General features: G+C 42.1%; 2 protein-coding genes across 3 annotated transcripts; one reads left to right on the forward strand and one right to left on the reverse strand.

Annotated features, from left to right (window-relative positions):
* Positions 1-3,414: 3,414 nt before the first annotated feature.
* Positions 3,415-85,272, forward strand: STAB2 (stabilin 2). The gene is made up of 67 exons (XM_059473091.1): positions 3,415-3,531; positions 5,682-5,815; positions 6,903-7,018; positions 11,565-11,650; positions 12,479-12,548; positions 14,303-14,398; positions 15,351-15,476; positions 16,929-17,125; positions 17,870-18,003; positions 22,549-22,682; positions 24,210-24,292; positions 24,941-25,090; positions 25,992-26,135; positions 26,933-26,995; positions 27,113-27,232; positions 27,843-27,896; positions 29,910-29,990; positions 30,875-31,024; positions 35,662-35,748; positions 36,233-36,344; positions 37,574-37,754; positions 38,701-38,794; positions 38,967-39,125; positions 39,499-39,594; positions 40,092-40,187; positions 41,165-41,212; positions 43,415-43,551; positions 43,917-44,031; positions 44,752-44,829; positions 44,967-45,059; positions 45,177-45,284; positions 48,165-48,296; positions 49,334-49,459; positions 50,056-50,112; positions 50,909-51,004; positions 52,095-52,290; positions 53,103-53,198; positions 54,548-54,593; positions 55,695-55,771; positions 57,795-57,920; positions 59,227-59,300; positions 60,618-60,689; positions 62,563-62,682; positions 63,096-63,143; positions 64,843-64,926; positions 65,013-65,159; positions 65,952-66,077; positions 66,387-66,446; positions 66,855-67,031; positions 67,113-67,202; positions 68,381-68,527; positions 69,626-69,682; positions 70,647-70,770; positions 71,735-71,884; positions 73,631-73,735; positions 74,073-74,180; positions 75,126-75,319; positions 77,003-77,144; positions 78,323-78,456; positions 79,133-79,298; positions 79,530-79,636; positions 80,601-80,720; positions 81,481-81,639; positions 82,459-82,566; positions 83,236-83,364; positions 84,402-84,521; positions 85,115-85,272. The coding sequence occupies exons 1-67, from the start codon at positions 3,448-3,450 to the stop codon at positions 85,163-85,165; spliced, it is 7,497 nt and encodes a 2,498-aa protein (XP_059329074.1). The 5' UTR covers positions 3,415-3,447; the 3' UTR covers positions 85,166-85,272.
* Positions 85,273-86,655: 1,383 nt separating this feature from the next.
* On the reverse strand, positions 86,656-114,471 carry NT5DC3 (5'-nucleotidase domain containing 3). 2 transcript variants are annotated; one of them, XM_059471900.1, is made up of 14 exons: positions 114,452-114,471; positions 102,671-102,855; positions 99,838-99,912; positions 99,318-99,373; positions 97,048-97,138; positions 95,842-95,979; positions 94,484-94,544; positions 94,147-94,249; positions 93,905-94,006; positions 92,848-92,929; positions 92,424-92,510; positions 91,126-91,266; positions 90,698-90,762; positions 86,656-89,608 (listed from the first exon to the last, which is right to left on the reverse strand). In XM_059471900.1, exons 2-14 carry the CDS (start codon positions 102,836-102,838, stop codon positions 89,347-89,349), a joined length of 1,431 nt encoding a protein of 476 aa, XP_059327883.1. In that variant the 5' UTR covers positions 102,839-102,855; positions 114,452-114,471; the 3' UTR covers positions 86,656-89,346. The 2 variants fall into 2 exon arrangements, with proteins under 2 accessions (XP_059327883.1, XP_059327882.1); XM_059471899.1 differs by lacking the exon at positions 114,452-114,471 and adding an exon at positions 105,668-105,860.
* Positions 114,472-144,179: the final 29,708 nt, after the last annotated feature.

Genomic DNA, 144,179 nt, shown 5'->3' on the forward strand with positions numbered 1-144,179 from the left:
AAAGTAGTCTTGTCTCTTTCTTATGTCTTCCTCTGAAATGGTGCTTTGACAATATGATTGTGAAATGGCTGAGCTTTGTATGAGTCCCTGAGACCTCATCATGAGAAGCTCAGTCACCTCTGGTTGAGTGAGCTTTAACATTCTGAAAGTTAAGGAGAACAAAATACAATGCAAGCTATGTGGTCAATATTCAATTAAAATTTTTTTAAAATGCAGGAAGTGGAGTAGCCATTAAAACTGTGTAGAACAAAGCAAGCACTGCAACCATCATGTCTGTATCTCTGCTGATTTTGATTTACTTTTGAACTGACCTCACAAACCTAGTTCTGAGAAAGAGCAACTACCTCATGGTGATGCTGAAATAAGCACAAACATTATTTTCAAAAACATCTACATAAATGAGCCATCACATTTTCTCTGCTTGGTTGATATTTACAGCACAGAAATAGAAGCAGTAACTTGGGAAGAGGCAGTAGGTGGATGAAGAAAGTAAAAGGACAACTAGTTCATAATTATCCAAAGTAGGAGCATCCAGTCCATGAATGCAATAGCAAAACAGAACAAAACTGTGACACACAAAAGGGAATGCCCTAGCACATGGTATTTGCAGTATTAAAGTATACACAGCAACTCTTAATAATCTTTTCCACCAGACTGCTTGAAACCTGAAAGTTTCCAGAGGTACAAGGGTGACTAGAAACTGAGACATAGGGCAATCTGAGGAGGAAGGCTTGACTGGTTCTCCATGCCAAACTGATCCTGGATTTCAGGAAGGCACTCCCTGGCAGGCTGGCAGAACCCCTGCCACCCTGCACAGGCTGCTGCAAGCACTGAGGTGACACGTTCCTGCTGGGGAAGGTGAAACAGGAAAGCCTTATAAATATGATTGCCTGGCAAAAGACTTTGAGAATATAGAAATTCTAAGCGAGATTGAAATGAAAACAAGCTTTGAGATACCTTAGTTACTGAACAACTGGAAAACAATGGTGTGGCTGGACTGAAGGGAATCCCCTTTTGATGAAACAATTGAAAACCTCTGCTTGCAAACAGGTCAGAGCAGACCCTACTAGCTTGGCAGAAGGGGTCCAAAGAGGAGTTTTTAGGGTTTAAAATGTGACACAGTATGGTAATGTAGTGATTCTTATAGGCTGTATGTAAATGCTATAGGATTTGTATCTTGTATTCAATTGGTTAGTGAGAGTTAGAATATTCAACATAGAAGAAGATTTATTATATTGTAACAGGAACCTCGCTCTCTGATCCTCTTTTACTCTTTACCTCTTTTACTCTCTCATCCTCTTTACCACGCTCTTTCCTTCTCTTGGGCCTGCTCTGAGCTGAAGCTGGCAGCTCCCAGCAGGGCCCTGCCCCCAGGCCCTTTGCAATAAACGCCAAATTCCATGACCAGACTCCAGAGATCTCTCGTCTCCATCCATCCCAACCATCCTACCCCAACACTGCTACACCTTCCCACCCCCAGGGCCCCACCCTGTGTGCCAGGTGGCCATTTAGTCTGAATTTCTGCCCAAAATGGGGCAGGAGCCAGCCAGGCAGGGTTGTAGAGTTGTTCAGAGCCTGGCAGAATCTCCATGAAGGAGAAAAATGCCCAAATGCCCATCAGCAACAGGAGGAAAGGGTGGCCAGTCCCTCTGGAACCAGGAAAGCCACCACCATAGCAGTTAGTGAGGAGGCCATGGCCTGATGAGAGGGGAGAGGAAGGAAAGGGAAAAAGAATTTACTTCACACAAATGCCTATACAAGAGGCAAGAGCAGATAACAAGAGAGCTGATGCTGTTAGTTTTTATCTCAGCCTACAGGGCAGGAAAGGGACATGCTTGATTTACAGCTCCTTTCACCACTGCGGCAACAGGCGAGAGACCCAGCCGACCCCAGGCTGCTGAAGGAGCTGTCAGCTCCTGCCATTACCCACACAGGGACACAAAAACCAGGCTGAGTGCTTTGCCCAGGTGGCACTGACCCTGCCCAGACAGCCACTCTGCACAAGTGGGAGGGTGAATTGCACTCCCAAACTCCCCACAAAGAATGGAACCTGGCCATGGCCTACCACCACCGCCCTGAAGAGGAAATCCTCCAGGATTCTGCTTTTGGAGTAAAACCTGAGCCATCCCTTCCACCAGGGGAGGGACCTGAAAGATTTAACTTGCCAAACCTTTTTTTTGGTTATATCTCTAGATTGTACATCGTGTGCAAAGCCAAAGTAAGGTGAAACCTTGACCTCAGAAAGAAGAAACAGCCCTTCTAAGGAACCTGCCTACTCTCAGCATGTCCATCACAACCTGGCTGCTATCATGGCTGCATAAACAAGGAATAATTTACTTTCCTCATACAGAGAAAGGAACAGGATTTGATGAGTGTACAGGAAACACCTTGCCCTGCCATCCCAGCAATTTTGCAGAGTTCTTTTAGAGCATGTAATAAAAGTAGATGGGTTTGTACATTATGTTGTATGTTTATCACCACTCAGTTCTTCAGGAAAACCACAGATTTAAAGATAGGGTGTTACACAGCTTTGTATTAAGGCACCTTCTAATGACAAAAAAATTCTAAGGTTGGGGGACCAGGCAAAGCTGACAAACTGGAGGGAGCCACATTATTGGGTATTTGAGGCATGAGAGAACCTGCACAAGGCTGACCAGAGCAGTGGCAAAGAGCAGCACTGGAAATGAGCTGAAAATCTCTGAGAAGAAAGAATAAGTCTTGCTTTTGGCAAATCAAAATACTCAAAACGTCTGAATATTCATCTCTCCCAGCTATACTCAAGTAATACAGCTGAATCAATTTTCTTCTGCTTAGCTCCAGAAAATCAGTCAAAATGATTTAACAAAAATACCAAAAAGGGAGAAGAATATGCCCCTTTTTATGTAGCTAACCAAATCTGGAAGAGGTTCTTTTGGCCTCCTGAGATAAAATCTGTAGTACTTCTCCCAGAACCACATTGGGGTGATCTATCCTTATGTTATTAGGGCTGATAAGCCAACTTCCAGAGATCCTTTGCTCTCCCTTAGATCAGTTAAATAACTGTAATAATGAAAAGCTCAGTAGCTTTTATCCTGCCCCTTATCCTTGCTCACCTAAAATCATCCTCTGTCATAACAGTTCAGTGTCCTTGGGTTTGTACTGTCAGCAGCTCCAGAGAGAGGAATAAATGATGGGAGCCCTGTCAGGATATCCTGTCATTCAGTGAGGGAGGCTTTATTCAGCTTTCCAGTGAAAGCTTTCAGCAAATTCCCTGTATTTTGGAATCTCTCCTGCCTAGCCAAGCTCTGCATGCCTTATCCTTCACTCATTTACCTTGGGGAAGACAGGAGCCCTGCTAAAAGTATTTGCCTGAGAATGCAGTAAAAACAGCACCTCTAACAATAATTTCATGTCAAAATTTGAATTTTCATCCTTGGACGGCTCTGAAAGAAAAAAGTCCAGTTCACAATGGAAAAAAGTCCAGGGTTTTTACTCTTTTTTGCTTTTTTGGTTGCATTGAAACTCTGTTTGACATCACAAGTCCAAGATGAGGTAAGAAGCAGCTTTTTACATATTGGATAATTATTTGTCTGTATTACTCTGTGTTATAGAGAGAATGGTTATCAGATACTGTATCTTATGGCAGAAAAACCCACTTTAACAGTCATTGGTGGATATGACAATGAATTAAAACCTGAGAGATCCGTAATTCAGTAATTCCTCTGAAATAACAGAAATGTATCTGTTTTTTCTGTATGAGAATTTGGCTAAAATGATATAGCATGAGTGCACTGAAAAAGTCTCTAAAATTGGCATATGTGGTAAAAGACTGTAAATGATGCATTGATCAAAAGAAATTGATTGGGATTTCTGGTAAGTCAAAAGATGAAAGCAGAAATTTTTCTATAGCAAAAATTATAAATTTTTATAATTCTAGCTAAAAGGAGGAAAAAGCTATTTTAGACAGGTAAGGGATAAAAATCAAATTAATTGAGCTATGTAAAGTAAAACCACAAAGTTTAAACATAATTAAAGGGTTTGTAGACGTTTGGGAAAGTGGTGCATTTGTCATGTACAAATACTGTGAATCTGTGGAATTTCACAACATCTGTTTTCTTCACCCTTGAAGAGAGGCAGAACAGATTTAGAAAAGGAAATAAAAAGATAGAGAGGAATTGGAAGGGAGAAGACACTCAGGTGTTTTGCTATTGTTGTTGCTTGGTTGCAGTTTTTAAATGGAAACATACTGAAATGTACAAAAAAGTACTGGGAAATTTGTTTTTCTTAAAAAAAAAGAAAACTAAAAGAAGAGTCACTAAAAAGTCAACTTTCTTCCATTTTCTCTAAAAACAAAAATGGAAAATGAGGAATTGGGAGAAAGTAGAAATAATGTTCCCATTCCAAAACAAATAGTGTTTTACGGCTGGTGGTAGAGAAAGGGCATAAGTTATTTTTATTTAAATTTTTCCTTTTCAAAACACCCAATTAATTTTATTGTTCCAAAAATGAAAAATTGGTGGAGTGCCTTTTGGATGACAACCAAATTTCTTTTCAAGCTGTATTCACTTTATACCCCCATCTGGGAAAAGGTCACATGTTTACTTCAAAGACACCTGAAAAGCATCTACACAACAAAAAGATTTCCAATATTTCATTGTTACCCAGGTCAGGTTTCAACAGTGCACTTCTGAAAACTAAAATTTGACAACTAAATAGATGGTGAAATGTGGTTTTATGTGGGTGGTGGCAATCACATATAGTGGCTCTGAGGTTATGGAGTTAAATCTCCTTATCAGTGTCTGTGATACATCCTCACACACTTTGCTGCTGAAGTGCCCAGCTGTAAAACTGAGTGAGGGCTTCATCCAGAACCACCATGGGACTTGTGGAATTCCTGCCCAAGATGCCTGGGTACCTCCCAGAGCTGCTGTGAGGTTCTGCAGAGGCTGCAGCATCCCATGAGTGCCCAGAAGGTCTGGGCTGCACAGGGTTATGCTGTTGGTTTTTAAAAATCATACTCTGAATTAGGTAATTTTTCACCATTTGTGAATGGGGAACTTACTTCTACAAATACCAACAAGAAGAAGATGAAGGCAATATTAGATGCAGTTCAGCAAAGACTTACTGCTTTAAAATAGACACATAAAAACAGGTTAAAACAAAACAAAACAAAATATGGGGCTGCTCTTCTCTGAGTGCTGTAGTGGGGTCAGGCCCAAAATCTCCACCAGATCGGAATGCAAAGCAAGATGCCATTCTTTGACACCAATCTGAAAATACCAGCCATAGCCCTTTAGATCAGTATGGTGGTGCTGATTTAATTTTGCCTCCTCCACACCTTGTTTAATTTTGCCTTAGTAGGGCAAGGCACTTGTCAGCAGCTTTGGAACTAACACTCCCTAGGCTGATGCTGTCTCTGTAATTTGTCTTTTAAGTCTGACAAACTTAGCATTTGTTGATAAAGCATTGTTAGGAAAAATATTACACTTAGAAGGGTTTATCCTGCAGTGGTTGGACATATTTTGTGCAGGAAAAGCTCTAATATGTGGTCTATTTCCTAGTTTAGCTCCAAAACAAGGAGCTCCTGCTGAACAGAAAAGATCTGTGAGTGAGCACAAAGCTGAGTTAAACTTGTCATTTTTCAGCAATGTCACTTGGGGTAGTGTTTTTCCTTCTTGTAAATTATTCTGCTCCTATTGCAGGTGAAGAAGCAATGTGACCAAAAGCTGCTCATTAGAATGAAAACCAAATGTGTGCCTTGCTCTTTAAACCTTGACACCCAGTGCCCTGCTGGTTACACCAAAATTACCAATGGGACTGGGACACCAGACTGCAGGTATCTCCTCTGCCAGAGCTTTTCTCATTAATTCTGTTTTTAATATTAATTAATATTAATTAATATTATTATGTCCAATATTGTATTTGTTTATATTGATATTTTAATTTGTTTTTATTTACTTATATTGATACTTTAATTCTTCTAATATTGTATTTATTTTATTGATATTACTATTCACCAATATTAATATTCAATAATAGTAATATTAATTAATATTAATTTTTCTAATAGTGTATTTATATTATTATAAATATTAATATTATATTTATTATTAGTTTTCTGATATGAATTAATATTAATATTGTTTCTAATATTATAAAATATTAATACACAAAAAATTCTCTAGTCTGTGCAATTTTCTTATGGAACATTTACCATTGGCTTCACCAACTCCAGAACTCAAGGTGCATTCAGGGTGTTTGATGCTTGAAGTTAAACAGCAAGTGATAGAAGAGGAAAATAAACATTGCTATTGATGGTCTAACAGATTTTCTCTTGAATAGAATCATAGTCTCTGCTATATTTATTCTGCATACTTGATATGAATGATACAAAAATATAAATTTACATACTATATTTAGGTGTTAATATTCTATATCATATAAATAAAGTATTTTTCACACTTCTAGATCAGGGAGTTGTGGGGATGAAGGGCAAGAAGAGATATCTCAATACCAATGTGACATCTTGCCATTCCAATTGGGGAAAAGAAGCAGTATTTCATAGAAAATACAACTATTTTAGAGAAAAATTATTTTCAGCTTACTTAGAATTTAAAGAAACTTGATATTAAACAAGTTTTAAAATACTGTTTCAAATCAAAAATTAGAGAAATGGACTCTATTTAGGCTGGGGGTGGGAAGATAAATACATTGTTCAAAAGAAACAGCTCCAAGGATCTTTTTAGACCTTGACATCCACTGCATGTTTTAATGAAGAAGAAAAAAGGTAGATCAATGCAACCAAGCTTAAAGTTCTCTTGTCTGCCACTGAAAGGAGAAGAACTTAAAAATTTCATTTCCCCCTCCATAGGAGGTTTTTAAGTATTTTAAAACAACTCTACATTTTTCTTTTTTCCCCACAGGTATTACCTGGAAACTAAAACACACACACTTTCTTTTTCGGGCTGTCGGCACCGTTGTGTGAAGGAATTTGAGCAACCTGAGTGCTGCCAGGGACACTGGGGCCCAGACTGCATGGGTGAGTTGTTTTGGGCTTTGGGGTTTTATTTTCATACAGAATTTAAACAGAAATAAAGCAGCAACTTTTCTTCTTTTCACAAAATATTGCTGTGAGAAGTTTGTTCCTCCAAGCTTGCTATGAAAGTAGAAATAAATAGCAGTTTTCAGCTAAAATGCAGCTAAAATTTCAGCTAAAATTCAGCTTTTTATTTACAATGAAAAATTCATAGAAAAGTGAAAAAGAGACTCAGAAAAAAGAGCCTGGAAAAGAGACCCTCAGAAAACCTCCTAGATTTTGAGATTTTCAAAACAAATCATTGCAGTCAATGCCTGCAAAATTATTTCACACAGGAGGGCCACCAAAATGGATTTTAAAACTTAAGATTTTACAACCACAAATTAAATGTTTAATTTTAGGTCAAAACCATCTTCATCTGCACCTGAAATATTTCCAAATCCCTTTAATTCTTGATTTTGTGATGCAGGGAGGATCTTTTGTTTTAGCTCAACTTGAAACTATTCCTTTAACTGCCTGTGAATGCTGAAGCAAGGGAATGAGGAGTGCCTCCCCTACTGCTGCTCCTTTTCTCAGGAAAAGCTTTTCAGCATCTCCACAGATGCATCAAATCTCAGGCTACCAAGATGGGCATCCAGACCCACAGGGGAAGTTTCCCTACCCAGCCAGAGTGTTTCCTCCTTTAGTTAATGGCCTCAAGGTCTGTTTCCATGTCTGTCCACAAAACAGATTTTTAAAAAAAAAATTATAATTTCAGCCCAAGCTGTTATTTAAACACAAGAGATTTATCTACTAAAGGCAAATAGCAGATAAATGGATAAGTCACAACATTGATTTATCTACTAGAGGAAAGCAGCTTCAAGGGAAAAGCCAGGCAAAGAGCTGAGCGCACAGTTTGTGGTTATGTCTCCTGAAGAGAGTCACTTTGGGGTGGTTTAACCTCCCCACCTCCAAATGCAGCCCAGGAGCTCATCCTGCCGTGATCAGGGTGCTCTGGGCAGCCACACAGTATTTCTGGAGGGACATCAGTAATTCTGGAGGGACATCAGAGCCCCTGCCCCAGAGTCAGAGCCCTGCCTGCCCCACTGTGTGGAGGAGGCTGCCAAGGCAAGGAAGCCCTCTCTTCCTTTGGACAAACTTCCTGACCCCAAAAAGCAAAGAATCAAGGTCTCAGCATTGTTTCTGCCTTCATTTGGAGGGAAAAATATAGTTATCTCCACGTTATCACAACCTCTGTAATAGAATATGGCACAAGTTGAAATATTTGGAGGAAAGACAGTCCTTCCTGAGGCTGGGCAAAAATCCCTGACTAGGGGCTTGCTTTACATTTATCATTTGATAGCAAGGACAAAATTAGGTCTTAGACAGCACTCTGACTTCCTTAAATGATAGCAGATGCTGAAACACACAGTGTGAATGAAAGATCTTTTGTCCCCTTCCCTCCCCACGAAGCACACCAAGCTACCCAGCTGCACTCCAATCCTTCTGCAAAAGGCCATAAAGTCAAAAAGAGAAAAGCAGAGGATCTGAAAAGATCCAGGGGGAAAGAGCACAGCCTTTCAATACTATCATCCAGCCACAGGTATTACAGCTGGAGGAGCTCAGGTGCAGCAGGAGCTGCTTCCTACCCCTGCAGAGATTCCCATTCTGGGCAAATATTTCCATGACTCCTAAAAAAAGCCTGAAAGGTGTATGGCATGACCAACTGAGCAGAAAGGACTGTGAGAATAAAGGGGGGGGGGGGGGGGGGGGGTATTCAAAGAAAAATAAAGGCAAAGAGGAAAGATAATAAATGTAATACTATCAAATTATATGGTTCAAAATACTTCAAGTACTACTCACTGCTTCAGCCTCACAGGGAGTCAGGTGAAGGGAAGTATTTTAAGAGGCTCTATTCGATAACACTTGGAAAGTGCTGAATTAAACTCCATGAAGGGGAAAAATGCTGATAGATTTAGGTTCTTTTGGCCTAGATTCAAAGATTTGTCCTCTGCACTGTTAAGAGATAAGCCAGAGCATCTCTTTCTTACTGCTTTTCAAGAAACATTCTCAATAAAAGCAAAGGTCTGGCCTCTCCCCAGGGTGGCAGCAGGGGACTGTGCTAGCCCTGCTCTAGTGTCCCAGCCTCCTGTGGCCCTGCTGCTTGCATTAAACTCTTTATCTGCCTGGCCAAACTTGTTCAACAATCTGTAATTTACCCCACTGCTGATAAAGCTGTCCCTTGGTGCTGCTATCAAAGCAAGAGACAAGATGCAGTGAAGACAAGGAGTGAATGAATGCCAAGGGTAAAACTAAAACCTGCTTTGCTAACAATTTTAAAGTAACTTTTCATAGCAATTATACCTTGAACTCTGAGTTTTCTCTATCCTTGCACATTCAATAAAGACATCAATGCAAGTATATTTTTTTTATATTCTGTGCAACTATTAAACAGCTGCCATGAATCTTTAAGATTTAGCTGTCATATGGCAGCCAGAAAACAACATTCACTAAAAGCCACTTTAAAGATTAAAGTATATGTATTTATTACTTTCCTTCATTTGTAATTATTTAACCTAAATTCTTAAAACATCTTATTTTTTCAGCGCGTATGAGATAAACAGCACTTTAATTTTCATCTTTAAATTTACTGTTTTTTGAAAAGAAGCTTAGGCAGATGCAGTAGACCTCAGACTACGTTAAGGAATAAATTAAGGAATATTAACAAGTGGTAGAAAGCCAAAGCTTTCAGTGGAATTAAGTGTACACATATGCACATCCACTTATTTGCTCATCACCCTGTCCAAATCAAATTCATTCTTACTAAAACTTCCACATTACCTAAATACTCTAAATCAGGATTAACTTAGGCAGGGGGAGCATAAATGCAGTGTTGTCCATCCCCACCCACACAGAACAAACTCTGAGACTCTTTATAAGTAATAAATCCACTAGTGAGGGTCAACAGAGTACCTGTGATGCCAGTAGGAGTTTGATATATTTAGATGCCACCTGCAACAAAATTATGGTACTTAATGGGAATTCTAAATACAGGAAGGAAAGGCTTATGGAAGAGAGTTAATACATCATTTCCAAGGAGGGGCAGGAAAACTATGAAAAATAAGAGTATCCATATAGGAGAGAAAACCTGACAGAATGATCTGACTAAAAACCACTGTAATATACATTTCCTGTAGGAAATCTTTCAGTAAATATTTGAATCTTGAAACATTTTAGACAAAACAATTAGACTATTTTTATTATAAATATGGTTATTTTTTTTCTTATCTCGTCCTGCTGTCTGGGGTTTTTGTTCAGACTGTCTCACCTTCTGTACTGCTGCCTGTAACCATGGTTTTAGGACCAGAGGTACTGAAGAGCATAACACACCTTTGGCACACAAGTTTGATTACTGACCACAGCCCCTTGGACAGGATTTGGTTGTGAGATATCTAGAGATTTCAATTTCCAATATTATTTGAATCAATTATCACAGTCTTATGAAGGTAGCAGGGAAAAGGGAAATTTCCCATGTAAAGAAAATGCAATTTTTGGTGGGAGGGAAACAAGGCTTATTATACCCTAACTTAGGGTATAATATAAAATAAAATCCTGAGAGGAAACTATTAATCCATCAGAGTTACATCAACACACAGGAGTGTTCAGGCAAGCTCCACTTGTGCCAGAAAAGTCAACAGCTTAGGGTGGTGCAGACAGAGGGGGATCAGCAGGAGCAAAACCATGTGGTACTTTAGAATAAGAGAATTATTTTTTGTTCAATCCTTTGACCACAGTTGTGGGGGTACCAGTTGTCGGTTTCTCTGGACTGAAGGCACTTGAGATGGTAGTTCATGTTCAGATTCAAGTGCTAATTATTTCTTATCAGTAAAGCAGTCAGACTACTGTGGCATTGGCAGCAAGGAACCAAATGGCCAACAATCCCTTGGTGCAAGGTCTTTTAATCCAATTAAGAGCTGACACCAAGATTATTTCCCATTTTATAACCCAATATCAGTTATAAACCAATAACTGATCCCACAGAGCTGCAATGCAGACTTTTCTGCCCAATTACAAAATGCCACCCAAACCCATGAAGAAGGAAGAATAAGCATGAAGAAGAAACCCAGGATGACACCCTGTGCCTTCCATCTTGCTCCCATCCACAATATACTAAAAATCCCAATACCTAAATTTCTCACCAAGTGATGCACCTACACTGCTCTCTATAACCTATTTCACACTTTTGTGGGTTCCAGTCTATCTTGAAGTGTAGGAAACGTTCTCCATGAACGAGGGTCAAAGTCAGTGCTCCCTTGGGAGTCAGGGCACCCCAGAGCAGACAGAGAAATATTTCCTGTGGGTTTCCACACAGAGCCTTAGTTCCCAGACAAGAGAGGGTGGTGGTCTCTGCTGATGCTAAGATTCCAGCGAGGAGATTCAGGCAGCTGCAAAACAGAGTCCTTGTTTAGCCCAAAACCCTGCAGCTGCCAAGGTGGTCAGTCACCTGTGTGCAAGGGGAGCACAAGGGTCACAGCAGGGTGGCTGATGGCTCAAACATTGTCATTTCCAGCATGTCCAGGGGGAGCTGCATCACCCTGCAATGGGAGAGGACGCTGCTCGCAGGGCATGGCTGGGAATGGAACATGCACTTGTCAGGTGAGTTCTCTCTTTTGAATGAAAACCAAATCAACAATAGCATGTAAGCTGTCCTAAGGAGTAATGTATGCTCTACTCTATACACACATTAAAGGGAATGTTCCAGAAACAGCAGTGATTATCACCTTGGAGTTCATTTTTTGCTTGGATTGCATTAATTTTCACATTATTACTTCTCCAGACTTAAGCATGTTCGGGTGAAATTATTAAGAAATTCTTCTACCTTGCCTTGCTGAGACAGGTGTTCTGAGTTCCTCTGTTTTTTAAATTGTGCTCTGTTCCTGTTTTTTAGATTTTAAACTTGTGACTTTTGCCCTAAATAGAAAGAACTTATACATGGGGCAATACTCTCCATACACTGTTCCTTTGCTGAGAGTGCAAAGTGTAGTGCTTAACCTCAGGCAAACAGATTTTTAGTTTAAAAAAATTAATCTTTTTTACTTCCCCCTCTACTGGTTCATCCTTACTTTACATCAAAAATACTCTTCTGGGTACATACGAAAAAGAGACACAGATAGAAGCAGCCAGAAAATACAACCCAACAATTGTAAGCCTGATTTGTATGCTAGGCTTGATTATTGTATTTTATTGTTACCTTGATATTTAGAACACCTGATTTGAAGATCTACAAAGTATTTTTTTAAAAGATGTGGGGGCAAGATTGTTCAAAAGACAATGTTTTCTAGATTGTGGTAGCTATTGATTGAAACTGTCGTGGGGGTTTCTTTTGGCAGCAAAAGATGCTGTTTTCAACCTGCTAAGCATATATCTGTCTGTATAAAGATAGATGAGAAACTTAAGTTTCGATTTCCATTGTGTGATTCACAGAAAGGATTTGGTGGGACAGCCTGTGAAAAATGTGCTGAAGACAATTTATTTGGTCCTGACTGCACATCAGGTAAATTTGAACTCGCTTTATTTGATTAGGGAAAAGAAGGGAGTGAAAGCTGTATTCAGACTATAAGAAATCACAGTGAAATGGGTGGAGGGCCCAAAGAGTTCCCAGTAAGAGCTGCTGTCTGCCTCAGAGAACAAAATGGGGAAAGGAAAGAGAGCTCTTGGCTCTATGTTGTGCCAGGGAGATCCACAGTTCTGTCAAAAGTGTGATAAAGGATGTGTTTATTTTAGTTTTGGGGTTTGGGTGGTTGATGAATTCGCTGATTAGCCACATATCTATCAGAAATGGAAGTCTGAAGGAGCAATTGAAGCCAGGTACACTTTCTAAAATGTTTATGTATCACAAGTGTATATATGCACATAACATCTTCCACTTTTGCTCGCTTCTTAATGGTCTCTGCTATTTTACCTTCCTGACCCTTGCTGAAAATCATGCTGAAAAACCACAAAACTGCCTGAAAAAAATTTAAATAGTCTTATTCTTAAGTTGTAATAGTTGCTTATCTCAAAGTAAAAACTCCTTTTCTTCCCTCAAGATCTACATAATGTTATTTTTGAGGAGTCTCAAAGGGTCTGAATTTAAATAATCTGTGTCAGCCTTTCTCCACTAATCCTACACCACTGCTGGCTCAAAGACCCTTTTTCTATCAGATGTCCACTGGATGCCAGTGTTGATACACAGAAATGTAACTGAGCCAGCATTTTCATGAAAATAAGGTACTTGAATGCATTTAATATCATAAATGTAATTATTTTTCAAGTTGTTACTGGAGGATTCAATTGCATATTAATTTAAGCAATATATTATACTTCAGCTGTCAGATATTTGAGCTCCTCCAAGTGTTCTAAAATTAATAAAATATAAACAGTGCTCATTTGTGGCTGCTTTTCAGTAATACCTTAGACATTCCTGGTTTTCATGTCTATTTTATTATGTCTATTAAGATAGGTAGAAGGTTGTTAATTAGTGCAGGTAATTTGCATGAACACAAGCTATGTTTTTAAGGGGAAGAGGATATGCTACATCACTGCAGCTTAAACATGAAGTTGGCAATACAATTCTTCACCTCTTTTGGACTTTTCCAAGTGTAACTCTGAATGATCTTTTTAAAAAGCATCATTACCATAATTCAAGCAGTTATAAAGCTTTTTCAGAATACTTAAGGCTTCAAAAAGGGTCTCGTAGTTGCCTGGACTGTGAATGCATCACCTTGTGTGCATACTGTCACGGGGTTTATAACCAGAATATAACCAGAAATGAGATACTACAGGAAGAGAGAAGTCTGAGACTTCTACAGTGATAAATTATGCTTTTAACTAAATAAATTCTGTTTAGGGAGGAGAAAACAAAGGTCTTAAATCTCATCTCTTCTTAGGGTTCATGAGAGATACAGAGTTGAAGCAAATCAAACAACAGGTTAACTGATAATAAAGAGGTCTATGTTACACATTATATCCCATTTTGAATTCAGATTGTTTCTCAAACTTCGCAAGTTTTATGACATTAGCAACGAGTGTTGTTTACAGTGTGTGTTCTGCAGATTTTCAGACTTGGGGCTGTTAACAGCCTTCAAAAATTCATGTTATTTACTGATATATGTAACTGCGAGTACTGATCACCTCACCCTAAATTCAGGCCTCAGGTCATAGCTTGGTTTGGCCAAAGCTGCTAGCCAGGACACACCTTGCTATGAGCAATGATGGCTTTCCAAGCACCATCCTTGCTCAGCAAAGCAATTCCATTTCTCCCTGCAGTTTGTGGCTGCGTTCACGGAGTGTGCAACAGTGGGATTGCAGGGGATGGGAGCTGCACTTGCTTGTCTGGATACAAAGGGCTCCTCTGTGACCAGCGTAAGTAGCATTTTCTACAGATGTCTTCAACAGCTGGGATACACGTGGGACTGGTGAGGATGAATTGGTCTCAGGTTAGTCATGCAAGAGCAACCAAACACAGGCTGAACCTTATTGGTTTCTGTGGGTCTGGATTGAAGGCACTTGACACAGTAGTTCAGGCTTGGACTCAGGTGTTGATTATTTCTTATCAGTAAAAAAGTCTCACAACCATGAGTTCGGCAGCAAGGCACAAAATGGCCAACAATCTCTTGTTGCAAGGTCTTTTAAGAATAACTATCCAACTAAGAACTGGCACCTAGATTATTTTCCCTTCTAACCCAATAACTGATCCCAAAGAGCCCCGATGCAGACTTTGCTGCAATGCAGACTTTTCCGCCCAATTACAAAATGCCACCCAAACCCAGGAAGAAGAAAGAAGCATGGAAAAAGAAACCCAGGTTCTTGTTCTAGGTGGTTTTGGCTTGCCATGATCATGAGGGGCAGGAGTCAGCATGAGAGGACTAGCAGAGGAGAGGAGATTGGTCAGTGGATGCTCAAGGGGTTAAGCCTTTGTTTGGGTAGTATGTCAGCCTAAGTCATTGGAGGCTGATGGTGGTGATTAACAGGCTGTATAATGTAATGTTAGTTCATAGGTGCTTGTGTGAGGAGAGGAGCCCTGTGCCCTCCTTCTTGCTTCCATCCACAACATACTAAAAATCCCAAAACCTAAATTTCTCACCAGCTGATACAGCTACACTACTCTCTATAATCTATTTCACACTTTTGTGGATTCTGGTCTATCTTGAAGTCTAGGGAACTTCCTCCATGAATGAGGGTCAAAGTCAGTGCTCCCCTGGGGGTCAGGGCACCCCAGAGCAGAGAAATATTCCCAGTGCCCTGGGTTTGCACACACAGAGCTCAAAGACTGAGAGCATGCAGGCACAGCTTAACCTGTCCCCCTGTCCCTCAGCCATAGCAGAGTGTGAGGCACTGAGGTGCCCTGCCCACTCCAGGTGTGCTGCCTCAGGGGAGGATGGAAAACAGCTGGAATGCACCTGCCTGCCCGGCTTCCACGGGGACAGTACCCGATGTGAACGTGAGTAATTCCCATGTCTGCCCCGGTTCTTTAAATACGCCACCATTAGTGTTATAGCTCAGATATGGAATGTGGTTTTGAGCCACATCTCACCATCTAATTTTTGTTTTGGGTTGGTATTGCAAAGGACAACCTACATTCCTTCAGGAAGAAACAAAATCCTAAAATGTACTTCAGAAGCCCATCCATCCAATTGCCAACTAGTTACAGTCCATGCAGACTAAATGCAATCAGACTAAAGCTAGACTAAAACTCTCTTGAAACACATTAGGTGGGTACTGGGTCATCAGTGCTTACAAATCCACTGCTCTCACATCCCTTTGCTTGGTACAGCTCAGCCTCAGAGCTTGCTTCCCTAACAACAGCAACCAAGGGCTTGTATTTATTCAGCATCCATCCTGTGACAGCTCAGCTCCATCAGCAAGCACAAGCTCTACAGACAAGTAAAGTTCATTTTGGCCCTCCTGTTTTTCATGAAACAAAGCTGATAGCATCCCAGCTACAGGTAAAATCTACCTTAGAGGTGTCTTTATAGACTCAACTTGTCATTCAATGCCCAAATTAACTGTTTAAGAGTCAGATTTTTTTTCCCTACTCACTTTATGTCTTATGGTACCAGTCCTTCTTTCTAGACTAATTGCAACAAAGAATATTGTTTAATCTAATGCTGGAAGCACAATTTAGAAGAGGTTGGCTCAGATCAGTCTCAGCTGAGGGGAAATCAAGGGAGAAAAGAGGGGAAAACAGTGAGAAGCATCACTTTTTAGGTGTCTCCAAGGCATGCCACCTTCTAGATACAATATTTGCTTAACTGTAACCTAACATGGACACAGAGGTGTGAGAAGATGCTCTCTAAGCACTGCTTGATCTTAAAAAGAACAAGCAATGCTATTGCCTCAAAAAAAATTGGTTCATGAAAATAACTAGTGAGCTTCTAGTGCCATCCTGAAAGCAGAAGAGTGTGGAGGACTAAAGTGCCTGCTGGACAGCTTTCCACAGAGCTGAACTGATGACATTATGTTGTTAAACTACCGGAAAGAAAGCAGTGAAGGCCTATTGTATTGAGAAATATTTTCCAACTGATCTAACATGTGCTTGAAGCTTGCACAGACCTCGTACCTCCCACCTGACCTTCTCTAGTTAAAACCCACCAGAGAACAAGGAAATAGTTGTGATATTTTAATGAGCACGTTACATGCTTTAATCTGTTTATAGCTCGATCTGCCAGGTTAAGAGATCATTTCTGCTCAAAAGCAAACAGTTGGTTGCTATGTTAGCATAAACACATTCCTCCCTCCCATCTCCACGCGGCCACAACATTTCAGACTTGGCTGTTGTGAAAAGTTTAGTCTGCCCAGGCTTTGTTTGGCATGGAGGTGCTCTGGTGAACCCTTGTCTTCACTTTTAGAACAGTGGGCAATGATTCATTTACTTTTCTCCTTTCTTCACAAGCTATCAACCCGTGCTCCAGCAAGGTCTGTGATCCTAACGCCGACTGCGTTTACCTGGGGCCAAACCAGCACAAGTGCACCTGTGGAAAAGGTTACACAGGGGATGGTGAAATCTGCCTGCCCATAGACCCCTGCCAGGCAGCACACGGGGGCTGCCCTGCACAGTCCAGCACCTGCATCTACGATGGGCCAGGAAAGGTCAGTGTGACTGCCCAAAAAGAAACAATGCTTCCTCTCCAAAAAGAAGCCATGGGGGTATGGAAACAGCTCCCAAGGAATTCAAATGCTGCTCTTGACTTTACCCTAAACCCTGCTGTTGACCAGGAGGGAGTCCTTTTAGCTCCTCTCTGAAAATAGAGAAGGCAATAGTGTTGTTTTTTCTGTGACTATTTTCACTCTGATTTGCCCTCCCAAAATGGAGGCAACAGAAATAAATCTTCTCCCTGTTAAATTCTGTCTCTCTGACACAGGGGACTTGTAGAACCAGCAGGGTCCTTATACTGGTAATACATAAACATGTCTAAATTTGGGCTGTTTAGGAAAGAAGCAATCTGAGTCTTTGAAAACAATCAATGAACAGAGCACTTTACAAAGACTACTTATTATTCATGGTGTTGGGAACTGGCTCCAATTTTTGTGTGTAAAACTTGCACCATCAAAAAAGCAAGGCTTCAAAAGGCCGGGTTTGCTTGGACACCCTGAAGAGCCAAAAAGGGACTTAATCATTCAGGGCTCTTTTGCAGTTCATGGTCATGTCTCAGTGAAGTGCACATGGCTGAAACACAGGCTGGTGTGTACAAATATAAGCTTTATATTTGTGTCAGAACTCACCAGGTAATTAGCTAAGACACTGTGTTCAAGCTCTAGTTTCAGAAATTATGCTGAAATCCACAATTTCTGCACTGCTAATTTTCTCTCCCCTCTCTCATCCTTCTGATTCAGTCCCACTGTGAATGCAAGGAGCATTATACCAACTTTGTACCTGGGAAAGGCTGCAGCATGATGGACAGCTGTGAAACAAACAACACCTGCCACAAAAAAGCCAAATGCTCAACAGTTGCACCAGGACAGATTACGTGAGTCTTTTTGCTTTTGAAATTTTCCCATAGTTTCTCCCTCCTTCCCCAGTAAATAGGCTGCTAAAACAAATCCTGTAGCTGGACACCTCCTGAAGTTATCTTTAATGGCTTCTTTATCAAGGACAAATTACAAGATTTAATGGGGTTAGGGCCATTAACACAGTGATAGATTTCAGCAGGCCATTTGCTAATACCAATTAAGTTTTATTTTTAAAGCACTCAGAGGTCATTTCTACACTAGTAAATAAAAGGGGCCAAAACCTCTTTTCTCCTCCTCGGGGCAAGCAGCATTGTCTGTCTCACAGCTAAAGTCTCTTCCAAAACAGAGTAACTTTCTCTTGGCAGCAGTCCCTGGCACATGCTTTCCCTGGGCACTGCCAGGGAAAATGCTCCTTGGTGCGGGCCAGAAACACACCAGGCAGCATGCTGAAAATTAATCAGCATTAATTATGGGCTAGCACTGGAGCCCTGCCCCTTCTGAGTGCACTAATTCAGACAAAGCCAGGGAATCTGCCCCCCAGGCTGTGAAAGCAACACCAACCCCAGCAGATTGCTAAAAACCTCGAGTCAAGCAAGGGGGAAACTGCAAAACCTCTGGCAGACTTGCATTTTGCTGTGCATGGATGTTAGGAAAAAGGCACAGGTGGCACTAAACTCTACAAAGCTCTCTTAAAACACAGAATTTGGTTTATATGTTTCTATAGCCCAGTGATGGCAGGTACTGGGTTAAAGTGCCTGAAACAACAGTTTTTGGGAGCTGAGAGCTTGAACATGAAGGACAACACAGGCCATTTATTGTAAGTTAGGAACAAATTATCACCTAGATCCATGGACAGAAAGCATTCTCTCAGGAGAATATTCTCATTGCCAGCCCTTGTGTCACCATGCAGCTTTCCTGGCTGGGTAATACCAGCATCACTTCTGCATCAGATATTGTGCATTTCAAAGAAATTTATCTAGAATGTCCCCTCTCTCTCTTCTACAGCAAAACATGCTACTCAAACTGCTCACTACAGACTCACACAACACTTAGTATAGAGTACTGCCATATTGCACAACAGCAGCTGAAATTTTGAAATAAAATTCAAAATCAGGAGGTTTTTTTTCCCCTAATTAGTCACTGTTTCACCATTGTAAAACAATTTTTGAAAGCTGAGAAAGTTTTGAGAATCTTAGAATAAGAAAATTAAAAATTTATTACTGGGGATGGAATAGAACAATAAAAATTCTCTGCACATCATCTATTTAAAGATATTTAATGGCAAAAAAAGTACAGAAGAATAGAGTGGGATTGAAATAAAACTTGAGCTAAGGAAAATGCTTTTATGAAAGAGGAACTTTAAAAAGAAAAACATTAATTTGTAACTGTGGGCACAAAAAAATATGATCTGATAAGTGACAGACTGCATTTTGGCTGCATCAGATTTTAAGTGTGTTTTGGGAGGGCTTTTTTGGTTGTTTTTGTTTGTTTGTTTTCTAAAACACAGAGCTATAACAGAGGCCACAAAACTGCATTGTTTCCTTTCCATTTCTGTTTTGGTTTGCTCTGTTGAAGGATACAGTTGTGCTATTATTATTCCTCACACAGACAGTTCTACTTTCTCCAGAACTAAATTATTTGTACAGGAATAAATCTCTCATACAGGCAAAGATTTAAAAACCCCAAACATTTGATTTGTGACTATAACACAGCAAACTCCTCAAAAATCACAATTGCCTTTGTCTTATGTTCCCGTGCAGATTTTTCCTGAATGAGTGCTGACCCTTTCTCTATTGTAGCTTCAGCACAGTGATCAGCCTTGCCCAGGACCTATGTAGCCCCAGCCAATGCAGAAATACACTGCATATTAGATCATAACCTCTCTGGTTTCCAAGGAGCGCTGCCCTACTGCCAGTTAAACTCTATTATTTTCTCTTAATGCCACTCTTATTTTTCCTCTAGGTCTTCAATGTGGAAATTAGTAGCTTCATAAACCAAAACTCTATCATATTATAGAGGGTTTTGGTAAAATGGAGACAGAAAGCTGAGCTTTCCTCTTCCAGAGAAATAGAGTTTTTTCTTCCCTGAATAAGCTGAAGTGGTGAGAGTTCCCATCTTTTCCAGTCCTGCTGGTTTTCCCCATGCCCAGCCACAGAAAATCAATTTCTCCATCAAAAGGAGTGAGGAAGCACACAGGTTGAAGAGCTCAATCCCATGCAATAGGTGCTAATCTGTAACTGCTCAATGCTTTCCTTTGGCACACAAATCCAAGCTATGTCACTTGGATGCTTGCACAGTTATGAGCAGTATTGTCCTCAGAAGAGAAGTTTCAAACCATGCAGGCATTTCTGCAGTTCACTGTGCCCCCAGAAATGATAGCCAAAAAGTCATTATGTTTAAACACCTGCTTCTTTATGAACATTGGATGAAAAAGAGAAGAGAGCTTTATTTTGAAACCTGGATCTGATTTGTGCCATATTTCAAGGGTAGTTCCTTTTTTCTACTTTGCTATTTCTCAGCTCCTTTGAAGCCTCAGTTGTTTTCCTCTCTGTTCAGAAGGGGAAGGGAGCTACCTACAGCAATTCAGCAATATTTGCCCCACCAGAAAAAATGGATCAGCTCCCAAGGAGCAGCTGCTCCTCTCTCCCAGCTGTAAACCCTTCATCCAGGCTCCACAGTCATGCTCTCTCTGCTCAAGAGATCCCCTTACAAAGAAGTGGATTCACCCTCAGAATAGCATCCTAAAAATTTAGGTTGCTTTCAGATTGCCATTTTTACCCAGGAACAAAGTCAAAGCTTGACACTCTTGGCCAAAATCTCAATGCTCCTCTGAGCCTGTATGCAGCTCCCCAGATTGCAGGGACTTGGGACTTTCCAATAACATGGCTCTCACTGCAGCAGAGACCATAGATGGGAAAAAGGAGAGGGTCTGGCATCTGGCTGGTGCTGCTGTGGGGTGTGAGGGGCAGGGGTGGGGTTTTAACAACCAGCACATGCAAATGAGCAATTATAGAAAGGGCATCTCAGTAATGTTCCTTCTCCAGTGATGCCATTAGGAAACAAATATCCAGAGAGATGAACCATTGTGGTTAGAGCTTATATGAATATTGAACATGCTGCAGACTTAATTGGGAAGGGCACTGTTAATCCAGTGTCTGTCTGTCCATTTCATGGGCACTGTGACCTGGGTCTGCTTTAGGCACCCAGAGTACTGGGCCAGGCACAGCCCACTGGTACCCCCACAGGCTGGAGTCCCCAGAAAACAGACAGGGTGTTACATATCAGATGCTATTTACAGAATAATTCCATTTTCAGAAGAGACACAGCAGCAGCAACACCTACATCTAAAAAATCACAAGATTTTGTGCTACAGCAGAAAAAAATATAATGTTAAAAATAAAAGTATTAATGCCCAAAATGGTGGCATTACTTAAAGGGCAGGGTAACAAACCACCACTTTTTTGTGTTGAAAGGAAAAAAAACTTTTTCTACAAAACCAATGCAGCTATTGCAGGGATTGATGAGCTGCTATCTTACAGAAGATATTTTTGCCCCCAGCGAGGAGGAGAGAATGATGCATCTGACTCCATCTCATCAGAAGGCTAATTAATTTATTATACTATATTATATTACATCTAAACAGAATCTGCCAGGCACTCAACTCTGCACACAACTGCACAAAATCTTGTGACTGTCAGCCCACAGTCCCTACACATACACACATTTGGCCCTAATAGGCCAAGGAAACAAAACACCATCACTTTGGGTAAACAATCTCCATATTGCATTCTACTTTTGCACAAACACGGGCACAGCAAATGAGATAAGAATTGTTTTTCCTTTCTCTGAGGCTCAGAGAATGTGAATCTCAGAAATATTCTTGGGAAGAGTTGCACCTTGCTTTTCTCTGTGAAGAGCAATGTGGCTACACTATCACTACCCTTAACTACCATTAATCCTGCCAAATCCCATGAGTGAGCTCTTCACAAAACAGACTCCCTGCTGCAAGAGCCACACCTGACACATTTATTCTCTGCTCTCTCACCCACAAACAGAACAGGTCTTCTTATCTTATTTGCAAAAATTCCATACCTTCTTGGTGATTTCTCATGGGCAGTTCCTCACAACACAGCCAACAAACTCCACCTCTCCTCACCCAGCTAACCCACTCTTTTATAGCACTCATCCTCACTGGACACACCTGTGGCCCATTAAGGGCAGGTGTTCCTAATCTTTGGTGATTAGCACAGCTGCAACTCCTCAGGGGTGAGATTGCCTTCTGCACTATCTCTATTCTCTTACATTCTATCTAAATTCAGTAGATTTCTGGGCTCCAGCAGCCACAACACTTTTGGAAACAGAGGCTGCATATTGCCTCTATTCAAAGGTCCTGCAAGCCAGACACTGCTGTCTCCTGCCCACTAACACACTTCACAGCTTGCAAAAGCAGAGAATTAACCCCAGTGCACCAGTGTTTCCTGGAACCGCCTTCAGAGGAGGAGCAGGTGACACCTGGTGCCAGTTTATTGAGAGGCACAACTGAAATGCCAATCCCTCCCCAGGTGCACGTGCCAGGAGGGCTCCGTGGGGAATGGATTCGTGTGCCATGGGAACATCGTGGAGCGCCTCCAGGAGCTGAATGCACAAGTGGGAGGACAGTGGCAGGGCAAGCTGACATCCAGCCTCCTGCTCATGGGTGAGTGCCCTGGTTTGGTAAAGAAGTGAGTTTTTTGGGAGGCTGTGGAGGTTCAGTGAGTAAATGAACAAAAGCAGAGCCCAGGGGGCTGATCCTCCTGTCTGCCCCCCAGCATGACAGCACACGTGCTGCCCACTGCAAAGCCCCTCAGACCACCTGAAGCTGCTCTGCTCCTCACACCATGAATGCAGAGTGCAAGAATATTGTAGAAGTGCTAAACATGTTCCACAACCACTCACACATCATTTAACATCACCGGTGGATTTCGCCCCACAGTGTGACAAGCGGGGTTACCCCACTTCTTCTCCCTGACGCCAGTGTTTTGGAGAAAGATTTTGCCTAGAATGGCACACATAAGTCCACCAAAAACACTGGCATTCCCAGTTACCTGGTGGACTGAACAACCTAACAGCCTTCATCATCTTCTCTATGGCCAAAAATTTGAGGTTTGAACAAACACTGCTGAAATTGAGCTGGATCTTGGACTTTAACTTGTAAATGTAAGGGGGGGGAAATCCTTCTCTTTAATATAATTTGCTCATTCCCACAGAGCCCAGCAATTAAAATAAAGACCCTGAATTCCTGAACAGAAGGAATAAGAATCCCCCATAGCTGGCCAAGGTCAAAACCTGGTAGAGCTTTTCATGCTCAGTGCTGAGGATCAATATGCATTGGCTCAGCAGTGAGAGTTCAGGTGCAGTTTCTCTGTGCATTTCTCCTCACATGTCTGAAAAGTGCCCAGCCTGCTGAGCTAACAACAACCCAGATTTCATGTGCTTTGGTTAAGTTTTGGACATAAATGTGCCATATGATCAACTTGCCAGAAGCTACAAAGACACATTGACCACTATAACCAGCTTAACTTAAAATATGTTCACTCCACACAGATGTATTCCAAAAGCTAAGAATTTATAGATTTTTTTAGGACAGCATATTAATTTTGAGATACATTCGCTGTACAATACACCTGTAACAACTGTAGAGATTTTTTCAGTTCTGATTTTATACCTCTAGAAAAAGAGCTGAATATCAGAAATATTCAATGCCCTCAGCTGAAGAACCAGTGGTCTCTCTTGCTGCTGCCCTGGATACAGAAATAGCTTCTGAGAAGTAAATGAATCCTAATTAACTTTCAGTGCATCTAGTTCTGGTTACCTGATATTTGCAGTACCAGCAGGTTATCAGCTGCATATTTCTTACCCCATAGAGACTGAATTGATTTAAATGTTCCCCAAAGAAGCTGCTGGTTCTGTGTCCTTGCTCTGGCCTGCATGCCACAGAATCCAGGCTGCCAGAAGCATCCTGAATGTTTTGCCTCATTTTGTGTCAAATGTGCAGCAGCGCCTTTATTTCACATCCCCATCTGTTTTCTCATCTTTTAATGGCTTACACTTTAGAACCTTAAATTAATATTTAATAATCAGATACTATTATTGCTTATTCTCCCTTCACAGCTTTGCACAGTCCCTTTGGCAAATGAGGTTTTCAATAGGCATTTAAACTTTTTTTATTCCTTCTTCTCATAAGAAAATACCTATGAATGGCAGCTGAGCACTCTGAGACCATTTACTGTGCTTGTACCAACAAACAAGGGACTCAAAGGCACAAATGTAAGTAAACAAGAGGAAAGGTTTCACATTTGGGGGATTTGGTTTCTGCAGAAATCTCATCTGTGTTGTGTTTTGATTCAGCAGATATAAACAATTTGCTCTAGTACACTTCCAGTCACATTTAAATCTGGGGCCACAGGCCACATTTTTCCCACTTTAAAGAAAAACAAAATAATTTGGTGAGTTAGGGTGGAACACTATCATACCCCAAGCTAAGTTTTGGATTGTTTAACATGACCATGCTCAAAGTCTTCTCACTCAGCTGAACCAGGGCTTGGACTAAGATCTGAATTGTCAGCAGCAAGGCCTGCAGGCCACCTTTGTCATAAGGGGAATAAAAAAAATAATGGCTTTAGTGAAAAAACAAAAAAGAGACTGACATTTAAGTAGCTCTTTCCACTGACATCAGGACAGTTCTGGAGGCACCTGCTGCTCATGAAGCACATTTTACATAAGGGTAAAATGTGAGCTGAACCAAAACCAAGAGAGTCTCCACTTTTTTCAGACCTCATCACCTCACTTTATGATAAAATATGTAATTTCAGAATGTAACAACTGAAGAGAGCAAAAAAGCATTCACCGTGATTTTTTTTTTTTTTTTAGATAAAGCCTGCATTGAAATAAATTTCTGTTCCTCTGCTTTTCTAGGTAAAGGAACTTCTGAAAAATAAACAGAAAGCCCAGTACTTCCTTAAACTCCATATTATTGCAGGTCAACTGAACACCACTAGCTTGACTAATGCTAATATAATATATACTTTGACTGGCAAGTCAGGAGAGATATCAAAGGGAGAAAAGGTAAGTGGCTTTTCAGCCTCCCACAGCAGGGATAGTGCTCTCTGTTCCCTTCACAAGGAGCAGGAAAGGTCTTTCTGCAGGGAGACATCAGGGTGAAGATAAATGGAATTAGGAAAAACCACAGCCATGGCCACAAGGAGCTCAAATCAAACTTGAAACCTCCCTGGCATCAAAGCTCCCACTAAAACCAGCAAAAAAAACAGTTACCTTTAGTCATGCATCAGTGCTGAGTGACTTGGCACTACTTCTTATCAATCTTATCAATTCTTATCAACAAATTCTCATATTAATAAATAAGTACTTAATTACTTACTCAATAAATAGGGAATTCTTATCAATCAAGTACTTCTCATGTTTTGCAGTAGATCAGTGGCATCTGAGCAGAAATATCTATTTTGTATGTTCAATGAGTACACTCTATTTATAACAGGAAAATATCCTTGCTGTCTGAGCCCTGTTTGTTTCCTGAAGGCTTCAGTACACTGCAGAATCAGCAACATTTTGTTGTTTTAAATATACATTGAACATAAGGAAATGGGTTAGAGCCCCACAAGATAATAGGAGCAGACCTTTCCAGCGCAACAATATTTTAAATCATTTCCTGACAGATTTTTATTACAAGCAGTCACCACAACACTTTCAGGTACACTGAATTCCCCTCAGGGCCCGCCTTTGTTTCCGTTCTGAATTTTGCTGTCCTGAAGCAAAAGAATGTGATCCTCATCCAAAGGATTTTTTCCCATTTCCTCGATAAGCATTGGAAGAAATCTTAACCTCACCAGATTTAAATTTTTTAGGTGTTGGCAACAAGAAGGTGTCTTAGAGTACATTCAACCTGTGTACACACTCTGCTGTCATTTCCTAATAAAGAATTCATTATCCATTGCCTGGTTTCTTTCAGGATAAACAATTAAGGATTAGAATCCAAGGAGGAAGGGGGAAAGGAAAAATTTTGCAGGGAGATATTATTGCTTACAATGGAATTTTGCACATTATTGACAAAGCCATGGACAACGTGGAGCCAACATTTGAGAGCAGCAAAGAGGTGAGCCATAAGTTACAGACATGCAATGTCAAAATTTCTCTTAAAATAGTTTCACGAGGTGTGGAGATGAAGGAGGGTGACTGACAAATATTAAAAAAACTCTACTGAGCCATTGCACATCAGCCACAGAAGCAATATTCAAAGTGAAAGGTAAGGACACCATTTCCACAGAAAACAGACCAAATTCCCCCTTCTGCCAAGCTGGACCATGGAGGGTTTGGATGTTCTCACTGCATCTGGTTGGTTCTCTGGAAAATTGGCAGTCATGATCAGTGAATTTCACTGAATGCCAGAATCACACACACTAAAAGGAGGAACATCTGTACAGATAACAGATTTCTCCCCCAAAAGGCTAATATAAAAAAAAAAAAAAGGTGATTTTAAATGCTTTGGGGTTTTGGTGCCCAGCTTATCATGCTTCCTTAAAAGTTCCCTTCCTTATGTTGTATTTTTCAAATATTTTACTCCTCTATTATTTTTGTGCTGAGGATGAAGAGATAAAAACTCCCCATACACATAGAGCTGTGTTTCCTGTGACCACCCAGTATTTCAGGAAAATGACAAAATCTAACTATAAAATGACAAAAAATGACAAAATCTAACTATATGCTACAGCATAGAACCAGGAAAAAAGTGCTTCCATCTCAATCATTTCCAAGCACTACCAGGCCCCCAAATGAGATGTATTCAACCTGTAACAACTGAGATTCACACAGTAATTCAAAAAATGTCTCATAAGAGCTGGCTCTTATTTCATATTCCCAACTAAAACAAATCTTACTTTTATCCTACTTCAGAAAACTATTATGTCATTACTTCAGGCTAATGGAAGATGCAGCCAATTTACATCTTTGATAGAGGTAAGAATCCATTAAAGCAATTACATAAGGCTACTTTCAGATGTTCTTGATATGTAATTTCCCTTTTATTTTTAAATATTGATATTTAATTTCCCTTTTATTTTTAAACCAAAACAGAAAACTGGCCTAGGAATGGATTTAGAGCAGGACAACCAGGCTTACACAGTCTTTGTTCCAAGCAACAAGGCTCTGAGTAACATGAAAGCTGAGGTTCTGGATTACCTGCTTTCTGCAGAGGTACAGTCTTTCCATAAGGAAAATCTTTCTCAGACAGGAAATTCATACATACATTGTCCAGCATTCAGCTAAATTAGCTCCTATGATCAAGGCTGAAAGCCATCTTTATCAATTAAAGATCAAAACACCTAGAGAGGAAGAGGATCTGGAGTCTCCCATCCCATACAGGGATGATGTTCCTCTACACCAGGCTCCTGCTTTTGCCCAGACATCACAGCCTGGACAGACCCTTGGCACACCCCCAAAACCTCCCTTAAAATGCATCACCCTTGGTGGGAATAGACAATGGAAGCAGCTGCCACAAGGGTCCCACAGGATGGGAGTCACTGCTGGTGGGGTCCCAGGAGGTGGATATTTGTATGCTATCCCATGGACACCTCCTGCCTGTGCCAAAACAGATCCATGCCATGGAATGCCCATGGCAAAATAAAATGTGGTGTAGGGCTGAGGGTGTGAAAGGCCAGGGTGCCTGCCACAAGCTGAACACTGACCCAGAGGTTTCTGGTGCACCAGCCAGTGGTGCTGTTCTGACCCCCATGTCCACTCCACAAGACAGACTGGGTTTCTGAGGCTCATTTTGGGTTAAACAGTCTCTTTTGTGCCCTGGCAGGGTTCCTGGAAGCTGCTGGAGCTGGTCAGATATCACATTGTCTCCAACACTGAGGTGAGCACAGCTGCTCTGCCAGCCCAGGGTGCAGGGACAGGAGCCACTGGCAGGGCCATTGTCAGGGCTGCAGGCATGGGTAGCAGGGAAAAGACTTTCTGCCATTAAAATCGAGCTACCTCTGAGCCTATTCTGCTAAAATCAGTCTTCTGTTTTTCACAAAGAGCTGGTTTTTGCATCCTCTAAGCAAGCTCCCTGTTTTTCCTGGGGGGGGGGGGGAAGTTCATTCCCACCCCAATCTCTGTTGGGAGGAGGGAAAGGAAGAAGAGGGAAAGGAAGAAAGAAGAGGGAAAGGAAGAAAGAAGAGGGAAAGGAAGGAAGAAGAGGGAAAGGAAGGAAGAAGAGGGAAAGGAAGGAAGAAGAGGGAAAGGAAGGAAGAAGAGGGAAAGGAAGGAAGAAGAGGGAAAGGAAGGAAGAAGAGGGAAAGGAAGGAAGAAGAGGGAAAGGAAGGAAGAAGAGGGAAAGGAAGGAAGAAGAGGGAAAGGAAGGAAGAAGAGGGAAAGGAAGGAAGAAGAGGGAAAGGAAGGAAGAAGAGGGAAAGGAAGAAAGAAGAGGGAAAGGAAGAAAGAAGAGGGAAAGGAAGAAAGAAGAGGGAAAGGAAGAAAGAAGAGGGAAAGGAAGAAAGAAGAGGGAAAGGAAGAAAGAAGAGGGAAAGGAAGAAAGAAGAGGGAAAGGAAGAAAGAAGAGGGAAAGGAAGAAAGAAGAGGGAAAGGAAGAAAGAAGAGGGAAAGGAAGAAAGAAGAGGGAAAGGAAGAAAGAAGAGGGAAAGGAAGAAAGAAGAGGGAAAGGAAGAAAGAAGAGGGAAAGGAAGAAAGAAGAGGGAAAGGAAGAAAGAAGAGGGAAAGGAAGAAAGAAGAGGGAAAGGAAGAAAGAAGAGGGAAAGGAAGAAGAGGGAAAGGAAGAAGAGGGAAAGGAAGAAGAGGGAAAGGAAGAAGAGGGAAAGGAAGAAGAGGGAAAGGAAGAAGAGGGAAAGGAAGAAGAGGGAAAGGAAGAAGAGGGAAAGGAAGAAGAGGGAAAGGAAGAAGAGGGAAAGGAAGAAGAGGGAAAGGAAGAAGAGGGAAAGGAAGAAGAGGGAAAGGAAGAAGAGGGAAAGGAAGAAGAGGGAAAGGAAGAAGAGGGAAAGGAAGAAGAGGGAAAGGAAGAAGAGGGAAAGGAAGAAGAGGGAAAGGAAGAAGAGGGAAAGGAAGAAGAGGGAAAGGAAGAAGAGGGAAAGGAAGAAGAGGGAAAGGAAGAAGAGGGAAAGGAAGAAGAGGGAAAGGAAGAAGAGGGAAAGGAAGAAGGGGGAAAGGAAGAAGGAGGAAAGGAAGAAGGAGGAAAGGAAGAAGGAGGAAAGGAAGAAGGAGGAAAGGAAGAAGGAGGAAAGGAAGAAGGAGGAAAGGAAGAAGGAGGAAAGGAAGAAGGAGGAAAGGAAGAAGGAAAGGAAGAAGGAAAGGAAAGGGCTGTGTCCTTAATGGAAGGCTCAGTTTGTATAATCTGATGTGGTCACTCCCAGCACAGAGAGTGGGAACATAAGAACCACATGTACCTCCATGGTACCAGCACCACCACAATGGTCTGTGGATGCAAACAGCCCTCTATACAAAAATAGCCCTCTATTTTTAGAGAAAAGTATAAAATTTGATTAGACTGATTGTTATAATTGGAAGGAAAAGAAATATTCTTTTAAGCAATAAAATTAATATTCTTTTGTGGTGGTACCAGTACCACCACAATGGTCTATGCAAACAGGGCTGATTTAGAGAAAAATATTAACTTTAATTAGACTGGTTGTTATAATTGGAAGGAAAATTAATATTCTTTTGAGCAATAAGGTTCTCACCTGCAGGAACCAGCAAGCTCAGCTATGATTTAATGGCACTCACTTTGTTACACAAGCTGGTTAGTCAATTGATAATAATTGTCACATTGATAATAATTTCCTCTTCCCAAAGAAAGTCTTTCTTGTGAAATCTGTCTGGATTTAAAAAGAGTAATGATATTACACTTGTCTCAACCAATTTATATTTATTTCAGCTAGAGGTTGCCAGCCTTGTCTCCATAGAGCACATCAGGACCACGGCAGAGCAGCTCATCCACTTTAACAGAACCAGCACTGTAAGTCACAGCCTTGCCCTGGGAGCAGCTCACTCTGATTGAGGCAACTTTGCATGCAGGGACAATAAAAAGGGATAGGGGAGGCATTAGCAGAGGAATTTTCAACTTCTCACCCCCACCTACTGTTAACATTAATTGATATACAAGAACAGCCTACAAGGTTTTCCACAGTCCAGGAATGATTCATGATTCTCATTCATGCTCTGCCTTATTAAAAAAAAAAATCTATTTAAAATCATTCTGTTACATATTTTAGTAATTTTAAACACTTATCAGTGTGCACAAAAATATTCTTTTTCTCTCTGTAATATTATAGTCTCTGATCCTGATGTAGCTAGTGAACACATTTTTAATGGTGTTAATTCATCAGTACTTGTGCAAAACCAAGCTGATCTGTTAGGTTAGCTCCCTCCTCTTCTGGAGTAGAGATGCACCTATAAAAATTCTTGTAAGGGCAGAGCAGCTGCAGGAGTAAATGCAGAAAAAAATATTTTTTATACTCTCCTGTGAATTTGGATAGACCCCAGACTGTCTCTCACTTTCCCCCTCCTCTGTCAGAGAGAACACCAAGGCATGCTTAAACCCACTGAAATCAGTGCCTGAAGTCATCAGCAGTTTTCCCATTTTGGCAGTCTCTTATTGCCCAGTTACACAGGCTGACAGGGCAGATTGATAGAAAAACTTTAGATACCTCTGTTGAAAACCAGTATTCAAGAAAACACACAATATATGTGAACTTCTTGCATAAACAAGCATAATAAAAATTAGATCGCTAATTCAAAAGAAGCATGACTAGAAAGTAATTTTAAACACTTAAAATTAAATCATCAGAAACTGAGGAGCTAAAAACACTTCATCATTAATAATAATTTATTGTTCCATAGGGACAAATCTTGGTGAGTGGAGAAAAAGTGGAAGAAACAGATATTGTTGCAAAAAATGGTCGCATTTATATCCTTGAGGGAGTTCTCATCCCACCCACAATTGTTCCAATCCTACCACACTGGTGTGAGGAGACAAGTCAGCTCACAAAGGTAAGAGATATCACAATAAACCTGTGTCTACAACTCCTCCAAAGAAGGAATTGCAGCTTCCTCTTCATTTTACTAACTTTTTCTGATATCATCCATTTGAAAGAGATATTTTTGGAAATAAATAAATCAGTGGCCACCAGCCTAGCAGTACTGAAAACAGGGAGCTCATATGAACACATCCTATACCAGATTTAAAAAATCTAGTGGTTCCATTAACCCTTTGAAATACCCTTTGTCTCTTTCCTCCAGTTCCTGAATCCAATCTATGCATACAAGAACATGGGAATTTAGAAAAGCCATGTTCTCAGGGAAAACTACTCCCTGTTTCTCAGGGAAACTACTCCAGACCAATATTTTAATTTATAATAAATATGCAAGGAAAGGAAACAGCAAGTTAAAATATTAACATAATAATTTTATATTTATATATTAGAAACATGTCATTTTCAGCAGCCACAATTTCCCCTAGCCCTGCTTTCCTCCAGAAACAAAACTTCTCCCATTTAAAAGGGTGGATTCTGACAAACCTTGCTCTCTTGGGTAACACAGTGCAGGCCTTTACTTGGTAACACTGAGATGCTATTTCTGGTAAGAGGGCTGAATGTCAGACCAAACTTTGCCTTGGAGTAAGCACAGCCCCTGAAGCTGCCCCTGGACCATGTTCAAGCCCACATCTGGGCCAGTGACAAAAGGAAAACATTTAATGTCCTAAGCTTGCAACAGTCCAGAACCACAGCCTGCAAAGAGGTTCCCAGCAGAGCTGGACAGCATCAAAATGTAATGGAGAAAACACTGGCAGTAAAATCTGTTACCTCTGGCAGTAACTACAAAGTGCTGTATGTGCAATATAATCATAAGCCAGACAGGGCTCCAAGCAGCAATCTCTGATGCAAAAAGCAATCCACACCCAGAACACTCCAGTAATCTGAATTCCTTACCAAAAACCTACCTAAAATTTATGTCCAACCTCAATCTATCCTAAAGTAATCAACAAAAATTTATTTAAAGACAAAACCAATGCTGTCGGTCACAAAAATTATTTCCCAAACATTATATATTATATATTCCCAAAAATTATATATTAAATAATATATAATTATTTAATAATTATATATTATTAAATTTAGGTTAGGAACTTTAGTCAGCCTTGAAAGCTTCCTGCATAGTTTAAAATATAGTTATAAATTCCAAGATTTAAGCAGAGCACTGCTAGCCAGGAAAACACAAAGGAGCAATGGCTTTTGCAATTTTCACTCTGACCAAGCATTCCCATCACTCTCAAAACAGGAGTAACAGCACCTAATAAACACTGATTGTCTTTAAAGAGTTAAAAGACACAAACCCTGTAGGAACTGGTAGATCTACACACTTACAAGAGCTTTGCATCCCTAAAAATGAAACCTTTGGGCTAATGCATACTTATCCATGTAACCATTCCAGGGGGAGGAAGGGACTGAGTAGGTGACACCAAGTGGCACTGAGCATCAAAGAGAGCAACATCAACAGAGGGAAACATTGCCCACAACAATCAGCCTGATTTTTAGGTTCTAGAGGGGTAAAGGCTCACTTACAGGAATTTTCAGAAGCACAAAGGCCAGACACTATGCCAGCTTCAGACATGACCATGCAGCTCTTATAAAAGAGCTTTTATAATACCTTGAAAGCATAGTAGTGGTATTGGTACCTCAGCTAATTCCTGCACAAATGCTTTTGTAATTCTGATCCTTTATTCCTTTAAGTCCTGTACAACATAAGGGACTACTAAATCCAAACCTGATTCTTTCCCCACAGCCCCAGTGATAAATCTGTGGGAAAAGTGCCATAATTCAGGTTTATGGTCTCCTGTTCAATGGCTACAAAACAGTCATGTAACACAATGGATGCTGCTCTAGGATTTATGCTAACTTGATTGAAGATCAAGACATTGACAGTCACAAGGACAACAGCTTTGATGAAGTCCATATCCACAATCTGAAAAGTTCAGCCTCTCTGAGGTTATTGCATGTAGAGAATTCACATTTAAAGCAGCCATTGGAGTTTATATCTCCTCAGTAATGCAATTGCCAGACTCTGTCACCACCACATGGTGATAAATTAGTTAGTCAGGAAAAGCAACCAAAGGGTGAAGACAAAAAATATCTATGTACCACTGGATCTACCACGTAGAACCAAAGAATATTTTTCTCTTTGCCACCTATACACAAGACAAATTTCTGTTCACAGTGCCTGCATTCTAGACTCGATAATCTGTGTTTTTCCAGGAAAAATAATATATTTTCATAGAACTTTAATGTGTAGACTTCACTAGACTCTCACATTATATTAGTTAACTGATTATACTGAGTCTAGGACACCAGTGCATTCATGTCCTTGTTTTCTTCTGTTGAGGAAGCTTCATGTTCATTAAAAGAAAGGAGTGTGAGAAGGAAAAGTGGGGAAAGGAAGGAGAAGGTGGAAATGAACAACAATTCTTCAAAAATCAGAGCCAGCAGATACAGCCAGGCTGCTCTGCCTTGGTTCCAGATTCATGCTGGAACACTTAGAAGCATAAAACCTCATAAAACAGAGGTACTTAAAGTTTACAGGGCATGCCATCCATAAGGATGCATCTCAGCAGTTGGTATAGCACCTTTTCATCCCAAGAGCATCCTGAGACATTTCCCCAGCAGACTCACCAGCTGTACAAAAGGCACAGGGGGAAGGCATGCCCATATTTTGGTTATTGCTCTGCCAATATAGAGAGCAAAAAAAAACCACATATGAAAACAGGAGACTGCATAAAAAATACAAATATAGATGGTACTTTCATCTCTTTTTGGTAATGACTGAATCATCTGACAATTCCAGCATTATTTTGTTTGCTGTTGTAAAATTCCCTGTATCCTTCATAGAAGCTCTTGTTTCTCAGATGAAGCAAGTCCCACTTCAGCAGAAGGGGATGTGAGGAATGAGAATCACTATGAAAATGCTTTGGGAGTTAATAAACTGGATATGTTTAAAATAGACCTCACATCTGTTAAAAGTTTCCTTTTGATTAAGCATCCTCCCTGAAGTAACAGTCTGCAGACACAGGTTCAGGAAGGAGTGAAGATCTCCCATCTGCTTTCTATTTAAGAGATGAAAATTTAGCTGCATATTTCTCCACAAAAAATATTTCGCTACAAAATTCAAGTCTGTCTTGCACAGGAATGTTATTCCCCATTTTATAAAAATCCATTGATAGTAGTCCTATAAATCAGTAGTCAGAAACAATGAAAAGAAAGTTCATACAGTGAAAAATACATAACTTAAGAAAGTTTTTAAATGCAATACCAGCAAGGTGCTTTTTGTTCTCCAGGTAAATTATGCTGTGATATTAAAACTGTTTCACAGAACTCTACATAGCTGAGAAATACTAATGTTTCCCTTTTGCACATCTTTCTCAAAACAGAGGTACATTATTGAATGCCCAACCTTTCAAAGAATGGACTGTGCTAGAGCCTGCAATATTACAGCAAAGAATTATAGAATTACAGTTCCTTAAGGTGAAATGCATGTAAAAGTTTTCCAAAGTATTCTCTTATACATGGAGAACTTTCCTTTTGGAGTTGAGAGGTGTTTGGACATGTCCATGTAGTTTCCATGCACTTCAACACCAGGCTGAGAGGAGCTGGTGTACATCTCAGAGGTAAACAGCAGGGAAAATCCAGAATAGCTGTCAGATGTTATTGACAACAGCTCACTCATACTTTGCCATGCAGGAGTTTTCAAATAAAGCTCCAAGCCCAGGTGTATTAATTTTCCCATGCAGCTTTACCCATGAAGAACAGGACAACTCATCCCCTCCTGCTCCCAGGATTTCCCATGATATTGGATAACAATGAGTGGGGAGCAGAAAGGAGAATCACACCCCAACTACTGCTTGGGAAGCCCAGTTCTGGAGAAGTCATCAGTCCTAAGAGATCCTCACACCCTTCTGGGGCTCCTCAATAGGCTTCTGCACTTCATGAGCACCACTTAGTGACAGGCAGAGGGGTCCAAAAGCTGTAAGCTTTGTAAGCCTTTTGCTGATTCCTAGTTGTCTTGAACCCCACAGGCAAATCAGTCCTTTAAAATACACTTTATAAATAAACAGATAAAGAAGACACTGCACAAATAAATAACAACATACAACTGAAAAGGCCATTCAGAGCTGCATGGTGGCTAAATCCCACCCTGGTACAGAGGGGAGGGAGGAAGATCAAGGCAGCATTTCTGGCTGTCACAGCACCTCCCTGGGGTGAAACATCCTGAGGTTCCTGATCCCAGATTCCAAAGAAACTGCCTGCAGCCTAATTCCACTGCACTCCCACTGGCAAATATGAGACTGCACACAATATGGGCAGATACCCACTGGCATGTTCATAAGTGGGGACAGGATGGGGATTGCTAACACTGAGTCTGAGAAGAACAAGAGCATCCCCTTAGAGAACTGTCAACACCCCTCCTCATTTTAAATAAGCCATTGTAGAGCTGGTTCTGGTTCAACACAAGGCTCTTCAGAGACTGTTGTCCATGCAGGCATTTCTCAGAGGGCTGAAACACAGCAAAGATTTGGTCTTTGTGCACTGCCTCTGCCCTAAAGCACTAAAAACAAGGCTATTTTCTTTGTTTTGCAGGAACCAAAGTGTTGCAAAGGCTTCTTTGGCCCTAGCTGCAGACCATGCCCAGGAGGCTTCTCCAAGCCCTGCTCAGGGAATGGGCAGGTAAGCAGAGCATCCAGCAGCACCCTGCACTCCAGGGTGGGGGAAGGATGAGCTGTGTCCCAAAAGCCCCTGGAGCATTTCTGCCCAACAGGAATGCTGGGCTCCACAAGGGCTGCCCCCTTCCTCTGTGTCCAGTGATGGAAAGGGGATCTGTCACTTCTCAGATGCCCAAATTGCAGATTTCTGGGGTTCCAACACACAGGCAAGGCTGAGTGGCTCATTCTCATAATTTTAATTTGCACAGCACAGTGTAATGACCCCTCCCCCAGCTCACTATTCTCACATAAAAACTGCAAAGAAAGGTAGAATATATAGCAACAAAGAAAAAGCACAAAGTTTTTCTTTGAAACACCTGTCTCAGCAAAGCTGGAGTTCTTCCTGAGAGTCTATCAGTCACAAAATATGGACAGGCATATAGTCTCCTTTCTAGGGTAAAGACTTGTTTGAATTCATACATAACCACCACCTCCCTTCCACGTCACAGTGCATGGATGGACTGGATGGAAATGGCACTTGTGTTTGCTCTGAGGCATTTCAAGGCTTGAGCTGCCAGTTCTGCTCACACCCTGGCAAATTTGGACCTCAGTGTGACAAAGGTAAGTGCAGCTCCACAGCCTCAGCACAGGAGTGTGAGCAGGAGCCCCAATAGGGACTTTTAGACCCTCCTGGTGTTCAGACAGGAGTTACCTGGCTGCTAAACAGTCCCTGTGGAAAACAAGCAAGATGTTCCTGGGGTATTTTCATTTCTATTTCAAAGGGATGAATTGTAAGGCCTGTGTAGATACTCTAAATTTTTTAGATATTCTTATTTTTTAATACTCTAAATTTTTTTTGCAGGGGGTATAGCTTGTTTTATACTAATTAATTGTTCTTTTGATTTCTGTCTCCCTCACGCAAGTAATTAAAAAGAAAATTTTTGCTATTTGTTCCCATCTGCTATTGCCCACAACAGAACAGATTCTGCCTGCAATGCCAAACATATGTAATCTAAGAACAACTAGATCTATAAACAGGTTGTGTTCAGGCCACTTAACTACCCTTACTGAATAATTTCTGCTTGATTTTATAGCTCACAGTTCTGCACTGACAGAGTTAATCCTACTGAGCTAAACCATAATACATTTGAGAGTCTATAGTATATACAACATCAAACATACATACATTCCTCATCTACAAAACTATTTTTAGTATTTTTTGTTATGTAACAGCCTGCCATTCATGAAACAAAGCTCCCTTGAAGGTTCAAAGGTACATGAGCAAAAGCTGAGACACAAATTCCATAAGGAATTGTGGTAGTGCCTCAACTCCAGTCCCACCAAAGTAACAAGTGTTTGCTTGACTAGTGACTGACATTCTTTGGAATGCACAAAGCTTTCCTGCTGTGTCCCTTGGGCACATTGCTGTGCCTCCAGCAGCACTAATCCACTCAGTCCTAGCAATATGCTGGGGAGGGTCTTGGAGCATCTGTGGGCTCAATGTTTAAAGGCTTACCCTGTCACTGAAAGCACAGCAAAAGCCATGCAATGAGTAACTTTAATAGTCTGGGACATGGCATTTTGCTCCTACTTCTCTGAAGCACTCTGAAGTTCATTGATAAGAGCAGTGTAAAGATACAACAGGTTTTAAAACATAAAACACACCTGAAAAGATGTGGCTATTATTAACAAAATAATTGTTAACAAAAGTCCTCCATCAGAATGAGATAAAAAAATGCAAAAGTTGAGAGTCTTGAAAAAAAAAATAGGAAGAGCTGAATCATAATAAGTGGGAGTACAAAATGCCTTTTTCCACTGTGGAATTGCACACTGTGGTTTATCACTGGCAGAGTGCCCCTGCATCAATGGGAAGTGTGATAACCGAGCAGACAGCGACGGGAGCTGCCTGCCTGGATCCTGCAGAGCTGGATACACAGGGAAACTCTGTGAGCAGCAGATTGTTCCCTGTGAGCCCTCCCTGCAGCTCTGCCATGCACATGCAGAGTGCCAGCTCAGTGATGGCACAGTGAGGTAAGTCAGCAGCCTGCATCCATTAATATTCACTGCGCTGCAGCTCTTTCCTGTTTGCCTGAGCAAAACAGTCCCTGGCAGCAGTGCACACACAGCAGCCACTGCAACAGCAAACAAGCAAAACCATGCACTACATCAGCCTTGAATTGCAGGATAATAATTACAAGTTCTTAATACCCTGTACCTTGTATATTTAACACTGAGAGTTGCATACAGATCTGATCCTTGATTAAAAGCCTCCCTTCCTACTAACATCTACAGAGATTTTCGGAAGCTGTTATTTCTAACCATCCCTTAGTGATTTAGGTGTTTAAGCCTTGAAATTCCCAGCAGTTTGAGGATGGATATCTCGCTCTGGTCAGGCCAGGTAAGTTTTGCACACCACAGCACCACAGACTTCAGCACAGGTTCCCCAGTCCTGCCCATAAAATGGTTACTGCTTCAGCTGCCCTGCACTTCCTCAAGCTCACCCTCACATGCAGCAGGTTTGCCTCTTGCTGCAGTGTATCCATAATGAGTACAACAAGCATAATGGGGGATGCTGCAGAACTTTAGTGCTTAAACAATCCCCTCCAATTTAGGTTAATCCTGGGGAGGGACCCAGGGAAACAGGAGGGCTCATTGTCTCACACACAGCCATCTTCTGTGTAACTGAGAGAGTAAAAGCAAAGCCAGCCCAACTTTGCAATGATAACATCAGCTCAGAATTAATCCCACTCCCTGTCTCACACGCAGAGAATGGATCCCTGATTTGACTCAATTAACCCAATCAATATTTTGGAAAAAAAACCCCAGATAATGTACATACTTGAGCTACTTGCATCACGAATCCAAGGTTACCAATTTTAAGCTGCCTATAAATAGCACGTTGCAGTGGAAAACAATCACTTTATTTTAGAGCTGTCCTGTCACGTGTAACGCCTCCTTCCTCCTCTTGTCTCTGTAGCTGTGTTTGCAAACCTGGCTACAAGGGAGATGGCTTCAGCTGCACCAAAGCTGACCCCTGTGCTGTTTTAAACCCTGGTGGCTGCAATGTCAATGTAAGTACATGATTTTCCCACAGAAAGGCAAGCAAAGAGAAAGGCTTGGCCAGAAACTTCTACATGAGAGTCACGGTTTTCATTGGAGCTCCAGGCTCTTTCTCCAGAGCTCGGACAAGCCTGATGCCTACAGGCAGCTGTCCTGAACGGCTGCCTCTGCATCTCCCCCTAGGCTGAGTGTGTTCAGACAGGCCCAGAGGAGCATAGGTGTGTTTGCCAGGCAGGATGGACAGGAGATGGGAGGGACTGCTCAGCCATCAACCCCTGCCTACTGCCCAGCACGGCACAGTGCCACCAGAATGCCACCTGCATCTACATCGGGCCAGGGCAGGTAGGTGCTCACAGTCAATGCCACCTGCATTGCATGTCCTCGACCATGGGCTTCCTACCCTGCTTTCTTCCCCAAATCCTGCTCTCCCTCACAGCCTTGAGGTTATTTCCACATGGTGCTCTCTATCCAAAACAGTCTCCCTAAATTCCAGTCCCGGTGTTCCCTCCTTTCCCTTGCTCTTTCAGCAAACACATTTTTAGAAAGTGCATTAGTGGATGTCAGGTATGAAGGTCTCCTGCAGATATTAGTCGGTGTCATTCCACTGGAGTCAACGCCAAGCTATGGAAAGACAGAGAAACTAATTCACCATGTCTAGAATATGAACACTATTTTAATCATTTTAATGAATTGCTGTGTTTTATTGAAATGACAGAATGACTGCAAGTGTAAGGATGGATTTCAGGGGAATGGAATTGAATGCACACCCATAAACCCGTGCCTGGAACAAAATGGAAAATGCCATCATCTGGTGAGTAATTAATCATTCCCTGAACAAAGTGTTCAGATTCATATCACACCTCGCCTCCTGCGCACACCATAGAATTTATTTGCCATTTCAAGCCTGCAATTCCCTTTGGAGAAAGCACTTGCCAGGCAGTTCTACAAGCACCAAAAACACTGTACCACATCAGTATGGTACATGAGCTGAGGATAGACTGCAAGGGCTGCTCCCAAATCCAAATCCAAAGCCAGTACAGAAGGATTATCTCGAGCCTGGAATAAATGCTGGTTTTCTACCAGCAATTACGACTTGGATCCACTATCCTGTTGGGATATTTACTCAGGCATCTATCAGCTTTATTAGTAGCTGCATGTGCTCGGCTGTGTCCTGTAGTTCCATCCTCAGAGCTAAAGTGAGGAGCTCTGGGGAGCAGAAGATGGATCTACCATAGTCAGGTGAAAGAACAGGGCTTCAAACATGTAGGGAGTGATTTTTGACAAATTCTCTCTCTTTCTGGTTCAAAGGCAACCTGTCAGTTTGAGTCCTCCCGTGGCTGGCAGTGTGTGTGCCCAAAGGGCTACGAGGGGGACGGCAGGAGCTGCTATGGAAACGCTGCAGATGTAAGTGCTGGGGTCACCTCCTCTGGGCACAGCACCTGCTGCACAGGGCCCACCCTGAATCTTAACCGGGGAGAACAGCAAAACCTTTACAAACAGTCAGAAAAATGTGATGCTCACCAGCAATCTCTGCAAACGATGGTCCAGCGGGAACACTCGCCTGATTCATAAATTGTGTTTAAAATTGTGGCTTGGGAAGGGGCCTAAGGGAGCAGAGCCTATTTCTGTCTTCAAACAAATTGAAAATTTGAAATTGAAAACAAATTAGACAACGCCAATCCCAGAGTCCAGAGCTAAGCACTCACCTCCCAGCTGGGAGCACCAAGCAAGTCAACTCTCCCAAAGTTTTGCCCTGCAGCCTGTCTCAGTGGAAATGATCAGTTTATCATGTTGAAACAAACTGTGCTGACCCACAGGCAGATAAAACCAAAGTAAGTCAATTGGTGAGATAAATATGCATTTAACAGCACAGGAAAAATGAAAGTGTCCTCAGTCTCAGCCCCTGGCAATAATCTCACATGGCTCTCAGCACTACCTGCCACCCCTGCTTATACTATTATCTATCTTTGTTCTAAGTACTCTGGCAGAATAAGGGCTGGGTGATGTGCAAGATGCTGTGCAAATATCAGCTAAAACAACATAAATTTCAATCAATTTTGCATGGAGTTAAGGGAAGAATTAAGTTTAAAGTTACAGGAAATTAATGCTTAGCCAGGGGTCAGTACACAATACCTACCAAGGTCAGGTACACACCTAAGCAACCCATGGCCTGATTTTCAAGAATTGATAATTCACCTTTTGCATTACCAGAAAGTATTAAAAAAACCCCAAAAAACATTAATTCCATCCCTTTTCACACATCCTCCTCCTCCATGTCACATCAGCCAGGCCAGACATGGTGGGTTGCCCCACAGTCAAGAGCACTTTAGTACAGCTAATTATAACTTACAAACTCATTGATCTCTCTTCTCTCTCATCAGGAGCTATCCACTCTGTCAGAAGCAGCTGCTTTTAACCAGTGGGTTAATGTAAGTACACTTGGCGGTTCACTTCTATAGTATGTTCAAGTTTGCAGAAATGCATAAGCCTTGTAGACTTTAGAAAGGGGAGCCTCAGAGCAATATTTCCATCACAGAGAGAAAGCTGAAAATCTGCAGAGACATCAGGGTGCCTTTCCCTGAATGTCTCCAGGGATGGGTCATCCACCATACTCCTAAGCAACCTCTTCAGTGCTTCATCAGTTTCATTGTTAAAAAAAAAAAAAAAAAATCTTGTTTATATTAAACCTAAATCCACCGTTTTTCAATTTAGAACCATTGTCCCTTATACTTTTGCAAAAAAGTCCTGCTAAGAAGTCTGCCCCACCTTTCTTACAACTCCCTGTAAGTGCTGAAAGGCCACAAAATGTCTCCCTGGAATCTTCTTTTCTCCAGGCTCAGTGGGGAAAGATTAACTTCTTTGGCTCCAGATTATGGAGGAAGCACCAAAGTGGGTTTCAAAACCCAAAGTTCTGGACATACTAAAAATCTACTTTTTGTTTTCACATGCCATCATTTATTACTGGAGCAGCAGTAACATTAAGGTCCTACCCCACTGAGATTGGAAGCGTATGAATAAAGATCAAAACTGGCTGCTCCCACAAGAACTGAAACCCTAAATGTAAGGAGTGTTCAGCAAATACCTGGTGAACAAGAAAAGACAGTGATGTTTTAATGAATATCATCAGAAGTCACAGCACATCAGCTGCTTTAAGGCTTTTCAAAGGTAGATGGCTTGGGGATCATTAAAGTACATAATTGCAAGGAACACCTCAGGGAGCTTCTGAAGAGAGCTCCATGTGGCTGATTCAGTGCAGGTGTCTGCCTGGCCCTGAGCTCAGATTGTGGCACCAGGCACTGAAGAGAGAAACTAAGGAATTTAAAAAATGGGCACAATAAGAAATGCTATTCTCCTGCTAATATGCCCTTTAGATAATGGGGGAACAAAACAGAGGGAAGATTCTGTATAATCTATTGAAACAGATGTGGAAATTTCTGCTACACTTCAGAGAAATGCTATCACTTCAAATAAACACTGGTAACTACAAACATAAGCAAAACAGGCAAGCATATCCATTTGGGGGTTTTTAACTTTGTACTTGAGCAGGAATGTGATGTTTACCACTTTTCCTAACCAAATTCTTTTCTTGCTGCTCAGGAAGGATGAGAAGGGGAGGTTTGTTACTCTTTCTATATTTAAATATTTTGAAAGTGATAGGATGATGGCTAGGAAGAAAGATGATCTTAACAGGGACAAAATTCCCAGCTATTTAAGGGAGCTGATTTCCCTTGATTCAAAACACAATATGGGTAATGAAGGACTATCCAAAACAGCTTCCATACCAGCTGCAAAAAGGTAGACCCCAAGCTCATATTGCTCCCTCAAGTTTTGCAGTATCAAAAATGGCAAGCTGTGGAGCCTGTGAAAAGCTTGGAGAACTCCATCTTCAGCAAGATCACATGTAAATATTTAGCTTTCCATATTTCACTACAAAAAAAATTCCACACAACTGGAAAAATCCTCTCCAGTGGAAACGCTTTCCATCTTTAAGGCAGATAAAAACATGGAAGATTAATTAATTCATGCATGCTACAGATCTGACAATCCCTATCTAAAATTAGAGCTGTCAGCAGCAAGCTCCACTGCAGTGCTAGTGGACACAGATAACTCTTGGATATCTGGGAAAAAATCCCAGCCATGTGAAATAGTCTTATTCTAAAAGGGAATACACTGTGTCATGGGAGTTTCTTATATCATGGTTCATAGTCCTTCCATCAATTGAACAGCATGGAGTGCTCTGGAAGAGCAAATTACTTGAATTTATCAGTAACCACTAGTATATCACCACTAATTTTTTTAATACATTCAAGTGCATAATTCAAAGCCTATGAGACAGGCTAACTTTTGTGGGGGTCAAGTTATGCCTGTGATCATAAAAACCAATTCTGACCTGGACATTATTTCTGCCCTTTCAATGCTAGCAATCTATTCTGCAAGAAGTAGACACTCGTTTTCCATTTTTGTGCAGCTGCAAGCGCTATTGTTCAAGTCATTGCTCAGTATAATGGTTTTTCCCTTTCCAGGCTGGTCACAAAGCACGTCACATACTCCACCTTGCTTAAAATGTCACTAGCTACTATTTATAGCCCATCCTTGGAATGAATTATTTTACCCTCTTTACTTCCATGCAGGAGGCCAAGATAAACTCGGTGTTGTCCACCAGCTCAAACCTGACTGTCCTCGTGCCTTCTCTGCAAGCCATTGAGAACATGGATGAGGATGAGAAAGCCTTCTGGATGTCAAAAAATAACATTCCAACTCTCCTTAAGTACGTTCATGGTTTGGGGGTTTGGCTTTTTAAATTAACTGGTTTTTATGCTAAACAAGCCTTTGGTTTGAAGGCACTAGAGCAAGACAGGCATTTTGATTTTAAAGGGCGGGCATAGGATTCTTCTAGTTCCAGTGGCATATAAATCTCTGTAGCAAGGCCACTGGAAAAAAAAAGGCATTATTTATATTATGTCAGAAATGTTTAAAGGTTGAACTCAGATAAAAACATGGCTGAACAAGGTGTTGTAGAAGCCATTCCTGCTTAAAACTACCATTTGAGACACACTAAGCATGTTTATCTGAAATAAGACAAAGAAAAAAAGAGAAAATACAAAACCTTCAAATCTAGTTAATTTCCTTTAGGTCTCATGTACTGACAGGAGCTTACAGCTTTGCTGATTTCCAGAATTTATCGTCCTCTGACATGCTGCCAACATCGCTGCAGAGCAAATTCCTACACTTGTCTAAAGAAAATGGGGTGAGATGACCTGCAAACCACTGTGGTATCATACACCAAACCCTGGCCATCACTGCCACTGACTTTCTTGTACTACAAAATCCACACATTATGTATTTTTTAATATACATGTCAAAACATTAAAGGCATAGTTCTATTATATGGGGCCCTCTGGGAGAAACATTACCTTGTTTTTCTCCACCACTTTACATCACTGAAATTTGTCCACAATATCAATTATTTCTAATGCTGCTGCAAACACTGGACAGCTGTAACCAAGCAGAATGGCAGTCCTTGCCTGGAGCAGCCTGTGTGAGCCAAATTATCACAAAGAGCATCAAGGAAACGAAATAACTTAATTTAGGGAACAGGGGAGGTAGGAGGAAGCAGTGATAACACACATCACCACATATGCAACTTGATAGTCCTAAACCACCTGAGGGTATTTTTAATGAGGGTATTTAAATAAGTTACAGCCCTTCTCCCTTAGCCTGTTATCAGGTAAATTCCATGTTCTGGGGAGGATTTCCTGGAAATACACAAGTCACACTAAAGCACTTCCAAGTCCCCTCCCCTGTGCGCGGTTCCCCAAGGGTCACCCAGCCTCTGGTGTAAGTTATTGGTGCCATGGCACTGCCCTAGGCAAGCATTTGGGGAGGTGTGGAAATGCACAGGATGATCTGCTGGGAAGCACCACCCCAGCAAGGCCAAGGCAAAGCCTCTCTCCTGTCCCTTGTGCAGAACCTGACCCTCGAGGGCGCTCACTTTGTGGCCAGCGACATCGCATCCACCAACGGCGTCATTCACGTCATCGATAAGGTATCCAATATATTGATCAGGGTTTGCTTTTCTGCACCACAAAACTGTTAACCCCTGTGGAGAGCACTGTGCACAGAGCAGCATTGTGCCCTGCATGTGATGCTTGCAGGTGATGTGGGGTGTGTACTCCCCTGCAGGTGCTGACCCCGCTGCGCAGCGCCGTCCTGCCGAGGCTGCTGGCCCGCCTGGAGCAAATGCCCGACTACTCCCTCTTCAGGGGCTACATTATTGTAAGCTTTCACATGTTCACAGTGTTTCAGAGCAGAGGAAGCTCTCTGCTTGGTTTGCATTTCAGACTACCAGTGGTCATTCTGATTTATTTATTTTTTTGATGTGTTTCACAACAGCAATACAACCTGGCTAATGAAATAGAAGCAGCAAACGCATACACAATCTTTGCCCCAAGTAATGATGCCATAGAAAATTACCTAAAGGATAAGAAATCTGCTTCTCTGGTATGTATAACTCATAAGGCTTGTCCTAACAGCTCAGTATTTCATCTTTGTTTCAAGTGGATGGGTTTTGAGGACACAGATATAGGGACATTTGTTTCCCAGGAATCCAGCAAGTTAGGCTTTGTCTGTAACACCAAAGAAGTTGAAATAGGACGGATTTACCTATATTTTCCTGAGTTGCTGGAAGAGCCTAGCTATTTGTTCTGTGTTTTGGCCTTATCTAGATTAAAAACATGGTGACAATTTCCAAGACTCCCCAAACACCCCAGCTTCTCTCACATTGGTCAATCTCTCACCAACACATCCTGCTTCTGCTTCCCCCTTCTAGTCAGGGAGAGCTCTGGGAGTCTCCTGCTTCAAAACAAGATGCAGAAGCCTTGGGAAACCCACACAAAATTTTGATGTATAGAGAGTAACTTCTTCATTTTACAGTGAAATATGAATCTACTCTACCAACCAGACATAGAAAACCTTTCAATTAAAGACAATTTAAAGTAGTCTTTATTGACTGAGGATGCCCTTAAAGATTATAGATATAGATATATAGAAATACAGATAGATAGAAAGAAACAAACAAAAATTACTCTAAACACTCACCGCAGTTTATTCCTCTATAGGTTATTCAGGGATTCCCAAAGGAATAGGTATGGAAAGACCATAAAACACTCATGAATATGCAACACTTCATGTCCAATGAACCCATGAAGTTCAGAGTCCTAAAAATCATCTGACTTTTCCCTGAAAAAAGTCTTGTCAGTAGACTTTTTTGGGTTTTTTTGGGATTTTGAGAGAGGTTTTTATTTCATGTAAAGAAAGTCAGTACAGGAGTGACCAGGAAAAACAATGAAATGAGTTTTTAGGTGAACAAACTCCAGTCCCCTGACACCACTAATACCCATTAATAATGCCATGAAATACTGCGAGTCTTTCTTAGAACTATCCAGATGCTGGCCTCGTCACTCCTGCAGGAATGCTGCAGCAACACTCTCTGTACAAATATGTACCCTGACATATTTACAAGTTCAAACCTCCTTCTCAGCCTTTTTGGTTTCCTCCCAATATAAGCTATCCTTTTTCTGCCTTATCCCAGCAGCTTTCTTCATATTGTCTCCAATTTGCAACAGCTTTATAGACTGCACATATCAAGAGCCACACACCTTGCACAGGAAGCATTCCCCATAATTTTCCCAGTGGCTTTAATTCTTCCCTATCTCTTCCAAAAACATTTATCCACACTCTATCCCTACTTGCATGGTCTCCATTTACAGTCAGGAAGCTGAGGAGCACAGGGCTCAAATGACTCATCCCAAACCATTTACCAACAACAGCAGAGCCATGGCAAATGTCCCACATTCACAAGTGATCAAGCTCCATCTGCTCAAATGGCTTTTGAACACTCTTTTAGTTGTTTCTTGTCACATCATCATCTCCACATCACTACAAGAAGAATTTCTAATAAGCTTTGAGAGACACATTCCTATGAGACATCAAACCCAGTAAATATGGATTATACACACACGCAGAAAAATAATTTTCATTTCCACTACTCACCAATGTTTCTTCAGTCTTTCTTCCATCCTCCCAACCTTGCCTAATGTGGCAATCTTAGAAAAGAAAAAAAATCAAAAAACAGCCATAAGGTTAAGTCTGCCTGAGGCTTAACCTCTTTGTGAAACACTTGGGAGAACTGTGCTGCAGAGTGAAGAGTTTGGCACAGGGAGAAGATCCCATTATTTTTTGGCCCTGATGGGCCAGGATGTCCTAACTCTGCTGGTGATTAAAGACAGAAATCAAGATGGATCAGTGTTAGCTTTTCCTCCTATTCATCAAAGTCAGGAGTTTAAATAGGGCTGGACACTGATGGAGATTAGCTCCATCTTAATTCCCACTTTCTCATCTGCAAGTATTTTTTGACAAATATGTGGAACAAGGCCAGTCCTAAGAGATGGCAAGGCCGCTCTTACTCTGTGGGCACAGCCAGGGACCATCACAAATCTCACATCCTGAAGATGCTCCATGCTTTCACACACTTTTGAAGGAGCAGGAGCAGCATGGACATTCAGAATAAGGGAACAGTGAGCAGCAGGATTTCCCAAAAGGACATTTTTATTGCAAAGACAAAGTTGCAGCAGCACTGTCTGTTGGCTAGGCAGCTCCTAAACTCCCCAAACACCCCGGCTTCTCTCACATTGGTCAGTCTCTCACCAACACATCCTGCTTCTGATTCCCCCTCCCAGTCAGGGAGAGCTCTGGGAGTCTCCTGCTTCAGAACAAGATGTAGAACCATTGGAAACCCACACTACATTTTGATGTATAGAGAGTAACTTCATCACTTTATAGTGCAATATGAATGTACTCTACCAACCAGGCTTAGAAAAATTTTCAATTAATGACAATTAAAAGCAATCTTTATTGACTGAAGATGCCAGGGGAAGGAAGGGAAGGAAAAGATTACTTTAAACATTCACCACACTTTATTCCCCTATAGGTTATTCTGGGATACTCAAAGGAATAGGTATGGAAAGGCCATAAAACCACTCATGAATATGCAACCCTTCATGTCAAATGAACCCATGAAGTTCAGAGTCCTAAAAATCATCTGACTTTTCCCTGAATTCAGCAGCCAGCCCTATGCACAGAAACACACTACAGGCTCAAGCACACCTTGCTCCTCCCAGTTCAGTAGCCTTTCATCTTCCATGGCCAATAACATTTTCATTGTGGCAAGAATGCAGGCTGACCACAGGAGGAAATATGAAATAACCTACCCACTGGAGAAGCTTCTCTTTGAATTCAGGCATTAAACTCTTTGGAAAATGCTATCCCTAGGAGGTTTTCCATCTTTATTAGCTAACACTGAATGCAATTGTGTGTTGGCAGGATGAAGGCCAAATCCGCTACCACGTTGTGCTGGATGAGAAGCTCCTGAAGAACAACCTGCACAATGGCATGCACAGGGAGACCATGCTGGGCTTCTCCTACCAGGTTGGATTCTTCCTCCACAACAGCCAGGTACTGCTGTCTGCACTTGCTGGGAGAAACAGGTTTCCTGCTTTTTTACAAATCCATCTTCAGCTTTAAACTGACATGGAGTCAAAAGGAGCTGTGCATCCCTCATTAACTTCTGTGTCTCAGCAGCACAGAATCTGTCACTCAAATGCAAGGCCTGTCCCAGACCTGCTTGATTCAAAGTCACCCTTGAAGGTATCTTTGATTGAATTTGATTTCACTTGTGCTGTTCACATTTAAAATTGAATTTTAGGTATCAGTCTCTAGCAAATTCAAGCCTGAATTCCAGAGCAATCATTAATCTGACTTCAAAGGGCTGCCCTCAATTATAATAACTTCATATAAAACTTTTTATAAAATTAGTTTTATTATTTCTATTTTCTGTGGATTCACTCCACTTTCAATCCTAACTACTCAAAGCACTGTGCAACAAATATGAATTGCCTTTCAATACCACTTATGGAAAAATCAGGCACAGCAAGATTAAGAGACAGGGTCAGGAAAGGAGCTTGGTCCTTCTTCTCAGGTCCCAGAAGTTCCTGTGGGCATAGACAAAGGAAGACAAAGCTTCCACAGATATTTCAGCCCTGCTCTTTGCTCTGCCCACAGCTGAGCCTTGAAAAAGCATCTACAGTGGGATTTGCTGGTGAGGGCACAATGGGAGTGTGGGGTAGCACTGAGATGATGGAAGCCCTCCTTGAAAGAGCAGCATCTGGCAGGGTTTCCTTGAAGCCCCACATGCCCCAGAAACGGCAAACCCATCTTTTGGCACACCTTAGGCTCCTTCTCCATAGCCTTTACTCCCCTTGGGAAAAGCTGCTCTGCCAAATCCCATTGCTCAGAAGTTTCAACAGGCTGCAAGTCATCCCTTGCCCTCCAGCTGGAATATTGAGTGAGTGCCTGAGGCTAACTCCCTTTGTTGGTTTTCCTTAGGTGACCCCTGTGCATTTCTCTCTTTCTTCCATCTCCTAAATGCTCAGGTTGCCACAGAGCCATGGGACACATCTGCTGCTCTCTAACTGGTTGCATGTCTCTTGCAGCTGTACATAAATGATGCTCCTATAAGCTATGCAAATGTTGCCACAGACAGAGGAATTATTCATGGACTGGGAAAGGTGCTGGAAATCCAGAAGAACAGATGTGATATCAATAATACTGTGATCATTGTAAGTGATAGAAGTTCATAGAGAACCTTAAATTCCTCAGGGAGACCTACAGCCAAACAAAGCTCAAAAGTATAGGATATGTGATACTACTTCTCAGCAAGGAAGTAGTATCACATTTTCCACACACATTTTCCACAAAGGATATTCCTACCAGAGTTCTTAGCATCTCTTAAGACAACTTTGGTCCTGAAATCAGTGTTCAGACAGTCTGGATAAATGTAGTCAGAGTAGCTCAATAATAAGAAATTCCTGAGCTCTAATATTCAGATAATATTAGTAATTCTAATACATCTTCATAGCCAGACCACTTATTTATAAAGTGGGAAGCCTCACTTTAGAAGAGCAAATAAAAAATAGCCAAATGTTCTTTCCTTCTTCCCCCTTGGGGGTGGGTGTCCCCACAGAGCCCTCACAGGGATATTCCTCCTAGCTGAGGAGAACAGCTTCCCTCACCCTCTTTACCAAAGGGGTTACCCTGATAAGGTACCTCAAGCATTAGATTTAGAAATGTGGCTAGAAATCATTATTTTTCTATGAAACAACCTGGCTGCAGCTCTGCACAGTCTGTTAACCACCTCTCATTTGTGTTCCATAAGGAGAAGTGCAGAATTTGTACACACCCATCAAGCTGTCCCCCAGGAACAAAAGAAATTGTAAGTATTTTTTCATTAATGCTAGGGTCATATCAAAACTGACTATATATCCATTCAATCCTATTTTTAATATAATTGTCTCAGTTTCACCAAAATACATAGTAGTTATCTCAGCCTGCTACATACATTGCTTATAGTCAAGACACTCAATACACCCTGACCTCAGGTATTCTCCATTGGGATTACATGAGTACATTTTCCTTTATTATTTATTTTTTAAAATTAATTATGCCAGTAATGATATTCCAAAGCAGCTTTAGTCCCATCCACCTCAAAGTACTTGACTGGCAAAACCAAATTTAACTCCTCATGGGTAAAAAATATAATCCAACTCATAAACATTTCCTTTACAATGAACAGCTGGATGGACTCTTGTCTCAATCTCCTCACAAGTGTATATTGAGATCAAAGTCTTCCTTCAGCAAACAATCTTTCCCCAATTGTGTTCAGACCTAGAAGATAATTTTACAACAGCTGTTTTTTAACAACTTCATAACTTGGTTTTCTAAGAAGAATCACATCAGAAAATGTAAAAAATGAAAAAAAAACTATAAAACTTTTGAATAGAATCTGTTCAGTTCTGAGCAATTTTAGCAGTCTTTAAAACTCCACAGGACACTGAGTTAAACTGACCATATGTTCATTTCTATTTCTAAAAGCATTTCCTTCATTTTAGTTGTGAATGTGTGCGTCAGTGCACAACATGCATAAAGTTAATGTCCCATTGATTAACACATTTGAAAGTAGCTGATCAATATTACTCAGAAGTGCATCTGTTTCTCCAATCTTTGCTCAGGCAGGGGTAAAGAAGTACTGCATCCTCACAGAAAACCACATGAGACAGTACACCATCCAGATTGGCTGCAAGCCCAAGTGTGCCAAAACCATCATTGTGAGTTCACCGCTTTTGTCGTGGTAAAAACCAGGAACCCCCTTCCCCGACCTTCATCCTCCTCATCATCCCCACTGAGCACACACAGCATGCCAAGGCAGCTCCTGACTGGATATTTTTTGACCCTTATTCTGGGCACAGCAGAGATTGGAAGGTTAAAGACTGATGAGAGCTGCAGCACACAAATTTCTGCACGTCCACTGGTGCAGAAGGAGCACAGGATGGGAAGGGTGAACCTCTGCTTGTCACTAGCAATTCTCCACCTCTCCCTGAAATGGTGAAGGGCACCTGGGTCCCACCAAGGACTGGCAGTGTCAGTCTATGTCCTGGCACATTGAGGGATGTGGTCACAGACCAGCAGAGCGGACGTGCAGCTAAAAATCACAGAACCAAACACTAGTTTGGGTTGGAAGGGACCTTAAAGTCCATCTAATCCTAACATCCTCTCCTCGACCAGGTTTTTCACAGCCCCCCACAAACTTGCCTTGAGCTTCCAGGCATGGGATCACCCATAACTTCTCTTGGAAACCTGTTCCAGTGCCTCACCACAGTAAATAACGTCTTCCTAATACCCAATATAAACCCACCCTTGTTGTAGTGTACTGAATAGTTTAGTTATTTGCACTGGGTGTTTGGTAATTTTCACTGTCCACATGATTTGTATCCTACCACCGCACAGTCTTCCCCTTTTTCTCCCCCTAAATGTCAGTGTTGGGGTTCTCTCCCTGGGTTACCCCTCCTCACTTGTATCCCCTTGGCTGTGTCCTCTTCCTCCGCTCCTCATTCCCCTGGGTTTAAAAGTCCCCCATGAGAAGGGGATGGCCTCTATTCCACCTGGGCCCCTTTTCCATCTGGTGGGTCTCCTGGAAATAAGTTAGGACTTTTATCCCCACGTGAAGAAGAGCGCTTCTCACCTTTTATCCATGTAAAAATGTGTGGGCTGTGGCGCACAGCCGGCCAGATTGGACCCGAACAGCCCATCCAGGCACGGCATCTTACACACCCGCCCTCTTTCCCTATCCCTAAAAGCCCCTGTGAGAATCCAGCTCTCCCTGCTTGCCCCCTCAGCGCAGCGTTTGTGCCTTTGCAGAGCAGGGAGTGCTGCGCGGGTTTCTTCGGCGCGCAGTGCCAGCCGTGCCCGGGGAAAGCCGGGAGCGCCTGCTTTGGGAACGGCGTGTGCCTGGATGGCATCAACGGCACGGGCACCTGCCAGTGCCAGGAGGGCTTCGAGGGCACGGCCTGCGAGAGCTGCAGCCAGGGCAGATACGGCCGGGGCTGTGACCAAGGTACCCAGCAGCCCCAAACACACCCCAAACCTTCCCCTTCTGTCCTCTAACCACGTTTGGTCCAGGTTCCAGGAATGAACAGCGCTTCCCAATAGTCCAGTCTTAAAAACATCTTTTCTTTCCCCATTATGGGGTTTTCTTTCTAATCTCTAGGCTGGAGACAGGGCTTTCTACTCTGTCACACCACAGACTTAGAAAAGATTCCAGCAAGAGCCATCTAGGGGTCCAAACCTTCCCCTTTTATCTTCTAAACATGTTCAGGCCAGGTTCTAGGACGGTACAGCACTTCCTAATAGGCCAGGCTTAATAACATCATTAAGCCCTTTTCCAGGGACAGTTGCTTCCCCTTTTATCTTCTAACCACGTTCAGTCCAAGTTCCAGAAAGGTACAGCACTTCCTAATAGCACAGTCTTAAAAACATCATCAACCCCTTTTCCTTCCCCATTATGATGTTTTCTTTCTAGTCTCAAGGTTGGAGACAGGGCTCTCTACTCTGTCACACCACAGAAAAGAATCCAGTAAGAACCATTCTCTGTAGCACTGCTATTTTTCACCAATTCTTTCCCATTAAAATACAGTTTCAGACCCTCTATTTGGGAATAGAGGCAACCTAAGCATAGATTGAGTTTAGAGTTATTGCTAAATAATTAGAAACCAAAGGGCACAAGACAGTGCCTTTCTCCAAAGAGCCTGGAGCAGAGGGTGCCACCAGCAGGTGATGTCTGGGCCACCCCTGCTGTTCTTCCTGCCCCTTGTTGCCCACATTGCCACACTTTCAGGGACAGTGGGTTTGTCCCCATGTCTCCCACAGCGTGCACTTGTGTCCATGGGAAATGCAGCAGCGGGATCGACGGGGATGGCTCCTGTGAATGTGACGTTGGCTGGAGAGGAGTGACCTGTGACACTGGTGAGTGCCCTGCCTCTTTTCCTCTGAGCCAAAAGGGGAGCATTTCAGAAAATGACAGAGCTACAGCCACAATGAGATCCCAGGGCACCTTCCCACATGTGGGTCATATTCCCGTGCTATGGCAATTAATTACTGCATTACTAGAGAGCTGGTTGAGACACCACTCGTGACACTGAAACGCTTACTTAGCTAATTCTCTACCTGTGTCACCCTCTATCTGCCCCCCAAAAATATCCCATTTATTAAAGCTATATGTTTTCCAGAGCAGGTCACCCAGGACATTTTGACCCTCAGATCAAAAACCTCTTAAGTGCTTCTGAAAGTTGATTTAGCTACACAACACCAGATATTAAATTATGTTATTGTTAATGCAATAAAAATAATTAGCAAATAAATCATTTTGTGCTGGCTTAGTACATATATCCAATCATATCCAATAAAATTATATTCTATTTATACATAATTAAAATTCACTCTGTATCAAAAATTCTAGCTATAATAGTATGAAATTTAAAAATGTTGCAAGCACATTTATAATAGCATTCAAGATCAGTTTTAAATTTTCCCAGGGAAAAAATTATTAATAATTACAGTTTTGTAAGAGGGTTGCTATATATGCTCCGAGAAAACCTTCAGCTCCTTTAGAAAACCTACCTTTATATAATTCTAGTATTATACAAGACTCACCAGACTAAACACAGATAAATCACAACAGGTGAAATGCTTTCCTGACAATATGACACAACTCTTCCTTGTAAATTAATTTAAGTGGTATCCACTGATCTATACAGATTCTACAGGTGGAGTCTTACTGTGTTTGTTGGCAGGAATGATGAATCTGACCATGTTTTCAGAAAGCGAATTTATATACTTTATGATATTACAGTATATTAAAAATACTATACTATGCTAAAGAATAGAGAAAGAATACTTACTAAATCCTAAAAAGATAATAATAAAAACTCGTGACTCTTTCCAGAGTCTTGACACAGCTCAGCCCTGATTGGCCAAAGAGTTAAAACAATTCACACCAAAATATAATAAAACAATTACTTGTAAGTAAACAATATTTAAACACATCCTAAAAAAGCAAAACACAAGAAAAACAAGTGAAATAAAAATTGTTTTCTTTTTCTCTGGAGATTCTCAGCTTCCCAAAAGGAAAATCCTAAGCAAAAGAATTTTTTCAAAAAATGTGAATACCACAGAATCTCTATTGAGACTGGGAGCACAGTTGCCTGTCACAAAGTCAGCCTCCAGCTCCACATGGTGGGAACAAAAGACTCTGAATCCAGAAGGATGTTGACCCAAAAGGTTCTGATCCCTACTTCTTTTTTTTCCACTTGCAGAAATCAAAGATGACGCATGTAATGCCTCGTGCCACACCAGTGCTAAGTACGTATGAAATGTACTCATTTAGGGGAGAAGGGAGAGAAAAGACACCTCTTGCAAGGCAAAAATCAAGTCCACCTTCCTCATGACTTCTCATCTCTGAGATATGCTGCTGAGGAGCAATGTAAATCTAATGTATGTGGTGATGAAGCCAGACAGTTCAAACATATTCTCTTCATATCCAAACATACAAATAACACAAAAATGCTCTTACCAGTCCAACACCAATATTGGGACACCAACTAGTTTTCAGAGGAGCAAGTGAGCCCCACTGAGCCATTTACTGAAGTGCATCTGTCCCCTCACCACTGACCAGGCAGCAGGATTTACACTAGTCAAGACATCTCAAAAAATCCCCAAGGAAAACTGGCTGGAAAGACTCCTCATTTTCAGCCACAGCTCTTCTGTAGGAGCTGAGAAACAAGAGGGCAAACCCCCTTTTTTCCCAGATGTGGGTCATTCTCTCCCCTGTTTGTGACCTTCAGTTCAGAGCAGCAATATCATTCTCTCCCCTGTTTGTGACCTTCAGTTCACAGCAGCAATATTTTACTAGGAATTTTTGGCAAAACTTCACTCTCAGATTGGCTCATGGGGACCCCACACATTCTGGAATCAAGACTGTGTTTCTGACAGAAGCAGATTGTTCCTCTCCTGTGTATTTCTTACCCACTGACATACGCCTGTAGGTCTGAGGAGATGTGCAGGCATGGCAGGAGTAGGGGGCAATGATGAATTGTGCTGGCTGTTTCCCCCCATAAATTGGGTGCACACAGAGAAAAATTGTGCACAGATTTTTGTACAAATACAAATTCTCTAGTTCTGCACAAAAAAAAATATAGGATATTCAGACACCAAAGCATGGAATTCTAATACCTAAAATAATACATCCAAAACAGATTTGAAAACTTGGTGCAGCTAGTCCAGCTGCAGCTAGGTCCATATTTATGGTTTTTAGCTACCTCTGACTGTATGGGTAAATGCCTTGTTATTTCTATGCAACATTACCTTTAGAAGCACCCACAAAAACAAGGGCTGTACAAAAGACCTGCCCAATTTTTTTTTTCTTCTCTGTTAAATGATGCCTCTCTCCTTTTATTTCTTTAGCTGCCTCCTCCTATCAAATGGCACTGCCTATTGCAAGTGTGCAGCTGGCTTTGAGGGGAACGGGACATTCTGCACAGGCAAGTGAACTTTGTTTCTTCCCTTTGAAAAATTAAAAAAAAAAATTAGAAAAAGAAACCAAAGAATGCTTGAAGCACTCTCTGGTCACAGTAGAGCTGGTGAGAGATGAGCAGTTCCCTATGCACCAGTTAAAAAACAGGAATTGTTGCCAGCTCCCTCCAAACAAACAGCAGCCCAACAGGTGCAGATTCACAGCAAACAAAGGGCTCCAAACCTCCAAGTTGTGAGGCATTGTGCTCAGGGAGAGCAGAGAAAAGGGAACATGCTGTGCACAGCCCCAGCCCCATTGTTTGCAGAGTAATGAAACCTGGTTTGTGACTTTTACTCCCTTTCCCAACAAAGCCCAGCAAAGAGAGGCCAATTCAGGGCACAATAACACTTCCAGCTATTGGAAGCTGTGTAGCTCAACCATTTCCTCAGCTTTCTGAACTTGCTCAGATTTCTGGTGTAGCAAAATCCCTTTCTTTAGACTAGAGAGATTTAAGAGACCCTCAGAAAGGGATAATAACACTTTATGCTAGATGTTCCTTCAAAAATCTGGGTTATCCAAAACAGACTGCTCCCAGCTACAATAATCATAATTAATTATATTTTTTCTTAATTCTTAACTGATTAAAGTACTAACGTTTTTCAGACAGAAGCCTATTTTTCTACTTATTCACAATGGCAGGCAGTGTCCTAATCCCAGATTTTGCCACTCTTACTCTGCCTGCTTTAATTTTCTCTTCTGGCACAAAACAGACAAATCCATTTTAATCTGCTGGGGGGGCAATTCCCCACGTGCAGGAAGAACTGGGTGACACAGGTCACCCATAGTGACTTTAGTAGCAGAAAAACATCAACTCCCTGGCCTGAAATTGATGGAAGAGCCATTTAGGGTCATTTGAAGCAAAACTTAAGGCAATTTTCAGGCTGATTTGAGTCACACTGAGGATCAGACAAGGCTCCCTTCTTGCTCTCAAGTTGTGAGCATCCAGCTCATCCAGAGCTGGAGGAACAGTATGAGAATCCATCTGAATAAGAACCCACACTTGCTGTCACAGCAGGGCTAGGTGGCATTTTACTCTAGGCCTCCCGCAAGAGAAGTTATGTGATCTGTGTGCAGAAAATTTCAAGCTCAGGGAACACTTAAATGGCTATTTAAACTAGAGAAATGGCTATTTAAACTAGAGATGAACATGGACTTGGTGTTTTGTTGAAAATGGGCAGAATTGGAAGATGGAAAGTTATTGAAAGTCAGTCCTGGATGAATCCTAAGATCCCAAACCATTTCAGCTTTCCCTTTGGAAATGATAATAGGCATTAAATAACTGGCACTAATGAAATCTGTGGCCTCCTAATTCAGAAAGACTCATTCAAAAAAATGTTAGTAAATCTGTGGGGGTGCCAGTCATCAGTTTTTCTCGATCTGGATTGAAGGCACTTGAGACAGTAATTTGTGTTTGGACTCAAGTGTTTATTATTTCTTATCAGTAAAACAGTCTCTCTACTGTGAGTTCTGCAGCTTTTCATTAGAAGGCACAAAATGGCCAACAATCTCTTGTTGCAAGGTCTTTTAAGACTAAACTATCCAATTCAGAACTGACACCTAGATTATTTTCCTTTTTAACCCAATAACTGATCCCACAGAGCTGCAATGCAGACTTTTCTGCCCAGTTACAAAATGCCACCCAAACACATGGAGAAGGAAGAAGAAGCATGAAGAAGAATCCCTGTGCCCTCCATCTTGCTTCCATCCACAAGATACTGAAAACCCCAAAACCTAAATTTCTCACCAAGTGATGCACCTACACTGCTCTCTATGATCTATTTCACAGTTTTGTGGATTCCAGTCTACCTTGAAGCCTAGGAAACTTTCTCCATGAATGAGGGTCAAAGTCAGGGCACCCCAGAGCAGACAGAGAAATATTCCCTGTGCCCTGGTTTCCACATAAATCCCTTTAAAAATGAAGACAGATAATCAAGAGAAGCAACAAGCCATTCCAGCACATTGGCCTAATCTCTGCTGTTGTCCCTGTTCAGCTATTGATGCTTGTGGGAGCAACAACGGGGGCTGCTCCTCCAAGGCAGAGTGCAGGAGAACAACCCCGGGGAGCAGAGCCTGTGTCTGCAGCGCCGGCCACACCGGGGATGGCATTGTCTGCCTCGGTAAGCACAGCCCTGCCCTGCCTCTGCATCTCACTGCAAAGTCACAGTGTTATGAATGAGAACCTCGACTAGGCCAATATTCAAGCAGCAACCAATTTTATTCATTAATATGGTAAAGTATGAGCAATACAGCGCTGGGTACAGTGGGGGAAGTTTTCTCTCCAACTGCACACCGATAGTTGAGGCTTACAGGTATTTATAGGGGTACTCATCAGCTTTCTCAGCAGTTTCTAGTCCCAATTTTTATGTTACAATTCTATACACTATTGTGATTTAGTTTTTCTCAGGATGTATCACAGAAAGGAGTATCCCAGGTGGTGGTGGTCCAAAAAAGAAAGATGAATCCCATCTGGTGAAGTCCAGCTCTCCAGATGTGGGTCCACCTTTTAATTACAAGGACTATAAATCTCATAACAGTGATGTTCAGCTTCCCCTGGTCCAACTATAAATCCTTGATTTGATGTTCATCTTCCTTTCTCAAGCTGCTTTTCTCTGTTTTATTAAGGCATGAGATAAGCATGTTTCCTTTATATATATTCCAAAGCTATAGTTTCAAGGACACAAGCAATATTCTAAAATTATACAAAAGGTTATTATTGCAGAACTCTTTAAGGCTTAACTACAAGCAAAGAGCAACAGCCTTAAAGCTTTAATTCCAACACTCCTAAATCAACTAAGGTTAATTGCAAACAACAGATAGGTTCAAAGGCCTTCTTCCATGCTTTACTCTCCTCAGTTATTATTAGCATTTGCAACTGTCCCATGGTCGGTTTCCACACATATCACAATCACAAATACACACATTGCACCTGTATGTACCTGACACGAAACACAGCTTTGTATTTCACAACAGGAGAGAGGTTTCCTCTAGGGGGGATGTTCCTCCTCCCACTCTGACCCACAAGTGCAGCTTGCTGACACTACATCCCCTTTTCCTGCCACAGGGCTCATACTACTTGGCACACCACGCACCTGCAGCAGTGCACTGAGGCACAAAAAATTATCAAACAACATCTGTCTCTAGCAAGATAACCCCATCTCCAGCAGCTTGATACACACACACTCCTCTGACCATCACAAAGAGACTTTTAGATATCTCACCTCCCCAGGTCTGGCTTCAGAAATGCTGCTGGCAGAGCTTTAGCCTCCACCAAGACAACTGAAGAACTAGACCAAGACTTAGACTAAGTAACTGAAGGAATGAATTTTGTCATAAATCTGCATTCCTAGTATGCTTTTCTTTAAATTTACTCTCCTTGGGTTTTCAGAATTACTCTCTTTATTACACTGTTTCTGTTTCATAAAGAAATCAACCCTTGCCTGGTGAACAATGGTGGATGTGATAGAAATGCAGAATGCACCCAGACTGGACCCAATCAAGTGAGTACTTTATTAGTGAAGAAAAATAGGCCTAGTCAAGTGTTTATTGTTGGGCAAAGAAAGATTTCCCCGTGTCAACTTTGTTTTTAAGTAGAAAACTGAATTTCATAACAATTGTGAAAAGTCTATGCTTCCCTCAAAAAGGCATTTGAGGGGGAGTGCAGATAAACATGAAAAAATCTATTTCAGTGAAAGAAATCCAAAACTGAAGAGGAAAGCAGTGTTTTGCTATTTCAAGTGATTGTTTTTCTCCTTTGGGAGGTTTTGATGTGAAAAGCTGTAAGTTTGAAAGTATTGCTAGAAGATGTTTCTTTTATTGTTATAGAAACTGTCCATGGAAAAAATTCCAATTTGGACTAGCCCTTCTCCCTGCACTGTTCAAATGTATCCACAAGGAAACAAAATGGCCCAAACCATAGCTCTTGCATGAGGTTTACAACATTCTGGAGCCCACTCACTCTTCTGCTAATCTCTAGAAGTAGTAGCTACAACCTGTTTATTTATTCTTCCTTACCTTGAGAACATAATTAACATCACAGCAATAACAACTTCCACTACAAAACCCCAGCACTGCAAAGGCAAAAATTACAGGATAGAAATGCATCTACTTTCTCTATGGCTGTCATTCATCGAGGAAATACATAAACACTACAATTAGACTCCCTCCCAGTTTTATTTCTGCTGCAGAAAACTCACTGAATTTTCAAATTCCTACATATTAAATGTACATTCTAATTTCAGAACAATTATGAGTGAATTGGAGAATAAAATTCATTTCTTTGCAACTATTTTTCATCTTTGTGATAACTGCAAATGTAAAATATAGTAACCAGGAGAAAGTGTCAGCTACATTTCCACTGCATGGGAAGTTGCCAGTAACACACAATTCCAGGTGTGTTTTGAAACTACATTTCATCACTTAAAAAAAAAAACACAGGGGAAGGAAGGCGATGAGAGGGGAATACCAGCCTATGCAAAAAACATGAGGTAAATAAATTAAGGGTTTAGCCTGTTTTGTCAGCAAGACAATAAGATATAGATGTCAGAGGGGTCATTCCAAATGAACAGGACAGCAGAGAGGACAGACAAAAAAAGGCAGATAGAGTCTAATGAAAAATATTACTTCCCAATCTCAGTCTGTGGTTACTCATACTGGCCAAGAAACTGTTCTGGGAGACACTTAGCTTAATAAATTCCACATCATATCACAATGAAACTATCTGGAAAAAAGGTAAACTGTATATTTGTGTGCTGAAAAAAAAAAAAAAACCTTAAGCATTTTTCAATTAATGCTTGCTTTCGGATTTTGCTTTGTAGGCAGTATGCAATTGCCTGAAGGGATATTCTGGAGATGGCAAAACCTGCACCTATATCAGTCTATGTTCACAAGTGAGTATCCATTTAAGGAGACAATTTCAGGTCTCATTATAATTACACTTTGGGTGTTGTATGCATTCTAAACTAAGCTAGGTGTGCTAAGAATCTATTTACATTAGCTTGGCTAATCTTTGAGTATTCTTGGTTCAGTATATGCTTTAGTGCTGTCACTATAGGAGAAACTAAAGATGCAGGAAGGGCTTTTTCTCAACGGCAGCCTGGACATAAACATAAGTGAGGGCCTGGACTATCTATTTTTAATACTTTTTAATGGCCTACCATTGAGTCTTAAGTACCTCAGTTCAAATCCAATGCAGAGAAACAGACCCTGGTCTGTAGTGCCAAAACCTAAGTCAGCAAATTATTTGTCATTGAGAATTCCTGCAAAAATCCAACAAAACCATTTCCTTCCACAACCCCCAACCCTGGACAAGCCATGGCACCACCCATTCTGTGCCTCACTTGTCACTGCAGGCTGAAAATCAGCCACATTTGTTCAGCACAAGCCACATATTGGCAGTCAGTGTGGGTCTCTGCACCAGCTGTAGCCTCTTGGCAAGCTGCAGCAGGGACAGATCCACTCCTCTGCGTGCATTAATCCCCTCTGCTCTGAGCACAGCAACAACAATTCTCACCCTGCCAGCCTGGCTTTCTGTGACCTTGGAAGGTTGCAGAGATGAAAGAGCAAGGGCAAAAACCACAGCCTGGAGGAAGGGGAGTTTAAAGCCATGAGCCATTGCTCCCTATGATTTTGATTTCTCTTGCTTTTTTTCCTGTGCTGTGTTGCAACAGCTTTGATTCCACTGGACTAATTATGCCAGGCTAACTATGAGTTAAAAATAAAGATTATCTTGAGGAGCATCAGTGTCATACCAGAGGCTAACCTGGCTTCACAATGACCAAACCTCTGCGCAAAAAGCTTCACAGGTAGCCAAGGATCTGCCTAAGCCAAGCCAAACCCACAGCAAATCCACCCAAACCCATTCCTTACAGCCAGGTGTCTCTGACCTGTCAGGCCTCACTGGCAGCTCCCAAAAGAGATTCTGCTCCCTCTCATGGCCCATGAGAAAGGATCCCTGAGAGGATCAGCAACAGAAAGGACACCATGAAACAAGTACAAGAAGAAAAAAAACCAAGAAAGCTTTTCAATTTCCCCCAATTTGATCTCAAACCCAGGATACAAATTTATTTGCAAGCTGAGGTGGTAACAGGAAAACAACTACTTGTGACTGAGCAGAGCTCTGAGCCCCAACATGTTGCTCCTGGGTGAGGAATATCTTGGTTTAGTACAGAGCTCTCTGGAGGCAGATGCATCCTCTGCTCCAAGCCCATGCTGGACTCAGGTTCAGACAGGAGATGTTGTAGAGACAAGCACAAGGCAAGTCCCTGTTACAGCTGACCTGGGCCATCAGACAGTCCTGTGCTATGCCCCTCCATAAATTCAGGCTCCTGGCACCATCCCAGTGATTTACAGTGTGCAAATAGTTCCCCTTAATAATAATATAAAATATTTTATATATTCATTTATATAAATAATAAAAATAGTCAGCACTGCATTGGCAGAGAAGCTGAGACTTATCCCGAAGTTGCAGAGAGAGTCTTGCAAATATTTTCCTTCCTCACAGCATCATGAACTAAACACATTAAGGAGAGAACCAAACTAACTCTTCTGCATAAAAGGAGACTTGGTTTTTATAAATCCCAAATGGTTTTTAGTGTTTGGGAGAAAATATACCCCATCAGATGTTCCAGCAAGATGTGGTTTCAGAAAGATCTTATGATTAAACATTTCTAAATTATATAAATGGGGGAGAAGGGTGAATTGCAATTGTTTTACACACCTGGCAATGAAGGAATGATATATTTTAAACTTTGCCCTTACAAGAATAATGGAGGCTGCAGTGAATTTGCCATCTGTAATGACACTGAGCTGACAGACAGGACCTGCACCTGCAAACCCAACTACATTGGGGATGGATTTAAGTGCCAAGGCAACATCTTCCAGGTAAAGTGCTTCACATGTTTGCTGTCCCCTGTTTTCCTTCCCATAGTTACTCAATACAATGGTTGAAGCACATCACTTTTTTCCTTAGACAAAGCTGTATCCCGGAATTTGAAGTTGTCCCAATCCAAGAAACCAGGAATAGGAGTAGGATGCTGCAAGATAACTTTAACTGCCAAATCAAACAAAAACCCTAATGGACAATCATTATGACTGCAGTGTTAGGGAGTTTTAGGTTTCAAAGAAGCCTGCTGTGTAGCAGAGTAAGATAAGAACAGGACAGAAGCAATACAGATATGCAGCACTTAGGGAACTTTAGGTTTGGAGTTTCTTGTTTGAGTGCTGCATTTGTTTGCACTCCACAGACATTGCCTCACATTTGCAGCATTGTTACAGAGCCTTGTTCTTAATTGCAGGAACTTCTCAGGAACTCCAACACATCTAGGTTTTATTTTCACTTAGAGGTAAGCAAAGGTTGAGTGGTTGGGGTTGGTTGGGTTTTCATGGGGGGTTCTTGTCCCTTTTTTTTTCTCCAAGAGTGTAAAGCAGAGAGAAGCAGACAAGAATCTGGTGTGCAACAACTTCCTTCAATGTAATTGGGACTGGATTTGGATTGTCAGTCTCTAATACTTGAGATGCTCCTATGTAAGCTATTAACTGTCACTAAAACAGTATTAATGACCTATTAATGATCAAGAGCAAAGTGCCAGAGAAAGGTAAGGCCTCCAGATATTATCAGAGACCCCCAGCCAGGTAATAATTAGCATTGACACCATAATTGCAGAAGGCTGATCAATTGCTTTGTTATTCTATCTTATACTACACTTATTTAAGAAGCTCATCACCCTTACAGACAGTCCTATACAGACAGATCCAATTGGTGAATCAATCCAAACACCATCACCAGAGGCCAATTAAGAAATCATCCTTTGGTAAACAAACATCCATTACACATTCCACATACGCACAACAACAGATGCAGCAAGTGGAGATAAGAATTGTTTCCCATTCTTTTCTCTGATCTTCTCTCAGCCTTCCCCAGGAAAAGGCCTGGCAAAGTCATGCCTGCTGCTCTCTGTGGAGAGAGCTGTGGCTACATCCAGACTGGGCAGAAAACTGAAGCTTTCACCCATTCACAGTCTGAGATCTGCCTGCACATCTCTTTTGAATTCTGAAGGAAGGATATAACCCTCATTTACTGCTGTCATCTTATTGCAGGAGCTCCATACTGTTGTCTCCTTATCACAAGTTCCATACCTTCTTGGTGTTCCTTGTGGGCAACTCCTCAGAGCACTGACTCTCTCTTCTTCATAAAGCAGCCACTGACTCCAGTTCCCTGCTCACCCAGCCACCCCACTCTTTTATAGCATGTTCTTCTCACTGCTTACAGCTGTGGCTGTTAAAGTCAGGCCTGTTCCTAATCTTTGATAATTGGCCCAGCTGCAACTCCTTGGGGGTAAGATTACTTTCTACAGTATCTTTATTTTCTTATTTTCTATCCCCCTACAATTTACTACCCCTTCTGCATCTCCAAAAGGCAACAATTTCAGCTGCCTCCCTGAAACATCACAGGGTGCTCTGTGTCTTGCAAGACAGCCAGCATGAAGACAGCTCTCACTGATTTTTGAAAACTGGTGACAGCAATTCTCTGTTTAATTGCTGCCTCAGGGCACCACAGACCTGTATATTGGCCTGCTAACCTATAGACCTATAATCCAATTTCAGTTTTGCTACCATGGTGGACAGGTGGCTTCCTCTTGCTTTAAGAGAGCTCTCAATCAGGGATACAAGCATCATAAAGTCACCCCAGGGCAGCTTATCAGTGGTCACTGGAAAGTTCCTGCAATAGCCCAGGTCCACTTGTATTCCTAAGAGTAATTATTTTATCTCCTCTGTAAAAACAAACAAGAAATGAGGGAATTAAGACATAGCTATAAGACAAAAATCTTCTATCTAATACCTGTGAGCAAAGGTGACAGACAAGGCTAAGAGTCAAAGCCCACACGAGGAATTTCTCTCACCCTTGTGTTGGAGGGAAGGGAATTCATCATGAGGCAGCAATGGAGCTGCAGGCACCACCTTGCCCTGCACAGGGCAGTCCCTGTCACCATGTGGCATCACATGCATTAACTCATTGCTGCCTTTTCCCCTTCCATTTGGCAGGCCTTGTCCATCAGAGATATCTCAGGCCCCGGCCCTTTCACCCTGTTTGTCCCTCACTCAGACGTACTGAACAGCGACCCACGGGTGAGTCAAAGGGCTCAGCACAAATGAGCTTTTCTCCTCAGAAGCCTTGCCCAGCTGCTCCTCAGCCCCTCCATTGCCCACTGCAGGTCAAGGACTGGACTGCCAAAGGAGTGCTGGCTCAGGTGCTCCGGTACCACATGGTGGCTTGTGCCAGCCTGCTGTACAAGGACCTGACAGCCGTCACCAACATCACCTCCCTCCAGGGTGACCTCATACACATCAGCTACTCACAGGTAACCAAACACAGAGAGACAGGGAACACAACAGCAAAACAGCCCACTCTCATTCACCTTTTTAAAAATTTCAATGGTTCCTGTGGAATTTTTCTTAAGTGTCACCAAATGTGGTTGTGTTTGCACAGGTCTCAGGACAAGTGAAGAGATGAGAATCTTGACTCCATGTTTCAGAAGTCTGATCTATTATTTTATGATATATATTATATTAAAAGAAAATGATATATTAAAACTATACTAAGAAAATAAAGGATTTCATCAGAAGGCTAGCAAGGAATAGAAAGGAATAATAACAAAAGCTCGTGACTCTCAGAGTCTGAGCCAGCTGACTGTGATTGGCCATTAATTAGAAACAACCAACATAGACCAATCAAAGATGCACCTGTTGCATTCCACAGCAGCAGATAATTGTTTTTCTTTTCCTCTGCAGCTTCTCAGAAGAAGAATCCTGGCAAAGGGACTTTTCAGAAAATATCATGGCAACAGTTCCCTTTCCTCCTCTGATGCACAAAACAAATAAATTACTTTCAGCTAAGATTGCCTGTTCAGCTGAAGAGTTCAGCACTTGTTTTGTATTCCAAGAGTTCTACAACCCTTGCTTTGACACAAACAATTTTATCCTCAGATTCTGGCTTTATGAGCATGAGGAGAGTTTGAAAAAACAAACAAAGCTGAAAGTACTGTTTGCTGCAAAGAAAAGATGGTCTGGGCTCATGATATCAAAGCAATTCAGCATTAGCCTCACTTTCCCACGAGGTTTCACAAAAAAAATTGTTTTTGTCACCTTTTCAGAACTCACTGGTTTTGAACAACAAAGCTGAAATTGTATTCAGTGACACTGTTGGCACAAATGGTGTGATCCATGTCATAAACCAAATCCTGGTCCCTTCACAGATGCAGGATTTCCCCCTCAAGAAGGTATGTGCAGCTTATCACCATTGCCAGCCCAGGGGGTTTCCACAGTTACCATGAGATATATAAATCATATAAGACAACAAAAAGTGACTCTAAAAAGACCTTATACAAACAAATGAACATTGTTTTTCAAGTTCACCAGAATTACAGATAAAGTAAGGACAGTATAAGAGGATTTCTGCAGAGAGGTTTTACAGCAACTTTGATTTTATAACAAAAAGTGACTTACAGGAAAAGCAAGCTCTTTTCTGCTGTTTTAATACCCAAATAATGTATTTCTTAGGTAAATTACTAACTTTTCTTTCTTTGTAGGAAAGTCTTAAAATGGTTGCAGCCAAGCATGGGTACATTCTGTTCAGCACTTTGCTAGAGGTAAGGACACGAGAGACGAAGGGAGCCATTGGGGAAAAGTTGTAAATTTTTTTTTTTAAGACAAAAACACACACAGAGAACATGTCATCACTGGCAGGATTTTGTTCAGGAGAGCCAAAGGGCTCACCAGAAAGAACACAAGAACCCTGCTCAGCACCAGTCACACTCCCTCAGAGCTTGGGATGTCAAACAGACCCACAGCCACCTTTCCCTTCCCCACTCAGCTCTGTCCTACTGCACATCAAGTTCAACTCACACATCTGCTTTTTAAAGTCAAGTTATTTGCAGGCTGGTGACCAGGCAGCCCACAGAGCAGCACACCCCAGTTCAACCTGACATTCACCCTCAGGCTCAGTGCCACTTTGGACAGAGCATTAATCTTCCACCCCAATTGTTGCTGTGTTACAGAAGAACAACCTGCTGGGGCTGATCAACGACCCCATTCACAAACCAGTCACGCTCTTCTGGCCCACTGACACAGCCATCCGTGGGTTGCCCCAGGAGCAGCAGGACTTCCTCTTCAAGAGGTCCAACACCAACAAGCTGGTGCAGTACCTCAAATTCCACATTGTCCGTGACGCTGCGGTAAGCCCTTGTGTTTTGGGAGTGTTTCCACAGGCAAAACACTCAATCCCAGATGTGTGCAGCTCCCCTTTTCTTTCCCAGGTGTTGGCCTACCAGCTCCCCAGCTCCAGCCCACTGAAGACCCTGCAGGGGTCCAACCTCACTGTGAGCTGTGGGGATAACGGGGAGATCGTAAGTGTTCGCTCTGCTGGCGCGTTTATTCCTCACTCTTGCTGCAGGATCAGCTCCTGCAGCCCAAACTCAGCCCCCAGGGAGAGTCAGAGGCACCAAAACTCCCTTGGTCATCACCCCTGCATGCCAAGAGCCACAGCAACAAATTCAGCAAACTGCATGGTTTGCAGGACTTTTTGGAGCTGCCATTGGCTCTGCTGTAAGATGCCATTTGTTCAAAACAGCTCTCAGTCACCTTGAAACTGAAATACCAGCACACTTTAACTTCTGCAATAGTAGAAGTTTTCTTATTGCAAAACCACTAAGAGCAGTCTGGATTTGAACCCCATGAATGCAGCATCTGCATTGCAAGCTCTGGTGTGTAAGCACTTCCAAGCTGAGTTTGCAGGCACACACATAGCCTGATAAACCAGAACAATGTCACATTTTTCTTTGCAAACTGGAAGCATCTAAGTCTAAATACACATTAGATAAACCTGTGAACATGGGGCTGGCATATTGTCTCCTCTTCAGAAAAGAAAGATACCATAAAATCATAGAATGATTGGGGTTGGAAGGAGCCCTGAAGATCATCTTGTTCCACCCCCCCGTGTTATGAACAGTGACACCTTACACTAGACCAGGTTGCTCAGAGTCCCATTCAATCTGGCCATGAACACTTCCAGGGATGGGGCATCCACAACTCTCTGGGCAACTTCTTCCAGTGCCTCACCAACCTCACAATTTCACCAACCTCACAGTAAACAATTTCTTCCCAAAATCCAGTCTAAAATCACCTTTTTTCAGTTTAAAGCCACTATCCCTTGTCTTATCATTACACGCCCTCGCTAAAAATCCTTCTCCAATTCTCACGTATCTCCACTTAGGGACTGGAAGGGTCTCCCAGCTGAGCAGACCAAACTGTCTCAGCCCATCCTCATAGAGAGGTGCTCCAGCCCCCTGAGTATCTCCATGACCCTCCTCTGGACTTGCTCCAAGAGGCCCACATCCTTCCTCTGTTGGGAGCTCCAAAATCTGCCCATAGGAAGAGAGTCCCCAAAACCGGGTTTGAGCCCCTATAGCCATCAGTTTTACTGACAGGATACTTTGACATTCCACTTGCCCCAAGAGCAAGGTGTGGGAGAGCAGAACCTCAGGGAGGAGGAGCAGCTCATGACCTGCCCTGTCCCCTCTCCCAGGGCTCCCTGTTCCTGAACGACGGGCAGTGCAAGGTGGTGCAGCGGCAGCTGGAGTTCGACGGCGGCGTCGCCTACGGGATCAACTGCCTGCTGGCAGAGCCCAGCCTGGGCGGCCGCTGCGACAGCTTCCTCACCGTGGACATCATGGTCAGTGCCCCACGGGGTCCCCCAGCCTGGCAGAGACACCCCAATGTGCACCTCAGAGGGGAAACACTCCCTGCAGCTCCAGCATTCCCGCCAGGAAAGCCCCTCTGCTTGCTGCAGGCACCCTGTATCCACTCAAGGATACAGGATGCAGCACAACACAAATCCTGTATCCACTCAAAGCAGCACACAGGACAAGTGGTCTCACTGAAGAGCATAAAAAAACTCGCAAGCAAAAACTTGAGCAAGGACAAATCTTTCTGTCATGCTTTTAAATTAGTGGAAGTTCACACAAGAGATCACGTTTACAGAGTCCCCTATTAAAAAAACATCATCATTGCTACTCTAGCAGCACAGGGCATGAAGGACACAAGATAGAGAGCTGCCTACTCTGCCTCAGTCTCTGACATTTCTTGTTTTTAACACACCTGAACAGGCACTGTTAGCGTGGAGGAAGTTTCCTCCGTGAACTGTGATGGGTCTCGTAAATGGGAAATGTTGAAAGTCATCTTCAAACAGTTTCAAGACCAAGTTTACTTCAGTTTAACTTGAAAATATGAAAAAACTTCCTAGAAGTGAAAGAACTTTCAGGCAGTCAGCCTTTAAAAAAAAATCTTCTCAGAACATGTATTTCAATTTGAAACCAACAGTTCTGTATATCCCATCTGCACAACTTGCATTTTGTTTATGATGTCATTAAATGAAATTAAACAGATACCATTTCCTCACATCTCATAAGCAGTTCCTGAGAAGCAAACATTTCTCTGTACTCTAAATTAGACATCCAGGTCTAATACAGATGACGTCAATACTTGTTTGAAGAACATTCATCATCTCTTCCCTCCTTCTTTAAATCCAGACCAGTTTCCTCTTCCAGAATTTATATTAAGGTATCCAAACTATTTTCTTCCATTTTTGCAGCACTAAATTATTGCAACTACTTTGTTGTCACTCTCCTCTCTTGCTCCTCTACAGTTTTCTATTAATTTTTAAGGTGCAATAAACTTTACCTTTTCTGCTCTCATAAAACAGACTTTGTTCAAGTCAAATAGGCTTTTATAGCCATTATTTTAATATACAGTTTTTTTTTCTCTTTTCCAGGGGCATTGTGCTAGCTGTTTCAGTAACTCTAAATGCCCTCCAGGGACAAAACCAAAGGTAAAACATTCAAATCTCACACATAAGCAGACTGACATGCTCTTCTCTATACTTCACAACAGCAAACAAAAAAAAGTTTCTTAGAATAAATAAAAAGAGAACCTTTGACAGTGCTACCACACTATTAAGTTGTGAGAAACAACTGCTCACTTTGAAAATTTAAAAAGGTTTATTAAACCTTGACAGAAATACAACAAAAGGACTATATAAGGAAAAACTCACAGTGCTGGGAACTGCCCCTCATGGATATCACGTGGCTGGCTTACAAGAGGGATGCTCAGTCTTTTATACCCCTGTGGTTGCGTCAGCCAGCCCTGGCCCCTCCCAAAGTCTGTCTGTCAGCTCTTCTTTGCCATTTATCAGTGGAAACTGCTTTCTTGTCACTGGATTGGAGGTCAGGTGTTGCCATGCTGCCCCCCCAAGAACCAAGCTTTTCCATTCCCCCCTGCCCCATGCCAGGGACACCTGTGCAGCTTCTTTGTACCTGTCCTGGACAGCCCAGGCTGTGTGATGGCAACAATACAGGGGGGAAAGGGAACTGTGGGGTGAACAGAGGGCATCTAAACTACAATAACACAACTGTACATCATTAAAGCTTTTCTTAATAGTCACACAATAGTTATCTTTAATTACGAGAGCCAATCATCTCATCATCCATCTATAACAAGTGACAAAGCTGTCCATGGACAAACACATGGAGGTGTTGGGGAATACCTGTTGGTCTCACACAGCACCCACTGTAAAAGTGCTTCAGCTGACTCCAGAGCAGCCCCTCCACTCCCAGGAATGCTGCTCAGCATGCCAGGAATCTGAGAGGGTGGGAATCTCCCACCCACCCCCTTCACACATCACATTTTGATTCAATGTCCATCAGAAATTACAATTTAAAGAGGAAAAGCTCAAACTCCATGCAGCAGCACTCATTCTGCTGTGTTCTCCCCCTCCTGTCTCCGTGCTGCCACAGGAAGGGATCCAGTGGTGCACCTACGAGTCCTACGGGCTGCGGAGGGACGGCTGCCGCAGGAACTGCTCCATGGCCATCCACGTAGCCAAGTGCTGCAAGGGCTACTTCGGGCCAGAATGCCAAGGTAGGGTTCCCACCCACACGGCCATCCTGTGCCCTCCCCCTCCCCAGTGCAGCACCCAGCAGGCAAAACTGGGAGAACTGGGATAAGGGGCGCGAGGAGAGACCTGCTGCAAAATGAGGGTTGAAAGAGCTGAAGGGCACAAGGTGTTAAGTGCTTCTTCATTTCATATTATCTCCTCACATTTAGAACTTTTTAACTCCATAGTGATAGCAGGTGAGTGCTACAGAGAGTAAAGGCTGTCCTGCTGAGCAGGTCACCAGCTGAAAATCCTTTAAACACAGGCTCGGGTTCACACAGCAATACCAGCACACAGCTGAGAACCAGTACATAATAGCTCAGCCACAGGCAAGGGCACTCATCAGCAGAATAAGCTCAGAAATTTTAGTTCTGAACAGGTGGAGAACCTTTGGGAGGCTCCATCTCAGCAGTTTGTTAGCAGACACTTCCAGACTGTTCTCCTTCACCTGCCAGGGGAGCAGTACTGGGGCCTCCATCAGGGCACACTGGGTCACCATCCAGGTCAGGATCTCTGCTGGCAGAGAGGTCCAGCCACACACAGCCCTGCCAGCTTACTCTGCCCCGGTTTCACAGAGAGACACATGCAGATCCCATGCATTTGGGGCCTTTGGGGTCACCCTGACAGCACATAGACCCAGAGAGACACTCAAGAAAGGCTTGATTTGGGAAGTGCCATTCACAGATGTGTCTGAACAAGCAAGCATCCACAAGTCCCGGCTGGAAGGATCCTCAGCACCTTTCTGACAGGAGCTGTGCAAGTGTGTCAGGGAATTTAGAGTACGGGGCTCACAGGAGTCCCAAGTGTCACAGCCACTTTTACACACCTCAGGAGAGACACGTTTACAGGCACTCCCCGCTCGATGATTTTTATGGAACACCACAGAACCAAAAGTGACAACAAATAAACATGCACCTGAGCTCAAGAACCAGTTTTCTTTGCTTTCAGCTTGCCCAGGGGGCCCAGAGACCCCCTGCAATGGCCATGGCTCCTGTGATGACGGGTACACGGGGACGGGAGAGTGTCGCTGCAGCAGCGGCTTCAACGGGACCGCGTGCGAGCTGTGCCTGCCCGGCCGATACGGCTTCACCTGCAGGGGTACGTCTGAGCTCCCCTCCCACTGCCTAACTAAACTGCTCTGACAGCAAGGAGCTTCTGAGCAAGCCACGGAAAGCTGTTCTCTTAACATTCTGAGTGCCTCCTTACACCAGGAGGTCTCAGAAAGGAGAAGGAGATGAGAGCATGCAGAGGTTGCGGGGCTGTGTCTGCACAGGACCTCCTACTCTTACACCGTACATCAGTAATAGAAAAGAAGCATGGCCTCCGGTAACAAGTGATTTTAGCTACAGCACAGCTTTCTCCTCCATCCCCATAAAGCTTAAGAGAGGATTTTAGTAACACGGCTCCTCAAGGAATGAAGGAGGCCATGTGTTACTTGGAAAAAGGACCCCAAGGCCAGGGCTGTTTGTGAAGAGGGACAGCCAAGCAGCTGCTCACAAAATCCACCTCTCTCTCACTTCAAATGTAAACTAGGTGGCAGCAGGATCAATATCTCCCTTTAAACTTAAATGTTTTCCTGACATAAAGCCTTTCGGGTAAGAAGTTACAACATTAATGCTTCCATCCTAACCCTGTGCACCTGTGCTGCTCCTGAGGCACATAGGATGGGAGGTTATAGGCAAAACAACGGGCTTGGACACAGAGTCTCAGGATTATAACTACCTACAATTCATCCACTTTATAACACACTGTAGCATAAAACATATCAGCCATTACCTAGAAACCAAATTATGAAATTTAAGAGAAAAAAATTTTAGCCCCTTCCTTTGGATGTAGATTTAAGCCAGACAAAAATTAACTAATCAAATTACATTTAAATAGCCAGCAAGTGAAGCTCCTTTTCAGCAGGACAGGTATGCAAAAAAATCGGTTGCACAAATCCCCATACATTTCTTCTGTAAACAACAATATTTCAAGAGAAAGGATGAGACCATAAGGGATGCTGCAGCATAACATTATAAAACAGAGAGCCATGAATCATTCTTTTGGAAGGGTTCAGCACATAAGTTATTGCAGGGCCCAAAGAAGAGAGGAAAAAACATCACCTATAAATAAACAGACCATTACACCTCAGGTTGGAGGGCAGAAGCAGAAATGCCTCACTTATAAAAGGAACACAAAATTTTTAGTCACATTTAGTCAAAAATATCTGAAACTTTAAAAAAAGAAATTACAGGTAACTTGTGTCCATTTTACAGAAAAGCTTACTAACCTCATATCTGACTTCCTTGCTCAGCTGGACTTTCTCCCACAGAGCAGCCAAGCCCTGTCCCTCAACACACCTTGTCTTTCTCTGGCCTCCCCACAATTAACAGGTGCTGTTCATTAGGACTGATTTGTCTGGGTCTTCAGTTCAGCTGTTAAATCTTTCCTGCCACAGCTCTCCCTGCAGTTTCCTACTCCACTGCAATGTGCAGGTCAATACTCATTTTCAGAGGGATATTGAATAAATGCCAATCATAAAATCACAGGACCACAGGTTAACTCAGATTGGAAAGGGGTTTCAGAAGGTCTCTATCCCAACTCCTTCTCAAAACAGTGTCAGTTCTGAGCTCATGTTGTTCAGGACCTTTCCTGCCAGGACTTGAAAACCTCCAAGGATGACAATTGCTCAACCACTCTGCAAAGTCTACTCTTCTGCTTGACTGCCCTCATGGTGAAATACCATGAAGTTGGACTCATCTAAATTATTTCTGCATAATACTGTATCTAAACTGACATGATAATGTTTCTCTAGAGAAAGACTTTCCCCCTCTGCACGTGATCTCTGCGTTTCTTTTCCAGCTTGTGAATGCAAGAACAACGGGCAGTGCGATGAAGGATACTCGGGGACAGGACGATGTTTCTGTGAAACAGGATGGACTGGCCGGCTCTGTGAAACCAAGCTAGGTCTGTGCCTGCTCTCACCAGTCTGCCCATGGAGATAGGGCTTGAAACTGCTTGCAGTTCAACAGAAGGCTTCCATAGATAACACAGAAAGGGTTAAGAAATGTCAGGAGCACTTAGGAACTCTGCTCCCTTCACCTCACTGTCTCCTCTTTTGTGATATGGCAATATGAGTTCCTACCTCCCCTGTGGAGACGCTTCTGGCTTTAGCAGTCAAAAAATAAAATCCTTACAAAATTTCCAGTTAGCCAGACTGGTACTAAGGGTTCTCCTCCTGCATGAAACGAGGGCATTGTGGTTCCAGAGCTGTTTGATTCCAGCTGTCCTGCCTTCCCTGCAGCTCTGCCCCCAGTGTGCTCCCCGAGCTGCTCGCCCAATGCCGTCTGCACAGAGAACAACACGTGCCAGTGCAAGCCCCTGTATGATGGGGATGGCATCACGTGCACAGGTGAGCTCCCACCCAGGGCCACAGGAAAGGTTCTTCCCTCTTGCACACACACAGCAATGCAGTCACTGCCCACCCTGAAAACTTCCGCCTTGCAGCAGGTGAAACAAGTTTAGGATATAGGATGTTCAGGTTTTTCTAAATCAGACTTCTCCAGGCTTTACCAAGCATGAGCTGCAAGTGCACTTCAGTCAGGTTTTGAAGACAGCAAGGTTTCCCTCAGAGGATTTACAGTGGGACACAAAGATATATCAAAGGGCTTTTCCAACAAAAATGATCCTATGATTTTTTTTATGTCCATAGGCAAGGCAGTTCCCTGGTGATACTGCTACAGAAACAGTTGTTCTTTGTCAGACAGGTGTTTTACATCTTCCAAAGTCAACCTGGCCAGAAATCTGAAGGTTGGTGCTATGTCCCCTGAGTCAAGATCATCCTAACAAGGCTGTGAGAGCCCTAAGGAATAGACTCAGAGAAATTCGGTAATACCTCAGGAAATGGAAACAGATTTTTTTTTCCCCCAACAAGTATTCTAGTATTTTTAGTATGAAAGGACTAGTGATTGTTGGCATTACAGTGCAAGAGTTCTAATATCATTATATTGTAAAGGTTCCATTTTGCTAGAGTTTCATACCTCCTTGATGTTTCTGTAGGCAGCTCCTCTAGGCACTGACTCTTCCTTGTACTCACAGCAGCCAAATGACGCCAGATCCCACCAATCCACTTTTTTATAACCCTCTTCTTAATTGGCTACAGGTGCGGCCTGTTAACATCAGGCCTGCTCTAATCTTTAGTAATTGGTTCAGCTGCAACTCTTTAAGGGATAAGATTACATTCTATACCACCTTCATTTACCCATACTGCATCCCTCTACAAGCGATGGTTTGTCTTTATGAAGAACATCCTCTTTAAAAGCAGATTTTACTCATTTGGGTTTTTTTTCCCCTGCAGCTGCAGAACTTTGCAAACAGAACAATGGTGGGTGCCACAAGGCTGCTGAATGCACACAGCACGGGGTGAAAGTCTTCTGCAGCTGCCAGAAGGGCTACAGGGGAGATGGCTTCACCTGCCTGCCCATAAACCCTTGTGCTGATGGCTTCAATGGAGGCTGCCACGAGCATGCCATCTGCATTGTCACAGGACCTGTAAGTTGAATTATTTCAGCCCCCAGCAGGGAAGTCTGAGGAGTTTCTCCCTGGTGCCAGCAGAAATCTCCTCTGGCTGGATCACACCCTGTACCTCTCTAAATCTCTGTTTTCCAAAAGAACCTTTACTTAGCTCCAACCTACTTTCCACATCAGTTTGGTATGCCTCTGTTGTATTGTGAGGTCCCCAGGATCAGGTGAGAGATAAGAATTTGATTCCATGCTCTCAGAAGCCTGATTTATTATATTGAAAGAATGCTATACTAAAACTATACTATAGAAAGAGAAAGGAGACGTCAGAAGGCTAAACAAGAATGATAATGAAAGCTCGTGACTGACTCCTCAGAGTCTGACACAGCTGATGCTGATTGGTCATTAATTAATAGCAATTCACATGGAATCAATCAAAGATGCACCTGTTGGTAAACATCTCCAGACCACACCCCCAAGCAATCAGATAATAAATTTTTTCATTGTTTTCTGAGGCCTCTCAGCTTCCCAGGAGAAAATCCTGGGCAAAGAGGATTTTTCAGAAAATATCACAGTGACATGCCTCAGCTGAAGGCTGAGAACCATTTTGACATCTTTGCTCTGGGGAATGGGGTAACACAGAACCTGGGATGTTTTGCATACATAGTTTTTCTGTCCCAATCTTAGCTCTCCCTAACTGTCTATCCTTATTTGCAACACAAATTTATTGGATTAAAATTAAACACATTTTGGAAGCCAAACAAAGGGACAGCTGGGAGAATAGTGTCACTTGTTGATGGTTTGAACTCGAAAAGCTCTGCAGCCACATTCCATGATGCACATAGTCAGTGTGGTTAGGGAAAACCTGTGCAGGTGACTTGATCCAGCATTTGTCCTCGTGCTTGCAGGATCACTTCTCCATTCCATTTTGGTGTCTTGCCTGAGCTGCCTTCCTGATCTAGGCTGATCTAGAAAAATCTTGCTGATAATCTATTCCAGCTGTTAACCATCACAGTCCCTGGATGTCACCAATTCCTGCTTGGCTTATAGCTCTCATTTATTGCTAGCAGTGGGCTGTTAAATTCGATGCTTGCTTCTGTGCCCAGATACTTAAATATAATTTTGATATGTTTGCCATCCATTTTTGTGAATTACGTGTCATGGAACCCTCCAGTGCATGTTATTAACTTTGTGGATGGAATTATGCTTTGGTGTTAATTCAGCAAAGCACCCAAGTACATATGTAAATTTTGTTGCTTACTTGTTAGTTAGCAAATCTTCTATTTGTTCATTCCTGCTTAAATCAAGTGAAATTTCCCCACCAGTTCAGAATGTGTTGTTGCAAAAGTTCTATTACATTACATTGCAAGGGTTCCATATTGTTAGAGTTGCGTATATCCTTGATGTTTCTTGCGGACATCTCCTCTAGGCACTGTCTCTTCCTTGTCCTCACAGCAGCCAACTGACCCCAGTTCCCACCAATCCACTCTTTTATAACACTCTTCTTACTGGCTACAGGTGTGGCCTGTTAACATCAGGCCTGCTCCTAATCTGTAGTAATTAACACAGCTGCAACTCTTTAGGGGATAAGATGACATTCTATACCACCTTCATTTACCCACACTGTATCCCCCTACAAGAATGCTGCCTGAAACATGGGTGTCACATCAGTCAAATGCTTGTCTTGGCCTTTTCCCTTCACTCCCTGAGCAGGGCAGGCACAGGTGTGAGTGCAAAAGCAGCTTCATTGGTGATGGGCTGAACTGCTCCGTGATGCAGCTGCCCCTGGACCGCTGCCTGCAGGAGAACGGGCAGTGCCACCCCGATGCTGCCTGTGCTGACCTGCACTTCCAAGGTGAGCAGGGGTGGGGGTGCTTGTGGGAAGGGATGAGAATCGTGACTCCATGCTTCAGAAGGCTGATTTATTATTTTATGTGACTGACCAGTCCTGACACAGCTGGAGCTGTGATTGGTCATCAAGTAAAAACAACCCCATGAGACCAATCACAGATGCACCTGCCGCATTCCACAGCAGCAGATAATCAATGTTTACATTTCATCTCTGAGGCCTCTCAGCTTCTCAGGAGAAAAATCGTAACAAAGGTATTTTTCATAAAACATGTCTGTTACAAGGAGGATGCCCCCTGCACACCACCAGCCCTGTGCCCTGAGGCCAGTGACCAGGAGCTGTAAAATCACTCAGTCCTCTACTTAATTATTAGTCCCCATGATTACAGCTGGAACATTGTGGGAATCCTTAAAATCAGAGGGTTTTGGGAAAGCTGGAAAATGCAGGCCTGAGACAGCAGAGCTGTGATTAGAGCTAAGCAGTAGCCATCAGATAGGTCAGCAGAAAAATTATGTTAAGAAGTAGAAAAGTAAGGACAAATAGAACAATGGTCTGTATATTAATGCTTCTCTAGAATAACTTCCTAAGCTGCAGAAAAGTACATCTAGCAAGGTTCTAAGCTTAATAATGGAGTTCTGTGCATTGTTTTAAGGCTTACAAGCAGGTATTGTATTTGAAATAAACAAGCATTGTTTTAACTGAAGGTACGTGTACTTAGAGTGGTTGGATAGAACTACTGTCAATGTGCTTTTGCTTTGTGTGATTGGCCAAAAAACTTTTAAAGTAAGTTGTAACATCACATTCTTAGTCTGCTGCCTGAGATGTGAGCTGATGGCATCTTGCCATGGTCATAACCACATAATGAGACTAATGCTAAAAAAGAAAACAGCTAAAAAATAAAATGGCTCAAAACACATTCCTAGCAGTCCCATCCTATTTGTAATTTGTACATAGCCCCCAGCCAGCAATAAATGGTTATAAAAGTTATGCTTGATAACAATTACATGTGAACATGAATTTATCATGAAGCAATGTTTGAGGGCAGTCCAGGTAGGAACGCTACCCTTGAGGAATCGATTTGCTTTAATTGCAGTTCACAAAATCCGTGGGTGTTTGTATGGCACAGGTGACTGTGCACCATGGGAGCCCCTTCAGGAGGAGCTGCTCCTTGTCTCTCTTTGCAGACACCACGGTGGGGGTGTTCCACCTGAGGTCCCCCGTGGGGCAGTACAGGATGACCTTCGAGCAGGCCAGGGAGGCCTGTGCCAATGAATCGGCCACCGTGGCTACCTACGAGCAGCTGCTGTACGCACAGAAGGTGAGGAGGCTCTCCCAGGGAGGACATCCCCAAACAGCACCGAGACACAGAGTAAATGGAGAGGGAGGAGCAAGGAGGCTGCTCTCTTAAGCATCATTTTCCCTCCTTTCCTTCACCCATCAGGGCATGTTTGGCTGGGAGCAATTTTCAGACTGTTTATTGGTTTCATGCATGCTCGCACAGCACTAAAATAATTTGCCAAGTTCTTGTTTCTAGTGGTGCTGGCGTGAGAGGTTGTCAGACTTTCAGAGTATTTTCAAGGGGATTTTAATTATTAACACTTCTTTAATGTGTACTTCAGAGTTATGCTTTATTTCTTTCTTTAAAGTAAGTCTCCAGGAACCTTTTCCTCAAATGCTGTTAACAGACCCATTTCCATATTGCCTCCCTTGAGCACATTATAAACAGCACATGGCTGATGAGTCAGTGAGATGAGCATCCCAACTTGGGTTTGCAAAACTTGTTTTAGAAGAGTGGGTCAGACAGAGTGTCTTTTTCTGGCTCCTTCCAACTCTGGAAGGAAGAAAGACACTCACTGTTTAGAGGCACCTTTAGCAAAACGTGAGGGCTGGTGCTGCCCGAGTGCCCCGGGGGCTCTGTTCATTCCGTGTGCAGCTCCCCAGCCCCACCACCTGGCTTTTCCCCTGAGTTTTCCCTTGTGGCTGTGCTGGTGCAGGCGAGGTACCACCTGTGCTCTGCTGGCTGGCTGGACGGTGGCAGGGTGGGCTACCCCACCGCCTTCTCCTCCCCAAACTGCGGCTCCGGATACGTCGGCATCGTGGACTACGGGAGAAGAGCCAACCTGAGCGAAACCTGGGATGTTTTCTGCTACAGGGAGAAAGGTAAGAGGGGCCTTTGCCTCATCCCTCTGTGAAATTGAGAGCAGCAGCCCAGATTTTGGTTCCTTCCATCAGCCATAGGCTGGTAGATAACACTGCAAGAGACCCTGCCTCTTTTTTAACTTTACTTGTAAGCAGCAGGTGAGGTTTTTTAATTTTTCAGGCACAGGGCAGCCTAAAGCTTTCTTGGAAAGGCTGTTTGCCCATACAGCTCTCTCTGTTTGTACCTTTCAGAGGTGAACTGCACCTGCAAGCCAGGCTACGTGGGGGATGGCATCTCCTGTAGTGGGAACTTGCTGCAAGTGCTGATGTCCTTCCCAACGCTGACAAACTTCCTCTCGGTAGGAACAAAGGCTGGGGTGGGAGTGGAGCAAAGCAGGCCCTGAGTGTTGCATCCAGGGTTTGCTTTGCTAGCCCACTTATAATAAATCAGGCAACCCCCTTGTCTGGGAAGAATGATGCATCTGACTCCATTGATTCAGAAGGCTAATTAATTACTTTATTATACTATATTATTCTATATTATATTACACTACTTCTAAATTGAATCTGAACAAGAACTCAGCTGAACAAAATCTCATGACTGTCTCCTGACCAACCATCAGAACACAGCTTGCAGAGATTGGTCAAGAAGAAAAAACACTTACACCAGAATCCAATTACCAAATTCCTTCAGGTAAATAATCTTCCAACGTATTCCACTCATTCAGAAATCAACAGGAGCAGCAAATGAGATAAGAATTGTTTTAATCATTCTCTTCTCTGCTTCTCTCACATTCAGAGAATGTGAACCCACACTCACCAAGGCAGAGTGGTCTAAATCTGCACCTATCTGGTCTAAATGCAAACCAGAACTTAGTTACTACTTTTTTAATTACTTGCTCCAAAGAGGTTTCTGGGTTCTACAATTCAGCTGGAATTAAAATCCTGATGCAGCTTTAGCTTAGAGACTCCCTGCACAGCTTTTCAAGCATCACAAGAGGCACTATGCTTTGGAATTTCATTGAACTGCTACTGGTAAAAAACATAATGTTAAGAATTCTTTTCTTGTCACTACTCAGAAAGGCACTATATGTGTTGGGCCAACAGAGGCCCAATGTCTGCAAATCAGTTTAATATGTACTCATCAAATTAGCAGCTGGAGCTGAGTTTTGGATACAAACTACTTTGGAAAGCCACTCCAGAGCTGCTTCATGGCTAATAACAGAATTCCTTTGTTGTCATTTGTTCAGTGTCATCTCTTCTGCTCTCCACACAGGAGTGCACGATTTCTCTCCAGTAAAGCTGGATTTTCTTTCTGCTTAGGACATCATGGCTTACTCCAACACCTCCAGGAAGGGGAGAGAGTTCCTGCAGTACCTCACAGACCTGTCAGTGCACGCCACCCTCTTTGCTCCCAACGACAGTGGGTTAAAGGAAAATGAGGTCAGGGTTTTTCTCCTTTTTTCCTTCCTTGTTCTAATAACACTTCTTAAACAGTTATTATGGGTTTCTGCATCCCATTGAAATTTAAGCTTAGAAAAATAATACTAGTATGATGTGACTTCTGCTTTAACCCTAGAGAATTTAAACTGTGCTCACAAAAGACAAGAATTCAGCGTTTCCGTTTCCCTTCCATGGTTAGGGGTGCAAGGTTATTGAGTGTTCAAGTCACTACAGAGACTTTTCCATCAGGGATTTTAGTTACCCTGCTATGAAGGAGTCTGCCTTAGATGAATGAAGTCTGTTCTGGCTCATTAGCATGGAGCACAGTTATTTGAAGGAAGCAGCATACAACTTGGTATTTCCTACAAATACATTAAAGGAATACATTTCTAACTTCATTTCTATGCTTTCCCCTTTTTATTCATTCTTTATTCCTTAAATCAAACACTGTTTCAAGCAATTCATAAGGGTTTATTCATTGGTTCACATCCTCAAGCTGTTTGGAATATCTCTGAGTCTCATCACTTCAGGTCATCCTACAGGGGAGTAAAATCCTTTGTCCTGCTGGAATCAAGGTCCTGCCACCAGAGGCCAGCAGGGACAGAATGTCCCATTGTTCCCATGCAGATTTCCCAATAACCTCTAATGCTGCAGCATTAACAGCAGAGGGGGAAAAAGGTCACAGGCACACAGCTTGCTAGTAAATCCAAAGGATTAACGAGACCCATTAACACTCCTTGTTTTTTGTCCTCATTTTCAGACCCTTTCTGGGAGAGACATCGAGTATCATTTATCTAATGCCAATATAATGTTTTATGAGGACTTGACCAATGGAACCACCCTTCTCACTCGTCTAGGGAAAAAACTCCTCATTACAAGCACAGGGGGCCAGGAACACCAAGTCCCCACGGCTGACCAGGTACCTCTGTAATAAATTTCCCATCTTTGCGCTTTTCCTCTTCTTATCCTATACCCTGTAATCAGGTGACACACTGATCTGGAGGGAATTTTGATAAGGTCAGAGTGGGCAGCAATTAGACACCGAGTTTAGAAAGTTCTTTCCTCTCCAGAGACTGCAGGATAGCAGCTGGCAGACTGCAAATTTACCAGCTTGCAGATGGACATCTCTTACCTGGAAAAACTCAAAGGAAGCTGTTGAAGTGGCTTTCAGGAATGGAAAAATAGGGATATGGGCTTCATTTTGCCCTCCTCTCAGTTTTGTAGGATTGTGGGAGATGGCTGTGTGATAGGTAAAGAGATGAAAGCAGTAGTTTATCATTAAAAAAAGTTGTTGGAATTTGTGAAGTTTCTTGGTAACTTCTGGGAAAGGCAGGAGATGCCAACAGAGCCTTGCTCACAGCCAGCAAACCTGAGTGGCAAGTGGCATCCTCTGCAGTCAAAGTGGCTGCCTGGCACTCAGGAATAACTGCACTTCTAGGCAGAGCTTTGCAACTTCACAAAGATCACAAAAGTTAGAAAGAAAGAAAAAAAAAAAAAGGAAAAAAGGGCAACATGCAGGTAATGATGATGACTACTCCATGCACAGGAGAACCATGACCAGCCAGGGCTGATGTCCAGAGAGGCAGCAGAGTAACCTTCCCTGTTTTTTTCCATGTGTTGTTCCTCTCTGGTGAACTGAGCACTCAGCAACTGAGGTGGGGAAACCATCTTAATGTCAATTTCAGTACCAAAGAGAGAAGGGAAAAAGCTCAGCTCTCATTGCTTCTTTTCCTGGCAGAGCAAGATCCGGTATGTGGACAGAAGTGCTATTGTTGAGTGGGACATAATTGCTTCCAATGGGATAATCCACATCATTTCAGAGCCTTTAAAGGCTCCATCAGAACCTGTAAGTGCATGGTGATTCAGGTTTTTGGGGTGGTGAGAGGTAACTGTCTTATTTTACCCTAAACTCATTGCTGACATTAGTATATTCCCAGTTTCCCTGACATATATGCAGGGAAACTTTTTCATCTTAAAAGGATGCTTTCAAAGAGAATTAGAAATTGAAAATAAGGTACCAGTGATAACAAAAATTTGTCTGAACAATTTCTTCCCACAGTTATAAATTTGTTTTCTGTATGTAAAATAATGGAGCACATGTACACAACAGAAATTTTTAAAAGCTCCATTTTCATTCTTCCACTTTCAAGTTTTTAAGGCACCTTGTTTATTCTTGCCTTGGCATCCATTCCTATCCAAAACAATGTTTTGAAAGTAGATATATTTTGCCAGCATGAATTCCTGTAAGTTCCCCCAGTTACCCAGCTGTCTCCTTGGTCCACAAGGTTTAGTGATGGGCTTGGCAGTGCTGGGGGGAACAGCTGGATTCCATCATCTATTTCCACATAAACTTTTCAGTGATTCTGTCAAAAGGCCACATTCAAATGTCTCTAGGGAACACCTAGCAGGAAGCACAAGGACCAGAGCATATCTCAAAGGGACACTGTGTGTGCTTAGGTGCTGTAAGCTGACCAGTGCCCACCCAGAGCTCACTCATCCTCTTCCCCTTCTCCAGGCTCCTCTCCATGCCAGTACTGGGACAGGAATATTCTTTGGCATCTGTCTAGTTACTGGAATTGTGGCTCTGATTGGATATTCTTACCTCAGGTTCAGGAAGAACAACATCAGCTTCCAGCACTTCAAGGTAAGTGGCAAGTGGAAACACAAAGCTGGGGAGGGGAGGCACAAATGCACTTCTCAGATTCATAACTTTCAGTTTCTCCATACATTTGGTTAAGCTAGAAACATTCCTGGCCACTTCACACTTGAGCTGTTCAGACTGAGACTTAGAGAAAGGGGGCTCACATACTTGCCTTGGACAGGAGTCCACATTTGCCCCTGACCCCTCCACCCAAATCTGTGCTCACACAGACACTTCCAACACCAAGGACTGGCCCAAAGCTGATTCAACTGCACCACAGCAGTGCAGAAGCCCTTGCCTGCCCAGAAACTCATCCTTAGGGAAGTGAGAACTACAACCACTGAAAGGGCACCGGCTCTCCTCCTCCATTACTATCAATTTTGTTGTTCTGGAGGTTGGAACATTTCATAGGAAAAAGGCCAGATCCAACAAACAAACTGAAATGCCTGTAGGATTGAAAAGTGCAGGTTTTTATACTGATGCACTTTCATGCTTGATTTCTCTTAACTAATTTTGTTAGCAACAGACAGATGAAAAACCAGTCAGCAACAACTAAGCTACAGAGATGAGGGATGAGGAAAAAAATGTTACCAAACTTACAAGAACATACCTGAAAGAAAGTCTACCTAGAAGCAAAGTCCATTCCTGTCCTAGTCCCTGTAGGTAACGTGAATCATCTTGTAGAAACAAAACCCAGTAGCCAAGAGCCAGAGGAAACACTTAGATTTTTAAATAGTTTCAAAGAGAGCCCTCAGGACTAACCAAGTACTTTTTACCCCAAGCACCATTTCAGGGCCACAGTTCCTCTCCCTTTTTTGCTGAGGATTAAAAATAAGAAGGGAGAGGAAAAAAGATATCAATTTAAAGTGACCTGAGATAAGGCAACAACCAAAACCACAGTTCACGCCCAGAGACAGATTTAGACAATAAAGCCAGTTAAATCACAACAGTGCACCAGCTGGTAGAGAGGCTCAAGTGCCCCACTTAATGCATTGGGGGAAGAGGATGAAATTTAAGCAAGTTTGTGTGCTTTTGTGTAGTCCAAAGATGACACTGACACAACGCCACTGGACAAGCCACAGCCTTCAAGTATCACCAACCCTTCATATGAAAGTTCTTCAACACTGACCTCACCAGAACCTACTTATGATCTTTTCTCAGTAAGTATTCATTTTCATTTGAGATTGAGACACTACTAATGTAATGGTAAGAGGGAATGACTTTATAAAAGAGAAATGTCTAGCTGGAACAGAAAAATAAATTCAAGAAACCAGCATTTGAGTTTCTGTCTTCCCTGTCTCCCCCCTGTTTGAAATTGGGTTGCATCACCTGTAGTAAAATTGAAGCTGTGGTCAAAAGCTGCATCTCAAGGCCATCTTCAAAGACAGCTGAATTAAACTGGACCTCACATGACACTGGATGACAGTGACACATCCATAAAAACTTAAAAAGCCTTCTAATTTTGTCTTCATGTCAGCTTGCTACAAATGCAGCTGAGAGCCATGCTAGCGCTCCAAAGAATCTGAAACCCAGCAGGGAGGGGGCTGGGAATTCAGGGAAGGAAGGATTGCACCCTCATGTATGTGCAGAGTCTAAAATCAAAATACACCATTTTGCATTCAATAAAAGGACTTGTTTGGTGAGAAATGTCAGGTGCCAACTCTGCCATCTGTATGGACAAATTTGCCCAAATGTTACTTTTGTTTCTAAATGCAGTGTTCAAGTCTGATTTTCTTTTTATTCTGTTTTTTAGGATTCAGATGACCAACAGCTTGTGATGAGTGGTCCTTATGATGAGAATTAGAAATTGAATTTGGCATTAGTCACTAATAAACATGTTTTTATTTACACTTACTGTGAAAAAAAAGAACACCTACGTTACAGGGAATAAAATCTTGTTACAAATTAAAACCCAAATGAGCACATTTTTAAGATGCCTTCTATATAGCTCACAGAAATACCAATTTTGGAAGTGTTGGCTGAATCTGAGCAGTGCCAACTATGAGTGCCAAAAGCAAAACTGAGTCTCAACTAACCTACCCAGAACAGACACCTCTCTGGGAAAAGCAGCTGATTTTCACTCACCTGCTTTTTAACTGCTTTTCTTTTCCTTTACAGACTTTAAAATGGCCACAAAGCACACAGGGCTGCTAACTTGGCAAATATCCTGAATTTTCTAGTACTGCAGGCCTGTGCTTTCATTTTGGCTCGGTTACAACAGGCAAGTGTGAAACAGAACATGTGGTAAACTTCTATTTTTAAACTGAGGGGATTTTTTTGGCTGGTATACTTTCCTGTTAGATAGTCAGCAGCAGGAAACACAGCCATCCTGACTGTTCCCCTTGCCTCCTCCAGCTTCTCTGTCTTTGCTCAACCTTGGCTTGGTGTTTGCTTTACATCTCACCTCACTGTCCAAGTAATTGAGGCAGCTTCAGTAAGAAATGCAGATGATGACTAGTTGGAACAGGAAAATAAATTCAAAAAACCAGTACTTGAGTTTCTGGATTTCCTCTCTCCCCCCTACTTGGAACTGGCTTGCCTCACCTGAGGTAAAATTGAAGCTGTGGTCAAAAGCTGGATCTCAAGACCAACTTCAAAGACAGCTGAATTAAACTGGACTTCAAATGACACTGGATAACAGTAAATATGTCCCAATGAACCATTTTTGTGCAAAGTGGACTGTGAGGATGAACATCCCCTTTCCATGCAATGTCTACATTCAGTTCTTCAGGCCTGAAAGTTCTTCAGACACTGTTTTTACCAAGCACAGCAGCAACAGCTGCCACTGTCACCACACACCATGAGAGGTGGATCAAACTTGAGTTTGATTCAGTGTCACCTCCTTCCATCAAAATATTTAACATCATAATGAGAACATGAAAAAACAACACAAAACAGCAAGAAAAGAAAGGTTTTCTTTCTGGCAGCACTAACATTCTCCCAGTCTTTGGGGGCAGGAGGGAAGCTCAGGGAGGAATTCCCTCAGAAGAAGGCAGGGGGCAAATCCAGTGTTGTTGATGCAGCTATTAAGCACAAGGAAGGAAATATAACATGTAAACACAAATTCATCTGTATGAAACAAACATACAGTCAATTTCCTCAACTTCCCCCTCCATCCCCCTATACCAGCCTGATAGTTTTCACAGACTAGAAAATTTGGAACCCCAACACACTTAAACACACACATCTAGGAGAGTTTTCCCCACAGAATTCTGCAATTGATACAACTCATGTTCTTTCCTTCTCCCTTCTCCCCAGTCAATCAAAATATTAAGGCTCACAGAGACCAGAAGATAAAGTCCAAGCATTTATTTTTTGTAATAATCATTAAATATTTTTATCACCAAAAAAATAAAAGCTCCACAACTCATTGATCTCTTTTTTACTGACAGGTTATTCAGCTCTGTGTTTTTGATAGACCAGAACATTTTCTTGCTTTGGTGTTCAAATTAACCATATTCCCAAAATTAGTACAGAGACACTGCCCATTAAACATGCCTAAAAATCTCTTTGAAATCAGTAGCATAAGGTTAAATTGAGCAATGCAGAGAGTGTCAAGGTGAAATAATTAAAAAAATGCAAGACATTTTTAAAAGTTACAAAGCAGCACTTTAGCACTGAAAAATAAATAATACATTTGAATATTCTCACTTAAATTTATATTATTTATAGTTGGGTTATTTTAAAGAAATATAACCCTTCAATAATTAACTTTTTTCATGCAACATTGTTTATTTCAACAAGTCATGCAATATAAACAATATTTTACTTCAGCTGGCTGATGGAACATAGCATGGTAGAGGAGTTTGATTTCTAACTTAAGAGAAAGGAAGGGTGAGAGAAGAAAATCTTGAAACAAAACATGCATTATGTGTATAATATAACCATCCAAGCCAATTAAACTGTTCCTGCCTAACAGGATGAATGTACAGTGGTTTGGGTGGGTCTTTGTTTTTTTAGAGTTTGCATTGAAATCTCTGGAGCATGAGGTGCTCCACACACATAACACCAAGTTCAGCTGAAGCTGAGCATTAGGATAAAGAACTGAAGGCAAATCAGGATATTTCCATCTTCATATTTCATTATCAAGTTATCCTAAAAATTTCTTGCACAGCCCCACCAAGTCAGCTGCTGATGAGGTGCAGTCAAACTAACTTCCTGCAACATGTTACCTTTTTATTCCAGCAAAACCATCAGGACAGTCAGATCAACTTACTCATTTCAAGTATATTCATCTGTTTAAACATAGGGGTTTATAAATCACACACTTCTGTCAAGTTTGAAATAGGAGTATAGGAAAATCATAAAATCTAAACCACCTCTGAGAACTTCATACTGATTTCAAGCATACAGGAAAACTACTTACAAAATTGTGCAGGCTAAATTACAGTACATTCTTTACTTTGCAAACATGCTTTTAAAAACATGAAATATACTGTATATGAAATTCAATCCAGGTACTTGCACATACAGACAGGTTAAAAAACAAACAAACAAACCAAACCAGAAAACTTTTGGTCAACAAAAGTTTGTTTGCCTGCAATCATGATAGAAAGCAAGTGATATCCCAAAATGAATACCAAATGCTATATGTTTTGTTAATCACATGCTTTTAAGAACTAAGCCTTTAATAACTAAAATTTGAAATTATTAATTATATTATGCCTTCTAAAGTGGCTGGGGTGGGAAGCACCACTTTAAAAAATAAACATTTCCTTTGGATTTAGAGAAAGGAAAAAATTCTTATTTAAAAACAACTATATAGCAGTTCTATAAAGTGCCTCTTTGAGGAAATACATCAACAGATGTTTTCCTTGTGCAAAATAGACATTTTTCAGCTAAAATCTTTGAAACACATATGCTACCCAGAGTTTGTGTTCATGCATTACCTTCAAAATCAGTAATTCAATAAAACTTCTAATCTATACCAAAACTATTTTTCTTTATTCAAAATGTGTACCACTCCTAATTTAGCTTTTAGGGCTTGAGCTAAAACCATGTCATCAGAAAACTCTGGGTTTCTCATTTCTTAATTCTTCCTCTAAGTTCTTTTCCCATTGTGCGTGTTTACTTTTGACTCTAGAAGTCCATTATGAAGGCTATATGAAATACATTCTCTCCTAGGGAACAGCAAAGCCACATTGCATACCACTGGAATAAGACACTGTTTAAAATCTTTAAAAGCAGCATTTAGGATCAAACTAAAGCCTGATAGAGAGATCTGTCCGCACTTTGAAATGCAAAACCTCTTGAAACTACTATTGTTGGAGAGTGGATATTGAAGTGTTCTGAAACTCAAAAAAAAAAAGTACCTAAAAGTTAAGAGAAGGAAGCTGAAGCAGCCCAAGCTACTGCAAGTTTCCATTTTAGGCTCAGGTCCACCTGCAGCCAAGCACAGACATGGCAAGAACAGAAACTGCACAGACAGGAGAGAGAGCCCAGGAGCCTGAGCCCAGTGCAGCAGAGCCAGGGCACTCCAGCCCTGGGCCCCTCACGGGTAAGGCTCCGTCTGTAGCAGCAAGGAAAGGTAAAAAGTGTGACCATCCCTCTCAGCCTCGCCCTAAGCTGGTTACTAACCTGCATCACTGAATTACTAACACTGCATTGAAGCTCTCCCATGCCACAATTCACTGCAGGCTCCAGCTGGAGTGCTGAAAAGGGGCAGAAGAGAGAGTCCTGGTATTTCTTGGTAAACCACAAGGCTGCAGATCTAAGTTTTCAATGAACAATCTAAAACAACCACCTCAGAACAGCAGCAGTCCTCTCCCTCCTGGCCTACCACTAGTTTGGCAGTCCATCATCTCTTTTGTGTGTAAGAGGAGTTTTCACATGTCTGAGCAGGAGAGGAGAAAACCAAAGCTTATGAGAATAAGTATGAAATACATATAAACCAAGGTAACAGATTTAAGTGGCTTAAATAAAATTCAGGTACATTCAAGAAAACCAACAGATATTTGTCCATTTTAGAGAAGAGCCACCAAGAGTTTATTTGATCTGAACTGTCTCTTGTAGGAAAGGTATTCTGAATGTACCAGTGCACAGCTGGTCTGACCAGCCAGGAAGTTCATGCTGCAAAGGAGTCCTTCTTGGATAAAAGGTGTAATCAGGTTCATAGTTCAAGAGACAGCTCAGTGATGCCATGTAGATATCTGCAAACCTAGAGAGACGTCTCAGGAAGTAAGTTGGATTCTCATCAGTTCTGAATATGCTCCCAAAGTGTGAATTGAAGAAGTTCCTGTTCATCTCCCTGTCCCCCAGAAAGAGAAAACAAAGACAGAGAAGTGAACAGACCTGCACACATCTCTTCACCAGCTGGCAGCCATAACCTGAAGCAAGCAGATCCTAAAACCTGTTCTATGCATTATTCTCTTGCCACTGTTCTTCAAAACAATAAAATGTGCTACAGAAGTTTTTCACCTCTTGCACATATACAACCCAGGTCTAGAAATCATAGTTGTGAAGTTTCACACATCTCCCACTAGAGATAAGTTGCTTCTGACATCAGAAACATGACATCTCAAGCCTTTTTTTCTAGGAATTGTGAAAGATTTCTGCCTTTATCTAAATATTAATGGCATTGAATGTTCCAAAGGTAAAGGACTTCTTAAGATAAGGCAAAGATTTGGTTAATACACACAAAAAGCTTAAAGACATCCTGGAATTAAGTTCTGGGCATTAGTCATTGCCAAGTATCATTTCTATTTCATTTATTCCCACATTTCTGAAGAAGGCTGTTGGTGGTACAGCTGGCCTTGAAAACTATGCACTTCACACTCCCTGCATTTAGAGATTTCTCCTTCATAATAATAGATTATTAGGAGTTCTAGCCTTATTACCTAACTTTGTGATAAATCCCTGCTAATTTTAAGCTAAAGCAGAGCTCAGTTTCTACGTATTCTAAGATGTATTATGAATAATCTGCAGAAATCATGTAAAAATCCTGGTATAGTGACCTAAGCCTTGGAAAAGAAATACAGTTTTTATTTGTGCAGAAGCTGTGTAATCAACAGTGACAGCTGAACACAGAGAGGAACAGAAGAATCAAAGTGAGAGGGAAAGGGATTTGAGGGGATGTTACCTTTTCACACAGAAAAGTTACACCTGTTCTAAAGACAGGGAATAGGCAAAAGGGTCCATATGTACAAAGTGTCAGAAGGGAGAAGAGCTGCTCAAGAGACAGGCAGAATATTGCTTCAAAATTATTTTATAATATGTATAACTGCCAGAGACTATAAATCAGGGATGGAAAGAAATTGCAAAGAAACCTGTGGAAGATATTGCATAGAACCCTTGGCTACCAAAGCATACTGCAAATTCTTCATCCTCTGTGTCTTACCTCATTTCCTTTCTTTCCTTCTTCCATTCTTCTAAAATCATTTGGGAATCAGGATCACGGTGAACCTGAAATGTAAAGTATGGATAACCTGTAACTAAAGATAACTCTATAAATAAACCTTTCTGTTAATAAACCCTTATCAGCCAACAGGACATGAGAAATAGTTCAGAAATCAGTATCCAGAACTTATCCAGGTGAATTTTAAACAGCCAAAGTCAGGAATTGATCCAGGCTGACCAGTGGAGAAAGAGGACAAGATGTTGTGAAAGCTCCTATTAACTAACCACACAAATAATTACATTTATTTCCAGTCCAACTCTTCAGGGAGACTGAAAGCATTTGCAAACATCAATGTCCAGCATTTAGAAACTTGGCTGGATCCCTCTGGCTCTCCCAGAGCTGATTACACACACACACAGAGCACAAACCTGCATGTGTTCCAATAATCCTGTCAAGGTTTGCAGCCAGGTCATGGTTTGAATGTACTTCTCTGTGTTCATGATTTTAATCTCCGATCGTAACTCTGGAATAATCGCTCCAGTGCGCCAGCCGTGCTTCAGGGTCAAGTCCTGTTTACCAGCAATTACAAAATACAGATTTTAGTCTTAAGAAGAACTACTTAAAAAAAAAAAGAATCTGACTACTGTTTATCCCAAAGCAGCACCAATTTAATTGTTTTTTATGTACAAACAGAGGTATGAAACAGTGAGACTTAACTGTGCCAATGGACAATAGAATTTAATTTCAGATTAAGCATCAAATCCTACATTTTTGAAGGGAGAGAGATGAAAAACACACAAGTACTTGCAAATAAACACGAATTCATTAGGTTTAAAACAAACAGCAGGAAATGCCTCTGTAGATGAGAGCTCTGCTGCTGCCAGCAGTACCTGGAGGAAGTGTGTGCTGGGTTTGTGCTGGTTATCCTCACACCCAGCTGACAGCAGGCTACAACCAGGAGCCCCAGCTACTCAAGCTGCTCCTGACAGGTACAACACAAGGCAGCTGCCACCTGTGCTCTCCTCTCCACTGTGGCAGAGTGGAGCAGACCAATGTTACTGTTCTTTTTAAAAGCAGATTGAGGAAAAAAATTTAACATCTGCTGCTGTTGAAACATCTTACAAAAGTTTGGAGTGGAAAAGTCACATCCAGGAATTCAAAAGGAATCACTCACAAAAGAGCCCAGTGGTGGTCACTTACCCTAAGGTAACAATTAACAGAGCATTTGTTCATAAGGTGACCAAAAAAAAAAAAAAAAAGCCTGGAGAGGGGGGGATACAAATCAGAGCAAGATCTTGGGGAGAACATTCATAATTAGTGACAGGAAGATTGACTCCTGCATTCAAAACAGAAGTTCATTCAGCTGTCATCCAAGTCAGGCATATCCTGTACATTTGGATATCTGTGTTTACTCTCTAGTACATCTGACATAATCAGTATCTGGATCAGGAATACAACCTCACACGTTCCTGACCACAGTTAGTAAACAACTTAAATGTTCCAAGTCAGGTGGAAAATATGGTTGGCATTTTACAGCACCAAGGTTACTTGCTGAAAAAAAAAAAAAAGGCAATATGGTTTAACAACCAAATTTTGTTGTTAAATTAAATTAAATTAAAATATCAAATGAAAGTGTGCCACATTGAAAAACAGCAGAGGAAGAGAGGAAACTAACAGAAAGCCTCTGTTAGTTTTTTCTCTGATTTTGGGAAAGCAAACTACTTACTGCCAAGTCACTGTATATGTGGTCACCAAAGTAGAGAACCTTAGAGCCCCTCCAGCCAGTAAGCTTCAAAAATTCATACAAGTTACCCTGCAGAAATAATGACATGGACATTGTAGAAGCATGTGACTTGCACCCTCACAAGCATGAAAAAGGAACTTAGTACAACACTAAAAATATTTCACAGCACAAATCTTGTCCTCAGTTTATACACTATGAATCCCAAATTTTACAGGTGATTTCAGTGATAGCAGCACTTCAAGAGACAATGACATACAATACCAGCAATGAATCTGTACAACTTCAGACATTAAATAACTCTCTTAAAGAATGCATCTGCATTTTAGAAACCTTTATATCCAAAGAAGCTTGAGATTCTAGGAAATAGGTACGAAATTTCAACATAGAGAGTCTGTTGAAAGCATACCTGTTTGTAAATCTGGCCTTTCTGCAGCTTGTGAATCTTGTCCCAGAGCAAGACTCCCCTTTCAGTCACCTTCCGAAATGGTCTAGAATAGACATGCAATTGTTAATTGCTGTAGAATCCTGACACTTCTTAGGCAATTAAAGCATTAGCACTAAAAATATTCCTCTCTCAAAAGGAAAAAAAATTCTCTAGCATCTGAATTTTGTAAGAGAAAATGCAAAACTCCAAAACTTCCACTTTAACCAGTGAAAAGCAATGTAACTTTCCAGTATACTTATGACATTTATAAACAAATTTTGAGAATAACTGCTGAGAAGTAAGGCAGGGACCCCAGGCAGAAGGGAAGAAACAGCATGAGTTGTCTGCAACTAAGGAGGAGAGAACACAAAAAAATAGATGAGTATAGATGTGTAAAACTCTTGCCCAATCCCTCAGTTTGCACACCTGGACAACTGAAGATGAGAGAGCACAGGACTGAGGCCAAGACATTTGGCAAAAATCTTTTTTAAATTAAATGCAAAAAGTAAAGGGAAAGTAATCCCATCTCCCTCTATCTCACTTTCAGATCATAAGCACACATAGAGGAACAGGTCTTTTTCAAAGGCATACACATTAGAGATGTGTTTACTTAATCATAACTAGTCCAAATATTCCAGTCTGTCAGCCAGCCAGATGTCTTTTAAATATCACGTGTGAAGGAAAAAAACCAAACCCAGAAGCAATGGGAGACATTTCCAGATAAGGGTCTGATTTGAAAGGCATCAAGACTTCTCAGGCTTATAAGGAAAGAAGCACACTTCACCAATATGCAAGTAAGTTAAAAATACTCTAAGTTGTTTCAGTACACCTGTGACAGCTCCTACAGCTCCTAGGCAAAAAAGTGTAAATATTTAGACTTCAGCATTGGGTGTTTCTGCATTTTGTAATGACTTTACCCAGGATCTCATCAAATATGATTTCATTTTACATTGCAGCCAAAGGAAAATATTTCCTAACACACTCTATAGCCTTATATGGAAGAGCTGCTTGAACCATTCTTTACTGACCAAACACCCACCTTCGCTTATCATTGAAAAAGTTTGGTTTTTCAGCCTGGACAATGACCACATCAAAGAGATCCCTCCAGTCCTTGCCAACTATGAACTTCATGCCTTTGTCCCTAAAAAGAACAGAGGAATATTAACAATTAACTGTAGCAAAGTGCAGTTGCCTGTGCAATAGAATGAATGATACTGGAGAACCTCATCTTCCCCATCCTTTACAAAAGGATAATTAAACAGCAAACAACTGCTCACGTACACAAAGCTGCTGGGACTGTTTGTGATGAGAAACATCTTCTTGCCATGATCAGCCAGCTTTGCTAACACTGCACGAGTTTGTTCAGCATAGCAGATGTATTTCTCTGTGAGGATTGGGGAAAACACAGCATTAATTGAGAAAACTCTTGTGAAAAACTCTGTATGCATTCAACCAAGAGCTCAGAACACAAGGTTATACTTAAACACACCTTTGACAAGTGGGAATAAGTCTTTCAAACTTTGAAAATTTAGAATTTGTAACCTTTAAATATGGAAGACAGAAAACTCATATACTATCAGTAAAAAAAGCTTTAATAGATTATACCATCAGTACTTACCAATATCTGCTTCAATTGCTCTGTACATTATTCCTTTGATATGAACATCCCTGATTGAATCCTGAGAGGAAAGCAATGAGCAGTAAAGAACTTCATCATTTCAAGTGTTCACCAAATATCACCAAATAGCAATTTGTCTTTAAAACAACTCATTTCCCAACACTTCCAATTTTACAGAAATGCCATGTAATGTTCAATATATGTGTGTGTATATATATTATATATATATATATATTTTATATATATATATATATATGATGTCACCACTAGACAAAGACTAAGCTTCTCTTCTGAGAAATAAACTTCATAATTTTGTGAAGTACAAAATTATATAGCAGAGGGGCTCTTTTACATAACTGTGAAAGGGTGAAGTGAAAGCCCTCTGCAGAAGCAGAGTCATCACAGATTTCCACTGACCTTTGGAGCAGAACACATTCCTTTCCCCTTACCAAAAAAAAAAAAAAAGTTGTACATCTGACAGATTTTAGATTACAATCACTCACAAATGCCCTGATTATTTACATAAGAAATTTATGAACAGATGAAAGAAGTTAAATGTTAGAAGAAAGTATTTATAAGGCACTCTGGAGGCATTTAACAGCTCTCCTGAGCCAGCTCTGCACCAGACAGCTTTGTTCAGAACAGCAGTACTGCCATTTTGCTGCTTACTCAGGGTACAGCCTCAAAATCCTCAAAAAATACCACTAGAGGGTTTCCAAAATGCGTGCAATGCTGAATAGCACAGAAATTTCTCCACATGCTTCAGAGAAACCACAAGAACTGGCCTTCTCTGTGTTACATAACCATGACATGAGATTATCTCCTCTGCAGGACACATGCTGAGGAATCAGGAGGGTCAAATTACCCTAGACTAGTACTAGAGCTTATCTGGAAGAGGAAGAGAGGTAAACAGGGAAAAGAAATAGTTCAAAAGTATGAGATAGCAAATGATTGCACACCAGCCAAAATGAAAGCTCCAAACTGGAATTCCCTATAGCCTCTTACATTCCCTATAACCTAGTAATTCCCTGATGGTGAGAAAAAAAGATATGTTCAACAACAATCAAAAGAACTTCTATCACCTTACAAGATCTTCACTTTTCCCTATTCACCCCTCAAACACACAAAATCAGCAGAAGTCCTAGAATGTCAGCTTTCAAACTATTTTCAGTTTATTCTTTTCCAAACTCTACCTTAATTTTACTTATATTTTTATGGCTGTATATCCATAATTACTCCATACAAAACCTGAAGTGAGGTATTTCACTGAGGCTAGCACAACAGGTGAAAGCTTCCTGAAGTGCTCACAAAGACACAAATATACAAGTTCATCCAAATCTTCAAAGCTTGACATCTACCTTGACATCTTTGTACAGATGAACAGGTTCATAGTCTATGTTGTTTTTCAGGAAATACTCATTCACACAAGAAAGGAGTGTCATTTCTGGCAAGGAAAATATATCCATGAATTGCTTCATTGTATTTCCTTGGGAGCTCTACAGTGATAAGAAGAAAAGGAAAGAAAAAACAAAGTCAGGCATTTCCCAGATTAGAACACTTTCATTTGTTCAGTCTAAACACTTCAGCTTAGTAGCAGATATTCAGCTTTTGCCATCCCTCTTCACATGGCTAAAGACTTTTTTTTAACTAAGACCTTCAATAAAGATATCTCCAACAAAAGTGTTGTGATTAATTCTTCAAATAAATCCAAATCATTACTCTTAAGAGTGGTATTTTAATTCATAAAAACAAGACAGTGCTCAGCTAAAAGCCAAGAGAAGGCCTTCACTAGAAGTCTGCACTTCTGCAAAGGCATCCCACTGGGAATGCCAGAGTGATATTCACAACTGCTGCAGAGACTAGATTCAGGGATTCTAATTTCAGCTCCTCAAAATAAGAACAAGTACTTGTACATACAAGTACAAGAACATTAAATGTTCCACATCACAAAGGAGGGTTTTTCATGTCAACATGAAATTAACATCTGGACATTAAAAGGGGTGAAATAAACTTGGCTTTTTAGCAAAAAGTCAGCTTCACCCTTCATTTGGGAAAGGGGAAGCAACCCATCAGAGGAAAAAATCAACTTCATTGGCAAAGTTTAGGATTTAACATGGAAGTTTCCTCTTTCACTACTTATCTTTTGTCAAATCCTCTTTGAATCTGCCAGGTTGCATGCAGGAGTTGCCTCCATACATTTACTTGCTGCTGTACCAGCTAAGCCATCAGACCACCAGGAAAAAGTGAAGTACATGAACCAGATACGGTTCATTTGCCAGCCTTTATCAGAATCTGTGCACAACATTGAGCAAGTCACTTGATCTTTTTGTGTTCCACCACTCTGTCTGTATGACTTGGTAAGGGAACAGTCAGAGAAAAAAATACAGCAAGCAAGACGGAGAAAAGTAATTTGTCACTTTAGATGGCAAACTTGACATATAGCACTGTCAATCATATATTGCGAAAATATAACTGCTACTTACATAATGAGAACAAAATTTAAACACCACCACCATCATGCCAAAAAACCCTCACCCAATTTAAAGACCCATTTGAGGTTTTACCTTTCCATAAAAGTCACTCATTTGCTCTAAAGGGACATGGGAACCATCATACATTGCAATGACTTCTTCATCGGGGACAACACTGAGGCCTCTGGAAAAAAAAAACCACTAGCTTTAGTTCAAAAGTCAGATTAAAATTTTCAAGTAATCACCAAACCCTGACAGATTAACACTTAGATCTGGATCTTATTAAAAGCCCAATAACATCACAGGAACATTTTTGTTTTTAAGTTAAAACAGCACTTTTCCTTACCAAACAAGTAACATTTTAACAGGCTCATGCACACAAAACACATTCCAATTTTAAGTCCTTTCTACTTTCTTATGGGAAAAGAGCTTATAAGTGTCCATTAAGGCTATGCCTCAAGGGGATTTTTAAGAAGTGATTAGAACTTCCAGTTTCTTAACACAAAGTAATTCCTCACGCTGCCTTTTATTTTATACAGCATTGATGATATGATAGTGCTTAAATCAGATTATTCTGCAGCATGACCTTGAAGATTTAAGGAAGTGAAAAATACACACAACCTTTAACTAAATAAGAATTTCTTTTTAAATGTATGAACAGCTTAGTTTCCCAAAATTTAAAACTACTTGAAGGATGGTTGACAATTAAAACATTCAAATAAAACAACAAATGGGGAAGAAGGGGATAGCATTTCCCCAGAGTTTATAACAATTAAGAGAGTACAGGCTTTAGTTTGGTTTTGAATGTTTACAGCATCAAGCATCTTGCACTAAAGCATCTAAAAGACTGCAGCAGGCATGCAAACATCCTCACCAGAGGCCACAGAAGTGTTGCTATTTTACCCAGGATTAAAAAAACCCACTAATGCAAACCAGATCAGCTGGACTCCTTCTTCCAAACCTACTTAATGATGTTTTGCAGCCTTGTAGAACAGACAATTATTTCAATGGCTCCCTTTCTTGGTCTGACCAAGAAGAGTTGCCAGCATTAAAATAAAAATAAATTAATTCACAAGCTTAGTGCTTTCAGTGCTTAGAGTCCACACCAGCTTTGCAGTGGAAGGGCATGATACATGACCTTCCTCAGGGTTCCTGTGGTGGCAGAATCCTACATTAACCAGCTCTTTCACTGCAGTTCTGTCTCCACACACCAATTGGGACAAAACCCTGAGCTGCTGCTGACAGAACTCCAGCATCCAAGTCAGTCTTGTGCACCAACAGGGCAAATAATACTTGGGGTTTGTAACATATAGAGTTCAGCATCACCCCCTCCGCAGCAGCAAGCACAAAGAAATGCAACCAAAATATAAACCAGATACCAGGATTGAAGAGGTACCTTCTGGTCTGCAGACAGCTATGCCAAGTGCTATTTGAATACTGCTAGAGAAAACACTTGTGCATCAGCAGCTACTTAAGCACAAATCAACAGAGGACACAGTGAAAGCCACAGTGGAGAGATGGCTGCCTAGGCAAAGCTGTAAATTATTTTTACCACAAGTCTCACACTCCTGACACAGCTCACAGTGCAGCTGTATAACCACAGATCATGCTGACATCAGCACTCATGGCCCTCAGCCTCCTTCCTCCTCCCCTCATCCCTGTAGAGGTGTTTGAGGAAAGAGCATGAAGGGTTGATGCAAACCATCATTTCCAGGTCACATCCCCTTCTGGACTCAAATTTGGGTGTTCTGTCCTCATGGTGGGTGGGGGAACACAACTAAGGGTGCAAGAGGATAAACCTGGCTAAAAGTCTTTTTGTCCAATGACTTTAAGAAGGGTGGCCTGGCTTCTTGTCTCATTTAAAGTCTGGTACCAAGTGTGGTGCAAGCTTGATTCGGTTGATGTGTCCAAACTCAAAAGCTCTATGCAAACACAGCAGGACCTCTCAAGTGTCTCCACAACCACACCAAAGTCACCCTATCAGGTACCCTGTGACAATTATTTACATAGAAAGCAAGAGCACAGAAGTCATCAGGGTATTTTTAGATGTCTTTCAGCACAATTTAACAGCCGGAAACAAAGTGAGTCAGCACTGTGTGACCAACCAGCTGGCCAATTCTGCCAGGGCTGATCTGGGCAATCAGCTGGGCTGGAGCAGCCACTGGATGTGTACACATCTGTGTGTACACACAGAGATGCAAAGAAAACCCCTTCCAGCAAGGCCACAATGCTCATTCATGGCTCTGGGCATCAGGGCACAGGTCCTGGTAAGAATCCAAGCTGTGCACTAATAAATGGGGTTAAACCAAACAAAAAGTAAAAGCACACATTGTTATTAGAAAGAAAAAAATAACTTCACCCACCTGTAAACTGTTCCCAGCTGAATGTAATGAAAAGCATCGATCTTCATTAATAATGCCTTGCAAGTAAAAAGAAAAAAGAAAATAATTTTTATCACTTCAACTATATGACATGAAATTACAAAAGTCAAAGCAATTTTATCTACAACCTTTCTGCCTCAAGAACACCTGAGCACTCTCCTTGCAACTTCCTTCATAGCTTCCAAAATACTTTTATCAATGACTTTTACCTAGTTTTGTCCTCTTGCATCCTAAGCTCTTTCCCCACCCACCATAAGGACAAAATGCCCCAAACATCTTCTACTTAAGGGCCATTTTAAAAAAATATATTATTATTGATGATGTTAATAATAACAGTAATAACAATAATAGTAATAATAAAGAATAAGGATTGCTGTAAAGAGAAAAACATGAATCCTTACGCATCAAGGCAGAGTGAAAAGTTGAAAGGCTTAAAAGCTCTCTATTTTTTTGGCTATGTTCTCAGCACTACATAACTCATCACAAAGTTATCTGTACATACCCGGTGCACATCATAGTGAAGCCCTCTGATGGCAAAATTGGGATCATAATCATATTTTCTTATTTCTGCAGGATACTAAGAAAAGAGAGCAATGATTTGATTTTAAAACCATAATGAAAACAATAAAAATTGTTTCTGAAGAATTTTAAAAGTCCAAGTTTTCTATGCTTCTCATTTGCTGTAATCATTTAGGAGAATTTTTCATAGGCTGATGAGATTTACTGGAACATATGCCTGCAAGACAAGTCAAACATTTTTCCAAAATCCAAGGTCATTGTTCTAAATATAAGGTCATCCCGGCATCTAAAGTTGGACATCCAGGTAGTCTGTAGTGATTACCTTTGAACATTAGCTTCTTGTTCAAAAAGTTAATTTAATATATTATTAATACATTCTTCATACATTTAAAAAATTAATTTTAGAGATGTGCATTAACTGAATGTCTGCCATGCACTCTTCCCTCAGGTTCTTTATATATAGTGTAGGTAGCAAATTCACTGAGTTTAATCTAACATTTTTCAGTACAAGCACATTATCAGACAACTGTAATTTTGTCCTGCTTAAACACAGGTCGCCACAAAAAGAAATGTCAGGGGCATGTCTTGGCCTAAGGGCTTTGTTCACTTGTTTTTAAAGGGTGAAATACTTCAGTAGTTTCAACAAGGCCTGAGAAAACTATAATTTATTTGATTAATACACTGAAAGGTAATCCTTCATTCTTCTCCCCCAGGTTACAGCAGCCTTAGAACCTGACATTGTTTTTCACCCTCTCTACAACACTCTCCATACATATACAGATAATCTGCAAGCCTTCAGGGGGAAAAGTGCATTAGGCAGCTTCAACAGAGCCTCTAGCTACTTTATGAGAAATAAACTGTCATTTCCCCCGAAGTTCTTAACTTGCAGCTTATCTGTAGGTTGCATTTGTACTGAATACAGGCATCTACAGTTAAAGAAAACAGTCCTGTCACCCCTACACTAATACTTCCAGAAAGCGTGGGGCAGGCTACTGATCTGAATGAAAAACAGCACCAAAAGCCTACAGACAGCTTGGAGGAGGCACGAGTTTGGTGAGGGAACATGAAGAGACTCCCATGCACTGCACATGCCCAAAGCAACCACACCAAGCACGTACAATGAAATTGATTTCTGACTTTATCAAATTTCTGCATGCTTGGCTTGCTACTTTAATTTATTTTACAACAAAGTTGTCTTTTCAGACACATGCCAGCACATATGAGCTTAGCCTGGCATATAAATCAAGGCTTCCTTGCAAACCAAACAAAGAAATTATAGGAATGGTACTGTTTGCTTACTCCACTTTTGGTAGGGACAAATATGACTGGACTGAAACAGCAGTGCTGATAAAAAGGCACAAGGCCTGTGCATCAGGAAAGAAATGAACCCAGGAACAAGAGCTTACATAGAACACCTGCTGCCACCTCTGTGATTAGCATTAAATTGATGTTTATTCTCTTGGGCAACTCCTTGCTTCCTACACTGCCTTTTGCAATTTTTCCTGTATTATCTCCCACTGCCATGAGTAAAATTGGCCATCTTTTGGGTTGACTGTGACAGTCATAATGGATACTTTTTCTAATGGTAAAGGCAAAAAAATATATTAACAGTACAAGCAGATAAATTCCAAAAGAAGATGATTCCAATAACCTGTCTCAAACTTCTCATCACCTTTGTTTAGTAGAACTCAGGAGGTTTAACCAAGACAAACTGTAAAGCTGTTGCTACCCAAATCCATTCAAATAATAAAGGCAGAACACCATTAGAATTTTTGTCTACAAGAATTAATCTCGACTCCTCCAGTAACATGGGTTTTTCCCATGAACCATGTAGCTTTAATAAAGTATATTTATCTCCCACAGAAACTGCTACCAAACACATGCCAAAATTGCAGGGGGATAAAGCTGTGTGTGCTTGCAGCACCCATGAAGTTTTGTTTGCTCCTCTAAGGATATTTATAGGTGTTTATAAATAGCTCCTAACCTTTAGATTCAAATACGAAAGTGGAATAACACCACGCATTCAGATTTAGGTTGCATAAAAATACACAAGCAGCTTCATTAACATACTCCATGGACTTTCTGTCTTTGCTTTAAACTGTAGGACTTGCAGGAAAGGAATTTTGCTTCTTTTAATCCACAGATTTTTTTCAGTCTTTATACCAGAAATACCTTTGTTTTCCCCAGCCTGCCATCTCCTTCTCCACTTCCTGACACATGGGAGCTTTTCCCATCCCCAAACTAAACAAGAAGCAGCTCCAAACTGCCTGGATGTCAAGTGGTCACTGCTTGGAGAGGCAGGAGGGCAGTGCTCTGTCCTGAACACTTCCCTGTATCCAGGCTCTGGTCACTGCACACCCTGCCCCTCCAGCGGAGGCAGCCGAAATGCCAGGTACACACAGAGCCCTCAGTGCAATCAAAGCCCTGCTGTGAAGTCCAGCTAAAAATATTTCACAGGGAAATTAATCACTGCACTCACAGCAAGGGATCAAACACAGTAACGGGAACTTTTAAGGTTCTTATTTATTAATATGACTCCAATAAATGATAATCAGGAAGAAACAACCAACTGCACACCCACATGAAAAGATAAGACAAATATAACTGTATTCCTTAACAGACTGTTCTCTGCTCAGAGCTGCAGCTGAGACTAAAACAGGGCTTCTGTTGTGAATATGGAGCTGTTGTACAAAATGTGCTATAAGGGAGACAAGCTAGGACTGAGGCATGAAAAGATGATTCATGCCTCTCACTCAAAAATCATTTATTATACCCTTTATTCATAAGTGTATTGTTATTCCATTAATTTTACTTACCCGGTGCTCGTTAATAAGAAGATCTCGAGCAGCGTTGAATATGAGCGTGTGCAGATGTTTAGAATAAAAGACCAAGGTGTAGTCATAATCAAACCCATAAATTTCAATGTCTGACAGGCTCATTTCATTGTTTGAAAAAATAGCATCTGGGTTCAGCATGTTGCTCATAATTGAAGGAACCAACTCTGTGAACAGGGGAGAGGAAAAAAAGTTATACCAGCCTTGTACCTTTATTTAAATAAAGACATAGAAATCTATTAGCAATTGCTAAATATAGATAAATGATGAAAACTGTCAAACTAATTGACACTAAACAACTAGCTGTAAACAATATGATGCTACTAAACACGCTGTCCCTAACCTGTCTTGGAGATCTATAGGTTTTATTCCAAGTAAGCTTTTCTCTGCAGTCCAAGTTTGAAGAGAAGATGCATTTTGGCATCTTGCTTATCAGAGAACACCAGGCATTAATTTTTTGCTAACTCTATTACCACATTTATTATTGTTTTTGAACGTGAATTTGGACTTGAAGAGTATTATATTATCATTACTACTAGTCTAGGAGCCTTGTCTTCTGCTCCCATTACTTGGTCCACCTCCTGCCCCTGAAGCAGAACTGACATTGTTCTAATTTGATATTGCTTTAATTTTGGCTTCACCATTTCAAGGTTATCATATTAATCAATTTCAGCTCACATGAATAAACTATATGTGACTGTGTACATAACAACTATTACATACACATTGTTATGTTTATTAACTTCCTAGAGAATCAGAAAACCAAACATATTCTGCTTATTTTCTACATAAACACACAGTGTTTGCGCAAACACTTCCATTTTAAGCGTATGTTTTCTGTTGATATTTGATTGAAAAAGTATACTGACTGAGAATTAAGACCATGATATAATAAGTAACTTTAGGACCAACACCAATGTCAGTACTAAACATTGAGAGTGTTTATATTTCTTGTTTACAAAACCTGAAAGAGCAACATTAGGAGGTTAAACACTACTCTCCTGGCAGCATAAAACATGAGCATGTTTTCCTTCCTTATATACTGTCTTTATACTCCAGACTTCCCTACCAGCAGTAAAAAATGGGGAACATTAATCTTAAATCAGGGCTTGGAAAGGCATGTTTAAAGGGAATGTGCTTTGTTTGGTTACTTTCCATATAGGTTTAAATGGAATTGACCCAGCTTCTCTCCAAACCCTCAGCTCCGAGGCCAGATCCCTACAAGCTCCACCACTGAAAACATCTCAACAACACAGGTACTTCAGATGCAGACACCCAGGTCTTTTAATTTTTAAGAGAGGGAAAGAAGCAAATTCACTGAGTTTAACTCCAAACTTCAAATACAGCCCAGCAATCAAATCAAATACAATTTGACATGCTACAATTAAGGCAAATATTCCTACTATATTCCTATTCCTCTATAGAGAGGGCCATGAAGCATTCAATTAACTTGAAGTCATTAGCACAGTTTTTAATCAACTTCCAAAATCTACACCCGTCTCTGTATTATAAAGTATTTTTTCAAATGTCAATTGTGCAGCTTGGTGAGTCAACACTTGTTTTAAAAATAAAGATATTTATGGAGCTATATATAGATAAAAAGATATTTAAGCTGCAAACTAGCCTGACTGGTGGCTGTCTGAAAACAGGCAGTATGAACAGTTGGCAGCTATTAGACATTCTGGCCAGCTGACAGCATCACAAATCCTATAAACCTTGGGTCAAAAAAACAGGAGAGCCTTCTAGCTTTGTCACCTCAACACCATAACTGAAATATCATATACTTGAAGCTATTGGGTGACTTAGCTGTAATATAATAGCCTGAAATATTCTAGAAGCAGTTGCCTCATCTTTTGCCAGCTCACACCCACTGACCAACTTATTTTCTCACAATGTTATCCTATCTCAGCTCCTAAGTATTATTTGGGTGTGGCTTAGAACAAAAGAAAGTTAATTCCAAAAACAGGAAAAGAAAAAATAGATTCAAAATAAAACACACTTCCCCTCTTCCTATCCCTTATCTCAACCTCCAAAGCCCACAGACCTCTCATGATCGCTAGCATGGCTTTTAATTTCACTTCTGAAATACTGACGCTATTCTGCATTAACAAATGCTTCGCTTGCACCCAGTGCTGTGAAGTCCCAGCTCACATTCAAGACTCTTAAATGCAGGAAAACACAGTAATTTCTTTCTTTATAGACAAAAGATGCAAGCTAAAGCATTATCCATCGCCACTACAAGACATGCTCTTCCCCATGTCATTATGGAACACACTCTGCCTCTTTTTCTTTCAGCTCGCAGAAAACACCACATTTCCAAGCAAGTATTATCTTGGTAATTCTCTTCCCATCGGAGAAAGGGCAGAAGTGAGCATTTTGCTTGCTTTTTTCCTTTAGCTTTTTGGCTGGCTGGGTTTAGACCAGGGCTTCCCAGGGTCATGTAATTACTGCGAGCATTTTATAATGCCTCGCAAAGCGCTTTGATGGAACCGTATGCAAAATTAAAAGAGTCACCCAAAACTTCACAGTATTTTAACTTTTTGGATAAGCAGTCTATTCCAGAATAGTTACGCTGTGTATATATATAACAGCCATCAATGAGATGATCAACTCCTCGATTTTCTTTCTACATTTGCTTTTCTACACTCAACACACCTCCAAAACCTGCCAATTTGCCTGGTCCAAAGGCGCTCCGAGAGCCGCGGCCCCGCACCGGCGATGGCGTGAGGGGCTCCGCGCTCCCTCCGACGGGAGGATGAAGGGACTGCCACCCCCACAGCCCGTGTCCCTGGTGTCCGGCCCCAGAACCGACCGAGGGAGGCTCTCCCCGCTCTACCGCCCCGGCCCTGGGCACACCAGGGCAGGCGGAGCCGCTCCTCGGCCCCCTGACCCTTCCCGCTCCCGCACAGGCTGCGCCCTTGCTCCGCTCCCAGCCGCCACCACGGCTCCGCTCCGGCCCGCTGAGGGGGCGCCGCTCACCCTTGGTGACCCTCTTGGCCTCCTTGTAGCGCGACCACAGGTAGCTTTTCATGTCGGGCGACGGCTGCTGCTGCTGCTGCGGGGCCACCGTGCAGAGTGGAGCGGCGCCCGCGGCGGGCAGGACGCGGCCCCGCCGCCCGCCCGCGCCCGCCCTGCCCGCCGCCAGCAGCGCCCGCGCCGCCACCGCTGCCATGCTCCGCGCTCAGCCCCGCCGAGCCGCTCCACCGCCGCCGCCGGCTGAAGTCACTTCCTTGGGCCCCGCCCCGGCCCGGGAGGCGGGACCGGGCCCGCAGGTAGCGGCGGGAGGCCGGGCTTGGCCGGGCTACGGCGCCCTGAAGCGGTGCCTGAGGAGCGGAGCGCTGCCGGTGCGGCCCCGCGGGCTCAGCCGGTGTGACCGGGCCCCGGCGCCCTGAAACGGTGCCTGAGGAGGGAGCGCAGGCGGTGCGGCCCCGCGGGCTCTGCCGTTGTGGCCGGGCCGTGCGTGTCCCATCTGCCGTCCCGAGGAGGGAAAGCAGCGTCCTGCCATCCACCGGCATGGGCAGCGTTTGATGTGCGCTGCTGAGCCAGGCCAAGGGGAGCTGCAAACCCTGACATCACGGCTCTGCTGCCCTCGGAGCTGCCTGGGATACTTTCACCACAAACACCATCACAACAGCAAGTGTTTACTTTTCCGAAGTACTATATACACCTGCTTACATCTGTAACAAAACAAGCTCCAAACACAAGCTGCAAGTAAAACACACAAACACGGTTCTCTTGACGTTTTGAGGCCCTCATGGCCCTGTGAAGCACTGGCCACTGGTACCTCTAGACCCTGGCAGTCTGAATTTGAGCCATATCTACTATACTTAGAGAAAAAATAAAAATTAGAAGAACCAGACCAGACCACTGTCACAGTGAACTGGTTACAACTCCACGTGCAGAATTCCTGGTGTGCTCAGAAACTTTTTACAACAAAAGGAACGTATTCTTTTTCCAGTACAGTAAACATTGAATACAATTTGTTCTTATTTCAAGGGGATCTACATAGCCCATTATCACTTATTTTGGGAAGTTACTCAGCCATTCATCCCCATCCATCTCAATTTAAAAAAAAAAGCATTCCTATACAAAACTGAAGGATTTCAGACAAAATCCTACTTTTTGTTTGTTTGGGTTTTTTTTAACAAAGAATGACTCTCACCTCTTACCTAACTCTCACCAGGCAAAACCACAACAAGCTGAAAGAAAAATAATCAACTTTGGATTTCAAAGTCTCTGTCAGTGGCTATGTGTTCTGTACTTCCAACCAAGGCTGAGTTCCTGACTGACAGTACAATTATTACAACTGAGATTGCCAAAAGTCTGATATGCTTAGGATTTCCCAGGCTTGGTTATTGGTGGAGACCAGACACAGCTTTCAAAGTTCCTACGTTATCCTTTATGTTAATTGCATTGTCATTTCAGTATGTAATTCTGGTAAGCACCACTACAAATCCATCACAATAAATTCTGGGAACAAGGAGAGAACAAGATCATCAATATTTAGAAAACAGAGAAGGTGAGATGAAAAACAACATCCTAGAGAATTACTGATCTGTTACTTGCCTTCTTTGCTGTTCCTAATGTGAGAATATTTTTGCAGCAAACCGAATGAAAACTCCCATTTAACTTTCAGCATCAGATTTTCCATGTACAACTACAAAAAACCCCAAAATAATTAAGTCACGTATGAAATTACAAGACTTGGTAAAACTAATTTTGAATTTATGACATAGTTCTAGAGTATTGTAGGTGTTCCTGTCAGCCCAACTCTTCATCACCTTCAACAAAACAAAAATCTATAATAACTGGACAGCTTTTTAAATCCAGCCTATGTGTTAATTATTCCCACATGCAATTCAGTTGAAATTAATAGAAAAAGTCTCATTGTTCTTCTCCTGAGCACAGCTTAGCCTGTTCTCTAAGTCCTAAGACTACAAATATTGTGAACAATAACCACTTTGGTAGGTGAGGCATTCTCAAGAAAGAATTACAAGAACTCCTCTGAGCAATACAAGGAGGAGTAGTAATGAAGAAGGTATTTCCAGCAGTCAATGTGTTGACAAAGGTGTTGTTTGTTGTCCCATATGCAGTAAGAGGATACTGCAGAGACAGGGATTTATGTTCCCTCACTGTGATACCAGTATTAAGGTTAGAAAAATTAAAGTCTAGAAATGTGGAAAAAGACAGTACAGTGTTCTGTAGCACTCAGTCATCGCTCAAAACCTCAAGGCTTTAAATCTTCACATTAATTTCTTTTTTATATTATCAGACTAGAATGTGAATACTATTTCGTCTGCAAGAACCTGAGATATGCAAACTATTATTGGTGGTAGAAATCCCATCTTTGCTGCAGACAGTTTAGGTCCCCAGATAACCAGGACTAACCAATGAAAAAAAAAAAAAATCATTCTCCCCACATATCAGACATGTTTTTCTAAGGCTTGATGTATGTAATTCAAATAGAAAGAGAAGCTGTTTTCTATATGTAATTCTGTTAGCTAAGACAACTTCCATGAGGTGTTTTACCAGCAAGTTATTCTCACAAATCAAACTAATCCCTAAGTGTTAGCAGCGAGACTAGAGACAGAACTAAAACATGAGGTAATGCTGTTTAAAAATAAGTTGTTAAACAACTCAACTTCAGACAACTCTGTTCTTTCCTGTGTCTGCTGGTCTCCAAGTAATGACTCAAATACTGGAAAATATGTGATAATGTAAACTGGTATGAAGGAGCACACGTGGAAATTAATTTGTCTTTATTTGGGGTCCACATCACTCCTTCCAATACTTAATTTAACCAGCAGAGAACATGCAGAAGTAAAGGATGTCAACTTCAAGAATTTTTTCTAAAATGGCACATAACATGAAATATGATCCTGCAGGCATCATTAAATAACTCTTAATCAGATCAGTCTGAGTGATCCTGGAGATGACTGTGATGACACAATGCACAAGAGAACCCAGACTCTCCCTTGTTTTATTGCCAGCATTGACCACACCTGTGAAATGAAAGGTGCTTAGGTATGTCTGACAACTAAAAAAATAAAAATAAAATAAGAAAACCCCACACCCAGGACAAAGAGTTTCACTGAAGAATTACCCCCCAAAGAAGAACCTCAGGGCTGTCTTACAGAACAAGAAAGAGCATAGGCTTAAAAGGAAAATGGCATGAGTTTTGTTATGTACCAGATAGTACCACATAACCATACCACATAAGCTGATTTATATCTGGCATCTCTCTACTATTCATGGCCTGTGGAATTAACTAGGACGTCTGTGAGGATAATAAACATGATTTCTTTCAAGCTAAAGAGAATACTTACAAACTGTTTCACTTTTGACTTAATTTTGTGGCCAGAAGTAATTCAGAGAGAGGCTACACAGTGTCCTCATTGACAAAGAGCAGCTCTTGTAGCTCTTCTGAAGGCTCAGGACACAGAAATCATGTGATCTCTGCACATATACACATAAAACACCTCCGAGATCCTGTTAAGTGTTTCATGTGTATTATGGATGACAGCTCAGACACCTCATCTATTTTCTCGGGTTTGAAAGTTTTGTTGACACAGGGAAAACACACCAACCTCCCTGCAGCCTGCTCAGCCCTGCCATCTCCTCCCCACATCTGACAGCACTCAGCACCTCAAATCACTTGGCCAGTAAAGACACTCCTGCACTTGAGGCACTGAGGAATGTATTTCTGATCAGCTTGTACAGCCTTCAACTAAAGCCTCTGCCTAGGCTAAGAGATACTGCAATTCATTAAAGCACCATTAAATGAAATTAAAATGCAGTGCTAGGAAAGCTGACAATGTCTTACTGCAGCTTCTGTGGTGCAGCTTTGCAAGCAGAACAGCTTCGTAAGCAATAAAAGCATTTGACAGATTCTGTCAGACAGTTGTTTATCACAGAGGTGAATGACCTTGGACTGACAGAGAATTGGCAAAGGCAAGCACAGAAACAGCCTTCTGTGGAAGAATAAAGAAGGAAAGAGCAGTCTCTTACCACCTTAAAAGAATCTGCAGAATGTTATTTTCATTATCTTTATTATATTTCCCGCTAATGTAAACTTTCCTAAATGTGTTCGCAAAAATTATTTTGCTTTTTTACAGAACCATCAGATGCAATTAACCCGAGTCTTCTTGGAAACCACACCCTTTTATAGTCCTTTTAGCCAGAGTACTTCTCCCACTAACAAATGTTTTCATATGAAAATTTTTGCCTCTGTTTTTATCCTGACATGCTTTTCATTTTGGTATTGATACTAAAAATAAGTGGAATTGTGTTCCTGTGTGCCTATTTGGTAAAAGTATCTAACTCTTTTTTTACCTGAGCTACTTACTTGCTTTCTTCGCTTCTATTCTAATAATAATAAGACATCACTTGAAATTAATTTGTCACATCTGATGTGGAAAAGAGATACTATAAGTACACACCAGCCAAGCATATTAATACATGGTTAAAATGAGAGCAGAGAAATAAGGCAACTGAAATCAGAATTATTAGTGTCTGCACTGTTCCTCACAAACTTCAGTATAAAGCAGATCTGAATACTTTCAGTGTTACACTTCCACAACACAGCTGGTAAAGAAGATTCTGACTATTTAGTTCTGCCTGGTGAGCATTTGTTAGCTGTCCCTCCTCCCAGAAGAGAATGTTTAATCCAAACAAGTTAGGAGATTTCCTGGTAACTGAAGTGACACAATTTTACTAGCCAGGCACCCTGGAGTGTGAATTCTTGTACATTATTCCATCCACTACAGACATCCTAAAAACTTGCCAAAACTCTCAGTATATTGTAAGACAATTTCAAATAGCACACAGTTTGTACAGACTTTAAAAAAAAAAAACCCAAAACACAAACCACAACCAACAGACAAATCCAGTAATAACACAGAATAATCTGAATTGAAAGGTACAAAAAAAGATCATCAAATCCAGTTCTTAAGTGAAGGGCTCATCCAAGGACCAATATCAAGTAATCCTAAATAGGGATGCAAGTTTGGTAACTGCTTTTGCCCTACTTCCTCAATTTGCAGCCTAAAAGTGTATCGAGAAGATTAAGTGGCAACTAAAAAAAATAAAAAACACCACACCATCTTTCTTTTCACATGAGATATGCTTTAAACTGTAGATTCATATAGAAGCAAACTTAGCAAAGGAGTTAGAAGCCCATCATTATTCTCTGTTAATACAGAGAATTACAGCACAGGCTACCTGTTATGTGACAGGTGTGCACTTAGAACATCTGGTCCAAAAGAGCGTCTGAGTCTGCACGGTAAAAAAAAAAAGCAACCCTGAATTATTTTATACCAAATCTCAAAACAAAAATGCTGGCAAAGCAGGCCCAGCCAAGTGTGTCTTTACTTAAATTCACCCTGGACAGGAAATGCAAAGAAGCACACTACAGAGACCATCACACTCTCTGGAAGATGGAGCACAACCTAAACACCTCTCACCATCCTCAACCACTCCCATTAGCTCTTGGACAAGCTTGTTCAACCCTCATAAAAATATCCTGGACAAAGCCAAGTCCACCAGGCACTCTTAACTACATGTAATTCAAATTTTGTGTTAACACATCAAGCACCAGGCCAAAGAAATGTAGATATACTCCTGACTTGGCCAAGGCAGTCCCAAAATGTAGGGATTCATAGGAGTCAGGACAAAATTTCATCATGCTTTACACCAGAACAGAGGGTTTTCTATCCTCAGGTTCAGTATGTGCCTAACAATTCATCCCCAACACAGCAGAATGGAAAAAAAATACTTATGGAATTCAGCACTTTCACCAGGTCACAGATTAAGGTTTCAAATGTATCAAAACCTATAATTTTCTTTATAGACAAATTTAGGTGATCATATAATATATCACTTATCACTCAACACTTTATATATAGCCCTGACTTTTCTTGAGATGACTTGAAAACCCTGCCAGCTGTACTTGACCTCCAAATAAAGGATTCATCCTGCTATGCAAAATGTAGCTCTTTTTGCATAAAAGCAAAAAGAGGAATATCCTTCACCCAAAAAAGATAAAGATAAAAGGAAGTAATTAAAAATACAAATATGGCAAGAAATTAATTACTAGAAAATTACTAAAAATCCATTCCATTGCACCATGGTTGTAACTAAGTTTAGCCTAATTACACCATGTCTGGAGTCTGCAAAGATTTATGGATACATTTGACTTAGGAATCTCCTTGAAGTTTTAGCTCCTCACTGCACAAAGCCACTCCATGAGGGAGGTCTTCATAGGCACAAGCTGCAAGAACACAGGGCTCACAAAATAGTGAGCTAAAATAGTGACATGTAAGGAATGTGAATGACATTCCAACAGAGAAGCCAGTAAAAGGAGGACTCCATCCCCATAACTTTGTCCATAATGTTACTAAGCAACACGAATTTGCAGGCACTTCACTGCTGCAATTACAGTGATGTCTCAGATAAAATTGGTACAGCTTCAGTCTGCAGTCTTGAGTAATTTCTGAACCCTGTAATTAGTTTTATCAGAAGAAAAGCTCAGACTATTTCATTTCATACAGAATAAATAGACAGTTAATATATAGTGGTTTTCATGTTCTCTACATTTTGATATAAAATTAAGTACATGTTTGCTTTTGTCCCTTATTTTTGATACTTTAAGCAGCAGATGCCCATCCAAGAAGTCTCAATATCCTCAAGAACTGAGCACCATAAAGCTAATCATCCTGTTTTTCTGGAAAATTGTTACTGATAAGAATTGTACACAGAAGAAATATAACATTATAGCCTTCCAGTGTGGCACTATGCCACCTGGCAAGTTCCTGGTGTCTATCTTGCATGAAATTAAACACTACAAACATTTTTCATGAGCCTCTCAGGAAACATCATCACTCTTAAATCAGTGATAATTCACCCCACATGAAGAACCTTACTTTCTAATCTACCCTTCATTTCTAGTGTATACAATTCAAGAAGTTCCAAAGAAATCCATTTTTGGCAAATAACTGAAAGTATCTTTGTGTCTTCTCTAGCTCAACCTTATAAAAATTGGAAGATAAAGAAAACTTCCCCTGCACTTGAGAGTTCAGAAAAACTTAGTGTCTATATGATAACACAACAGCCCATTAAATTATGAGAGATCTATCATTGCAGTGTAACACATGGTTAAGTGGGTGTATTATCAAATAAGACTTGATCTTGCACATTTGAAACCAACAGAAGCTTTGCCTCTGTTTCCTTGGGACTGAACAAAGAGTTAATTACTACGGGCAACGTTTCCAGAACTGGTAAATGCCAAGCAGCTTACACTTAACTGCAATAACAAGGAATTGTTGGGTACTGACTGAGTTTGAAGTAATGATTAAGATTTTACTCTGATGTCCTATTGAGTGCTTATATATTTTAAAAATCTGGATACCTACTGATATATCTAAATTCAGATAATGGAGGTCTCTGAAATTCTGTTTCAAGAAATACAGCTAAATCTATTAAAACCTAGTTACACATCATTCTGAAAATACAACTTACTCAGAAAATCTGAGACCATAGATGCTTTTGTGCTTAAAAATCTACTGCAAATCCTTTGAAAGACTTCATTAGCTTCCTCAGATTGATATTTTTACCACATCCACTGCATTCTGCTGCTTCTTTAAAATAATGTACATTAGCATAGTATCAATAAAAACTCACAGCAAGAAGCATTTATTTCCTTAAGAGTGTCTCGGTCTTGTAGCTGGAGAACTTGCGAATCACTTGTTACAAAACCATTACAGCAGATTTCAGCCTGTCTCTTTTTCTTGTTTCTGTCTTTTGGGAGAATGCAGAAAATTCACGCCCCCTCCTTTCCCTGTAGATTTAATGAGCCAGGCATGACAGCATTTCATCTGACATAGCATCTTGTCAGATCCAAAGTCTATTTCTCTATCTGAGATTTTATTATTGGCTGCTTTTGTTATATAATCATTCCTACAGGTATTTTCATATCCTTTTGGCTACAAACAGAATAAATTCTCAAAAAAATTCTCAAAACTACTCCTTTACATTCAACCCTCCAAATCCATATTATAATTCAGAATACACAACATAGATGAGAAAACACCCAATACAAGAGGGTAGCAAAGCAGCTATGGCTTAAACATTTTTACACCAAGAGATAGAACAGAGTCAAATCAATCAACGACTTAGAAATGCCAAGCTAAAAGCACATGAGAAAAGTAGCTGGACAGGAAGTCCTGAGTATTCTAAAACAGATATTGTCACTTATCCCTGTTAAAGCTGCTCCACTTCACATGAAATAGTGAAATCATTTGGTCCAGGAACAGAAAGGATGGTCTAATGACACAGAGAAGACCTGAAAAGGAGTTTTGTAACTAGGGTACTCCAAAACCAGGAAACCAAGTCCAGTGGAGAAGAGTAACACATCCTAGAGAAAAAATAGTTTTGTCCTGATCAATAAATATTTATTTCATTTTCAATATATTAATCAGTAGTTCACTTAGCAAGCTGCTCATGTTACCTCGTGCCTTTACAGCGATAAAAGTACATGGAGTCACTAGAGTTTCCTGGACTCACCCCATAGTAGCAGTAAGAAGAGAGATTTATAATTGTCTGCATAGCTGGAGCACCTTAGCCAGTGTATCTCACTATCCCCAAACTTCAAAAAGGAAATATTTCAGAACCAAAATCCCAGACCCACAAAAAGCTGCAACTGTCTGAGGAGCCTGCAACCTTTCTTCCCTACAAAACCTTTGTAATGTTCATCATCCACCCTCCCACCTCTTCCTCTGAGGCTTCAGCTGCCAGTGTTCAAGCCATGCTCTGATGCAGCACAACTGTGTAACCTGGAGCAGGGTCCTGTGACAGGCTTTGTCTGTGCTTCACCCACTCACTTCCCCTCTTTGGCTCCTGAACTGTGTAGGGGGGGAAGAGAACATAAGCAAATAAAGGTAGTAGAGAAAATCTTGCCCCCTAAAGGGAGGGGGGGCTGCTGAGCCAATTTTTAAGGCTTAGGAGCCGGCCTGATGTTAACAGGCCACACCTGTAGCCAATAAGAAGAGTGTTATAAAAGAGTGGATTGAGTGGTTGGTGGCAACTGGAGTCAGTTGGTTGCTGTGAGGACAAGGAGGAGCCGTTGTCTGGAGGAGCTGCCTACAAGAAACATCAAGGAGGTATGAAACTCTGGTAATGTGGGACCCTTGCAATGCAATGGCATTAGAATTCTTGTGCTATAATGACATCAGAGCTGCAGTTAAACTCAGCATTTGGTCTCAGTTTGCTTCTAGGCTTTGCTCCAGGTATACTTGCCTTGGTGAAGGTGATATCCTGGCTAGACTCATCTGAACCTGGTCAATATAGACTTGTCTAGTAAGAAAAAAAATGGTGGTGTTATCCTTAATATTTATTTCACAATCTCAAAATAAGGTTTGTCCTTCTTTTTAAGTAAATTTGGACATACAACAAGCACTCAAGTTTTTTATTGATATATAAATGGATTTCACACAACTAATTAGTTTTTTTTCCCCCTAATCAACAGTCTTTTATTATTTCTTTAGAGGCCTTCTTTTCTTTTATTATCTCTTTAGGAGTCATTGTTGGATATAGTACTGGATGTGGTATGCAACATTTGTTTGGTAAGTTCCTGAAGGAGAACAGAAATGCTTTCTCATGGGAAGGAAAGAACTTAGCCCCAGTGTTGGAGGTGCAGATAAGAAGCTGTGTCATGCAGCTTAAAGGCAGCAGCAACTTTCTGTCCTGGCACATTTGGTTTGGAAGCACTGACTCGGTTTATACAATCATGGAGTCAGTATCCATCTTTGGAAGGTGGTTTCCCTCCTGAAGGAATCAATTTATTGTGTGTTTTCCTCTTCCTTGAGGCAGCCTTCTTGAAATCTGCCACCACACTTCTTTTGGACAACAGGGTAAGCAGCTGTGCTGGGTCTTGGTGTGCAGTGAGTCTAGTGCCCTGTGCAGGTAATGACCAATAGCAGTGTTCTGACACCTTTGTATAGAATCAATCCCTGGATGTTTTGGATTTTGGAGGAGGGGATGCCATTTCTTTTGAGATGGGCTTCTGGGTCCTCTCTTAGGCAAAGGAAGCAAGTTTGGATGGGGACTTTGGGCAGTCTCAGTGAATTGAAAGGCTTTTCCCAATAGGTAGTTCTCTGGGTTAGAGTTGTTGAACTGTCAGTGGGAATGCAGAGACCAAGCCTCTACAGGACAAGTTTTTGTCCCTTGTAGCTTTAGTGTGTGAGCAGTCCCTGGTGCCATCCCATTTGGATCCTGACTCTGTGAGACTGAAGGCTTACAGTGGTACCTAGAGCTGAGAAGGAAAGTGGTGATAGCAGGGTGTGTGTTTGTAGATTGATGGGTGCAATTGAAATTGTAGGCAGCAAAGAGCTTTCTCCACTGACAGTTTTATGAACTCTGTTTTTGGCAAGCGTTTTCAAGTTTTTACCAGACTCTACAAGAGTGAAAAAGTTTGTTAGGGCAGAGGAGTTCGTGTTGACCTTTGAGTGTGGTGCAAAGAAGAGCACCCACTTGGATGGGCGAAGTCTTTTTGTCCAGTTGGTTTGAAAGCAGGGACGTCTCTGACTTGGCTGTGTCCTGCGGTGGTTTCGAGCCGGGCTTGTTTGTCCTTGTTCTGTGAGTCGACAGCGCCATGGTGTGGTTATTTCGATGAGCACTGACAGTGCCCAGGAAAAAGACAAGCACTTTTCTAGCCCAGCCCCGTTCGTGTGGGATCAGGATGGGGGCAAGAGCTCTGCTGTGAGTCTTGTCTTGGCCCTTGGTCACTGACAGAATGTGATCCTGCATGTAGCAGAAGGAAGAGGAATCATTTCATTGTTGGCTGTGCAGTTTGTGAGCTTCAAAATAAAAAGCAATTTCAGCATGGCCTCTTCCTTATAGAACATTTTGTGCTATCAGCTGCTCAACATGTAACTTGCGTCCAGCCCCCTGGAGAAATGCACTTTCCCTCAAGATCTATGTACCATCTTGCACTCTAACTCTTGAAGATCCCAAACCGCTTCAAAATGTCCAGCAGCTGCTCTCAAAAAAAAAAAGTCCTACAACAAAAAGGCAGTGCTGGCCATAAAGGTCCCTTTGCAGTCTGTCAACTGAACGAAACACTAGTGATTTGCACATTCCTTCTGAATGATATATATATATATAGCATCAGCACATTCTCTCAAAGTGGCAGAGACTGTTGTTACAGTGAAGCATTTTCAGCTGCACCTCTGGCTGACAGATGTGCCAGGACAGAACCTACTCCCTTTCCTGTGCAAACTGACCCAGTGTTCTAAAGCTCTGGGCAACAGGATGTAACTAAGCTATCAAGAATTGCTCCCTTACATAACACAACTGCTGAGTGAGACAGGGTTAAAGGCTGGCAACACCTGGGGAGTCCCTAGGGATGACTTTGTCTGGAGCTCTTTCCTCCACAGTGGGGTCTCCTCACGCACTTCCTCTGCCCCAGCACAGGAGGCTGAGCCCCCTGGAGCATGTCCATCCTTCCTAGAGTCCCTTTTGGCACCTGTGCATCCCTGCACAGCTCCTTTGGATGCTGCTGTCCCCTGAATCGACACAGACCATGCTGCATTTGCCTGCTGCTGATTTGAAGCAAAGAAAGAGGAAGAGTTCATTTGGGCTCGACCTGAAATGATGTTTTGATGCTTCTGGTTCTCCTTACAGCTTTGGCAGCAGAGCAACATCACTGTCCCTACCCCCTACTCGCCCTTGGAATGCACACACAGGCCATGTGTCACTTCAGGTGACCCCAAGTGGCCGCATCAGTGTGAGAGGGCAGCTGCTGTTTCACCATTGCAGTTCTTGGCTTGTTAAAGCCCCTCCTACCTGTACTACAGCCTGTGCTTGAAGACACAAAACTACCATCCTGGAGGAAAGGCATCAAAGAATGCTTGACAAGCCTGAAGGGAAGACTGATTACCCCTTTTCTCACCAGGTTCTTTAGTTGAGGTTGCTAACAAGGACCAGTCTTGAAATCCTGGTGATAAAAACAAGAGCAGGCTCCCAGTACTAAAGTGATTTCAGGTTTCACTATAAAAAAAAGAAATGCCTAAAGCAAGGGGGCCTGTGGGCCGAGCAGGAGCGTCCCGATTAAGGATGCTGCAGCACCATCACTGGGGATGTCCCCAGTATCCCCTGTGGAGTGGCACAAATTCAGTGGGTCAGAAGCCCCTTTTTATCCTGGTTTTTGTCCCTTTGGATTGGTTTCTTTTTGGATCCTTCATTTGCATGGCAGTTTAAGGCACTGAATTGGCCATTACTGTTCTGTCCAGGCTGGCTTGTTTCACTGGGGGGTGGTGCACTTTACTTAGGTGTGTTATGGTTCGTTGAGTACATATTTCTTACAACTACCCTTTTAATCCCTTTTACAATATAATAACCCAACTAACAGTACGTGCTTAACAATCTATCAACTATTTTTCAACAGTTTCTAACCTATTTTTAACACCTGGAATGGGTCTTTTGTTGTTTTATTTTTCAGGTCCTCAGTCCTGCGCGGGACTCGGTAACTGGGTGCTGCAGAGGCCCCGGCAGGCATCAAATATGCTTGCCCCACACCCAAAGGTGGATAATGAGATGATTGGCTCTCACAATTAAAGATAACTATTGTGTGAATATTAAGAAAAGCTTCAGTGATGTATAGTTATGTTATTGTAGTTTAGATGCCCTCTGTTCTCCCCACAGTTCCCTTTCCCCCCTGTGTTGTTGCCATCACACAGCCTGGGCTGTCCAGGACAGGTACAAAGAAGCTGCACAGGTGTCCCTGGCATGGGGCAGGGGGGAATGGAAAAGCTTGGGGGTGCTCAGGGGGGCAGCATGGCAACACCTGACCTCCAATCCAGTGACAAGAAAGCATCTCCACTGATAAATGGCAAAGAAGAGCTGACACAGACTTTGGGAGGGGCCAGGGCTGGCTGATGCAACCCCAGGGGTATAAAACACTGAGCATCCGTCTTCATTCAAGATGAACTGGCTGCATGGTATGCACGAGGGTGGTTCCTAGCACTGCAGCTTTTTCCTTATGTAATCCTTTGCTGTATTTCTGTCAAGGTTTAATAAACCTTTTTAAATTTTCAAAGTGAGCGGTTATTTCTCACAGGTGGCACAAGATCTCCTCCAACACCGGCCTGTCCGCGGGGTGCTTGGACAAAACACCAGCGGATCAGATGTTGGCACTCCGGGAGAGAAGCCAGAGAACACTGGTCACTTGCAGAATTGGTAGGGGGCAGAGACTGCCCCTGGCCCCCCTAATTGAAGGGGGACCGAGGGCCTGCGCCAGCCCCCCACCAAAGCAGAAGGGGGGCAGCGACTTCTCCCTGTCCCCCTAAATCACACGGGCACAGACACACCGCCAGCTCCCTCCATATCGGAGGGGGTTGGACACAGAGGCCCCCAAAAGCACAGGGGGGACCGAGACCTCCCCAGCGTGGCAAAGCTAAGGATAGAGAAATCCCCGAGCATCCCCCCGGGGACCAGATAGAATAAAATTGGCAGAAATGGGACCTTACAACACATCAAGTGCTTTGATATTTGCTCTCCAAACGAGTCACCTGTGATGAAAATGCAAACAAATTGCAGAGCCCTGGTTCTCCCTGTGGGAGCGGAGGGCAGAGACAGCCCCAACCAGCACACAGGGGAGTGATGGACAGAGGTGGCCCGGTCTCCCATAGGGGAAAGGAGTGGGGACACTGTCACTGTTAGGTTGGATGTGATATACACATATGATTAGGGTTTAAGAAGAAACAAGGTTTTTATTTTGCATGTTATCTAGCTTATATACTCTTAAAAAAGTGTGATTTTAAGTCATTAACTATATCACAATAACTTATTATATTCATTGGTGCAAAGCAATTTCTGTCAATATAATTGGCAGAAGTTTTACAGAAATTTAGTAAGGCACATAAGTAGATACTTATGCATGTAGTCTAGTTTACAAATATTTTCATGTATCTTTTCTAATCTGTTTCCATGCTGACAGCCTTGTCTTCTTCCTTACTATGGATACACTTGAAAATCATTAATTGTTATTTCTTCTATTAACTCAGCTTTGCTTGCAGGCCAGCTGTCAAGACTCTCCACAGGACACCCCTGAACCCTCCCCCTAGGCAAGAGGAGGACGAGACCTCCTGGCAACCACAAAGGCAAGGTGAGGATGGGGAAACCCCCAGTACCCCCAAAAAGAACCTCCTGCTCCCCCCATACCCTCCCCCTGGCCAAAGTTAAGGACAAACACGGATGGTCTCTGTCCCTCCCCCAAAAGGGGAGGAGCATGGGGGACCCCCAAGCCCCTCAAAGAGGAGAGTGGATGAAGGTTCCCCATAGGGAGGGTGAGGATGGAGATCACCCAAGCCTCCCTCGTTGGGGAGAGGAGGGTGGACGCCCCGGGTGTCAACCTGTTTTTTTTAAGATTTTCTAAGCCTTCTGATGTTGACATTCTTATAGTGAACTTTTTAATACACTTTCTGTAAATAACTCATTGTTTTGCATTCCTTTATGGAGGAAGACAGAATTGATAGACTGTTGGTTTCAACCAGTGTCATTGGAGAGGTGTCACTGTCTCCCTCCAATCCACTGTCACTTTTGGGAAACTATAAATGTTAGAGTCAGAAAATAAACTTCCCTTTTTCCTCACCTTAAGAACAGCGGTGCTTGTGTTCTTTCGTGTCCTATAGAGACACCTGGGCACCCCCAAAAGGGGAGAGCACAGAAATTCCTCAGCCACCCCAAAAGGGAGAGGAGGCCAGGGAAGCTCCTGTGCCCACCCCCTGCCTTCCCACGGGCACCACTGCAGGCTGTGGGCTGCTCACAGGAGCAGCAGCTTTGCAGAAATCCATTGGGGGTCATGCTTAACAAGATCAACATGAGACAGCAACAGGCATTTGCTGCCACACAGGGCAAAGATTTCCTGGTCTCCTTAGGAGGAGTTTTGCCAGCAGGGTGAGGCAGCTGACAACCAGGCTCTTCTCAGGGCTGTCCAGTGATGGGCAGGAGACAATCAGCACAAATTGCAAAAAAAAAGAAAATGTATTTCAACAGAAGACAAAAGTGCTTTTACTCCAAGAGTGGTTGAACACAGGTTTCCCAGGGGGGTCATGGAGTCTCATTCCTTGGGAATATTTGAGCCAGGATTCAATGTCTTCCTGACAACCTGACCTGGCTGACCCTACTTTGTGCAAGGCTTTGGACTAGGCAGCCTCCAGTGGTACTCAGCCTTAGTAGTTCTCTCATTATGCTATTTAGGTTTACTTGCTGGTAAACCTAAAGTTTATGTAAGAGATAAACAAGTGTGGAGTTTATTTATAGCCATTCTGATGTGGTACCATCAAGAGCTCATTGTAGCAATCATCACCAAACAGCTTCTCAGCACCACTCAACATTTTAGTAAATTTGCTGAAACTCAGCAGCTCGTCTCTCTTCACTTTGAAACAAAGAATTAAAAAAAAAAAAAATCCTTAGAAGCAAAGCAGATAAAACCAGAACTAGGTGGCAAAAATAATAAATAAATGTATCTCTCTGAGCAGGGCCTTATTAAAGTCCTTCCTTGATTTTTTGGTTGCAAAGCCATGTGGGCAGCCGGCTGCCAAGCCCCTTCCACAGTTACAGGAATCTTAGAGGCATGGAACCATAGAATGGTTTGGTTTGAAAGGGTCCTTTAAACTAAAACCACCAAATTGAACACCAGATCTTCCTCAAAGGCCATTGCCATGAATTTCTGAGGCTCAGTTATTTACCACAGGATGCCCACATAGGAAAGACCTTTGCCAACTGCAATTATACCTGGATTGCAACCCCCCTCCAAACTGCAGGTTTCTCCAGAAAAAGGAGTTAGCCTTCCTTCTTCTTTACAAAATATTTTTAGTGAGTTGCAGCTCCTCAGCAGAGAACTACCACACACTAGATCACTCCCAGTTGTTCTTACTCATGGGAAGGTTGAAAAAATTTTGTTGTTTTCTTCAACCGCTGCTCTTGCTGCTTTTTTTACCACAGATGAGGTAGCCTACTCAATAATGATACATTTAGTCCTGACTGGTTTGCCCCAAGCCTTGCAACTCTGGAACTTCCTCAGCCTTCCAGACCCATTAGTTTTGGAGAAACTTCTGACGGATCATGAAACAAATATCTGTGGTCATTTCATGAGCAGCATTGGTTCAGGGAATTTTTTTGATTCCATGTGAAAGAAAAAGCTTAAGTCATCTCACAGATACAATGGTTAAGGAAATGCAAATAATAAACATTAGAGCCCAGATATGGGTCTGTGGTACTTAGTCACCTCATTATTCCATTTTGAAGTCAATGTGAATTAACTGGCTATATTTGGTTTGGGGACTTGAATTCCAGCTCTGATTTTCTGGCCTACATTTCACTCCAGCAAACCCCTCAGCATCAGAGGAGCACTATCTGGTGGGTAATCCTTTCAGTATCCAGTAGCTGCTGTTAAAGCTTTCTTGGTGTTATCCCTTCCTCTGTCTGAATCTTTGTACCTTCCCGCCAGTTTGAGACTCCACCTGTGCACCACAAGCTGCTCCTTAAAAAAAAAAGAATTATATCACCAGAAGTGCAGGCCTTCCCACAGGAATTTTGGATGGACCACATTTATAAGGTCTCCATAGGGAAAAATATACTTTTGGTCTGGAATTAGGCAGTACCACTGGAGCAGCACAGCTCTATAGCCTAGCTGGATTTTTCATCTGAGCCATCTTTCAGAGCTGTATAAATAAAGAACAGTGGATTCTAGTGTTTAAGTGGCCTACAGAATTATTGAGTGATGTCCACCCACCCACAATTATTAAACATACCTCCTCTCTAAGGACACAGATGCTAATGCTTATGTTAGCTGGTCTCAATTTTCTACTGCCATTTATCAGGAAGTGAGCACTAAGTTGGATTTGGGAGCAGGTCCAAATTTAGCCAAGGCAGTTTATTTTCCAAAGAAAATACTGTTGACAATAGAATCAGAGTTTACAGATTGGATCTTCTAAATGCACACAGACATTCAAAAGCTGCTTCCTCAAATATGGAGTAAATACACAAACTGGCCTCTACATACCATCCTAACATGGTCCCTCTGTATTTATGTACATTAGACTGTGCTTTTTCTGGTGCTTTTGAAAAGAGGCTCAAGGTGAGGGATTTCAGCAGCTCGCAAGGTTTAATGTTGCGTGGCACAGTCTGATGTTTTTTGCAGGCTTATTTTGGCCAATATTTATTGAATTTTATGGAAGAGCTGTGTTTTGTTTACATTCTGGCTGGGATTTTGAGATCCCTTCACCAGACACCCACAAATACCTAACTACTTCTAAAAGTACAGGTTGTGCAAAAGAAGTGACAGCCTGTCAAAGCCACGTTAAAGGGAACAGAGTGTTACTGAAACTCTGAAAGATCCGAGGAGCCCCACGATCCTGCAGCTTTGGTGGCACTGAGGGACTCTGCAGGATCTGCCCAGCCTTGGTAATTTAGCACAGGCTGTAGGAAAAAGACCTGGCAAGACCTAGAGAGGCTTCTGGAGTCTCCAGGAGCAAGGAAAGAGAAAGAAACACAAGGCTAAAGCTGGGCTGAGACTCTTCCTTGCTGCACAAACCCAAATCACACAGAGCAGCAAACAGCCCATCCAACCTAAAAATCTCTCAAGGAGCAAAATCCCAGCAGAACAATAATAGGAAAAGAGCCTTGAAAACCTTTCCTAGCTTCTTAAAATAGCTCTTCCCTGTGTGCCTGCTCCCCTGCCCTCCCCACCATTTACTGGCAGCTGTAGCAAGGAATTAAAGAGGGATTTTCATGCTGGGACAAACATGCAAAAAGGAAAACATTTTACATTTTTCTTTGCCAGTATGTACATTTCTGAGTAAATATTATTAAAGATACCTGCATGAGTGACACAACTTCTTCTCCTGGAAGCCAGATGACTTTTTCTGGTTTTATTCTGCAGTTGACAAGATGATGTCTGGTTGCAGTAGAGCAATAAAGTAATTATTCCCTGATGAAATTATAAGGCAAGGCTTCATTTTGCAATTATCCATGAACAGAGTGAAGAAGGTGATGTTGTATAAACATCAAAGAAAGAGCATTTGTCAAATGTCAATCACAACAACATTTGGTGTAAAAGGAAAAACTGGGTTAGACTCTATTAAAGACTTGTGCTTTTCATGTTTAAATTCGATTTAATTTTAAAACAATAAAAACTTGACCAAAAAAACTCCACCAAAACCAACAACAAAATCCCCCAAATCCAAGATCAGTTCAAGAAGAATTTTAAAACTAGCATATGCAGCAAAAATCCTTTCCAGAAAAAAAAATAAAAAAATTCTGTACCATGGAATCAGGACCACTCCTAGTTAGACTTGTGCCAAACTCTTTCAGAATCAGTGGTGTCCTCAAAGGATTTCCTTAACTTTTATAATGTTACAGGACATCCAAATCTTCCACTTTAGTTTGCTGCTTGTTTTGTGATGGAAAATTGTCCTTCCACAAGAGCAGCATGAGCTTTAATTTTATGAATGTCCACCTCCATAATTAAGATTTATATTTATAAAAATATTTATACTTCCTCTTCTGTTAGGAGAGGAAAAAATATATTTTATAATTAGGCAGGAGCACCAAACAAGACGTGCGATTGCATTATTAGCATGTGTGAATTCAGAATAGGAAGCCCTGTGAAACTTTGCTTGGGAAAAATACATCCTGGGCTTGCACAGTAGGGGACTGTTAACTTGCCAGTCTCAAAATACCAGGAGTTACCATATTAGTTCACTATGGGTCAGTCATTGCCCAGCAGTGGGCACTCAAGTGTTAGTTAGGTCTCACTGAGCTTCTGACATCAGTGATCCCTGGGCCTTCTCCATGTGTCCTTCTCTTCCAGACAGGTTAGCCTAACAGCAACGAGACATGTAAAGAAATGAAATTGAAATATAATTAAAAGGAAACAGCATTAGAGAGATTTTTATTTATGTATCTGCAAAAATATATCTGTGCATGTGTTTATTCCCAACAACAGCTTACCTTCTTAACTTCACTGACTTTCACAATTACCAAATATGAAAATACATTAATCCAGAGAGATTTATATATATTCTAAAAACTTTTCTTTATGGCTGAATTAAAATTTATAGTCTTTAAAACAACCCCTAAGATTAGAGAAATTGTTCATTCTAATTACCTTTTAGTGCTGCACACCAGCATTACGTTCTAGCACATAAGATAAAAGCAGGTGCTTTGCATTAAAATTCCTGGACACCACTTCTTACACAATAGTTACACTGAGGTTTAGTCTTTCACCTCTTACACAATAATTACACTGAGGTTTAGTCTTTGGGTGCTGCTGCTTTGAATAAGCAAACAAGTTTGTTTAAGCACTAGTTTAACCAAGTGAGGTTCAGAACATGGTCTGGAACCTGCATAAGAGTAGGTGCTGGTTAGCCAGGGGTACGGTTTGCAGTATGTGGCAACATGTGTTACTTCTGTTCAAAAGGCCTAAGGTTCAATAGTTTTGTACTTTTGAACAAAATTATGCAAATTTACTGTCTTCTGACATTGGGGAAATGCTTGTGAAATCTTCCTCTTAGCAAAGTGCCAATGATTAATAAATGTCTTTTTCAGCTTGGGCATTTCTGTTAACAGGGTACAGCCACCATAGCAATTAGTGCATACCAAGGCAGGCATGAAACCACCACCCTTTAAGAGAGAATTTATGACCAGCTGATGTGGTTTTAAGTGCGTGATGCTACCAAAAGGGTTAGCCCTGCCCTCCCTCTACAAATACTGAGAAAAGAGTCCTTATTTTGGCATTTCTTTCATCATCCTCTGTGGACAAATGTGATCTGCTGGGACTGGCCTGTAAGTCCCCAAGGCAGCTGAGAACAGCAGGGGCTGTGACAGGAGCTGCCACTGTGGGGTCAGCAGAGGATGAAACTCCCAGGAGCACCCGCCACATCCCTCATGGGTGCTTATCCCAGCTGTAAATCCAGTGGGTGCTGAGTGAACTGGGTGTGGGTGAGTGATGATCCCTGAACCCCAGAGAGACTTCTGCTGTCTTTTGTCATGTGTCACCACATGAGCCTCCTTGCTCAGAACACCCCATGGCAGGGACCTGCTGGACAGATGAGCACTGCTGGTGCATCTTGCCCTGCATGCACAGCAGGGCATCTACAAGCTCACAACCAGCAGTGTTGGGATGGCTTCAGGCCCAGCCAGGCCATCTGTATCTCTTAAAGGCTTTAAATAAGTCCTGTAAGTCACTCATCACCTCCAGGCCACACTGCTGTGAGGAGGGAATTTTGTGGAAAGCGTTCAGCCTTATTCTGCAGGCTGGCTCACCTTGGCACTCCGGGTGCTCAGAGGATACACCTCACCATCAAAGCTCCCAAATAAACAGGAGCAGAGGCTCTGGGCTTGCAGGCAGCCTGTCAGGCTCTCACAGGAGCAAACAGTTTCAGTGTTCAAGGCTAGGCTTCATTTGCTGGGCTGTCATTGGGTTAAGTTTTGTGTCTATCCCACACAAGCAGCATGTGGCTGGCTTGCCCGCTAACATTTAGTAGCTGTGTACACCCACAGTCACACCCACCATGCACAGGTATAGGTTTCTCTCATAGCTGTGTTTCTCTCTGCTTGTGTTTCAGCACTTTCCTGGTGACACTTTGATTCTGACAAAAACCACACTTCTGAAGAGCTGCCATAGGAGGGCTCCCGTGTTTAAAGTTTCCAGAGGAGCACACTGGCAGCGCGTGCAAAGGGCTTTATTCCCTTCCCTCCTCCTTTCAGCACTAGGGAGGTCTGGCTCACACATACCAGGGAACAAACAGTTGTACTTTGAGCCACTCACAGTGGCTGCTATGACCTGATTACCCTCGATGTCTGTCCCATTATATCACTGTTCCCCTGCCTTCATAATTTCCTAATATTTCCAAACTTAAACTCCTGGTGTGATATTCTTAAAGAACCACCTGATGGAGGCCTGTAAAATGAATTTGCCTAATTCACTTTCCCTGGCTGAAGATATTTCTTTGCTCCAGCTTAAGCAAATGCAATTGCTTTATCTTCCTGGTCTTCTTATCATATAGGACTAACCTATCTGGATCACTCTGAAGCAGCTAAATGAATCAGGAAGGAGTTCCAGGAATGCTGCAACTCACTGGTCTGTTCAGTTTGCCCATGGGGTAGGAGAGCTCAGCAATGACAAAAGCTCTGACCCAGAATCCTCACAGAAAGGTTCAGCTCCTCAGACTGATTTAATGAGACAATTTCCTGTCCAAAGATGCAAACACTAAATGCCTTCTTTGGAAAAGGCTAGAAGATAAAGAGCAGAAAAAAAGAGATATAGAAATGTGAACTTCTACCTTTTCTTTTTTCTTCTTTTTCTGTATGAAATTTTCTAGCACATCTGAAAACTTCTAACACAAGATCTTTTCCATTTCTTTCTCACTAAGTCAGTTTTTCTCTAGACACAGCAAAACAAGCTCCATTTATTAATGTGAGCTTGTTCCAAGGTCTGATTTTGCCAAGTCTTGAGCATTAGAAATCCCCTAAAAATCCTTTCCCTCTCATCCATCCTCCTAGCCTTCCTCTCCCACAACATACACAAGGCACTTCCTTAAGGTTTGCTCTGAGATCAGAGTTTCCTCAGGATGTTCAGCCTCAGAGCTTAAGAAACTCTGCAATACATTAGTCACCTCCCTCCCCACAGTTCCCAAACACCAGCAAGCCAGGCTTCCAGCTGATGCAATTCATCAGCATTACCCTGGCAAGTTTCACTGAGAACCTGATCCAGGGCCACTTGCTGGCCTTGTTTTGTGGGTAACCAGAGAGGCACTGTGTGCAAAAACAAAAGTGGAGAAGCTCATTTTGCATGCTGAGGGTCATGTGAAGATTAAAATTTTGCTTGGAGTCAGATACAGATAAAAAGGAGGGGACGTGTGTATATGCCTGTTATTGAGATTTGTAGAAATGTGTTGATAATAGTATTATCCTGTAGGAATATCTCTTTGGCTTTTATGTCCTGTAAATAAATAATAAAAGCACATACAAGAAATGTCAACAGAGGGAATACATACCAAGTGATATTTATTTAATTTACGTGTGAGAACACTGCAGTGAATATAATTCACCCAAGGTGAATTTTTTTTTCCTTTTCCCTTGTGTCTGGATGTCCAGGTTTTCAATGCCATTTGCAAGAGGACAGTTGGTTCAGCAGAGCTGTGGTGTCTGTCCTGACATGGGGCACCTCCTGCCCCTCATGGCTCAGGCCACAGGGTGGGGACTGTACATGCTGCTTACGCAGGGGTGACAGCACACTCGCATTCCCAGCACATTCCAAGAGATAACTCCAGTGCTGGGGTAAAATGCTATCTAACTCCATTGGCACCTAACTCAGTACAAGCAAAGAGTGAAATCAGGAGAGGTGCATCAGAGTAAATCTACAGGGAATCACAACCTAAAAAAATCCTAATCAGCTTCCTCGTCAAAGCCCAGCTGTGTTTTCTGCTCATGTTTTTCTCACTGGATGTGCAAGTTAAAATATTCCTAAATAATTTGCCAGAGAAATTTTGTGTTGTTTTCCAGTTTCACAGAATGGTCAAATGGATTTTCCTCAGACTTTCTCCCAGAAGCCATTGGCTGAACATAGTGATGGAAAATTTCAGCCTAGAAAGTAGAACCTTTCAGAAACTCAGGAGCAAGGGAAAACACTGCACCTGGAATAAAAACTGTTTTGAAGCCTTAAGTACAATACTATGTCAACAGCCATGTGGGTGCTATGCTACAGACATAGCATTGATTTACACACACAAGTTTTGAAGCTGAGGCAATCAGTGTTAGTTATTTTATGGACCAGTAGCACAAGAAAAACAGAAGATGCACACAGCTGGGTTGTGCTGCTGGCCTGATTTGACTCACCAGACTTTCTCAGGAAATGCTTGAGCGTGTTTCATTCAATAGGTACAGCTGGCAAGCCTGGACAGAGCACCCCTCTCCTGTTTGATGTGGCTCCTGGGGCTTGCACGTCCTTTGTATCACACAGGCTCGTGGGTGCTCAGGGCAAAATGAAATTGGCTGATGATTAAATGGCAAGCAAATACAGTGACACCCTCCAGAAGTCCTCTGATACTATTGGAACATACAAATCAGAGCCTTTGTGACAAACTCATCTCTCTGTTCACTCCCTGAAACCACATGACAGTGCAGAGGATGAGAAGGAGCAAATCTGAGGCAAGAAACTTGGTAAGCACTCATGGAATTTAATCCTCTCCAGGGACACTGTCATTCATCTTCTGTATGGGAATCAGGAGAGAACTTGCTTGTAGGGGCAGGCAGCAAAATCATTTGGAATCATTCTGAATCTGTGAGGTAGCCTTCCCATTTTGCTTTTCACCCTCTGTGAAAAACTTCTGATAGGTAAGAGAAGGTTTGCTAACACAGCCTTCACCATTGGATTGCAGCTCACACTGCTTCATATGGAAGAACTCTGGAGCCTAATTGTACAAGAACAAGTTTTCCTGATTTAGGGCAAATTTTGAAGGAAACCTCCAAAGGAGTTCCTCTAGAAAGCAGATTCAAGTGGCCCCTTCCCCTACCGGTTCAGGAAAATATTTCCTTGGAGAAAAGTGGAAAAAACCAGGCAAAACATTCACTAGCACAAAAAATGAACAATATTAAACAATAAAAGCTCTTGCCAATCTGAAGAGATGCCAAACTCAGGAAGCCCCTCCATGGGCTGCAGCTCAGCTCACTCAGTCTCTGTCAGCCCCTCCAGGGCTGGAAATGCCCCGGCCCAGGCCCGGCCCGGTGCCCACAGCTGGAGCTGCCGGTGCTCTGCTGGGTGTTCTGTGCAGAGCAGGGTTAAACAGGCCCAAGGAAAAGAAAAACCACAGTCCAGGGAACTTCTCTGCCTCAGGCAGCCAAAAACTAACTAAAGGCAAAGAACTCTGTCCTGCTGTCTGTCCATGCTGCAGGCAGCACAGTCCAGGAGAAGGATGCAGGGGAACAAGTGCAGCTCCTGAAAACAAACTCTGGGCTTCTTCTCTCCCCACTTCTCTCTCAGAACCAGTCTAAAAGGTGCAAAACTTATTTCTGGGCTAAACAAACAAATGGGGATACAAGCCCCATGATCATAAAGTCACCCCAGAACACAAGTGCTCAGAGAATAGCAATTACTGTGTCCTTCCATGCTGTGGAACAATTATTGCTCAGGGAAAACCTATTTGCTGCTGATGCAGTTTGAAGCAGGAAAACAGTTAACATAAACAGAAGCAATCTAAACAGAGTGGTCTTCAGCCTCAGTGTCCAGAGCTCCTGTGTTAATTTACAGCTTGGACCACCAGTTGCCAATCTGCTTTTTAGTCTTAAGGTTGGTAAAGCGGTTTTGGGTTCTGTGCAAAAGGTGGTTATTTTTTTGTAAGCTTTGATCTGCAATGAGAAAGAACCAAAACTTTTACATTTTACATTTGAAAGGTAGAATATATAGCCATTCCTCTGAGAGTGGGAGAGGGATTGATTCTTGCATAAGCTTAGCATAAACACCCAGAGAAGGGAAAATGTATATTCCCTACCCTAAATGCTTGTGGTTACTTTGTCATTCTTGTTTCCATTAGAGGGTGCCCTTGTTTAAAAATTTCCCAGTCTGGAGTTTCTTCCATCAAAGGGCTGCCTTTAAAGCAGGTCTTCAAGTTAGGTGGTCCAGTCCAGTTAGTAAATGCTAAGCAAGGTAGAAGACACCATGATTAAACAAGATAGCATTACTTATTTTCCCTGCTGTACGAGTCAAGAGCAGACATTAAAGATCAGGAGGCAGCAGCTGCTCTCCTTGGAGTCTCTCATTACACAGACCCTGCACAGAGCCTCACCAACAGGCTAAAACCACTTTTCAGAGTTTCATTCTTTCTTTCTTTTGAAAGGGAGGAAGCCAAAGGACTGTTTACATTTGCATTTTAAAGTCCATTTATACAAAAAATCTTCCACTTTGTACTGAATATGGGAAAGAAGCTGCATCTGATATTTATAAGACTTTACAACTAAGTGCATTTTAAACAAACCAAATAAAGTACAATCAAGCACTGGATAGGTTTTTCTACTGTCATGTTGGCAGCAATGACTCAGTGCTGGAAGAGGAGATGCTTGACCTCTGCAGCTGTCCAGCCCAATAACCTGCCCATGAAATCCTCCTTCCTGCAGACCCTTCCATCTCAAAGGCAGCAGAATATTACTTGAGGGAGGTGCTGGCACAAAAGGCACAACACAACCACTTTCCATCCCTCTCTTCCCTTCTGTCTTTCCCTTCACTGTTTCTGTAGATGATGAAAATTGCCATCAACTATTCTCAATAGGTGTCCTCTTTCTTCACCAGTACATGGTGTCATGAAGCCTTTAGCCTTTATCCCAGCTCTATCCTGACAATCCATATGGATGCATTTTTTTAAGTGCTGAAACTTGAATGATTTTAAAAAGAGATTGCAACAATAACATCGGCTTATTGGAAGTACAGCGTTGGCTAAGCACTGTCACTATTTGGGAATCTCACAGCTAAACTTGTCTGCATCTGCCTTAAGAAGAGGCAGTTGACCCTTCAAGCATTGTGGAAGCCCACCCCACCCCCAAGATTCAGCTGCAGGCTGAGGAGAAACCAAACTCTCCCACTGCTTCAGTTTCAGGCTGCTGCATTTGCAAGTGACACTCCTGGCTATGATTTCTACCAGTGTTCAGCAGCAGCTGTGCCCCCAGCTGGGAGCTTTCACTTTCTATTTTTAAAATCAGTGAAATCAGGAGCATATGTGGCCCATGATTTACCATGTATTTTTAATCATAAAATGCACTCAGTAGAGTATCAGTCTGTAATTCTATACAGGAGATGCTTTATCAGGGTTTAATATACCTGCTTCTATTCTATATGTCCTCTGCAATTTGCCATAATCAAGTGTACAGTACATCACACAAAAGCCTAAATCATACAGAGTTTGTTGCCCATGACCAGGCTCAGAAATAAAGAAGTGAAAATAGCTTCTTGCTTTGGTGCAAAATTGGAAACAGTGCACGAGAGCCACTTACATCCCAGATACTCTTTTATTCCTGGATTGTGACAACAGCTAGTGAACACAACATATTTTGACTCAGATTTGTGAATTTAAGTGGTTTGTTCATTTAAGTGCACATTTATTTTAGGCAATGTTGTATTTTCAGGTGGCAACTTTTTCTCACTAGAAGACAAAATGCAACAGGAGGAAGAAAAAAATGTAAATAATTTCTGGCTAGGGTGAAAAGAACACTGAGATGAATGGCAAATAAACACTGTAGGTGATATAATTTTTTCTTGCCATAAACAAGAAGATAAGTCTTTGGGACTTACAGAGTCAATTCATAATGTTTTGTTTTTTTTTTTTTTTTTGGTTTGCCACTTAGAATTAAGACTAATTTTTTTCATTTCAGAGAGGTGTAAACAACATGTGCTACAGCCTAATCTGAGTGTCCATCAGAACCAGGTCTGTTTCTGACTTGGGATGATCTAATGTCTACATCAAAATGTTTTGGAATAATTTTTTGTTGAAGTCAGTAGAGTTATATGTGCAGCCTGTAAGAAAAGCTAGAATGGCAAATCACACAGGTCTTGAAAGAAACACAGGACATTACAAGCACCTCTACACAGGCTGGTAAGCAACTAATTACATAGCAACCCTTCTGGTGTTCCCATGATGGGTAAAGGTTCTATTTTTTGCCAAGGGACGTTTTTATGTTAATTGTTCTCCCTATGTGAGTTTAAAAGGCCACCCAGAGCTTTCTACACTCTGTCCCAGGGATGCTTAGAAGACTTGAGTAGGCTTATGAGGTTCTGTTTATGAATGACCTTTGATGTTCAAAGAGCGCCTATTTCTCATTTGCTTTGCCTTATTATGATCTGCTGTAATCAGTTAAGCCTTTAAGGCTTCCCTTGGGGACCATCCATCCTCCTCTGGAAGTGCCAACACAGAGGAAATGTGTCTGAATTGCAAAGGCACCAGGTCTTGCAAAGGCTTCTCACACATTCTCTGTGTATTTGCTGTCAGACTGTGCCCAACAGGCTTTCCCTTTCCTGGAGGTGTTATGTGGACTAAAACCTGGTTGGGTCCTTATCCCTGGTGTACCTGATGATAACCTTATTGTCACTCTTGGAATGAAACTGGGTTACAGTTGGTGGTGATCCCCTTTAATGACCAATCAATTTTATATTCAGTTTCTCAGTAGTGTTTATATTATATCACTGCACTATACTGTAATTGGTGTTGTTGTTGCTTCCTGGAATGGAGAGTTGAGGAAGGGGTAGAAGAATCCTGCCTACCTACCTGTGTAGAAGTTGTCATATCCCATTTATAATTTCACTAAAATACTGCATGGAAAGTGACAAGAATGAGTGTTCAGATGACGGTTTCAGGGCCTTACATCTAGGATCTATGCAATGATATCTTGGAAGCTTGAGTATGAATGAGATGGAGAGTGAATTCTGTCCTCAGGACTAGGATGTCCTGGCAGGACAACCAGGGGAAGCTTGCCAAGCTGCTGCCTAGCTCACAGGTATACAGAGAAGCCAGCATCTAAGACAGAAGGGTCTGCACCTTTCAACAGCTCTAAATTCATGTGAAATAAAATTATGTCAAGCAGAAGAGACTGGATCCTGCTGGCAAACACCACGAGTGGAACAAAACTGATGAGAAGGATGTGGACAAAGCTGTCATGTTGAATATCTCTAGACCTTGGAGCCAGAATTCTTTTCCCAGTGTGATCTTCCCTGTTTTGAAGCTTCTGGGAACAGTATTGCTGACAGGTTTAACACAAAGGTTAGCTGGTGAAAAATAAACACAACCTCATAGCATCATATTTGGCTTCTGCTCAGTCATCAAATTGTATTTGTGTCTTATTCACTTCTCCTCTCAAAATATTTCATCCCAGCTTTCATACTCCACCAGCTATCTGTAAAACTCACCAGTAGGACACCAAAATGACCAGAGGGATGGAGCAGCTCTGCTGTGAGGAAAGGCTGGGAGATTTGGGATTTTTGTGCCTGGAGAAGGAAAGGCTCCAGGGCACCTTTCAGTACTTAAAGGGGGCCTTATAACAAAGATAGAGGAAAAGCTTTTATCAATTTATTTTGTGACAGGACAAGGGAGGATGGTTTTAAACTGAAGGAAGGTCGATTTAGATTAGATTTGAGAAAGAAATCTTTTACAATTGGCATAACATTACCATTAGGGGGTTACTGGAATAACTTGACCAGTGAGGTGGTGGATGCCTCATCCCTGGAAAAATTCAAGGTCAGGTTGGATGGAGCTCTAAGCAACCTGATGTGGTTGGAGATGTCCCTGCTCATTGCAGGGAAGGGAGGAGTAGCTGACCTTTAAATATTCCATCTGATCCAAACTATTCTATGATTTTATGGTCACTGTCCAGGGCACCACCTATTTACGAGAGCAGGGCTCATCATTCACAACTATCTGCTCAGTTCTGCCCAGAACTTAGTAAACAAGGCTCTGGACAACCAAGCAAATGTTTTAACTTTTGCAGCATTAAACCATCTGATGTAGATATGGTCAACTCACTTAGAAGTGGAAACTGAAAGGTAGCTTGGCAAATAATGTCCCATGCTTGAACCTTCTTTGGCAGTGGGACAGATAAGATAATGTGATGGAGCTTTTCCATCTCTGGTTTCTAAAGTCACCATAGGATTCAGGAAATGGTGAGTCAACAGGTTAGCAGATACTTCTGTTTGTCTGTTTTGCTGGCTCCTTTACTTGCTTTGTATCTCCTGGTTACCCTGGGAATAAAGGAAAATCCCAGAACATATGATGCAAGTAGGGAGACAAATGAGGTTAAATAAAAATTTCTTATAACACATTTCAGAAGGTAATTAATTCTGAGCTGTGCTTCAGGTTGTCTGCGGACCTGGCTCAAAAATCTTCCTGAACCAGGCACATGGAATCAAAAACAGAGTTTTCCTCCATGTAAAATGCCTTCCATTTTGACAGAAAATTGACTGTCTTTCAGACCACGAAGGCAGCATCCTTCCCAGAGGTGGACATGCATGAGGATTGCCCGATTTTTATTAGTTAGGACAGGAAAGTGAAGGATTAGTGGTTGGAGTAACAGTTAGTCAAAGTCCTGGGATAGTTTGTGTGCAGAGATACACTCAACATTGCCAATGCACAAGAAAACTCCTGGTTTTTGAAGCCTGAAACTTTCCTACACAGAGATTACCAACTGTTTAATTTCTTTGACAAACAGAAACCTACAAGGAGCTAAGAAGAAAGTAACTTAGTTATATTCTTGAAGTCAAGTAGAAGTTCAGCTCATTTTCCTGGTAATTAAACAGCCTCAAAGCAGCCATTTTCTGTGTCCCATTTATAATGATATTCCAAAACCAGAAAAAGACAAAAGAACCCACCCATCTCATAAAATGTGTCTTCGAGGGTCTTAAACCGTCTGGTAAAAGATGAAAGAGGAATTGAAGTTGAATTTTGGGACAGAGATTTCCAAAAGTAAAAACTGGTAGAAAAACTGGTAGAAAAGAAAGACTGGTAGAAAAGAAAGACTCCAGACCTAGACACCCCTTTTATATCTGCTGTTATGCCAGGGAAGGTGACTGCTCTGATGAAACAGTGGAAGGGCAGAGATATAGGGGAGACTGAGTAAAACTGAATGTGAATGCTGATGCCAGCAGCAGGTAAAGCAGCAGAGGGCAGAAGGTTCCAAGCTCCAGTCAGGCTGGCATATGCACATGGCACAAAGCCTTTCTGTGATACTAGGTCAGGTCCAGAAGCACAGCTCAGCAGCCTCAGCTCTCCCGCTCACTCCATGGCGCAGTGAAAATAAACCCATTGTACCACCGGGGCTGAAATGCTGAGCCATTATTTTTCTTTCATAATGTCTGTTTCCAAGCTGGCTGTGCCTCTGTGCCAGGTGTAATGTGGGTAACATTCCCTGTGAAACACTGGCAGGGAGTGGGTCGTTTTCTAGGAGGCTTCTTTGCTCACTGGCACAGAGAAAATACCTCCTTCACACCCTCACACATGCTCTCCCAGAGGAACCAAGAACAGAGCAGTGCTTCTCCAGATACCTGCTTGCCAGGTCTGTTCTTTAAAGGGCCTGCAAGTCCCTGGGAGCACCAGGAGCACTGCCTAGAAAGCCATATATATCCTACAGGATGCATTAATTCAGGCAAACTGCGCCTGCAGCCTCTTCTGAGACTGTCCCAGGGAGGAACTGCTCCTGGCTGTGTGTCCAACACGAGTGGGACATCAGCCAGGAGCAGTGACAATGTCCCTGGCTGGAAATGGGACACTGGAAAGCACCCTACATCTTTCTCCACATCACCACTTCCACCCCTGGCTCTGCCCATGGTGTCGTCTGCTCAGCAGTGAGTCTGCAAAGCAGAGCTCTGCCCCTCACAGCAAGGGCTGAGCTCTGCACTAAGCCTGTTTAGGAAGATTAGAGTAAGGAATATTAGGATCTTTTGTATCCCGCCTCCCTTTGTGCAAGTAAATGGCTCCTTAGAGGAGACAGGAGACCTCACCTTAAGCACTTTCCAGAAAGTAAGCAGGCAAACCCCCCTACCCACATCTGCCTGTTAATGTAAATTGTCAGGAATTATCCTTTTAAGAGATAAAGGGGAGAGAAAGAACAGAGAATATGATTGTGCCTTGCAGCCAATTCTAGAGGGTAGCTGATCTGGGTTTGGCATAATGCTGGCTCAAATTTCACCTGTAAAAGCCCTGTAGACATTAAAAAAGCATTCATTATCCACTCAGACACAAAAAGCTCATTATGCACTATTTTTCCAATCTTGCTAACTATGTTCCTGCTGAAGGACAGTATTACTTGCTTCCTTCAGATTGCTTGCAGCTCATGGGGGTTTGTTTTTAATGACACAGAAGGTTCTTGGCTGGGCTTCTCCCAAATGACCATGGACCAACGTGTATGGACTCTTGGTTCCTCTTCAAAATGTTCAGGTATACCATGATCCCAAGGCCTGCCCAGCTTTGCCATTTCTTGGAATATTCACACATAACAATCAACTGACTTGTTGTCCATAGCCAAAAGAGTTCAACTAAAATCTGATAGCCCAAGTGAGGCATTTTCCACATTTCAGAATATAACAAATCCTGTGGTGTCTAAAAAAGGACACTAAATGCCTTCCATAATCTCTTTAGCCATTTTTCTACAATTTCCCTCCTGCATAGTAGAGAAAGTCTATCTTGAATTTAATGATGAATGTAGACATCCGTATTAAAGGCTTAGGTGGACCCTATAATTACATTTTATTTTAATTCTGCTTAGACTTTTATTAGCACTTTGGCTTCAGGAGGAAATGTGTTGTAGCTACCCTGAACCATGACATCACAGCTGTTTGCACAGCAATAACCTCCAAGAACCTCAGACAGTGTTTTTTCTCAAGCAAAGGCAGCAATTGTACCTCATGGTCAGATGTTAAGAGAAGTTTTGGCACTCAATTACGCTGCAGGGCACAGGTGCCACCCTGGGTATGCTGCCTGCCAGTCATCAATATGCTGAAACCAGGGTGAAGGCACCAAGTCTGTCTGCCTACCCTGGTCACAATAACCCCCTGCAGCTCCAGGATGGGGCAGAGTGTTGGAAATGCCTGATGGGAAAGGCCCTGGAGGTGCTGGTTAGCAGTGGCTGAAGATGAGGCGGGTTTTGTCAGATGGCCAAGAAGGTGAATGGCACCTGCCTTAGATCAGCAATGGTGTGGCCAGCAGGGCTAGGACAGTGATTGTCCCCCTGTGCTGGGCACTGGTGAGGCCACACCTCAAATCCTGTGTCCAGTTCTGAACCCATCACTGCAAGGCGCACATTGAGGGCTGGAGCATGTCCACTCCCTTACTCCAGAGAAGGGAATGGAGCTGAGGAAGGATTTGGAGCACAAGCCTGTTGAGGAGTGGCTGAGGGAGTTGGGAGGGCTCAGCCAGGAGGAACCTTCTCACTCTCCTGACAGACAGGAGGGTGCAGCCAGTTCAGGCTGGTCTCCTGCCAGACCGCCAGCAACAGGACAGGGGGAAATGGCATCAAGCTGCACCAGGGGAGGTTCAGGTTGGACATCAGGGGACATTTTTCCTGGAAGGGGTTGTCAAACACTGGAACAGGCTGCCCAGGGAGGTGGTAGAGAACCCATCCATGGAGGTGCTCAAGAAACAGCTGGACTCAGTGCTTTGGTGTAGTTGATGTGGCGGTGTTTGGTCAAAGGTTGAGCTCAACCCTTGAGGTCTTTTCAAACCTAAATGATTCTGTGATTCTGTGGCTGCATAGACAGGACCTTGTTGAGGTAACACCTGGCTTTTTTTGGTTGCATGACCAGTCAGAAATTTCTACTCAAGTTAGACTGCTGCAGAGCATCTCCAGCTTCTCTGGGGCTGCTCTATAAAGACCTTACACCAGAGCCATGCTGACAGGAAGGAGGAAGTGTGTGGCACATGGCAGGGAATTTTCTCTGGAGCTGAGCTTCCCAAAGCTGTGGTATGTTCTTACCCTGTGAGCAGCTAAAGGCATCCTCTGGCTTGTGCATCTGTGTGACAGCTGCTGCCTGTTCTTCTATCAGAGCCGAGTGCTTTTGGGAACCCTCACCCTAAGCATGCTGCAGCTTTTCCCTTAAGACTCAAAGGTAACTTGGAACTACATTTTTTTTCCTAAGAAACATAACTCTAGTTTGAATATGTTCTTCTGTAGAGCTCTAATTTTAAAAAAGCAGGCACTGGCAGTAAGCAATGCTTAATAAAACAGTGCTAAACACTGTTCCCACAATGTGAAAGCACCCAGGTTCCCACAATGTGAAAGCACAAGAGAAAGAGAGGTGTAGGAGAGGATTTTCTTGCCATGACTAAAGACATCCTGCACAGAAAGGGTTTTTCCTTATGCAGATTCCTGAGAAGAAAACAGGATGGTAGACTCAGTGGGACATAGTAGATGAATCGCCTCTTATCTGGAAACCCTGGTGCCAGAGTGGATGGGTGGCAGACAGTTTGGTGCCATGCAGAATGAGATGGTCCCAGAGCCAGAGAGAAGCTGTGATGTGATGCTAAGTGAAGCGCCAGCCCTGAACTGATGGACTGTGAGACAGGAGACGGCTGAGGGAATCTTCAACCAGAGATTGTGAGACTTGGCAGATCTCGAGCTGGCACTGCAAAGCTGTCGGAAAACTAACTTGAGGTGACAGTGTTGTGTTTAAATAATCTTGTTTTATTTGTATTGAAAAGACAACCAAAAAATCATGAGCCTCAGGCTTTCTTCAGCTCCATGGTCACTTGTAAACTCCTGCAAAGCTGTGTTTCAAGGTAAGGGCAAAACCTAAGGAAGGAATGGGGGATATTTGATTGTTTTCCTGCAGCTTTTGGTCTGTGCCTCTCCCACTAGTTGGCTGAATTCCAACTATTATACTATGCTATTAAAGGATGGCAAAACTTTGCACATACATGCACACCACCTGTGAGGATTAAAACAAATGCTCTTCAATCCCATGTTTATTTCTCTGCAGGGCAATAGAGGGGGGGCAGCAAGAAAATCCTTAAATTGTGAGAAATATTTGGAAGTGGATCCCACACTATACCAAAGGTTCTTTCTCTCTGTAGTGTTCTTCTTCTCCCACACTTGGTCTTTATCTGTTTTTCCTCTTGAACCCTAGTTTTCTTCTCCCACAAATTCCCATGCTGTACACTTACAATGCTACAATTTCAGAGTAGGAGAGGAGAATTCCTATTTTTAGTTCCAACATATAAAATGTTATCTGGGGACAGGTCATTTTGTCCTAAGTGATCAAGCAGAAAAAGGATATGGCAACAAATCAAACCTTAGAAAGGATATTCATGTGGTTAAGGCATTAGGCTGTTAATTCTTGAGATTTGTGTTCCTTTTCTGGCTCTCTGACAGCCTCCTTAGGCCCCTCATGGGTTAATTTCTTTTCTCACTTCTCTTGCTGCAGTATGGGGATAATGCTAACTTATCCAACAGCTTGGTGCAAGGAGGATAAATTAATTACTCTTGACAGATTTTCAAACACATTAGTGCTTGCTGCCACAACAAAGCCTTTTATGTAAACAAATACCCCTGGGAAAACAAGAGGCTGGATTTAAAGATTGCTTTTTGAGATAAATTCCTGTACCAGCACTCCCACCATGGGCACACACCCACACCAAAGGGAGAAGAAAACGGGACAAATGTATGGTGTCATGCTTTAAAGATCTTGAAAATCAGCCAAATCTGTGAAATGTTAAGGAGACTTAATGCAATACTTATACATCCTGGGGCTAGTTCTCCGGAATGCTGAGTACCCTCTGCTCCCCACTGACTATGAGTTGTTGGCATTCAGCAAATTCAGATGGAAAATAATCATTTAGTGAACAAAGGGCATTTGAATTAAGCTTTATTCCTCAACTTGTGCATTTTCACAAGCACAAACACCCTTAACCATAAGAAATTCCACAAAGCTTAACTGCTGTAGCATCTGCATGATTGGAGAGCTGATCTTAAAACACTTAAAAGTATTTTTAAAATACTGATTATCTCTTTTCTCCCTCTCTGATTGTTGCCCCAACCCATGAAAATGTCGTTGTCTGGCTCCCAAGAAGGCAGCCAGGGAAGAAAATAGGGTGATGATTTTGCCATTATTTTCTCCAGTCTCTGAGATGGCCTTGGGTCTCCCATTCTCTCTCATATGCATCCCAGAACTTCAGCAGCCTGTAAGCATACCCCAAAACCCACTGGCATGTTGGAATCCTTCTGCCCTGCACCCATTTTCCTTCATAATATGTGAGGAGAAGAAAGTGATTTTCTTGTCACTTGGTCAAAACCAATGTGACAACTTTGAGTTTCTTGGAAAAGCAGCTTGTTTATTTCTACCTGAAAATGGAGTTTGATGCCTTTCTGATCTGGGACAGCTTTTAAAACTCAATTAACAGCAACACCTGGCTTTTGAGGATGTTTGAACTGATGCTTCCCCGTTCAGGGAATGGGGGAGACATGTTGCCTTTGAGGAAGTTTACAAAAATACCTAAGCTCAGTGTGGAACCATTATTCAGAACCCAGGGAATTCCTCTGGCTGCCCTGGAGGACTTGAGCCCCTGCCCAGGGGGCTCAGAGATCTTGGCACAGAGCCCAAGACCCCTGTGCCTTTGATTTAGCCCTTGGAAAAAACAGTTACCAACCTTATATGAAGAATTAAAAGCCAGAAAAGTGTAAGTAGAATGATAGTGAATTTATCATGCGGTGAAAAATAGATTTTTGGGGTTTTTAGAATGGGGGTTCAGGGGGCAAGATGGAGGAATCTGGGCATGTCCAGCCTTTCTCCTCCTTCTTCTTCTTCTTGGCCTTCATCTTCTGCTGTGATGTTGGCACTTTTAGATTAGTTTAGAATAGAAGCTCACTATCTAACATAGCTGATAGGCATTAGAAAGTAAATGTAAATATTGTACATGTAGTTTTTGGTATAAAAAGACAACAATGCCTGGGGGCAGGCAGAGTGCCTCTAACTGTCTTGCTGAATGGACCTCAGCAGGCCAGGAGAAAGAATTTTATAGATAAGATACAATAAAGAAAAAAATGAAGAGTTCTGACTCCTTCTTCGACTGTCAAGCTAGTAAAAGAGACTTTCCAACGTATCTTGGGGTCACTCTGGCCAGCTAGAGTCCGGAGAAACTGTGAATAAAATCTTTCCTTGGAGTGCATGTGGGATTTTATAGGTGCAGGGGCCTGAGGTGTGATGGTGGGAGGTGCTGCTGGGGAAGCCGCATGTGAGTGGACATGGCTTCCCAGAGGCCTGATGGGCCTGAGGGCCGGCATGACGCTCCGCTTGCTGGCACAGAGGAGCAGGTAGATCCAGGAGGAGGCCAGGCCCAGGGGGATCAAAACATGAAAAACAAACCAAAGCCAGACCCAGGCTGAAAGGCACTCGTGTGCCCCCATGCCTCACCCACCCCTCATGGCACAGTGGAGCGGGTGGATCCAGGAGGCCGGGCCCGGGGGTATCAAAACATGGAAAACACCAAAGCTGAGCCCAAACTGAAAGGCACACAGAGCTCATGCTCCCCCATGCCTCATCCATGCCTCACAAAATAGCGGAGTGGGTGGATCCCCTCCTACTCCCCTCACTGACACATTGGAGTGGTGGATCCAGGAGGAGGACAGGCCTGGGGGGGATCAAAACATGAAAAACAAACAGAAGCTAGCCCAGGCTGAAAGGCACATGGAGCTCATGTGCCCCCATGAAAGGCATATGGACCTTGTGTGCCCCCATGCCTCACCCACGCCTCACGAGTGTCTGTGGGGAGCAGCGCATGCTGAGCATAAGGAAGGGAAGGGAAGGGAAGGGAAGGGAAGGGAAGGGAAGGGAAGGGAAGGGAAGGGAAGGGAAGGGAAGGGAAGGGAAGGGAAGGGAAGGGAAGGGAAGGGAAGGGAAGGGAAGGGAAGGGAAGGGAAGGGAAGGGAAGGGAGGGGAAGGGCAATGCCGGCGGTGCTGCCGGCCCTGTTTACCAAGCAGGGCACGCTCCCTGGGCTTGGCCGCGCCACCGCTCCTCGCCGGTGACCAGCTTTGCCTCAGACCCACCTCAAAGCTCTGTTTTCTTTGGCGGGGCCTGCGACCCCGGGCAACCCAGCCCGGTGTTTGAGCCTTGCCCAGCGCGTTGCAGAGCGGAGAACACACGGGTTTTTGTTTCAAAGATATTGCTTAAAATAACTCCATCTCTAGAAAGTTGAAGTTGGACACCACCCCCTTCTACTTCTTTTGCCTCGCTCTCCCCTCTTTGCACAGCTGTGGCTCCCATAGGGACCTAAAGACTGATGTGCCTTGAGGATCTGGTTATCATTGCTTGTTCCTACCCCCACCAAAAAAAAAAAAAAGAAAAAAGAGAAAAAAAAGTATTTTTTTCTCTGGGCTGCTGGACAACAGCAAGTGTGTGTGAGAAGAAGAGGAGAAGTAAAGCATTGGCTGAAAAGCATCCCTGCTCCCTTTCCACCCCCCCGTCGTCGTGTGCTCTCTTCAAACACGTTTTTAAACATACCAGTTTTGGTCTGGTTTCCTGGATGGCACATCTTCGTGTCTAGCTGGGCTCCATCCATTTCCTCATGAGACAGGGTAGAACCAAGGTGACAAGATTGATGAAACATTTTGAACGAGGGGAATGGGTGAGGAAACCCTCCCAGGAAATCAGTGGAATGGGGCGAGGGAGTACTTTTATTGGAGGGCATTGAGCAAATCTATTTCAGGAGAGAAAAGGTAATTTATATTCTGGAGACATAATTTGGCATTTCCTCTTGTTTGTCCTACCAAAATGATGAACTGACTGGTTTCATTTTATTTTATTTATTTTTTATTTTAAATTCAGTACCTGAATCTGCCCATGTTTCATTTTCTTTTGCGGTTTGGAGGTGGGTGAGTTAAAATGCCTGCCTCACCTAGAGTTCAGAAGCAACCAAGTTACTTCCACTTCTGGAGGGTCCTATATTTTATTCCAAATTGGCACAAGATCTGTTCAGTTATTCTTAGCCTTCCTGACACCTTTTTGCTTTTGTTACATTAATGCATGGATGTGAAGAGGGAAGGGACTCTGGCTTCTGGATCTTGTTCCACTGAGCTGCTAATTCACATTAAGAAAGGTCAAGTCTAATAGAGCACTGCCTTATGCTGAGGCCAAGAGGAAAAGGAGTTCATTTGAAAACTCACTTTCCAGGTGTATTAACCCCTTCAAGTGCCATTAGGCTGTGCTTCTGTCACAGCAGCATCTCTTTTATGGAGGAGCCCAGATAAACTGGCTTATTTCTCAGCTTTCAACTCCAATTCTCTCCAGCTCAGATCACATCTCTGCTACGTTCCTGCTGCTGCTTAATCTCACCTTGTATCAGGCTGCTGCCTGCCAGGAGTAAAGACTCTCCTCCCTACCAGGGTGTGGAGTCTGTACATGTCTGTTTATTTGTCAGGGCACTCTATGCAGAGTGAAAAAAGGCAGCAAAACCAACTAAACAGGATCACTTAATCTAATATTTTTTTTTTTTCTTGGTAGCAAATGCCAAGGTACCTTCATGGGTGCAGTTGGAAGATTTTTGCTTCTTGGAGAAAGCTAGGAGAGTGTGGGGATACCATGCACACAGGAGTTGATCTTTGCTATTGTATTCCAGCTGTGAAATACAAGACTTGGGTTGCCTAGATGTGCTGGCTTCTGCCTGACACCCTGCATATGTGATTGCAAAATGTGATGACAAAAGAGAGGAAGGCTGGATGGCTGCTCAGAAGGTGCTCAGGGAAATGGAAACAAAGTTCATCAGCTGACAGACAGAAATATATCTATTTATCTTGAGCAGAAGTAAGAGGTATGAGGAGTGAACAAAAATTTGCTTTTGCTGAAAAAGAGAAATACAGATCATGGTATTGGCCACAACACAAAACCTGAAGCTGATTTGAACACTTTAAGAAAACAGAACTCTGGGCTCAACCTCAAGGGAAAGAACAAACAATTTACTTTTCACTCTGTCTCAG

The sequence above is a fragment of the Ammospiza nelsoni genome, chromosome 5 (genome assembly GCF_027579445.1).
Source record: "Ammospiza nelsoni isolate bAmmNel1 chromosome 5, bAmmNel1.pri, whole genome shotgun sequence".
Taxonomy (NCBI): Eukaryota; Metazoa; Chordata; class Aves; order Passeriformes; family Passerellidae; genus Ammospiza; species Ammospiza nelsoni.

Excerpts from the sequence above, each read along its gene's own strand:
- STAB2 (XM_059473091.1), top strand. The coding sequence starts at position 3,448 with ATGGAAAAAAGTCCAGGGTTTTTACTCTTTTTTGCTTTTTTGGTTGCA. Across the intron at positions 65,160-65,951 it reads TACACATCAGCTACTCACAG|AACTCACTGGTTTTGAACAA; the intron begins GTAACCAAACAC and ends TCACCTTTTCAG. Across the intron at positions 77,145-78,322 it reads TGCTGACCTGCACTTCCAAG|ACACCACGGTGGGGGTGTTC; the intron begins GTGAGCAGGGGT and ends CTCTCTTTGCAG.
- NT5DC3 (XM_059471899.1), bottom strand. The coding sequence starts at position 105,860 with ATGGCAGCGGTGGCGGCGCGGGCGCTGCTGGCGGCGGGCAGGGCGGGC. Across the intron at positions 102,856-105,667 it reads GGCCAAGAGGGTCACCAAGG|AGTTGGTTCCTTCAATTATG; the intron begins GTGAGCGGCGCC and ends CCCTGTTCACAG. Across the intron at positions 97,139-99,317 it reads CAGCTGGGAACAGTTTACAG|AGGCCTCAGTGTTGTCCCCG; the intron begins GTGGGTGAAGTT and ends TTTTTTTTCCAG.